The sequence below is a fragment of the Lynx rufus genome, unplaced genomic scaffold (assembly GCF_022079265.1).
Source record: "Lynx rufus isolate CCGP_SWC_20201006 ecotype Redwood Valley unplaced genomic scaffold, mLynRuf1.p SCAF_36, whole genome shotgun sequence".
NCBI classification, from domain to species: Eukaryota; Metazoa; Chordata; class Mammalia; order Carnivora; family Felidae; genus Lynx; species Lynx rufus.
In genome coordinates, this window is record NW_025814852.1 from 3,406,352 (window position 1) to 3,545,331 (window position 138,980).

Genomic DNA, 138,980 nt, shown 5'->3' on the forward strand with positions numbered 1-138,980 from the left:
CTCCCGAGCACCGAGGGGTTCCCCGGGAACGGCCGGCCCCATCTTTCCGCTGCAGACTCACCTCGAGCGCCTGCGCCTGGGCAGGAAGACGGCCAGGAGGCCTCGGGGTCTGTGGAATCGCAGTGAGTGCGGGCGCCGGGCAGGAGGCGGAAGCAACCGGCACGGCCACACCAGCGAGGACGCGCGGTCGTGGGGGATCACGGGGGGAGCAGAAGATACAGCTGGTATATGTGCCGGGCAGCCTCGGCTTTGTAACACGCACGCACACGCGGCAGGGAAAGGACTGGACACGGTGTGCTGAGCTCTGAGTCTGAGCACAGCCGCCCCGGGAGGCGTCCCGGGCCGAGGTGGTGGAGGCCCCCAGACGTGCTCCCCGGTGCCCAGTCGTGGACACGGGACCTCACCTAGCTTGGAGCCTCCCCACCGGTACAACAAGACCAGGGAGGGTAAGAAAAGCTAGTGCGGTTTGCGGGTGTCGGGGGATGGGCACCCGGCACGGCTCACCCACCCTTAGCCCACGGCAGCCACGATCGTGATCCCCGCTTGGCGAGATGGCGGGCTCTCATTTTGGTCTTCACGACGCGTGTGTTTTCTAAATTCTCCGTCAGGGTTACGTATTCCTTTCAGGTCAGGAAGGACCATAAGCGACTTGAAGCCTTGCTGCCGTCCCCGCCCGGCACGGTGCCCGCGTGGAGCCCTCCGGGGGTCCCACCACAGGAAGCAGAGCCGGGGGCCCTTTCTAGGCCGGAGCCTGACCTGCCCTCCTCCCTCCTGTTTGCAGAGAGCCTCCAGGCTGCTCTTGCTAACTGGGGCCTGGGGTTCGTTACCGCGCTTCCAAAGAGAGCGCCTGTCCCCTTGCCGGCCGCGGTCGGGGCCTGCGACCTGCTCTCCACGCGCCACTTAATAGCAGCAGAAACGGGCGGCCGCCTTTCTGAAATGGAAACATCGGCCTGCATGCTCCAGAGCAAGCACAGAGGTGGCGCCTGCTGGCTCCGCCTTCCCTGACCCTGGCTTTGCATTTTTAAAGAGCTGCTAAGGGCATCTGCTCCCAGAATTTCTGACAAATCGGTGCCGCCCCGTCTCCTCTTCGGGCTCACGCAGGCAACACGCGTGTTACCCAGCAGCTGCAGACTGGAGGGTCCCAGAGAGCCTCGTGCAGGGGCCTCTGCGGCCGGGGCAGGGAGGGGTGCGACTTTGAGGGTGAGCCAGGGAGAGCGCGTTCCTGGGACAGGCCCGGCAGGAAAGCGCCCCCTTGGTGGCGGAAGCCAGAGGGGACCGCAGAGGGGCTGGAGCCCAGGCTACCTGCAGCTGTGGGGGCTGGCGGGGGCGTCCGTCCGGAGACCCATCCCCCGACTGCAAGTCTTGCCCTGGCTCGCCCTGCCCGGGCGAGGCCGGCTGCATGAGGCCACACTGACCCAAGAAATGACGGAGTCGATCAACGAATGGAGAAGAAGAGACACATTGACAGAAGAATCCCGAATAACGTCTGTGGCTGCTGGGCCCTCGAGCCCGCGAGTGCGGGCGCACCAGCTCCGGGGCTCCCTGAGCCCCTTGTCCCCTGCATGTCCCCCAATTCAGGGAGGTTTTGCTCCAAGGACCTGTGCCTGACCCTCTTATGTCAGACATTAGAGCCAATCTGCCTCCTTGTGCAACTCAAAGCAGCTCAACTGTTCTGCCAGAAGCTTCTAGAAGACACAGTGCTACGTCCCCGATTCTCTTCTCCAACGTCGTCCTGCAGAAACCAAATGGGCCGGGAATGGACATCACCTGGAGGCAGCCAATTCGTCCATCACTGGGAGACCGATCGGATCCTGTCTGGGGAATCGGTGGGCTCGTCCCCCGGGGAGGGCGCAGGGCGCAAGAGACAGGCAGGTGTCCTGCCTGCACCCAGGCCTGGGTCCCGCCCCTCCGCCGCCGTCCCTCCACAGCGGAGGACCTCCAGCCTGTGCTCCCCGTCAAAGGGACACTTCCTGCCCCAGTGGGGCTGTCCCCCCACCGCCAGATGGGGGTCAGGTCTTGACCAGGATCCGCGTCACCCGCATCTCAGCATGAGTGGGACAGCCAGTGCCGGTGCCGTTCAGGGGGTGTCTTTAGCTCCTTGCCTCGCCCCCATCAGCCTCAGGAGTTTGCTATTGTCCCCTCACAGGCTTACGGATCAAGGCGCTGGGCTCCCCTCCCGGAGGTGACAGCGCTTCGGAATTGTGGGCTTGAAGCCCTCTGGCAGCGGGCTGAGCAGGGACCCAGGGCGCCCACCGAGACGCAAACCATCTGCCGGAACGAAGAGGGGTCTGGGGGACCAGGGAGCCCTGAGGGCAAGTGATGGTGACGCCGAGCAGCCCTGTGCACAGGCTCAGGGATACCTGGGGGACCCCGTCCTCCAATGACTTCCGTCCCACGCGGAGTGACCCGGGACGGCCAGGCCCGCGGTGGGCACAGGGTGCAGAGCCCGCGAGCGAGTGGACGAGGACGACGAGGGCCGCTCGTGTCACCTCTTGGGGTGACGCCCAAGCTGCCGGGGAGCTAGGTCCTTGTAAAGGGGGACGGGCCTCCTGGGAGCTGGGCTATGACCCGTTAGCCCCTCTATTGGGCCCACACAAAGCGTGCAAGGGAAAGGCGACCTTGAGAAGGACCGTACCGCTCCCAGCGGTTTCGGTAGACCCAGTGCTCGCTCTGGTCCCGCACGCTTGCCCTGCTTCTGCCCGCAGCCTCCGCGGAGCCACCGCGGGGTGAGCGCTGGTGAGGGGGGTCCGGTTCGTCCGTGTACAGGCTCCCCGAACCTCACACACGCCGGGGGGGAGCCCCTGTTGTCTCATCTTGCAGACGAGGAACATCCCAAGGTGGACCGTGAGACGCTGACCCCCGGCCCCCACCCCCTGCTCCCCGTGTCTGTGGGTTCGCCTCCTCCGCGTCCTTCACATGTTTGGAATGGAGGCCGACTTATTTCGCTCAGCGCCGTGTTGAACCTCCTCCCAAGGCTCATCCACGTGGTTCCGTGGCACAGTGACATGCCGTGGCGTGGACGGATGACGTGGGACTGATGCGTCACCCGCCACAGGACACCGGATGGCGTCCACCTTCTCGCTGTTGCGAACCCTGCGGCTGAGAACGTCTGGGGGTCTGCTTGTGACGCTGCCACGACTCTGCTGGGGACACTCCCAGTTGGGGACACTCCTGGACGCGGGATGACAGGCCCGTGTGACGGCAGTTCTGCTGCTCTGAGGGAGCCCGGTGCTGATCTCCAGAGCGGCTGCAGCGCACGGGCCAGGTGCCCCGGGTCCTTGCCACCTCCTTTTCCTGCCTCTGTGTGTGCGTGTGACAACAGCTCTCCCGCCGTCCCAGGTGGCCTTCTGGACATTGTCCCTTTGGCAGGTGTCCCGTCTGCGGGCAAGGACACTTGGGTCAGAGGGGCTAGGAGCGTCCCATGTCACGCGGCCAGTGAGCTCCCGGTGGGCCCCAAGCCAGGCCCCAGCCTCCGGCCCAGCGGGGACCCTTCAATTTCCCCCCAAGAACACCTTCAATCTTGTCTTGTCCGATGAGCACGGCCGTGAACAGATGAATGAATCGTGGATGAATGAGCACCACAGCGTGTGTGGGACCAGTCAGTGGCCACCACCGAGGGTGGCCTGGGTCTGCCCGGGGGAGGTCAGGCTGATAAGACGGGACAGCCGGCGGCGGGGGCTCGGGGGGGGGACCCTCAGGCGTGGAGCCCCGGGAAGGCGGGGTGCAGACAGAGGGGAGGAGGGGCGAGAACGCGCGTCCGGGCTGCAGGCCGTCAGATCGAGGCCCCAGCAAGGCGGGTGAGGAGCCCGGGCAGAGGCCAGGGGATCGAGCCCCAGGTCGGCGAGGGCCAGCGGGCAGCGTGGCAACCCATTTCCCCAGAGACCCTGGTGGACATTTTAGGGCCAAGAAAGGGAAGGATCTTAGAGGAGAAGGAGAGGGAAAGGCAGTTCTCCGCTCAATGAACGAGTTAGCCGACCTCCATCTGCAAGCCACTGAGCCTGCCCGCGCCTGGCCTACCTTCGCGAGCTGGCGGCTGTGTCCGGAACTCGTCAGCGCGGCCAGCGCCCGGCCTGCTCGCGGCCCGGGTCAGGGTGAGGTGTCGCTGGGGGGACCGTGGGACGTCTCCCGTCCCTGGCGCGGGGTGTGCCCCCAAGCCGTGTGCGTGCACCCCTGTGTCTGGGGGAGGCCAGCCCAGGAAGGAGCATTTGGGGCACACGCGTTGGGCAACCTGTCTTGGCCGAAATATTCATCACAGGAGCCTCAGCTGGCCGGGGACTTGCCAGGAGGGGGGCCGGTTTCCAGGGGAAGGACGGTGGGAGGGAACCTCTGTGGCTAAGAGCTTGGTTCACCCGTCCCGAGTGTCAGGCATCACCTGGGGGTCTGTCCCACCGACCTCGGGAAAGGATGGGGTGAGAGAGGCCAGAGGATCTCAAGCTGATCCCAGCGCCTGAGCCAACCCCTCCCCGGCTGCACTGCCAGCAAGGCTTCGGGCCGGAGTGGCGTCCCACGCCCTCCTCTGTCCCTGGGGAGACGCACACTTACATATCCAGGCGTGTCCTTGCGCACGGACACACACAGCCGTCTTGAATCCCCTCCCTGGGCCCCAGTGGCACCTGCCTTCAAACCCTCAGGGATGACGGTCCTACGCCCTCTGAGGCCGGCCAGTCTTCGGCGGCCCAGACACATGACTGCCGCCTCCCCCGAGAAACAAGACCCCGCAAGGCTTCCCGTCACGTCTTGTCGTGTCCGTGCATGGACCCCTGGGCCCGGGAAGTGCTGCGTCCCCTTCGGGGGAAGCCCACGGGGCGGGAGGCAGGACGCTGCGGACAGGGTTCTAGCCGCGGGGAGAAGGGGTCTGCTGACCAGCTTCGTCCCCGCCCCAGGCCACACTGCGCAGATGGCACCTGCTTGGGGTCCCGGGGGGCCCAGGCCGGGGAGGGGACGGGCGGGAGGCAGTCAGGGCTGCGCACGCGTGGCCCAGGCACCTGGTCTCTGCTACGGTCGCAGAGGGTAGTCCTCGGCCAGCCCGCCTCTGTGCCAGCAACGGCCCCAGGTGCTTTGTTAGGCTTAAGTCACCAAGAAGCAGGAGAGGAGCTCTCGACACTCAGGTGGTGTCGCCCCTCGAGGCCACGGAACGGTCAGTGGTCGGGATTTGGAGTCAGAGCTGCTGGAAAGGGAAGGGGCCTCTGCTGTCCGCCGCGTTGGAGGGGGGACCCAGGACGGGCCAGCTCGCAGGGGCTCCGCGCACGGCCGGGCGTCCAACCCCCACGGCCATCTGACTGACGGTGCTCGCGTTGCCCGTGGTTTCCGAACCTTCTCTGCAGCGCGTGCGCTTGAATTAGGCTCCAAAGCCCACACAGCTGCCACTTGTCGGCAGGTTTCCCGGGGGCTCCTTCAGCCCACAGGAGTTCCAGGCGGACCGTTCGTGCCCCCCGACCCGATTTGTATGTTGAAGCCCCGGCCCCCGACGTGATGGCGTTAGGAGGTGGGACCCTGGGAGGTGATTGGGTTTGATGAGGTCCTGAGGGCAGGGCCCCCGTGACGGGATCCGTGCCCTCATGAGAAGAGACGCCAGAGAGCTCGCTCTCTCGCTCTCTCGCTCACTGTCCTCCAGGTGCGGACGCGGGCCCGGAGGAGGCACCGACGCTGCTGTTCAGGCCGCCCCCGGCCAGCGGGTGTCCCCGCCCCACGCCGGGTGGCATTCTCGCCTTTCTCTTGGGTCAGAGGAATGGGATCTCTTGTCCCCTGGGGTCCCCCACAGTCCAGAGTGTGCCGACCGCATCTTGGGCACCTCTGTCCCCGTCCTCCCTGTCACGTCCTCTGACCCGAGTCTTGACGAGAGCCCTTTGCCACGGCTGTCATCCTCCGGCGCCGTCCCCAGGAGGCTCCGTCCCCACAGGAAAGGCCAGAGGGACGCGTGGCTCTCCCCGGTGCTCCCGCGTGTCCAGAAGGACCGGGATGGCCTTCCTGAGCTGAGTTCTGAGCTCATAGATGCCCACGTACTTGCTGTGTTTCGGTCTTACTACAGCTGTTATTTTGGGGTCCAAATGTCTCATCATCCACGTAGTGGGTGTACCTACAAGCTGTGTCCTTTTCAAAAAAGGTTTTCTTTGTTTAAAAAAGGCCGTACTTGGGGCGCCTGGGTGGCGCAGTCGGTTAAGCGTCCGACTTCAGCCAGGTCACGATCTCGCGGTCCGTGAGTTCGAGCCCTGCGTCGGGCTCTGGGCTGATGGCTCGGAGCCTGGAGCCTGTTTCCGATTCTGTGTCTCCCTCTCTCTCTGCCCCTCCCCCGTTCATGCTCTGTCTCTCTCTGTCCCAAAAATAAAATAAAAAAAAAAACGTTGAAAAAAAAAAAAAAAAGGCCGTACCACTCTCTCACAAACGACTTTCCAGTTTGCACAAAGCCAGCGTCGAGGGGGACGCACGGCTCTTGATCCCCGAGGCCCCTCTGCCTCTTCCGCATCTCCAACCCGATCCGTGGACGCCGCGTCCCCCTGAACGTCTCCGGCTCCTCGGTGCTTCCCCCGTTTGCCGGGGACCCGGCCTTCACCGCCTTCTCAAGGGCTGAGCTGAGACGATCTGAGCCAGGCTGTCCCAGGAGCGGCTCTACGGTCCCCAGGACGTGGCCTCTGGGCGATAGGCAAGGCCCAGCGGTTATGGTTAAGCCGGGTCTCACAAGAAGGATATGACACAACCTCTCCTGGGGTTTCGTTAACAGAACAAGAAATGGGACATCTTCTCGGCCTCGTAAACACCTGCTCATATCAGGAGAGTCCCGGGTGTCCGTCCCCTTGCTGTCCTTTGTCCCCCTGAGGGGATTGGGGTCAATCTGTAGGGACTGTAGCTCTCTTGGGACAGGTCTTTGGAGGCTCCACAGCCCCACCTTCCTCTGGGACCCCCGGGCAGAGGAGGGGACGACGCAGACCTCCAGCGTGGACACAAGAATGTGCACAGGTGGGGTGGCCGCACCACTGCCACCCCAAGGCCACGGCCCGGCAGCGTCCCCCCTGAGGCTTCCGGTTCCCACGGAGAACAGGAACGGCTGGGAGCTGACACTGACTTCACTCCCCCTCAGATGCACAACCCAGAGCCAAGGTTGGAAGATTCTAGAAAAGCGGTTGAAGACATGGAGTTTCCCCATACACCCCGCAGCCCGTCCCACTTCTGCTTCTCCAAGCGGCAGCCGGAGGCCAAGGGCAGGGAACTCGGGACAGCCGGTGCACAGGTGCACGTCTCAGGGTCCAGCTGTGCACCGGACACGCCCCCCAACGTGCCACAGGTCAGCGGGCAGCATATGGAAGCCGCCAGCCATGACTGAACGCCACGTGCCCGGGGACACACGCTCGGCCCGGGCGTGATCACTTTTCTTTTTAAATGTTTGCTTTTGTTTAGTTTTGGGAGAGAGCGTGAGCACGCGAGCAGGGGAGGGGCAGAGAGCGGGAGAGAGACTCTCGAGCAGGCTCCGCGCGGTGAGCACAGAGCCCGACGCGGGGCTTGATCTCACAAACTGAGATCATGACCTGAGCCGAAATCTAGAGTCCCGAACGCTTAACCGACTGAGCTCCCCGCATGCCCCCAGGCGTTGTCACTTTGACCCGGACCACCAGCCTCCGGGCCAAGCTGAGGGGTCCTCGACGGTCCCTGAGTTCGGGGGGGGGGGGGAGGGTCTCACCTTCCAGGCCCAGCCCTGCACGCCTTTGCCTTGAGCCCCCCCCCCCACTCAGGCAGCCAGTTCCGCAGGGATCTGGAACCCACGCCAACCTCTTATTTAGAAAGCTGAGATCCCGTCTTCCACCCGCTCCCCCCCCCCGCCTCCCTTGATCGCATTTCTAGCAAAAATCCGATCAAAATAGCAGTGACAGGCTTGCTGGCCGGTGGTTTTCGGGGGCACCCATTCACCCATCACCCAAAATTCCACTCGGCACCTGCTCCGTGCGGAAGTCTGGGTCCTGAAGCCAGCAGGAGGGACATACACACGCCAGTTAGCTTTCTTCCCTCGTAGATGAAAAGCACCGAGTTATTTCCTTTCATTTGCAGCACAGCATTTTATTTTAAGCGTGGTGAACAATATATCAAAAAGGGAACTACGAAGATGCCTATATTTTAAGTTCTGTAGCACATACCAAGATTATAAAAAGAGGAGAGACCAGAAAGTATTTTCATTACATAAAACTGAAGACCTCAGCATTAATCATTCAGAGGAACTTCCTGTCCCCCAAAACGTCTGCCTGTATGACACAGAGTCACAGAAACGTCAGGGTCGCGTTCTCCCGGCCTGTGCAGCGCAAGGTGGGGAGTGGGTTCCTGGTCGGTGTCCTCGCGTGCAGCGAAGGGAGAGGGAACCCGCTGGGGTCCTGGGCTCCCCCTTCGCTGGGGCTCCGTCCTGTCCCCTCCCCTTCACCACGTCGCTCCCGGCCCCCCGGATGGAGGGGCGCCAACGCCGAGCTGGTCCCTGGCAGCACGCCGGGAAATTGCATGGGCTCCATGGACTCCTCCCTTGTCTATCTGGGCAGCCCCTTCTCTCCCAGCCCCTTCCCCTAAAGGCACAAGTCGGCGCTCCCTCAGGGTCACATGCGCGTGTGGCTCCCCGACAGGATGGTGGGTCCACATGCTCCCCACAGAGCCTTCATCAAGAAAGGACACTTGCAGTTTTAAAATGTCCTCTTCTCTACGGGGCGCCTGGGTGGCTCAGTGGGTTGAGCGTCCGACTTCAGCTCAGGTCACCATCTCCCGGTCTGTGGGCTCGAGCCCCGCGTCAGGCTCTGTGCTGACAGCTCAGAGCCTGGAGCCTGCTTCCGGATTCGGTGTCTCCCTCTCTCTCTATCTCTGTCCCTCCCTGACGTATGTGCCCTCTCTCTCTCTCTCTGTCTCAAAAATAAATAAGCAGTAAAAAAAAAAAAAAAAGAAATTATAGAGAAAAATCATGAAAAATTTCAAAACTCCAGCCACAGAGCCTGAAGCCAAGTGCAGGGCCCGGGGGCCCGCCCGGTTTGCACGCTCGTGAGGCCGCCCTGGGGGTGGGCAGCAGTGGAAGAAGCCAGATGGACACACGTATTGTGATGGGAGCATCACTGGGGTCTGCTCATGGATTGGATGTGGAAAGAGAAGCTTCTAGAACAACTCCAAGGTTTGCACTCGAACACCTGGAGGGGTGGAGCCGGTGCTCTCTGCAGGGCGTGGGGGGTGCGGCTGATTTGGACGTCCCGCTGGGAGGGGTCACCGTGCCGGCGATGCTGGAGGCCTGGATCGGATGGGGTGGGGGCTCAGGGGGAGGGGAAGGACAGGGAGGGGCAGGCCGGGGGCGCCCCTTGTTGGGGACGAGCCAGGGAGGTACGTCCCGAGGGGCCGCCTCAGTGACACCGGCAGGAGACTGACCAAAGCAAAGAGTGGGTGGGCGCAGGGTCTCGGAGGGGACCCGTGAGAAGAGAGAAGGGGGCGGAGCAAGTCTTTGGACTCGGTTTGGGATAGAAAAGGGGCAGAGGAATAGTCTGGAGGGACAGGCCGTGGCTGGTTCTGTTTGGGATTCTCCCGGCTGGCTTTGTGACCCGGGACACTCAGCATTCTTCCGGGGCTGTGGACGGAGTAGGGGCGGTCGGGAGGGGCATTTGCCTGCAGCCGCCTGCCCTGCGCTGCCGTGAGGACCCAGGTACGTGCAGCATCGGGCGGCTGCCATCAAGGGCCACCGTAATGAGCCGATTGTCCTGTGATGTGTACGCATGGGGTCACCTGTGTGATTCTGCTCCCCGGCTCTCACAGAGCCGCTGCGGGCGGGACCCTCACCGCCAGAGTGCCGGTGACAACACACCCTCTTGGGCAGGGCCCCGGAGGAAAGGCGCGGGCTGAGGGACCGTCCCTGCTGTCTCTCGGGTGTCCCTACCCGGGCGCTGGGCTGGCCGGCCGGACGTGCTGGAGACGAGCTGGCGCACCCGCGGCCACGCAGTCCCCAGCCATCACTGCCTGCCGAGCGGTGACGGGCAGGAGCACACGGTCCCCACGGGTGCCCAGAGGCGCTCCTGTCCAAGCCAGACCCTCCTCTGCTGCCTACAGGTCATTTCTGAGAAGTCCACACTCTCTTTTGAACGGACATTTTCAGGTCACCCGAGGGCCTGGAATGTGGGACAGGCAGGCGTTGAGATGGATCAAGGGTCACACCTGAGTGGAGCGGGGGGCCCCGTGCCGGGCCGGAGACCCCAGGGGACCTTGCGTGCTGGAGCTCCTCGGCGCCCACCGGGGCTGGTGCCCGAGCGCGGGCTGCACAGAGCGAGGGCGCCAAGGGCGGGGCACGGCACTGGGAAGTCCTCCAAGGCAGGGGACACTTGAGCCACAGACAACTGCCTCCTCTTTGCAGACTGATGCTGGACAGCCCAGGCAGGGGACAGAGGCGCGTCCCCTCACGCCGGGTGGACACACGGGCTGGGGATCGCACAGTCACCTCCAGGGCACAGCCACATCTGTATCATGACCTTGAAGGGCAGACGCCCTGAAAACAGGAGCCTGAGAAGAAAAGACGCATAAACATGCTGTCCCCAGAATGTGGTCTTTTCACACATCAGGAAAGGTCCCACGGCACCTGGTAAACTGAGAATAATGTGTCTTCAACACACGGCAAAGGGTTACTACCCGAGCATTCAAGGCCTCTTACAAATCCATTGGGGAAGGACCAAGAAGCCCACAGAAGAAATTGGAAAAGTGCACGAATAAAGACTCAACACAAAAGGACGCACAAATGGCGTTTCAATGCCAAGAAAATGATCACGGATTATATCAGAAATGTACATCAGCCGCACCGTGTGCTGGCCGGAGCCTCGCCCGTGGAACTTTGGAGTGGGTGTGGCCCGGACGGCACTGGGTGGCTGGACAGCGGCCCTCAGAATAAGGAGGCACGAGCTTGGGGGGGGGCGTGACGGGTTGGGTCCCACGCTGACATTGGAGGTACCACGTCCCTCCCTTCCCTGCTTCCGGGTGCCTTTCTATCTCCATCAAGGCTGGGGGAACAGGGTGAGCACCTCTGAAGGCTGGGTGGAGGCCCCACTGGAGTTTGGAGGGGGGACAGCCAGCCCCGTGGAGAGGACCCGGCCCTGTGAGTGCTGTCCCAGCCCCGGATGGGCCGTGTGGTGCGTCCGCAGCAAAGGGGTTAACTCATGTGGGTCCCCAAAACAGATGCCCCGGGAGTACCCCTGCTGGCCCGGGGAAGGTGCCCCAACACGGGTCCTCCCTGAGAAGGGCCCTTGGCCCGGGACGCCAGCTTGGGAGAGGCCCTCGCACCCCTGACCCCGCGTGACGGCTCCCGGCTCCGCGCTCCTCTCCGAAGACTCGATTTCAAGAGGAACTTGGCTGAGTGACGAATGCCTGTCTCCCCTCCTCTCTCCACGCCCCCCAATGTGCCCGGGTGGGCAGTTCACACATCAGTTTTCTCCGCCGTTTGCAGGGCAGCGGGCTCCGAGGGGCAGGACGGGGAGGAGAGGCCTCCGACCTACAAACGCGGCAGCTGTTTAGACAGCGCCATCGGCCGAGGGAATGAAACCTCCATGTTGCAGAAAATGGGGCTAGATTGAGCCGCACCTGCTGGGACGATTCAGCTGTTCAATCGATACGGCTCCTCCGTGACCAGACACAGTCTGTTGCAGAAGCCAGCCGTCCGCTGTGGACGTGGGCCTGGGAACGGGGCGGGGGGGGGGGGGGGGCTGGAACCAGTCCGGTGGCTGCTTGCAGAAGGGAGCCTGGGCGGCCCCACCTCAGCTGCCCTCAGGCCTGGGCAGAATCATGGTGGGGGGGGGGGGGTCCTGCTAATTCTGTCCCCTTTTCCAGGAATAAGTCAGTCCCCTCCCCAAGCCCCGCCTCCACATCACGTCCGTAACAGATCGTCGGCACGACGCAATACTCAAGGGGCGCCGCAGTCTGCCGCGGTCCTTGCGGCCTCACTGCCCGGTGCCGTGTGGCCCCGCCATCTGCAGTCCCCGCCCCCCTACTTCCCGGCTCAGGCGCAAAGCCAAAAGCTGAGCGGGGGCCCCGAGACCAGAAAGCGGGAAGCCCCCCGTCCCGGATCAGCAGTCACGGTGCGGCGGGCGATGCGGGCGTGATGCGTGGAGGGGTGGCCGCCAGACCCCGTGGGACATCCTTCCGCAGGCACATTTGTTGACAGAGCCCCGGCCACGGAGCCAATCCCTTCCCCGCGGAGGAAGGGGGTGTCTCTCATTCACTCCGGGACACCGGCCGCGATCAGGTCCGGGTGTGGAGGGTGACCCTGACCTTGGGCGCACGGAGCGCGGGACGGGGTTCTGAAGTAACGAGCAAGCTGTGCAAACCGGTGTGGAAGGAAGACCCCTTCCAGGCGGCCACACCCCGGGGCGGGGAACGGAGAGGGGTGCAGGGCGCCTCAGGGGCTCCGGTGACCGTGCCCGGTGACCGAGGACTCCGCCCGGGTCTTGGTCTCTGGACGGGCAGGATGAGAGAGACGGTGCTCCGGGTCGGCGCTGACCCGGTCCCTGCCGCCTGGGAGGAACCTGTGAGACCATCACAGACGTCCCCCGACGCATGCTTGGCGGTTCGGCACCTGCTCCGGACCCCAGGCACTGGCCCGGCACTGAGCGCACGGAAACAACCTGCCCTCCCATCGCAGCGGACACGAGAAGACCCAGGTCTCTCTGGTCTTGGTCCAGAGCGGCATACAGATCCGGAAAGAATCGTCCAGACACGTTCAGCTAAATGCCCCTCCCACCCGACTCCCCTGCTCTGCCGTCCCACGGACCCTGTTCCGCCCGCCCCGAGCCCTCGCCTCCCACGGCAGATTTAAGACAGGCCTTCCCTCGGACCGTCCCCGGCTCCGGCCGTGATCTGGGCCTGGCGTACTGGGTCCTGCACACTTTGGGTCATCAGCTCGCCAGGGGTGCAGACCCTCAGGACCGCGAGGGGAAAGGAGCGTGGTGACCCAGACGCCGGCGCCGGGAAGAAGGATCCCTAGTGACGTGTGGTCGCCCATCGCCTGCCGCACAATGTGCAGACGTCACCCGCGGAACGAGCGTGTGGTCCTCAGAAGGCGCAGGACTAGATGAGGGAACACCCGTGAAACCCTCTCGAGGGGCCTGGCCCGCGAGGATCGCGATGCAAGCCCTGCGTCATGTAAGAACGGGTTGCTACTGGCCGTTGGAGACCAGGAACCTTGAGGGGCGCCTGGCGGACCCTGCAAATAGAAGATTTGTTCGGACAAACGAGTGTTTTTGCACAGTCCACCCCGAGCTCTTTAAAGCGGCAGACGGAAGAGCTCCTTATTCATCAATAATTATTAACATTCCCTCACTCGTCAGAGAATCTCTGTGGCAGGTGATCTGCCTACATCCCATCTCCTGTGCTCTTTCCAGACTGAGACGGCGGCCGTGCAATCGTCTCGCGGCCAGGCCGGTGTCCCCTCTCCTCAGACCCGGCACGCGTCGCGCCACCTCAACCGAGAGGGCGCAGAGGACGCGAGGCCAGGCCACGAAGATGCCACGCCCTTCCTCCCACCTTCTTCTCTGGGGTGGCCTCCCCTGGCACTTGCCGCCATACTGGGAGGAAGCAGCCACACGGGGAGGCCACGCGCGGGGGCTCCGGCAGACAGCCAGCATCAGTGGCCCGCGTGCGAGGGACGAGGGCTCCGGTGAGTCCGGCCCCGGCGCTCGCGTCTTCCCCGGCCCTCAGGCCACCCCAGCCGACGCTCTCTGGGGCAGCTGTCCCTCCGGAGCCCTGCTAAAATGGCAGCTGTGAGCGCAGGGTAAACAACGATGCTGTGCAAGCCCCGGGTTGGGGTGACGTCACGCACGGTAAGCGTGGGGCAGAGTGTGGCTCACGGACGGGGCGGCCAAAACTCAGACCTGACACATAGGAGGTCGGCTTTGGTACCAGGTGGCAAGAGGGGGCTGCAGGGGCGGGAAGCTCGCGAGAACCTCGTGGGCCATAGAGTGCCGGCGGCCGGGGCGTGGGAGGTCAGTGGATGCCACGCGGTCTTTGTGACGCCCGGGCAGAAGCCTGCTACCAGTGCAGTGCCCGTGGTTCGGTGGAAAATCAGAAATACGCTCAACGACCTCCAGGAGTCTCCAGGCAGAATAATCCAAGTGCTACCTGGTCACTCATGCGGGCCAGCGACAAAATGCCAGAGGAGAGGGGAGAGGGGAGAGGCGAAGGTGGGCCCGTTCCACATAAGGGCCCGGGACGAGCTACATCTAAGCACACGATGAACTCTCCTCCCTGCCCCTCTGGCTGGTAAACACGTCGACAAGTAAAAAGTGGCTTCCAGGTTCCATTTCCGGTGTAGATTACCTAACAAGCCAATCTTCTCCCCCAAAGCTTCCGTGAACGCTGGCGCCCTGGGTGGGCCCCCGAAGCCATGTGCACCGGGCAGAGGGGAAGCTGACGGACGGAGCCGAGATTTGCACCCCTGCCATTCGCAGGTGTGGCCGACTGTGCTGCCCGCGTCCATCCAGGTAAGCTGGAGCGATGTCACAGAATTCAGAGTCTCGTAAGAAAGCAGTAGTTTCCAGAAGTGTTGCACCACCGAGTCGTGAGGAGAGTGACACCCTTGCAAGGGAGAAGAACCTGAGATAAACCCAACGCTACTATGCTCCACGAAGGAAGGGAAGACAGCCTCACCGTCAATGGAGAGACAGAAAATCAAGCAGAAAAACGTCAAAAGCATCCACCTGGAAACTCTAGCACTGAAAAATAAAGTATCATGAATGAAAAAATTTACCTGTGGGGCTTAATTAGCAGATTGGAGATGACGGAGGAGAGACGCAGTGAAGTAGAATACAGACTGCATGATAGAAATCACCCGACGTGAAGAAGAGAGAGAAAACCACCGTGAGAAAGAGTAGCATCTTAGCAATTTGAAAGTGCTGAGGGAAAACCTTCTCGGCCAAGATTTTTACGTCCAACAAAAGCAGTCTCCTCAACAACGAATAAACATGTTCCCGCTGAAGGAGAACCGAGAGAATCCTCCTCTAGGACCCTATGGTGCAAGAAATATAAAGGGGCTCCCTCAGGCCGAGGAAAATGATACTACGTGGAAATGTGGGTCTTCAAGAATGAACAAAGAGCATTGGAAGTGGAAAGTACACAGATAAATAGAAAATGAACATTTCCCCTCTAATTTCTTGGAAACACCTAAGACTGCCTACAGCAAAAAGCAGACGTTGTCTTGGGGGTTTATCATGCGTGTGAAGTAACACATTTGATGACGAGCCCATGAAGGATCAGAGTGTGAACACCCTTCTGGGCTGAAGGGACACAGCATTAACCAGGTGGACTGAAAAATTGGGGAGTGAATGCTGTATCCCGAGAATAACCCCCAAAATAATGACACAAGGATGTGTCACTTAAAAGTCAAGACACAGATCGTGGCTGAATTATTTGTAAAAATAGTCACGTAATCCAAAAGGAGGTAAGAAAGTACGAGAGCAGTAACAGACAAAAAGAGGAAAAAATAAATACAAACAACACACCTAAATATTGATAGAATAAGTAATCCAATTAAAAAGGCAGAGGTCATCGAATGGATAAAATGCAAAACGAGACCCGGCTTCATACTGTCTGCAACAGAAGCACCTTAAGTATGAAGACAAAACAGGTTGAAAGTGAATGGATGGAACGCATACACCATGCAGACAGTAAGGATAAGAAGTTAAGGTGGCTTTGGGGCACCTGGGTGGCTCAGTTGGTTGAGCGTCCGACTTCAGCTCAGGTCACGATCTCACCACTGGTGAGTTCGAGCCCCGCGTCGGGCTCTGTGCTGACGGCTCAGAGCCTGGAGCCTGCATCCGATTCTGTGTCTCCCTCTCTCTCTCTCTCTCTGCCCCTCCCCTGCTCATGCTCTGTCTCTGTCTCTCTCTCAAAAATAAATAAACATTAAAAAATTAAAAAAAAAAAAGAAAGTAAGGTGGATTTACTCACATCAAATACAATAACTTCCAAGACACAGAATGTTGCCAAAGATAAAGACATACATTTCATGAAGATGAGAGGGTCCATTCGCCAGGACAAGGAAACAAGCACAAACAGAGCCTCGGGGTACACGAAACATTGGGTAGAACTGAAAGAAGAAAGCAAGTCCCTAGTTGTAACAGCAAAAGGGCTGGAGAGAGAAGTCAATAGAAACATAGAGGACCTGAAAAACATCATCCATCACCTTGACAAAATTGATATCGAACACTAAACCCAACAACTAAAAGATGCACATTCTTCCCAAGTGCAGATGATCTGCTCACCAGACGGACCACATTCTGAGCCACGGAGCAAATACACTTAAGTGTGAAAGAATCGAAGTCAGACAGAGTGTGCTCTCTGGCCACAGAGCAATTAAACCAGAAATCAACAGTGAGAGACCTAGGGAACTCCCAAACATATGGATGCCAACATCTAAGTAACGCGTGCTCAGGGAGGACCTCACCATGGAAATTAGAGACTACTTCACCCCGAGGGGATAACAGAAACACAACAGGTGACAGCTTATGGGGTGCAGTTAAAGCCGGGTGTAGAGGGAAATCCATAGCTTCAAGTGGCTTCTGTCAGAAATGAATAAAGTTCCAAAATCAAACACCAAAGTTTCTAACTCAAGATTAAAAAAAAAAACATCAACTCAAACCAGGTGGATTGGAGAAAAGAATAAAGATAAGAAAAGATACCAGAGAAACAGGGGACCAACGAAAACCAGAAAATGCGGACAAAGCCAGTCGCTGATTCTTTGAAAAGTCACACAGTTGACCAAATCGGAGCCAGACTGACCGAGGGAAAAAAACAAAAAAAAACAAAAAACAAGAAAAACACAAACGATCAATATCAGCAGTCAAAAAATTGCTATTTCAGGGGCGCCTGGGTGGCTCAGTCGGTTGAGCGTCCGACTTCGGCTCAGGTCATGATCACGCGGTTCGTGGGTTCGAGCCCCACGTCGGGCTCTGTGCTGACAGCTCAGATCCTGGAGCTTGCTTCGAGTTCCGTGTCTCCCTCTCTCTCTGCCCCTCCCCCATTCATGCTCTGTCTCCAAAATAAATAAATTTAAAAAAAATTTTTTAAATTGCTATTTCAGATCTTAAGAACACAAGAAAGTGTTACAAATATCTTCATGCCAATACATTCAACAACATTAAAAATTTGATGAGAGTTTCACTCATAACTTTACGCTGATGCTTTGACAACTCTGGTTCACGGGACAAATCCCTTGGAAGATACCAGTTGCCGAAATTCGCACTAGAGGAAAGAGAAAGTCTGTGTATCTCTACAGCTTTTTTTTTTTTTTTTAATGAGCTTTTAAATTAAAAACAAACAAACCTTCCCACCGGGAAAATTCAAGGCCCTGACGGTCTCACTGGTGAATTCTATCAAACTGTCTAAGAAGTGACGTCAGATTTCGCAAACCCTGTCAGTAACAGAGAAGAGGGTACTTCCCAACTTGTACGAGGCCAGCAAAACGAAACAAACAGCCACTGAAAACCAACATTCCTCGGGGACAAGGATGCATAAGAACAGCTCAGAAAAGCCAGCAACACGGAGAAGGGGCGATGCGTTACGACCAAGGAGGGCTTCTCTCGGAAAGCAAGGACGGTTTAACATTTGAAAATCAGTTCATGCAGTTGACCCGTATTAACAGTATAAAGGAGGAAAACCAGATGCTCCTTTCAGTGGACACAGAAAAAAAATTCCTGGACAGAATTAAATTTCCAATCGTAATAAAACCGTCGGCCAACGAAGGATAAAGAGAACCGAGAGGGAGGCTCTGTGAACCTGCGGAAAACCTCCGCGCGCGTGAGGCTCTATGTTGGGACCAAATCTTCATCGTGTTTGGGGGACGGGGACTGAACTACCAAACACGAGACTGCAGCCTCTGTGCTCCTCTGTGCTCTTGATGAAAAGTGGGACATCCCGCCAAAGATAGTTTCCCAGGTGGTGACGCGGCACACTGCGAGACCAGTGGGCCGTGGAAGGGCATTCTGTCTCCAGGCGTCACTTTGGGAGACCACCTGTATGCCTTTCCTACCAACGTGGGCAGTTCACCGACAGGGACCCCTGGCTTCTGCCGCCGGGGGGGACACCAGGCGGCGGCTCCCCAGACCCAATTCCACGACCCCAAAGCAGCACAGCACTCCTGTTCTTATCCCGGAGCTTCCTGTTCTCTCGGTTGACGCTAAATGGCGTCAGCATCCTCGCTGTGGCGAATGCCGTCTCCGTAAGGCTGGGCACGGGGCAAGGACGCGGCTGTCCCCTCATCTGCTCTGCATTTCCGGAGGTCCTAATCATCGCGAAAGGGACAACAGAAAGGCAAAGTGACTCCACACGGATCTGAAGCAAACTGTCTCTGAGCTGCAGCAGCGAGATGGAAAAAGGGCCAGAGGCCTCTGCCTCGGTGGCCACAGGCCTCGCGGACCCTGGCCGCACCTCTCCCGCGCCCTCCAAGCACGCTCCTGCGGCGAGGCTGTGCTGTGCACGATCCGGTCCAGCACGGGTGGGACAGGAGCTCCCCGGTGGAAGGCCGCTCGTTTGCCCTTCCCGGAGACGGAGAGCGGCCCCAGGGTGGTCCCCAGAACCCCGGCTGGACTGGGGGAGGGGCTCTGCTGAGAGACAGTGACAAGGGCAGGAGCACCACACCCCCACGAGGCCCCGGGGACTCCGTGGCAGGCACACCGAAGCCCTTAGCACAGGCCAGACACCCAGCAGGGCCAGGGATGGTGGCGGCAGTGTGGTCTGTGCTGTCGTGACCGGCGTCTTCCCGGTGACAGGACACCCAGTCCAGGAGGGAGGCCGGGTGGTCCTGAAGGGCCAGCCCCCTTTCCTCCCCAAAGGCCAGCAACTGGCGAGGGAAGCCGACCCTGGGCGGTGGGTGAGAGCCCGTCACCGTGGCTCGGCGCCCGGTGACCACACCCCGGGGAGGCCGTGGGTCTGGCCCGCCTGTCACATAGCGGGCTCTCGGTCAACACCTGTCACTCCCCGGAGTCAGATGAAGCAAAGCCATCGAGGGCCCGGAGGGGCTGGGAAGGAACGGTGGGCCCTCAGCTCCGTGCCCGGATGAAGGCGAAGCCGGGCAGCCTGCCCGCTCTGAGCACAGGCGGCCGACACCTTGCGTGGGTGCAGCCCCATTTGCTAGGAAATTCGCAGAGAGGAGAGGGGAGAGTTAGTGCCGTTGCCTTGGCAACCACTCTGTCACATTGTAATGAGCAGAAGGAGGCTTGTCTTAAAGGAGCGCGAAGCGTATCGATTCGCCTTCCCGAGGGGGTCTCGGCAGGAGCTCGGCAGGCTTTCGCTGGTGGTGCCAGTTCCATGGGGAGGACAGCAGCGGAGGGGGAGTACCCAGATCCCACCGCACCCGCCAAGGAGCAGAGTGGCGCCCCCACGGCACCACACCCCCTGGGCTCCCGGCTGGCGTGAAGGGGCAGGGCCCTCGGCGCCAGATTCCGCACCCACCTCCACCTGGAGCCGCGGCTCTGAGGCTCCCGATTCCCAAGTGGGTTGGAGGGAAGACTAGAGTCTACGCTAGTCGGCATAGAGACGTGTGACAGCGCCGCTGGCCGTGGCCACCCTGCACCTGACTTCAGCCCCGAAGGGGAGAGTCAAAGGGAGAAGCCCAGGGGCCGCCTGGGTGGCTCGGTCGGTTACACGTCGACTCTTCATTTCAGCTCAGGTTCTGGGTTCGAGCTCCGGGTCTGGCTCTGCACTGAGAGCACAGAGCCTGCTTGGGATTCTCTCTCCCTCTCTCTCTGTCCCTCTCCCAGGCACATGCGCTCTCTCCCCCCACACACACCCCAATAAAATAAATAAATATTAAAAACAAAACCCAGAGCTAGGACCAGGTCACAAGGGGACTTTGACGCAAGAGTCAACAGAAATATTATAAAACCAGGATGTGTCCGATGGGGTCACAATGGCAACGTGGGATAGAAACACATCCAACCCAACAGCTAACAGGGATTTCTCTCCCTCCCTCCCTCTCTCTCTCTCTCTCCCGATTAGCAGGTCCTTCCAGGACACGTGTACTCGGACGGTGATGAGCGAGCTTCCAGTTCCCTGTTTCTTCTGTTCCACTTTGGTCTCCCAGCCTTCTGTCAAGTTCAGGTCCGATCTGATACCTCCAGGCTGCAGAGCATGTGGGGGATGATCTCATCCTTACGCATCGGTGCCTGCTTATCCCTCCTGCTTGTGTCCAGCCGCTGAGAGTGTGCGCGTGTGCCCGGCACGGTCCCGGGCGTTTCCCTCGCCGTGGCCCGCACCCCGCCGGCGGGTCGGCGCTTGGCGTTGGCAACCCGCACAGGCGGATGGCCGCCCCCGGGGACGACACTGGCGGTTCTGGGCACCGGCTTCTGTTGTTCTGATCAGCGTGTCATCTTAAAAAACCTGCTTTACTGGGGCGCCTGGGTGGCGCAGTCGGTTAAGCGTCCGACTTCAGCCAGGTCACGATCTCGCGGTCCGTGAGTTCGAGCCCCGCGTCAGGCTCTGGGCTGATGGCTCGGAGCCTGGAGCCTGTTTCCGATTCTGTGTCTCCCTCTCTCTCTGCCCCTCCCCCGTTCATGCTCTGTCTCTCTCTGTCCCCAAAATAAATAAAAAACATTGAAAAAAAAAATTAAAAAAAAAAAAAAACCTGCTTTACCAAGATGTACTGCACGTAGTGTACAATTCACCCAGGGAAACGTGTGATTCGACGGGTTTTTGGTAGATTGCATCGTTACTTTCAAAGCCGTGCGTGTGTCGACCCTTCACCATCTTCGCGTGTCCAACTCGGTGGCACTAATCCCATACATGATGTCGCACAGCCGTTACCTTCTTCCAGTTCTGGAACTTGTTCATCGCCCCACACAGAAATTGTGTCCCCATAAGTCATTACTCCCCGCCGTCCGTCCCCCGGCCCCGGGTGGCCTCTGCTCTGCCTTCTGTCTCTACGGCCTGATTCCTCTCGGGCCTCGTGGGAGTGGATCCCACAGGGTCGTCCTTCTGGGTCTGGCTTACCTCTCTTGGCACTGTGTTCTCTGGGCTCACTCGCAAGCCCGGGTCAGAATCCCCTCCCTTTTAAAAATTTTTGTTTGAGAGACAGAGAGAGAGAGAGAGAGAGAGAGAGAGAAGCTCAAGGAGGCTTCCTGCTCAGCACGGAGCCAGACACAGGGCTCGATCCCATGACCCTGGGATCATGACCCGAGTCAGACACTGGACACTGGACCAACTGAGCCACCCAGGCGCTCCCCCCTCCCTCTGAAAAGCCGATTAATATGCCGGCACCCGATATACTACCCTGTTGGTCCACCCTCTGTCGCTGAGTTGTTTCCATTTCTTGGCCACTGTGCATAATGCTGTGGTGAGCTTGGGTGTAGACAGACCTGTTCCAGACTCAGCTTTCCGTCCCTTTGAGCACACCCCACAGTGGACTTGCTGGGTCATTAGAGTTGTGTGGTTTTGAAAATAAAAACAATTCCTGCTCAGGTCAGACCTTAGGTCTCGGTCTACTTGAGGAAATCGACACAGCCTAGCCTCTCTGTTCCACAGGAAGAAAAGCCCCAGGACTGGAGCTCACATCCCTGACCCGCGACCGTGTCCTGAGCCCCTGACCTCTTCCGCACACGAGGACACCGGCAGCAGCCCCAGGGCATTGACACGGAGGTTGAAGGGGACGCTCAGGCAGTACGCCCAGGGCACGGAGGGTGCTGGGTGAACTCTCAGAGCCTCCCCCTAGTCCTTCCGAGTTTACTAAAGGTTTTTTTTTTTTAATGTTTATTAACTTTTGAGAGGGAGAGAGAGAGAGAGAGAGAGAGGATGAGCAGGCGAGGGGCAGACAGAGAGGGAGACACAGAATCCGAAGCGGGCTCCAGGCTCCGAGCCGTCAGCACAGAGCCCGACGCGGGGCTCGAACCCACCAACCGTGAGATCATGACCTGAGCCGAAGTCAGACGGTTAACTGACTGCGCTTAGGAGGCCCTGGTACGAGCATCTTTCATTCCCATTCTACAGGAGTGGAAACTGAGGCTCGGAGAGCCTCCCCCTGGAAGGGCCAGGACAAGACACTGGCCCCTCCAGCTCCCCGAGCAGCCTTCTCTCCACCCCCCACCCCTGCAGCCTCTCTCAGCCTTCCAGGGAGCGGAGGGGCCAGGGGCTCACAAACAGCTTGCTTTCACTCTCAGGCCAACGAAAGCCGAAGAGGGGCTGAGAGAACAAAGAGCCCCCAGGGCCTCACCTCGCCTCGCATCTTCTCCCAGGGCCACCTCCTCTGGGTACTCGGGCCCAACCTGCCGGACGACCTACCCCAGGAGCTCTCACCAGGGCCCAGAGGGCACAGCCCCTCCTCCACCTTCTCCTCCCAAGGTGCACGAGCCCAGCTCCTGAGCCGGTGCCCACAGGGTGCCTCCTCCGTCAGGGGGCTGCACGGGGACAGGCTGGGAGTCCCCGCTCGTCCCTGCTCACCCCTGCTCTGGACCTTGCTGGGTGACACATCAGTTGCCCCCCAACACTGTCCCCCTCTGCGATGTGGGAAGATCGGACCGGACCACCCCCAGCCGCTCTGTATTCTGGGATTCTCGGGCCTGGAGCCTCCTTCACAGAGGCCTGGAGCCTCCTTCACAGAGTTTATTTCCAAAAGGCTGACCACTAAACAATGGGACAGAGACCAGACAGACGCCTCTAAACTCCTGTGGCCACCTTCACTTCCCAGAAAACAGGTGCCTGGAGACTCTCCTCCCCAGAAGGGAGCGTTTAAATGGAAAATGTGGCCCCCAGGACCAGCCGCCCTGGTCTGGGACTCGTAACTTCCGCGGGAACACATGTAAAAGGACAAGGAGGAACACAAGGCAGACCCCCGGGGACCCTTACAGGGCGTGTGCCCCCCACTCCCCCGCCCCGCACACAACCGTGAACACAAGGACGCGTCCTCACCCCCACACCCAATGGGACAGGGGCCCCAGCACAGGTTCCGTTCCCCTTGCACCCCCACACTGATCACCCCGGGGCCGACAGGCCTGAGCCCCGGTCGCCCTGCTTGCAGGCTCTGTCCCCAACCGGCACTCCCACCCCCGGGACATCCTTCCTGGGTCTGAGCGTTGCTCTGTCTCATTAAAAGGTGACCCCCAAGGGCATGTTCAGCTGCCATCTCTGTCCCTCCCGGAGATGTGAAGCCCGCCTGCAGATCCTCCCCCAGCGGCCAGGCCCCCCACCCCCACTCTGCCTTTCCCATCCCAACCCCAGGGGGTCCGGGGCCTCCCGCAGCTGCCGCCAGCCAGGATGGACTCTTCTGTCCGAGTTAAATTTCCCCCGCCTTTTTGATGTCACATCCTGTCCCAGCCTGCTTCCCCGCCGCCGCCGCCCTCCCCACTCCCGCGCGCGAGCGTGGCGCGCGGGTCCCTCTGCGCCACCCGGCCGCCTTCCTCGCAAACTTTTGGCACCCCCCCGCCCAGGCGCGCCCGTGCGGGGAGGGGGGGGTGGGGGGGAGCGCGGGAGGAGGGGCCGCGGAGGGCCGCGCCCCGCCCGCCCGGGGACAGCGGGGACAGCGCGCAGGACGCGCTCGCCATGCAGAGCGGAGGCTCCGGGTGCTGAAGGCGCGGGGCCAGCAGAGCCGGGAGCGCGTCCGCGTCCGCGTCCACGCAGCGCCGGCGCCAGCACCGGGGCTCCTGCACATGCCAGGACGGCGGCGGTGGCAGCCAGACATGCAACCGGCCCGGAAGCTCCTCAGCCTCCTCTTCCTCGTCCTGATGGGCACCGAACTCACTCAAGTACGTGCGTCCAACGCCATTTTCCTCCTTGCGAGCGAGGGAGCGCCCAGCGCGGGGCCGGGGCCGGCCAAGTCGGGGAGCGGCTCCCAGCTCCGCGCCCGGGTGGGGAGGGGGCCGGAGCGCCGCGCACCCGGCTGGGAGGGAGGGGTGCAGGCCGACGGAGACCGCCGCCGTGCGCCCCCACCCGCGGAACCCCCAGCGCCGGCCCAGCGCCGCGGGGGGAGGGGGTGCCCCTCTCGCCTAGGACCCCCAGCCTCCCACCGCCCTGAGAAGTTCAGAGGGCGGCATGGTGGCAACCGGGGCGGGGGAGACAGAGCAGGGTGTCCGAGCTCCTGGCATTTCCAGCCGAAGCTCTGAGTCCCACCCCCCACCCCCACCCCCCTATTCTGGAGCCTCCTGTGTCTCTGCCTTTGGGTGTAATGCTGCCCTTGGGGCTCCCCCGAGCAGGGGGTGGCAATTGTGCGTCCGAGGCCAGACCGGGAAGGACAGGCGGCGGGAGCAGGGCTGGGCGCATTGTGCACTCAGTGTGGAGGCTTGGGGGGTTGTGGCCACATGCGCGGCGTGAAGCGTGAGTGCCAAGCGAGGGCCGTGTGCGCGTGTGGGGACCGCTGGGCGTTTGAAGCGGGCTCGCTTGCCCCCCCCCCCCCCCCCGAGCAACGTATCAATAGAAAGCCCGTCTCTGGCTGGTATTCTCCATCTTAAAAATCCGTTTCGGAGCTGGCAGGTCTGGGAGGAGGAGAGGGCTGTCTGGGAGCGCTGGAATGGGGGTGTCTCCTTGGCAGCGGGGTGCTGGGAAGACGCTGCCAGCTTCAGGAGCCAGGCTGCTCGGGGGTGACATTAAAATGCCCTTTCGATGGTGCCACCGTGCCACGCTCGGAGCTGGAGACACTGGCCCTTTGGAGCTGCGGGTCCAGGGGGCCGACGGGGCCGCCAGCACCTTGCCGCAAGCCCCCAGCGGCCCCTGACCCTCCCTCCCTCCCTCCCTCCGCCTCCCTCCATCTCAGGAGAAAAGAGGAAACAAAGAGAGAAGAGAGGGCAAGAGGAGGATCACGGAAGAGAAGGCTCTGGAACAGTCTTCCCTTGTTCTGCCTTGAAGCCCTTGCCGGCTCCCTGGCTCTGCCCGGGAGACGCAGCTCCCACCCCAGCGTCGCGAGGGTCCTGTCCCAGCCGCCCTCAGAGACCCCTGCCCCAGTGCCATCGGGCGGTCGGGTCCCCTAGAGAGGTGCCTCGTGGTCTCCGGGAGAGAAGTTTCCTCGGCGGTGGGGAGAGCCTGGCCGAGGCCAGGCTGGTGTAGCATGGACAGTTGCACACGCGCACGCACGTGCACACTCACACAATTACACTCCACAGACGGGAGCACACGTGGGCAGCCAGGCAGGTAGTGAGTAGCGTGTGCCTTATTTAGACATTTTGGGAGAGAGAATGCTGGTTGTCCGTGGCCCTGGACGTGGCCGCCCCCAGCGCCCTCCGAGCCTTAACGGCCTCCTCGCTTCCAGGCACCCCGAGTCTCCATTCCCAGACCACGCAGGCTTTTCCTCGAGAGGTCTCCTCCTCAGGTCTGTGTAAAGATCCCCCGTTCTTGGAAGAAACTTTCGGTCCGACTTCAGCCGGAAGCTCTGTCTCGGTGGCGAAGGCGTCTGCCCGGCCACGCTGCCGGTTCCGGCCCCCGGGGGGTGTCAGCCAAGCCCTGTGCACGCACACCTGCCTCCTCCTCCTCCTGCTTCCGGGTCCCCTTCAGGACCCAGGCCAGCGCCCCACGACCGCGCCCTCCCCTGGGCCAGCCAGGGGGGCTGATGTTTTCTGAGGCTGAGCGGTGGGATGTCTCAGGGGACTGTGTCCCTCGGTGCAGCCAGGAGGCCCGGCCCCTCCCTCCCTGGGAGGTTAGAGAGTCCCCTGTGGGAGGCCGATCGTCCCGTATCCCGGCGGGATCTTAGAACAAAGGCTCAACCAGGTAAGCTCGCTCCCGGTTGTTCCCAGCCTGTGAAGGGTCAGAGAGTGGCCACCAGTAACCTGTGAGGCGGGGAGTGGAGTGGGGAGCAGGTGTGGGCCAGGGCTGGGCTGCGGTCAGTCTGAGAACTACTGGCACAACCACGCTCCGAAGTCTTGCTCTCTTGATCCCAAAGTAATCCAGCCCTAGGCAGCCAGGTGTCATGAGCAAAGCCAAGTGCACTCGTCAGTGGCTGAGATAAGCAAACAGAGGGCGGGCCGAGCACCGGCGGCTGAGCCGCGAGGTGTCTGTCTCCCCCCCACACCCCCCCTCCGTTTCTCTCCCACTTTCTGTAAGTGGCCCCCATGGCCACACACACCCCCCTTCGAGGCCTTTCCAGGGACGTGCCCACAGGGCTCCAGGGCCGCTGCGTTCGCGGGTTAGCCCGCGTTGAAGCGGGAGCGAGTCAGGAACGCGGGGCTGGTACCCGCGCTGCTTGAAGGGTGCTCGCGGCCGGGCTGGGGAGAGGAGCGCGTGGCCGAGCCACCTGTTTTCCCGACAGCTCGCGGATGATGAGCCGCGCCACCGAATGCCAACCAGTGACGGACGGCCTACTACGTGCCAGGCCGGTGGGTCCAGGTGAAGCTTGTCCTCAGACAGACAGGCCTTTCTTGGCCTTATTCCGTGATTTCCAAAGAAAGGCTGGTGCTTCGTGCTTCCTGGGAAGGATTTTGGGAGTGTCCCAGCGGGGCACGGGGGAGCCGCCCCCTCCCTCTTGGGGGAGTCAGGCTGTGGGGCCTCCTGGGCTCCAGGCCTACCTGGTCCACCGATAGAAGCATGCTGCCTGCATACGAAGGTGTGAAACGAGCGGGGGCTCTGCAGCAACGACCTTGACCCCAGCTGCCCGCGCTCGTACCCCAATCCCACCAGGCGCCATCGAGGTGACCTTGAGGGAAGCTCTTAACCTCTCAGCCCGCACGTCCGCCTGTTCGTAACCGGATGACTCTGGAAGAGGTGGCCTCACACAGACCCTGTCCTGCTCGGTCGCTAACTCGCCCTCCCCGTCTCGTGCTGTTCTCGGACGCCAGCTGGTCGGGTTTAGCGCAGTCAGACCTGGGCTCAGGGTGCGGTCGCGTCCGAGCCCTGTGGTCTGGCGTCTGGGCCGACAGGCTTTGTGGGACCCGAGGCTTTGCAAGGGGCAGGAGACCGTGTGGGCCCAGGGCTCTGGGGTCGGAGCGGGGCTGAGCGTCGGGGAAGGTGGCGGCCTCGGTCCTGAGGCTGCTCGAGCGTCCGGCCGTGAGCAGGCGGGGAGGGGGGCGGAGGGGCTACAGGGAGGCCGGCCAAGGCAGGAGGGAGGGTGTGTGGAGGAATGGGATTTGTTGCAACAGAGACGCAGAGCTTCTGTTGTTACCGCGAGCCCCAGGCCGGGCTTGGCCTTTCTTAAGGACGTGCGCCCCCCACGCGCACACCCGTGACGGCCTTCCGGCCGTGAACAATGAGCAGAGTGCCCTTGTGGCCTGCTGTCGCTGTGGCTGGCACGGCCGGGCCGGGAGCCGGAGCCCAGATGAGAGCAAACCCCGGCCCCCTTTGGGGAGGGGTGGGGGTGCTGTGGACGGACAGGGCGGGTGTCACAGAGCAGCTGGCGTGGGGGTTAGCCCCCAGAATCCCACCGGGACCCATCACTTCAAATCCGTCCTCTCCTCCTGAGATCCCGCCGGTCCCGCTTTAGAAAACCCAGCCCGCTCCCTGAGCCGATGTAACTAGACTGCAACAGCCCCATTGTGTGGCCTGCTCTAGACTAACCTTGGGCCAATGACCCCACTCACCTGGACTCCCCCACGGGTGCCCTGGACGCTGGAGTGCGAGCGGAGGCGGGGTGGGGGTTCGGGAGCACTGGGGTCTCGTCCCAAACCGGTCAGTTCACGACACACGTCACGTAAGGCGGCCGGCGGGTTGGCAGGCCACCGGAGAGGAGCCCTCTGGATTCCCAAGTGGCCGCCTTCCGGGCAGGAGGGCGCCGTGACACCCGGGGGGGGGGGCATCAAGCTGTAGATCGTCCTCGCTGACGGCTGCTTCAAGTCCGAAAGCAATGTGCTCCTCCCCGCGCTGACTTCAGCCTTCCCCGATAAAAAGAAAGGTAATTTTCTGCCTTGGGTTGTATTTATTACTAAAGTTATCAGGCCCTGTAATCAGTATTAACATCACCGTGTAAAGTAATACAAAACTAATTACAAGCTAAACTGAATTAGACGCATATGGCAACCGTGAGCCGGGCTGACAGGGACAGGAACCGATTTTCGGCGGTGGAAAAAAGCACCGAGGACGCCCTGCGTACCCCGAAGCCGGCAGCCTGAGGGTCCTTGCCACGGCAGGGCCACTTCCGCTGGCCAGTGCGGCTCCCACTGGGGCTGAGGGAGGGGGCAGCAGGTGGGACCCGAAAACACCCGTCCCTTCACCTCTCGGGCGACCCCCCCCCACACACACACACACACGAGGAACAGGGGCTGACACCAGCAAGGGGGGTTCCTGCGCCACGCTGCCCGCCAGGAGCGTCGCCTGGAGCAGGAGGTGGCGAGGCCAGCAGCCCCGTGCCGTATCCCCACCCTCAGAGTTAGGAAACCGAGGCTGGGGGAGATGACGCGGCCCGTCTGGCGGCCCAGCGTGTAAGTGACAGACCCCTCCGCGTGCTCCCAGGTCCGTCTGACGCCTGAGACGCCCGAGCTCGTGTTTCTGTTAAGACGGAGTGAACGCACGAACCGCGGAGGGGAGGCTCGGTGCCACAGAGCATCCAGCAAGGAAGACCCCCGAGCTTCGCGGAGCGCCCCTGGGCAGCCCGTCGTCTCCCGCGTCTCCCGCGGCGGGGCCCCGTGCGCCCTCTGCTCCCACCTGCCAGCTCGGCTTTTAGAAGGGAGGACAGCAGGGCACGGGAGCGTCTGGCATGACCCTGACCTTGCGGAGCCCTTCCCACCGCGAAGGGCGGGTGGCCTCGAACAAGTCCCCGTGTCCACCCGCCGGGCGTTGGAGAGTGCACACTCTCAGGGACAAAATGGGGGTCCGGGAGGGAGCTCTACGTCTGCTTGACGGCTGAGCCCAGGAAGCGGGCAGGGACACACACACACACACACACACACACACTCAGCTCCGTGCGGCTCTGGGCGTGATTCAGACAGCGCTGGGGAGGAGGGACCGGGCCCCGCTTGGGGTCTTCTGGCAAACGCAGCTCCCCCTTCCTCTGTGCCCAGGTTCCATCCTGGGACACCTGCCAAGTGACTGGGGTGAAGCTGCCGTCTTAGCTCTCGGGCAGTGTTGGAAGACGCGAGCTTTCCAACCCGCTTGCTCTGATCCTGGCCACAGGGGTTTGGCCTGTGTGCTCCTTGTGCGCGGTTTAACGACATCTACAATCTGGCGGCCAGGAGGAGAGTGGGTGGCCGCACCGAGGCGCATCTCCTGGCTCCGTCCCCATTCAGATGCGCGGGGCGTGGCGCTCACAGAGAGCATCTCGCTCCGGTCCTGCGGGTTTAGGGAGCGGGCGCGACGCCCTCCGGGAGCTTGGACTTCACGGCAGTGACTCCTCCAGTGTGCAAAATGGCTCTCATGGGTGGTTCCGGAAGGACACGAAGTTACTCCCTCTGGCTCTCAGTGATGGTTTGGGTGTCTGAGGGTCGGAGAGGAAGCCAAGGTATATTTATAAATATTATCAGTAGCGGACTCAGCACCCCAGGGTGTTGGTGCTAAATCTGACAGCGAACAAGGTCCCGGAGAAGAAACAGAGGCAGGCTTTCAGAAACAATCCGCGGCTCTCAGACGTGAGTCCCCGAGCGCCGCCCCGCCAGGTGCAGGAAAGTTCCCGTTCGCTGCCTAGGGGCAGAGTCAGACGCGAGCGAGTGGGGATGTGGCATCCAGGTACTCGATTTCTCCAGACACGACACCTCCCTTTGGTAGAGCTGGCTGGGAAGGTTTCTGAGGCGGAGTTCCCCCCCCCCCCCCATCAGGCAGAGTCCTAATCTGTTGGAGGCGGGGCTGGAGGCGGAGCGTGTGCTCTGGGAGGGAGGGGCATCGGGCAGCAGACCTGGTCCTGCAGACCTGGCCTTCTGAGCCATGTTGGAATCCGTGAACCCGTGTCCGGATCAATGACTTAAATTCAGCAGAAACCAGACTGCTGTCCTCAGTTCAGTTATGGTGACTTCCCTTAATGGGCGAAAGGAAGCAGTAATGTGTGGGGGGCCCCCAAAACCCACGAGCTCAGCTCAGAGGGCGACCTGCCTGCAGGGCCGTCCCGTCCAGGGTCTCCAAAGCGCCACTCCCAGAAGCGGACCCCATTTCCGCTGGGCAACTGAGAGGACACGTGGCCGTGGCCTCCCGGTCTGGATGCAAGCCAGTCTGAGGCAACGTTTATGAAAGCAGCATGGAACTTTCCAGAGGAGGAGCAGAGGGTGTGGGGGGCCGCGGGGAGGGGCCACAAACGGTCAGCTCTCTGAAGGACAAAGAATCGGGACTGAGGGCGAGAACCGGGCGTCGTGGCCGAGGGAAGAAGCCGCCCTGGTGACAGCTGCGGGTCACAGAGCACCGTCCCATGGGGAAGAGGCTGCTCTTTCCCGGGGGGTGGAATAGACACCGTGAGTCCCAGCTCCGCAGGACCTCGAGCCCGCATGCATGGACGGCGGAAGGAAGGGACCCGGGAGGAGGCTTCGCAGCAGGATGGGTCAGCTCTCTGCTCTGCAGCCGGGCTAACAAACGTCCCAAGGCGCCCGGCTCCAGACCAGACCTTTCGCTGTTGCAGAAATGTTCTTCCCCAGCAGGAGAGTGATGGAAGGGGCGCGCACAGGGTGAGGGAGCAGAGTAGCCCCACGTGGCCCCCCTAACCCTCTCCCATTTCCGTCTGCCCTCCCTCTCTCCTCCACCCCGGCTATGTGCGGATAGCTTCAGAAAAATATGCATGCTTCTTCAAAAGACTTTATCTATTGGGGCGCCTGGGGGGCTCCGTCGGTTGGGCGTCCGACTTCGGCTCAGGTCATGATCTCACGGTTGGTGAGTTCGAGTCCCGCGTCAGGCTCTGTGCCGACAGCTCCGAGCCTGGAGCCCGCTTCCGATTCAGTGTCTCCCTCTCTCTCTGCCCCTCCCCTGCTCATGCTCTGTCTCTGTTTCTCGAGAATAAATAAACATTAAAAAAAAAATTTTTTTTTTTAATGTTTATTTATTTTGAGCTAGAGCAAGTGAAGCTGGGGAAGGGCAGAGAGAGAGACAGAGGGAAAGAGAACCCCAAGCAGGCTCCTCGCTGTGCAGAGCCCGACACGGGGGCTCGATCCCACGAACCGTGAGATCATGACCTGAGCCAAAACCAGGAGTCCACCACTTAACTGAGGCACCCAGGCGCCCTGGGAAAATGTGCATGCTTTTCCACAGCAAAAGGGCATCCAAACTTTGCTCTTTGGGGCTGTCCCTTTGCCAAGGCCCAGACCTGAGCGAGTCCCTACTCCGGGGACCTGTGCTCTGTCTGTAGAACGGAGATGCTCTGACGTCGTGCCTCCTCGCGGGCCACAAGCCGGGAGACAGGACCTCCCAGGGCTGGACCACACCAGTGCCTTTGCTCTCGGACTTCCAGCCCCACAACCACGAGCAGCAAATGCCTGCCGTCATAAGCTGCCGGTCGGCAGTGTTTTGTCATAGCGGCCGGAGCAGACGGACCCCGTGACGTCTGACAGGCAGAGGTGTGCCACGTTTCTGAGCTTGGTCCTGGGAACGGCCGGCTCCCCACATGACCTTGAAGGTCTTGCCGTCTTCCCGAGCCTGACGCGGCAAGAGCATCGCCCATGGGCGGCCGCGAGGATCAAGGGACACGATGCAGCTGGCGTGAGGGCGTCTGGGGCACAGCACCTGCTCAGTTAGGGTTACGGTGGCTATTGAGAGTGGTGAGCGTAAGTGAGCCCTTGCTTCCAGGGAAGCCGTGTGGAAATTGGGATTTAAATTCCTCCTCAGGAACATTTGGGGTTGGCCGACGCCAAGGATCCTTTAATCCAAATGCCTCATTCTTCAACAATGCACAGTTTGCTTTCGGAAATACAGTGTGGCCTCTTAAATCAAATTACACTTGCTCAAGGCTTCTCGGATGACCCTTTCAAATGCATTAAAAGCAAGAGTCTCTCCTACTGACTCATGGATTCCAGTCCCTGGAGAGGACTTTGGTTTGGGATTAGAGGAGTCAGAAGTGACTTACCTCCAACCTCCAGCTTGTCAGAGCAGCGGTGCAGGAAAGGGCATAGGGGTGCAGGGAAGGGCACAGGGGTGCAGGGCAGGGCATAGGGGTACAGGGCAGGGCACAGAGGTGCAGGGCAAGGTCGCAGGGGTGCAGGACAAGGTGGCAATGGTGCAGGGCAGGGCATAGGGGTGTAGGAAAGGGCAGGGCGGCAGGGGTGTAGGGCAGGGCATGGGGTGTAGGGCAGGGCAGGGCCTCAATGGTGCAGGACAGGGCAGCAGGGGTGCAGGGCAGGGCACAGGGGTGCAGGGCAGGGCATAGGGGTGCAGGGCAGGGCACAGGGGTGCAGGGCAGGGTCGCAGGGGTGCAGGACAAGGTGGCAATGGTGCAGGGCAGGGCATAGGGGTGTAGGAAAGGGCAGGGCGGCAGGGGTGTAGGGCAGGGCATGGGGTGTAGGGCAGGGCAGGGCCTCAATGGTGCAGGACAGGGCAGCAGGGGTGCAGGGCAGGGCACAGGGGTGCAGGGCAGGGCATAGGGGTGCAGGGCAGGGCACAGGGGTGCAGGGCAGGGTCGCAGGGGTGCAGGACAAGGTGGCAATGGTGCAGGGCAGGGCATAGGGGTGTAGGAAAGGGCAGGGCATCAGTGTGCAGGGCAGCAGGGGTGCAGGGCATGGCAGCAGGGGTGCAGGGCAGGGAGGCAGGGCACGGTGGAAGGGGTGCAGGGTAGGGCATAGGGGTGCAGGGCAACAGGGCTGTAGGGCAGGGCATGGGGTGTAGGGCAGGGCAGGGCCTCAATGGTGCAGGACAGGGCAGCAGGGGTGCAGGCTCACTGTGGGTCAGGAGCAGGGCTATACCCACCACACACCCCTGTTCTGTCTACACACGCCCTCTGGGAGGGAAGGATGTGAATGGTGCCTCTGTTTGCGCCTTTATAAACACAGAAAGGGATGCAGAGGTGGTGAGGAGGGACTGACAGGCGTCAGGCGGGGTGCGAGCCAGCTGTCGCCCCAAGTCCCGCTCAAATTCTCTGACCTCCAGGGTCGGCTCGGCTCCCAGGCAGCTGTAGCACTTCCGAGGCACCGTCCACAGTTGGCAAACCCCGTGGGAGTCACCCAGAGCCCGATGTTTACAAAGACGGCCTCCCAGCCACGCCTCAGGGGACGCCACAAACGCTCCCAGCTCCCCGGCATGGCTGCAGGGCTCACGTCCCCAGGCCGGCCCCCAGTGCCCGTGCGCGGAGGGTCGAGGAGGGTCCAGGGTCGGAGGGGGTCCCGGGCGGGTGGAGCCGAAGCAGCTCGTGGGTCCCGGGGTCCTCCCGCCTCCCGAGTTGCCCGGAGCAGCGTCAGCCCCGTCGTCGCAAACTACCTGGTCTTGGGTTTCTCAGTTGAGGAACCCGACGGACGTGGTGCCCTTCAAACTTCCTTTGTTTCCTTTTTTTAATTCTTTCTATCTGCCCATCTGGACCCTCATCCTCCTCGAATGGGGCTCTGGTCGGGGGGGATTACTTTCGTGTCCGGCAATACCTTCTGAGCACTTGTGCGTCCGTATCAACAGCGGCAGCTGTCACGAGGGGCGGCAGGGGTCCCCGGGGGCACGAGTCCCAGCCCTGCCATGCACTTGAGCCCTGGTCACTCAGCGGAGGGGCCTCCCGAGTGCGTGCTGTCTCCTGCCAAGCGGGGCGACCGGGAAAGGCACCGTTACCGGGCGCCAAACCCGCTCCCGCACTAACGCGCTCCGTCTTCACGGTACCCCGGAGAGAGAGGTCACCGTTACTGTTAGCGAGCCCATTTCCCAGATGGGCAAACTGAGGCACAGCAGGCCCAACCCCTCGGCCGGGGTCTCACAGCTGGTGGCAGAGCCAGGGCTCAAACCCAGGCCGCCGGCCCTGAGTCTGCATTCTCCGTGCTGAGCGGCTCGTCCGAGACGCCTCTCTCTGGCAGCGGCGTGTTGGCCACTAATAATAAGAGAGTTTTCATTCACGCTCGGTGCCCGGCCATGGCGAGTGTCCAGGAATCGGCTCCCGTGTTGGTGTCGCTCCTGTCCCGGGCTGCACGGCAGGCTGTATCCAAGCCCTTGCCGCTTCTAGATGCAGGGCCCGAGAGTTCTGTAGACTGGGTTGGGCTCGACTGGAGATTCTTTCCGCCAAGGAAGCGGCCACTGCCCGCAGTGGGATTTGAGCGCGAGTGATCTGGGCCAGCGTGGCTCGTGGCCCTGAATCTGCTGGTCACGCGCTGGCAGGGGAAGGAGGCTGAGCTCCGGTAGTCGCGTGAATGCTGCCTCTCGCACCCGGCCTGCGCGTGTGGCCTGGTGTGACCTGCACGGGCGGGCGGGCTCGCCGCGGAGCCTGCAGTACCGGCTCACACTGGGAGGTGGCGCCCTTCCCCAACGGTTGGAACCGGCCACCTGCACTCCCTGGTGCCCCTGGGGAAAACAAATCAGGAAACCCTTCGTTGGGGTCTCACACTGGACACCCGACACTCGGGCCAGGACCATCCTGGCTGTCATCGTCCCCTCTCCCAAAGGGCATGGAACAGAGACAGACGCCCTGGGAAGGTGGTGTCCATCTTCGATGGCCCCGGGAAGGCCGGATCCTTCCAATCCCGGTTCAGGAAGGGAGATTTATTTTCACCCAGGCAGAAAAGAGTGTGGTGAGTGATCTGGGGGATGCTTCCCAAACTTCCGGGACCCTTAGTGAGAGGGACTGAGGACTGACGGAAACTTCATCCCCTAAAGGCTCCTGCAAATGCTAAAGCCGCGTTCAGGTGTTCGACCCAGTCAGTCCCGTGCCTCCGAGACATGCGCGTATCCTGCCGTGATGCCGCAGAGCGCTGGGGACTTAGGCCAGGCTGCCCTGACCCTCCACTCGGGCCCCAGGACTCGGGCTCCTCTCTTGCCCCCAACCACACACCCCAAGGCCCCGCCCAGCTCCACACTCCTCATGGGCCGGGCACCTTCAGCTCTCCTGCCCAGATGCCTGAGCCCAAACCTAAACGCAGCTCCTGCCCTGCCCTTGGTCCCCTCCCACCCCAACCCAGGGGCCCACACTGGTGAGTGCTGCACCTGCCAGGAGGCTCCTTTCCTCCCAGAGGCCTTAGAGCACCTGCCCCACCCACCCCCCCCCCCCATCCCCGGGGATTCCAGAAAGCCTTCCCCTTTCCACCCTTTTCCTCGCCCCTCCCCTCCCCGCGCTGGGGCTGGAGACCCCTTCCCGGCTGGGCTCCAGTGCGGGGGCGGCAGGGTTGGCGGGGAGCTTGGAGCCTCCACCCCCCACGTAGGTCCAGGGCAGCGAGGGCGAGGGCTGAGCGCGCGATGCGGTGGCCAGCGGGGGTCCCAAAGGGGTGCCCAGGCCTCGCTCAGTCCGTCCGGCCGCCGGGAGGGAGCAGCGGCGCCACCAGTGTGGACGCTAAGGCCGCCGCGATTTTAGGACTTGGGGGCGGTGGTCGGCTCTCCTCCCTGAACACCCATCTCAACCCCTTGGCGACTGGGGTTTGCAGGCCTCGCTGCCAGCAGCCAGGGGGCGGCGGGGAGCCGGAGCGGAGAGGAAAAATCCACCCATTTCCTGGGCAGATTGCGTCGGCCGCCGCCCGGCCGTGTCCCCGCCTCCCGGCCGCGGCCCCCGCGCGCAGCCCGCGCGGCGCTCAGAGCCCGAGCCGGAGCCGGAGCCGGAGCCCGAGCCGGCGGCGAGGCGCGGAGCGCGGAGGGGCGGCGGCAGCGCGGACACCGGGCAGCGGGCAGCGGACAGCGGCCACCGTCCCCGGCGCCCGGGGCGGCGCAGCCATGGCCGGGGCGCGCGGGGCGGCGGCGGCGGGCGGGCGGCGGCGGCGGGCCGAAGGGGCGCGGGGACTCGGCCGGGCGCCCCTGCCCGCCGCGGTGCCCGCCGCCTGAAGGCTGCCCGGGGGCGCGGAGCCGGCGCCGGCGCGCGCGGGCGCAGGAGGCGACTCGAGGCGCGATGTCGGTGCCGCTGCTCAAGATCGGGGTTGTGCTGAGCACCATGGCCATGATCACCAACTGGATGTCCCAGACGCTGCCCTCGCTGGTGGGCCTCAACACCACCAAGCTCTCGGCGGCCAGCGGCGGGACGCTCGACCGCAGCACCGGCGTAAGTCCCCGCCGCCACCCCGCGGGCCCTGCCGCCCGCTCCCTCCGACCCCGACCCCTGGCTGGGCGGCGCCGAGCCGGAGCGCGGGGGCGCGGGGCCAAGGGCACGGGCAGGGGTCCCCGGCGGCGGGGGTGACCGTGCCCCCCGCGCTTGCCCCGCCGGCCGGCACCCCGCCCCGGTCCCCCAGGGGCGCGCCTCCTTCCTTTGCCGGGGTTTCCTCTCGGGGCAGGGGGCCTCAGGGACTCGGAGGCCTGGAGTCCGCAGCAACTAATACTAAGTCCCTCGCGGACAAGGTCAGGAAACTGAGGCAGGGGACTTGGGGACTTGTCCAAGGTCACTCAGCAAGTAAGGGGTGGGGACGCGGTGCTCCGCCCTGTCAGGGCTGGTCCAGCCAGCCAGACGGACTGCCGGAGTGGGCCAGCGGCCGTTGGGGGAGCTGGCGGCTGCGAGTCCCCAAGCCAGGTCCCTGACGGTCCCGGCCGTGGTGGCCAGGGAGGGTGCAGTGGCCCTGGGGGGCACTGCCTGTGGAGCTGGCCCCTCCTGTCCCCTCTGCCCCACTGCCTTGCCTCCCAGGTGGCTTTTCCTCCCTCATCAAGGCCTTGTGGGGGGGGGGGAGGGTGGCGAGTGGCCGGGGCGCCTGTGGGCAGGCCTGAGTCGGATGTTGGCTGGAGCCACTGGGAGGCAGGCTGAGCGGGAAGCAGCCCTGAGCGGAGGGGAACGGAGGAAGGAAGGACCCCAGGCGGGCCCCTCCTGGTGGGGAATGAAGGGGGGCGGGCAGGAGGCTCCTCTCCCACCTGGTTTGTGCTGCCCTGGGCACAGGTCTCCGTGTGAGCCCCTCCTGAGACCCTTGTCACGTTCACCTGCCGTTTCAAGTGCTTCCAGGGCTCTCATAATGACTTTGCTCCCGGGTCTGGGTCCTAAGCCTCTGGGGTTGGCAATGAATGAAACAAATGTATCGACTACTATAGGTTCTCCTCCCGGCCAGGCTAAAAATAGCAGGGAGGTGACCTGAGGTGCCCGGGCAGGCTGCCGGGGAGGGTCTGTGCTCAGGGAGTGTTTTCCCACACCCTGTGCCCCTGGCGCTCGGGACCCGAGCCGGGCAGCAAGGTGACACCGGCCACACACGGCTCCGGTTCCTTGGTGGGTCCTTGGGCATACCCCGGGACCGAGGCTGGGTGTGAACGCCGTGCCGCCAGAAACTTGGTGACATCCACTGAAGGACCGCGCGTGGCAGCCGGGTCGGAAGCCTGGCGCTTCCTCCGGCGGCCTCTGCCGGGGTGCCGGGGACGGTCGGGGCTCAGGGCGTTGCGACTCTGGGCTGACGGGCGGCTGGATCCCGGGTTCTGCCGCGGGTGCCACATCCCTTCGCGTCAGGGACGGCGGAGCGAGGCTGCGCCAGCCACCCCTGCGTGCCTTGTGGGGAGGAGATCTTTCTGAATTACGTGCTGCGAGTGAACCAGCCACTTGCTTTCCTCCCTGGCTCCTTGCCGGCTTGCGGCCTCTTCCCTCCCGTCCTCCTAACCTATCAATTTGGTCAGATGCCAGAACTCCAAACATCCCTGGAATTTAAAAATCCCCTGGATTGGAAAAAAAGAATTAAAAGAGTCGTGTCGGTTTCACTTCCTTCTGGCCCTGGGGACCCCGATAGGAGATCGCCCCTTTGTTCTCGGGGGCCCCTTGCCCTCCCCGTGGTCAGAACCAACGCGTCTTTGGACCGTTTCTGCCCTTTTTTCCCGGAGGCTGGACTCTGACAGTCCTCCCCGGGTGTCTTTCCTGCTGCACTGCCTTACGGTCTGACCTCTCTCTCCCTCTCGCTCCCTCACCACCCCCCCCTCCAGGTGTTGCCCACCAACCCCGAGGAGAGCTGGCAGGTTTATAGTTCTGCCCAAGACAGCGAGGGCAGGTGTATCTGCACAGTGGTCGCCCCCCAGCAGACCATGTGTTCACGGGACGCCCGCACGAAACAGCTCAGGCAGCTGCTGGAGAAGGTGAGTCCGCGTGGGGCGTGTGTGTGTGTGCGCGCGTGTGTGCGTGCCCACACCAGCACCAAGGCTCGGCCAGCCTGCAGGGTCTGTCCTGCTTCAAGACCTCCCTCTTTCTTGGCACGTCCACACTCAGAATGTTTGTGAACGAGTGACTGAGTGAATGGATGGGTGCAGAACCCCCAAGGATGGCCCAGGAGGAGACGAGTAGACCCCACCGGTGGCTGCAGGCTCCCCTGAGGAGCCACGTGGGAGCGGGGTGCGGGGACGCGAGGTGCTTTCTTTCGCTGCCACCATCTCTCGGTCCCTCCTGGGGACCCGCAGTCCAGGGGGTGGGGGCTGGCGCGGAGCAGCTCCGTGGGGGGCATCCTTGCAGCCCTTTGGATTTTGCCCCTGGGGCTCTCCCCCTGCCCCCCCCCCCCCACAGCAGGCCTTCGGGAGCAAAATCACACTGGGTCCTCACCTTTGCACCCACTGCGAACGGCACCGTGTGGCTCAAATACACACTCGGAAGCCATCGTTCCAAATAATCTCCACGAGGATCATGTAAACTTGGTGAGATTTTTCACCCCGTTTCAAGAATGGAAGTCAGAGGGTGGACCACCTGTCCCGAGCCAAGCAGCTGGCTCTGGGAGGGGAGGGGGGGGCCGGCACTCAAACCGCGGAGTGGCGCCCCCGCCTGGCGTCCTCTGCCCCCCCCAGAGCTGTGCACGCACGCACACCACCCACGGACACACATGGACACAGCACGCACAGGCACACGCACACGCCATGCACAGGGCCACCTACACACCCCCCCCACACCACACATACCCCGTGGACATCCCACGTACACAGTCACACACACGCCAGTAAAACTGTACGTCGGCCGTTGTTGAGGACACGAGGGGAGGCGCCGGCCCAGCCGTGAGGGTCTTGGGGCAGGTCAGGTCGCTGGCAGGGGGACCGCCTTGTGGTGCTAGGTCAGGACCTTTTCGTTTGGGCCCCGCCCAACCACCACCCCTCACAGGACCAGGTCCCAGTTTGGCCTCAGTTTCCCGAAGTGTGGAGGGAAGGGGGCGGTGAGCGATTCCGGGGGGGGGGGGCGGGGGGCACTGCCAGCTCTGCTCATGGGGAGGAAGAAGGGAGGCCGAGGCTCTGGGCGGCGCTGGGCTGTGGCTCCCGCTCCCCTTTAAGGACAGTGTGGTCTCTGTTCTCATCTCTAGCCCACCCAGTACATCACTTGCAAAGAATTAATGTAAAACGCATTTAGCAGATTCCACAAACGTTCATTAACACCAAACTAGACCAAAGCCTAATTGGGCCTTTAATTATTCAGAATTGCAGAGGCAGGAGGTGGAGCTTGAAGGGGCCTCTGGGACAGCTGAGGCCGGGCTGGGGGGCGGGGATGGGGGCGGGGCCGAGATGGGCCGAGGGGGGCGGGGCAGGGGGGTCTGGCGGAGGGCTGGGCTGGGGTCGGTGGGGGGGCCCTGTCTGGGGGCAGGGCTGGGGGGCCGGGCTTGGGGGCCTGTCTGGCGTCGGGGCTGGGGGTGGGTCCGGGCTGAGGGGCGGGGCTGGGGGGGCGTGCTCGGGCTGGGGGGCGGGGCTGAGGCGGGGCTGAGGGCCTGGCTGGGGGCGGGGCTGGGGGCCCGTGAGGAAGAACCTCGAGCTCTTGGGGGAGGTGCTTTCTGGATTCCAGAAAGCTCTCAGAGCCGGTAAAGCGCCGGCCTGGGAGCCCTCTTTTCTGCCTACAGACGCCACCGCGCCACGGCTTAACGATTTAAGGCCCTATTTTACACCCCGGTGGGCACCGTGTTTTCAGAGGGCAGCAGCTTTTGTTGTAAAAGAGGGGGGCTTCAGCGTTCTCGTCGTGGGGCCTCCCTCCGGTCGCCGCCCCCCCTTCTCTTGCCGTGGGGAGCGTGCACCGAGCTGTGCGGGTCTGATCCTGCGTGCCGTCGGTGGGGCCGGGGTCCCAGCCGGCCACGTCGCGTCTAGTTCTGTGTCTCCCCGGCCTGGCTTCACGTGAACCCACCCGGGGGGCTTCCCGCGGTGGAGTCGTGGGCGCACGCCCGGGGCTCTGTCACTGGCCCGGAGCCCTTGGGAGGGGCCCTGGCGGCAGCAGGCAGTGCCTGACCGCTAGCTAGCCCGGTTCTGACACGGGGCCGGGGGCGGGGGGGGGGATGAGGGCCCCTGGAAACCCACAGAGTGGAAAAGGCCTGCGGGGGGCCGGGGGCTCTGTTTCTGTTCCCCTCGAGGAAGCCACCTGCCCTGAATTTGGAAGCGTGGGTTTTGGAGTCAGCCCAGGCCTTGAATCGTGGCTGGCCGCCGTGTGGCGGCAGACAGTCTGCTGGACCTCTCTGAGCCTGGCTCTCCTTATGCAGAAAGTGGGACCGGAAATAGTGTTCGCCAACCGGGGTTTCATCGAGCTTGAACGGAGTAGTGACGTGATGGGCTTAGCCCACTGCCTGGAACACTGAAGACATTCAGTAAATAATTAGGGTTCGCTAATCCCTGGAGGCCGGGTGTGTCTGTTGCTTGTCGCTGCCCCTCCCCCGCTTTCCCAGCTCCTGCTCCCACGCTGGGCAGAGCGTGGGGGAGGGGGGGTCGGTGTCATTTAGCAGCTGCGTGACCTTGAGCTCCTAGATCTGCTTCTCAGGGACACATCCAGCGGGAGAGAGGGTGGGTGGCCCCGGGCCGGGTCGTCCGGCGCTCCTGGGAGTGGTTGTGCCCTTCCGCTTTGTGACCCGCCAGAGAGGAGGGTCCACCCTCCCTTGGAGGTGGGAGAGGCAGAGGGAGAGTCGCGTTTTGTGTTAAGGCAGCTGGGTAGCTTGGCATCCTTAAATTTTGTTTTCTAAATCTTAAATTTGATCTTATTTAAAATTGGTTGCAAGCCTTCCTTCCCTGGCAAATGAAAAGCCCGTTGTGCAGCGTGTGGCCCCTGTTGGCGGATCGAGACTGGAGCCGGCGGACCCAGTGGCTTCTGCTCTGCCCACGGAGGCCCTTGCTCCTGGGGAATCGGATGTCCCAGGAGAGGAGGGGAGAGGGGTCTGGACCGGAGGCGCCATTCGTGTTCCTGCTCCCAGCATTGTGGCTGCTGGGGGGACACTCCCCGCGTTATGATGTGTGGGCCTCGTGCTGTGGTTACAGGAGTGAATGAGGCCCAGCCCCCTCCCACCCCCTAGCTGTTGAAGCAGATGAGTGGGTTGCTGCCCTGCAGGCATGGCGCCGACAAGGTAGTGCTGTTTCCAAGCAGTGTGCAGCCACTCCTGGCTTGGCGCATCCTGGAAGCCTCCCCGGAGGAGGTGGTGTTCGGGCTGGGCTTTAAGGTAACCAAAACTCACGAATCTTCTCAAAGGGAGTGCTGTAGTTACTCAGTGTGAGGAGGTAAGACAGCTGGTTATTCAGTGCGAGGAGGGCAGGGAGAGAGAAGGTAAGAGAACAAATCTATTCCAGGTCCCCGTGAAACGTCTAAAGAGAAAGGATCAGAGACAGTCAGAGTCACCCACGTATTGTATTTTACAAACGTGAATTTTTAAACTGAGTTTGTGTGTTACTTTTAAATAACTAACCGTAAAATTCCAGGCATTTCAAAGTGCTGCAATGAGTAATATCAGTTTTTCTCCCACTGAGAAGCCTTTTAGATGTGCTCTTTTATTTTACAGAAACCGAACCACTACCAGCTTTTCACTGGCCAAGTCCGGCTACGTGTCATACCCAAATGATTCTGTTTCTAAAAGGGAGAGGGTTTTCAAAGGCAGCGGAATATCAGAGCTGAAAGTTCGCGGTTGTAAAGGTGTCGTCCTCCCTCGTAATTGGATTGGACTCTGGGGAAAATGACCCAAACACCGCTGCAGCAACCCTGAGCTCCGTTCTGCCTCCCCACCACCCCAAATGCCTGTGCCCAGGAGCACGAGCCACCTTCCCGAAAATAAAACGCTCTGGCAGGTGGCTGCACTGAAACTGTTTTCTTTTAAGCTCCCTGGAATCCTGTTGAATATTAAAGTTCCATCTTGAGGCTGGACTCAATTCTGATCTGCCTGCAAAGGTGTAAAACAGTGATTATTCATTTGCTGGGTGATCGATTCCTGACTGTATGTTCGGAATGTACATGTTTGCAGAGCAGTCATCTACCTGTGATACCGCGGGGCGTGATGGATGGTGTGCAGGATGGGGAAAGGGGTTGATAGAGAGTCAGGGAGAACAGTTCTCTTGTTCCTTGGTTCCACGCTCCTGCCATCAGCCTTGGCAACAGGACGGCTGGGAGATTTAGGAGGAGAGAGAGGCTCTCCCTGGGGTGGGGGCAGCCCAAAGGCACTATTCGTCTTTCTTGGTATGCGTGCCTGCCTAACTGGTTTCATCCTGCAGAGTAGAGAGACTTAAACACAATCCCTGACACAGGGAAGAAAAAGAGCCACCCAGAGCCATGTGCCTGGAGCCGTGACCAGGGAGGACCTGACGCTCCTGAACCCCTGATTGGCAGCCCTGGCTGCAAGGAGAAGCATTCCGGAACGTGGCAGGCGAAATGTTTACCAAAGCAATTTGCTCTGTTTGGGGAGTCCTTGGTCATAACACTCCCCGGTGTTGGTGATTAACTAGTAAATGATGTGTGGGCCGCTTCTCGTTCCCTGTGTGTTGGCCGTGTGGAAAAGGTCGCGGTCGTGCATTAGAAGGCAAATACGATGGGCGGGCACCTGCTACGGCTCCTTCCTTGAACCTGTTGCCTTTTTGACAGGTGCAGAACATGTCTCAGTCCATAGAGGTCCTGGACAGGCGGACTCAGAGAGACTTACAGTACGTGGAAAAGATGGAGAACCAGATGAAGGGGCTGGAGTCCAAGTTCAGACAGGTGGAGGAGAGCCACAGGCAGCACCTGGCCAGGCAGTTCAAGGTAAGTGTGTCCCTCCTCCTCCGAGACCGGGCTTGGTTTCCCTTCAGGCTTCACCCCTTCCCTCTGGAAACAGAAATCGGGAGCCCGGGGAGGAGCCCGGCGAGAATCGCCCTTTGCAAGGGGGCTGCTGTCCTTGGAAATAGACAGGCAGCCTGTCCCCGCCCTGGTTTGGCGAATGACACCTTGAAAGGGGCGGGTTGAGGAATGGCTTTCAGACCCCCGTGAGCTTCTGAGGCAGGGGGGGTGGTGCGGGGGGATCCCCAGACCTGGCTTCTCGAGCCAGGTCACAGATTAGCCGGGAAGGGACATGATTGGTCGTTGTCATTCTCAAGCTGCTGCAGGTAAATCACATTAGCCAAGGATTAGCTTCATTGATTAGAGCCGTTTCTGAGCGGGGATCACTCAGGGCAATTTTTCACATCTGACCTAATTTAGCTATGACAAGGCACACTGTAGATTTGCAGGGAAGAAGGAGAGAGACACCAACATCTTTCTCACTTCCTGGTAAGTGTTTCTCCCCCCCCCCCACCCCCCGGGTAACTCTGGACATTAAAGCCAGAGTTGGCCCTAAAATTATATATACATATGTAGAAATATGTATATATACATTTCTGCTTTAGTCAGCTTCAAAATGTTCAAATTGAAAAATTTATACGCACCTCAATTAAGGTATACATGCATGTTAATTAGCAATCTAGCCCAGATATGAATGAACAGGTCAAATTACACAACCCTGCTTGACTAGAAATTGCTGACGCTCTGTCTTTCCTGTCCTTTTTATGCTAATGTTTTCCTTTGATGTGCTCCCTGCATGAAGCAAGCACTAATCCGCTTTTAAGAGCGATACATTATATAGGCAAAATGGCAGGCTAACGAAGTCATAAATCTATATTGTAAATAAAACGATAGCAGGCCTGAGCCTGTTGAGGAGAAATGAAGCGATTGCTCACGTCGGAGGCAGGTGAACACGTTGTCCTTGCTCCTGACACGTCACTGCGAATTATCTCAGAGAGAGATTTTGACCTGCTTGACCAAAAAGAGTTTGTGTCTCTCCCTGAAAGGGCAGCATTCATTCCCTTCTCCGTGGTAGACTCAGATTCCCCTAAAGACGAGGGTGCCTTTAGCCGCCGAGGGCTAGCCGCGCGGTGCTGGTACTGTGCACACGGGCATCCCCCTTCCGGTTCCAAAATTGGGGGCAATATGGCCCCGGGGGAGAAGAAGCAGCCCCTTGCCTTTGACCATGCTTTAATTGCACTGAGAATTTCAACAGGAATTGCGAGGGAAGCTCTGTAACTGTTAAAGCAGTTGGTTTGGACGAAATCTAGCATTGCAGTGTGAGTTTTTGTTTTTTTTTTAAGTGACCATGAAAATATTTGTCTATTAATGGCTGTCTGTTTAAGGCAAGCTAGTGAGGCAGCTCTTCAACAGTATTTCATTTTCTTGCTTGCAGGGCTAACTTAAAAGCGTTTTTTCAATGCTGCACTGACTGAAGAGGCAGTCCACTCCCATGTAACCATGAAAGAGGGTCAGAGAGCTTGGGCACCATGCATTTTTGCTATTATTTTCCAATACTTAGCACCATATCACTAAGGAACCTTGAATACAACCAGGATCCTCTTTTGCATGTGACTGTAGATGCATTTCATGGATAGTTTGAACCCTTGTCAATGCATTTTTTGAAAAAGAAAAAAAAAAAAAAAGAAACTTTGTGTGTGTGACTAAAAGCATGTAACCTTAAGATGTTGCATTCTAAACTGACAATAAAGACTTTCCCAAATATGTTGGTGTTCCGGAGACTGTTTAATATGCTTTTCTACCCCGTTTGGACCAGAATACATAAACCTATAAAGAAAGCAGGAAGGTGCACACCCTCCCTCACCCAGGGAGAGAAGCCAGGCCAAGGCAGGGTGTGGCAAGTTTTTGCACGCAGAGCACTGAACCCAGCTTATTTTGACCTTGCAGGCGATAAAAGCGAAAATGGATGAACTTAGGCCTTTGATACCTGTGTTGGAGGAGTACAAGGCCGATGCCAAATTGGTATTGCAGTTTAAAGAGGAGGTCCAGAACCTGACGTCAGTGCTTAACGAGCTGCAAGAGGAGATTGGCGCCTATGACTACGATGAACTGCAGAGCAGAGTGTCCAATCTTGAAGAAAGGCTCCGTGCATGCATGCAAAAACTAGGTAGGACCAGAACCCTGCGGGGGCGCGGCTCTGCTCCGCCCACCTCCGCTCCCACACAGGCTTAGGGAGTGGTGCTGAAGCGGACAGCGCCCGCCTGGCTCCAGAGAGGCCCCGGGCAGGGCTCCCGCCTAGGCTCCCCGGTAGGCGGCACTCAGGCTAGGGCACTGTCCCACCCTGTGCAGAGAAGGCCAGCTCACAGACCCCCTGGAGTCGCACATCTGGAGAAGGCATCAGATGCCACACACCATCTGAAGGATGTGTATGAGTGTGTGCGTGTGTGTGTGCGCGCGTGTGTCCCGGGTGAGTTTAGGACACAAGTTCGATAGGGCTGGAAACATACATCTCAGATTCTCTCCGGGCTGGGGACAGGGGCTGAGGAAACTCCCAAGAGAACGCATCGGGCGTAGTTTGAATAAAAGAGAAGAGAAACTCCAGTCACACCACGGTAGAGGACTTGCCGTTCACGGGGAGTAAAGGCACGAGTCCCTCCTAACAGCCTGGATAGAGCAGCTCCTCTGAACCCACCGGCCCCTCCACCCCATTGCCCTATTCCGGGAAGGACCCCCGCCGCTGGGGGAACCCCTTAAGGTTCTTGGGATCAATACCCGCTCGCCTTGTCAACTCTCCCGTGGATTGCTTCCACAAGTCGTGGCTCGTTAGCGTCTGGGTCCGCTCTTCTAGCACATTTCAGTTTTTCCAATTAATCCTTGGGTTTTCTTACTGAGACTCGCTGGCCCTTGTCACCTGCCATTTTTTGACACCAAGGTGGTTCGTGTCCCTGCCGTGTACTTCTTAGTGTGATGGAGGGTCATTTTGACTTATGAAGAAGCTTCCCTTAGGTTTTTATCTGATATTCTAACTTGATTCCCTTTTTGTTCCCTCTCCCCCCACACACAAAAACACACCCCAAATGCCTCTTTATAAACTTACAACGTCCCGAAGGTCACAAATGCTTTTTAAAATCCCTAGTGCTGTGAGGTGAAAGGGAATGTCCAGAGAGCGAGGAAGGAGTCGGCAGGGCCCCCTCCCCCGCCCCCCGCACCCGTTTGAGCCGGTCCGAACATCCAGATTATCTCAAATGCCGTTCTAGGCACCTCAGCAAAGGCAGACGCTTGTTATATACCTCAGCCCCGGAGGGGACAGCGAGAGGCGTTGGGAGTTTAATCTGGTTTACCGTGGGCACTTACGCCATGTCACATGAGGGATCGTCTGCTGCGTTTTTCCAGTGACGTGGTTCACCGCACCCCAGTGTCGGGGGCTGGGGGACCCGGGACCTGTTCTGACACTGCAGGGGTCCGTGTGGATGTTCGAATGTTCACAATGATGGGGCTATGTTTAAGACGATGGGCTGTGTGGTTCTTACCATTGGGCACAGGTTTGGGTTTCTAGCCACAATTACCCCACGCTGACCATCGCCTCCCTCTGGCCACACCCTGCCAACACCCCCACTGAGAGGTCTGTCCCAGCCTCTGAGGACTCTGGGGGTGGGGGAGGGCTCATTGACTATGTTTTCCCTCGCTGGGATATAGACTGTGTATACCAGTGAGAAATGGCGATGAAACCTCCATGCTTTCCGAGTCAGGGGTCAGGGAGCAAAACGGAAATTCAGAGTGGAAAGTTACCAAGGCAGAGAAGCCGCAGGCCTCTCCGAGGGGGGTGCCACCCCCTAAAAACACTTGGCCTATTTTTAGAAGCTGCGTGAATTTTCCTTGCAACTTTGAACCTTGGGGCTTTCACGTGGTTCCCCTGGGGTCGCCAAAATGGTTGATTTGGGAGCGAAGAGAGAGGACCAGTCCCGGGGACCGCATTCTCTACGTGTCAGGAGTGCAGCCGTGTGGTCTCGCCTCTGCGTTTCTTTGTTCAGAAACACCTTGACTTGTAGATAGACCCACTGAATCGGAGTCTGCAGGTGGGGCCCAGGGATCTGCATCTAACCGGCACCCGGGCGATTCAGGTAAACAACGCCAAAGCGGGAGAACCCTCGGTCTGGGGCCGGCAGTGCGGTAAAGTAGTTAAGTGCTGCTCTGTGGCCGTGTGACTCTCCCAAGGCACTGCTACCTGTTTTATCTGTACGGTGAGGGTGTAGGAGTCCCCGTGCCCTGGGGTCGCGGTGGAAGTCCAGGGACACCGTTCCCATCATGGCTGCACACTGCATCTGTCAGAGTAGGGGGTGACAGGTAGGCAAGCAGGGAGGGAGGGAGGGAGGGAGGGAGGTAGTAGGTGATAGGTAGGCAGGCAGGAAGTAGGTGATAGATAACTAGGTAGACAGGCAGAGAGCAGAGGATAGGTGAGTAGGTAGGGAGGTAGGCGGGCAGACAGACAGTCGATAGATGAACGGACAGGTGGGTGAGCAGGTGTGGGGGTAGATAGTGGATGATACAGTGAGCAGTAGCTGTCCCATCTCCCTGGGCTGTCACTTAGGCTCAGTAACTTAAGGACCACACTCCCGTCCTGCGGCTGCTGATTCGGTCTTTATTTCCGCCTTGCAAACGGGCCCCATCTTAGCGGCCCGTTTGCTTGCTTGGAGCTTCCGGTGAGCACGAAGCACAGAGCCCGCCTCCCGCTCCGTGGGGGCTGGTGGCTCCGTGGGGGCTGGTGGCTGAGGCTCCCGCAGCTCCCCAGCCGCCCCCCCCCTGCCCTGCCCCGGCGCCTTGGTGCCTTGGTCTCCAGTCTGTCTCTTGGTCCTTGGCTTGCCAAACGGCACCTCGTTACCTTCCCGGTGTGACGGTGCAGCGCCTCTAATCAGGGTTCTCCTTGTGGCCACCTTCTCTTTAGGTCCACGATGCTGGTAATCCCTGACCCCAAAACATACACAGGGAAAAACAAACAAACAAGGTTCCATTTGTTTTGTGTCTGTTGGTAAAGATTTCTCTCTCAAGGGGATTGTATGTTTTTCCCGATGGCCCAGCCAGAGAAAAACGACTCTGAAACTCCTTTTCTAAAACTGGAGGGGGGCTCAGCGTCTCTGGGCCTTCCTCTGCAGGGGTGGGGGGGGGGGCACTTCCGGCCACACCCCTGCAGCTCCCCTCGTTCCCAGATAAGCGAGCACCATGGTTGCCCAGCGGCCCTGTCCCCCGAGCTGGGGCGTGAAACTTCACTGCCTCCCTGGGGGGAGCCTGTGGAGTCAGGTGACCCAGCAGCTACACCAGCCGAGCCAGAGACTCGGGATCCAGTGCAAAATGTTGTTGGTACATCAACACATCCTGAGCGTGTCGTGTGCCTGCTAGCTTCAGGCCTCAGTTTTCCTGTCTTTAAGAACGGGGGGAGGGATAGCTGATTTTAGGGCTTCCCGCATTATACCATCCTGGGTGGGAAAGAAGTACCCAGGCACCCAGAGCACTACAGTCTGGGGTGGCGGGGTGGGGGGGATTTTCTTGTCCCACGGAGAACACATCTGAGTGAAGCCCCGGGGCGTCACCGACCCCACCAGCCCAGCGTGCACGTTGCTAGCCATCAGACTGTAGACGTTTTTGCCAGTTTTGGGTGTCCGGCACGGCGCTTTGCCTCGGCACTGTTTCCTAGGCTCGCTCTCCTGGAGGAGGCAAGCCTGAAGCCTCCCTCCTGTTCTCTGGCCCTGGAGGTGTGGCGGGTTCAGGGAGGCAGAGGGATCGGCCCTGACCTGCTCCCAGGGGCCTGCAGGGGCCGGTGAGCGAGCTGCTGGCCCAAGGGTGCTGCGTCCCGTCGAGGCTTGAGAGCTGAGTGTGGGTGCCTCTGCCTGCAGGAGACCCCGAGGGGGTGGCGGGGAGGAAGCAGACCCGCATCCGAGGCCCTCCTCACGTCTCGGCCTGGGTGGGATCCTGGCAGGGCCGGCGTCGCCTTCTGGAGTCCTCCCAGGAAGCGCTCAGGATTATGCCTGGTGAGAGGTCTCCTGACGCCTGCCCTGCCCTGCCCTGCCCTGCCCGTGAGCGGAGGCGGGGTGAGCGGCCCTCTCTGGGTGCCCCTCCCAGGCTCCAGGGCTCTGTGCCGCCTGAGCTCCGTTCTCAGGCTAATCTCCCTGCAAGGACACGGGTCTGCCCAAGCTCCCCGCTTTGCGAACTGTTCCCAGTCCTTGAGGGACGAAAGCTGGGAGCAAGGGAGAACAAAAGCCCGGGGGGGGCCCGGCCTGCCTGCCGCGGGGCCGTCGACCCCACGGTCTGCTCTCTGGCCTGGTTCTTTGGCGGGCGTGTCGCCCGGGACCCGCTCAAGGCTCCTCGTGGAGACCGTCCAGGCTGTAGTCAGAAGCGAGTTCCTTCTAGGAATACGGCAGGAGGCAAATGGCTTCGTCTGCAGGACACTGCCTCGTCCGGGCTCCCGGCTCTGCGGGCATCCTCCCTCCTGAGACCCGTCCTGGGCTCTCGAGGGCGGCCGTGCGGGCCCAGCAACTCCGCCCCCTCCAAGCTGCACCTGCGCAGGGGCGCTTCCCGAGCCTCCTCCCCGCCTTACGCACGTCCTGAGCCCTCGTGACAGAAAGGGACACCTTCCTGAACTGAATGTGCCAAGACTCTTCCGTGAGGCCCTGCCACGGGGCTCTCTGAGATCATGTCAGCTCCCGAGGTCATGGCAGAACCCGTCTGGACAGAGAACCAAAAATAACTCCCTGACTCAAGCAGGGCTGGCTGCCTCCAGCCCCGTAGGCCCTGTTCCCCTGCTCCGCAGCCCAGGCCAGGAGGCTCACGGTGGGCAGGACGTGGTGCAGCGGTTCAGGGCAGCCGTGACCCCGACTCTGCTGGGGACGAACCCCGTCTTCTCCACAGCCGTAGTCTGAGTTCACAGCCACGATCGTGGCTGCTGCCCCCACTGAGCACTGATTCACATCAGCTGCCCTCCTGGACTCTCCCCCCCTGGTCAACCCCTTCAGTCTCCACTGCTCCCCTCTGAGTTCGTGGAAAAGGAAGAAGGTCTGTGCCTCACTCCGGGGAGGGTGACCCTCGCTCCCTTGCTGTCCCCTGTGCTGGGCACATAGCGAAGCAGTAGACTCATGAGGATTTTCTGAGAGGAGTAATTTCACCTCTAAGTACCTGAGCGATCACTCACTCGCTCACTCACTCGTTCACGGACAGCTCCCCAGGCTGGGCCTTGCGGAAAGAGCGTGAGTGCAACGGGCTTATTGCCTGGGGCGGTAAGACCGGGCCGCTTGGGTCCACGGCCCCAGGAAATGTGTGGTCGTGAGCATGAGTCAGTGGGGACAAGGTGGGCAGAGTTCAGAAGGCAGAGGTCTCGGGAAGAGGCGTGGGTTTGGGCCAAGACACAGAGGACCGGTGGGAGGGCGGGGGGAGCCGGGGTGGGGGGGTGCATTCCAGGTGGAGGGAACAGCCCCAGCAAAGGTGTGGAGGCAGGAAGGGCCCGGCATCTGAGCCGAGCTGCGGCGTTGGCCCGCTCTTTGCCTTCTGAGTATGGCGTGGGGGACAGACATCTGTTCTCCTTCGGGCAGTCATCGTCCAGCACGGGGGGGGGGGGGGGGTATGGCTGCACAGACTTGGCCGGAACTTCGGTGTGCGATTGGATAGAAACCCGCAGGCCCGCTGGGTTCCCCAAGCCATGACATCCTTGGGGGCGATGGCCCCTTTGGACTCCTCCTTCCAGGCAGGACCGCTGTCCCCTGGCTCAGCGGTGGGGAGGCTGGAGGGGTCCCTGGTCAGCATCTCCAGATTCCCACCCAGTTCAGAGAAGCTGCTGTCTCCTGGCACCCCAGAGCCCCCAGGTCACAGGAACCCTACCGGGCAGAGGGGAACACCAGCCTTGGGTCCTGCTTCTCCCACGTTCCCCCTCCTCCAGACCAAACACTTAGGGAACCCCACCCCGAATCCTCAAGAGGCGCGTTAGGTGAAAAGTTGGTACGGGCTCTCCTGAGATTTCCGAGAACCCACCCACTTTTTCTTACTTCTAGTCCCTGTAGACGCTGGCTAACCTTGGACGGCCATCCAGTCCCCTCGTCCACCCTCTCTCCTCCCACAGAGCGGGGACAGGGCCCGGCAAGCTTGCTGTGATTCTCGGAGACCTGGCCCGCCTGCAGCCTGCGAGCCATGACTGCTGCCCGGAAGCTCGGTCTGTGAGGGGACAGTACTTACGTGGGAGAGCACACGATTGCTCCTGAAGGCGGAACAGACAGGAAATCTGGAGAAGGGGAAGGGATAGGCGGGTAAAAATAGGTGTGGGCTCGAGGCAGCAGCCGGGAGCAGGGCGGCACCACCGATGGGAATTTGGAGGCGAAGCCAGCCCCGCTCCTGCCTGCTGGTGGCTCTTACCTACCCCGGCACGGCCTCCGTGCTCCCGCCAGGCACTGAGCCGCGACGTCAGGGGTCTGTCTCGGCAGTCTTGTGCGATGATGCTAATGTATATACTCACCCCGCTTTAAGTTCGTAGAGAGAGACTAGTCTCTCAGGCCTGGCCTGCCGTCCGCTTTGCCGGATTATCCTGGCTAAACTGTGTCCCCGGGTTAAGTCACTGACAATCTTCCGAAAACTCCCGGATCTTCTTGGGACCTTGCGGACCGCATGTCCGCGTGCTGATAGGCTCCTATGGGTCAGGAGCGCCCTGTGGCCAGGATTCTGGAAGGCCTGAGTGGCTGTGCACACAGGCTGGTGTTCGCCCGAGAGTGGAGTCTTTGCTGGGCCGACAGGTGCAGCCTGGGAGGCCCATGGGACTGTGGGAAGGGTGCTGGGTCCCAGCCTCAGCGGTGCCGAGTGGCTGTGTGGCCCCGAGTCCGTCCCGGCCCTCAGGCCACATCCGAGGGCCCCTCTGTCCCTCTGCCCTGCTCCATCAATGCCTCCAGGGTCCCTGCTCTCAGGCTGCAGGGCTCCCCCCAGGCAGAAGGGAGCTTCTCCCTCTGAGGGAGAGGCTCGCAGGCTGTCCGGCAGAGGAGGAGCTGGCCACTCCCCTAGTCTGGTTCTGACTGACGGAGGGGCGCAGAGCAGCGGGCTCCTCCCAGAGAGGCGCCTCGGGGCCCAGGCGGCACCTTGCAGGGAGCCCTGGGGTGACCCCGCAGCACGGGGCCTTCGGATGCACCCTGCCATCTCTCCGGCCGCGTTAGGGGCTGGAGCTGTGGCTGAGCCCATTGCCCAGGAAAACAAGGGCAGCCGTTAGACCGAGAGGGGCGGAGGGGACCCGCGTCCTCCTGCGGTGGGAGGCTGGGGTCGGGCCGGGGATCTCACCCTTCTGCACTGTGCACTGTCTTCCAGCTTGTGGCAAGCTGACGGGCATCAGTGACCCCGTGACCATCAAGACCTCTGGCTCGAGGTTCGGGTCCTGGATGACAGACCCTCTGGCCCCAGAAGGGGATAACAGGGTAAGTGCCCCCCCCTCCGTCGGGCCTGGGTGTGAGGTTGTTTGGACAAGAGTGCCCTCGTGGGCCAGGCGAGCCTGTCTCCGTCCCCCGTGTGTCTGGCCCTCGCTCCGATGCCTGGGTGCCCACCTACCCAGAAAACCACTCCAGCGGTTGTGGCTTGAGCACAGCTTGGGGCCCCTGGGGGTGCGTTCCCGGGCCCAGGCGGGTTCGCAGAGGGGCCCAGGTCCCTCGCTGAGGTCCCTGTGCTAACCCAGAGCCCCAGACCACAGGGATGGGTCACCGTATGAGACCCTGAGATGGATTGCGGTGACTGTCAGAGCAGGTGGATCTGTGCATAGCCTCCGAGGCTCGACTCTGTCTCTCTGGCTGGGGAGGGGGGTGATGGGCAGGGAGGAAGGGGACAGGGGGAGGGGCGGGGGAGGAGAGGGAGGGGGCAGGGGTGCTTGGAGTCCTTCTCCGTGGCTGCAGCCGCCCCAGACGTTTCCAGCCCCATCTCTGCTCCGGGAGAACTGCTTGGCCTTCCTTAGTTTAATGACATCTCATTTGTATTTCATTTGTTATTCCTTTCAAGGCTGATGGAAACTCATGTTCCTTTTTGATTTAGGGAAGAGGCTGTGTTCTTTTTTTTTCTAGACTTTTCCCCTGGGTAAAAACGCAGAAAAGGAGAGAAGCGCAGGGCCTAGGTTGTGGTGTTTGAGCCCCTTTGGGGTGTGGGTGCGAGGGCTGGCTGGCTGAGCGCAGGGACGCCCGCACAGAGCTGTGACGGTGGCACTTAGAGCCTCCGCCGGGGGAAGACTCGCCCGGGGTTCCCAGGGGAAGAAGGACAGAGTCTGGGCCACGCTGTCGCTGTCCCGCGGCCATGAGCCCTGGCCCGGCGTGAACAGACCAGACTCTGGGGCGGTTCCTGCCCTCCCTCCCCCTTGTTTTCAGGGGGTTGCGGGACATTTGGAAACTGATCGCTTTCGTAAAAAGTCTCACCTCCTCCTTCAGGCAGGATTGAGAGCGGGGGGACAGGGGGGGTTAGGAATCCGAGACCTTCTAAGGGCCTTGTCTGGGCGACTCTAATGGGAAGGGGTGGGTGGCTTTCTCTCCCCGAGATTCCTGATCCCCCAGCTCCCCTCCCCCACTCGCACGCCTGCCGGGAAGCATGAGGCGTCATCTCTTGTATTTGGGACAAGGGGTGGCTCTATGCTTCTGGCACACTTTCTCCTGGGGAAGGTGGGTGGGGGACAGTGACTGTGGGCTCTCTGGGAGCCCGAGACTTGTCTGCCCACCCTCCCGCCCCCGCCTGGGGCGCCTTCCTGCCTTCCCGGCGTTCTCCAGCCCCTGCTGCGGAGGACTCTGGGGGGGCCGGCCAGGGACTGACTGCAAACCCGGGATATGCGTGCAGACACGGGTCTGCGGGGCGTTTCCGTTCTGTTTCCAGAGTCTGGACAGTCAGCTGGCATTGGCAAGTTTTCTGACAGTTTGATTGGCTAGTTTTATCCGGATCGGTTTTCTGGTCCACATGCCTCATGGCGAACCCCAGCTCTGCTCTGGGGCGGCACTCGGGAAACAAAAGCGAGGCGCGCAGGCAGGGCCCCGAGAGAGCACCGCTCTCCGTGCCGGCACCGCTCACGCACTCAGGCGTGCGCGCAGGTCCGTCGACACAAGGGAAGGTAGCGGCTGGGCCTCGACACACCTGCCTGCCCCGGTCGGGCCTCCTGCGACCCTCCAGCCACCCGCCAGTGTGGAGACCACCCTTACGTCTGCCGTTTGATGAGAAAACCCGGGTGCAGTCTCTTGCCTAAGGTCTCAGGAAAGGCCGGTCCGTGGGTTTATTAACGAACATGTGCAGCAGGCTGAGTCTCCCCAGACCACGCTCTCCCCACCTCCTGCCTGCAGCCCGCCTCCCCGCCCCCTACACACACACACACACACACACACACACACACACACACACCCAGACAGGCCCTTGGGGAGCCTGGAGCCAGAACCAGTGACCTCGGTCGCTGCGGAGAATGAATGAACCTGAGTCGGGGGCACTGAGCCCGCGTCTGACGCTGCAGACGTGCCTCTGACCCCCGTTTTGATGTCGCTTTCCTTTGTTGTAAACAGCACCGGGCAGAGGATCTCTCTTCCCAGAGATACCACGTGTCGGGGCTCCTGGAGGCCCAGCTGTTTGCCCGCCCCAAACAGGGAGGATGGAGGTGTGCAGGGGCTGTTGAGGGCTGATGCATGCTCTTGATAATTAGACATCTATTTTCTGCTCGATGACTCAATCGCCCTCCAGGAGAGGAGGCCCTGGTGACGGACAGAGCGTGCCAGAGAGGGACGGCGGGAGGAGGCTTCTCGGGGAGCCGCCAGCAAGGGGAAGGGAGGAGCCGGGGCTGGCTGGTGGGGGCCGCTGGGCGCTGGGCATTCGGCAGCTCAGAGCCCGGCCCCCGTGTGGTTGGGGCTGTTCGGAGCCGCGCGCTTAGCACGGCCACCGCCAGCTCCCAGCTGGCTGCGCGACGCGTCCCCGGGCCCTGCCGTTGATGTGGAAGAGTGCTGTTTCGTGTGATCTGTTTCGTGTTCCCGTCTGGGGTGTCCCACACACGCGGGAGACCAGTAACGTGCTCCAAAGGGAAACAGGAATCCGTGTCAGTGTCGGGGGCAGGTGCAGCGAGAGGCACGTGGCCAGAGGCTGGGGGCGGGGAAATTGCGCGGGGGTCCTTGGCGGCCAAGGGGGACCCATGGGGGGCTGCAGAGTAGAAGCCACAGCTTGCTGCTTCCCGATGCCCTTGCGCTGAACTGTTAGAACAAAGTTAGCTCAGGTCACCTTTGTGTCCTTCCTTGACTCCTTTATTAAGCACCAGCTGTGTGCCAGGCGCTATGCTGGCCTCTGGTGTCCTTCCACTGTGTCCAGATGCTGCCTTCTCTCGGCCGTGACGGGCCCACACGCTTGTGGTGGCACCGGGACTCCAGAAGCTCTTAACCCTGATGCCGGGCTGTGTCCCCCCCCCCCCCCAGGAGACCCCTTGCCCTGATTCTGAGACCTGTTGCCCACTCTGTGGACCAACCTTCTAGAGTCCAGAACACCTTCCTTCCTGTTGGCTGGCTTCTGCCGTGGATGTCCCAGGCGTCAGTCCCTCTGTGTCTACATCTCTTTTCTTAGGACAGAAGTCATGGGACCTAGGGCCCACCCTAACCCAGAGACCCTCACCTGGAGATCCTTAACGACATCTGCAAAACTCTCTTTTCCATATAAGGTCACATTTAGAGGTTGCTGAATGTGGACATATCTTTGGGGGGGGCCACCATTCACCCCACTACAAAATTGAGAGCTCCCTGCCCCGGGGGGTTCCGGGGGAGCGTAGGAAACAGCCTCTGGGCGGTGAGCTTGATCAGTGGGGGGAGAGGGCATCGCGGTGGGAGCAGCTCTCAGTCCCCGGAGCCAGGGACTTGGCCTGGCAGGTGCAGAGACAGCCGGAAGCTGGGGAGAGTGATGGTCTGGGGGTTCACTCGGCATCAGGCCCCGGAGCCAGCAGGGAGCTGATGGCATAACTGAGGGCACGGGGGCACAGGCCACTGTTGCCATCGTGAGACACGCTCTGAAGCAGCCTGCTCTGGCCACGGCCGCCTCTGAGCCTCTGACGTAGGAGGCCAGGGGAGAGCACTCGGGGCCACGTCATCCGTGCCGCGTTCTGTGAAGGGGAAACTGAGGCCAGGCAGAGACCGAGGGTCCGCGCCTGTATCTGGGACGATCTCTCCGGGAGGACTGGTCGTCCACAGGGCCCCTCCTCAAGATCACTGGCGCCTACGAAGGTCAAGGTGGGTGTGTTTCTGAATCCGGCCTCGCCCGGGGAAAGACCTGTCTGCTTGGGCTCCTAAGCGGGAGCAAAAGAAACCTCGGGCCTGGGTGTCGCCCACACCCGCTTGCCAGGCACCACACAGGTGTGCGGCCCTCTTCCTAGGAGGGGAAGGGAGGGTTTCGGTGGTCTTCGGCCAGGGGCATTTCCGGGCTCCAGGGCAAGACCTTGCGCCCTGCGGGCATAATGCCCGGTTCCGGGCCGGGCCAGCACCCCCGTGGCTCGTCGGCCCCGCCGGCTGACGCCGGGGACAGCATCACTCTGTACGGAGGAGGGTGGTCCACAGCCCCCTGGCCTCTACCCCCCGGATGTCAGGGGCACCCCCATCCCCGGGGCAGAGCCCCTCCTGGCTGGGAGCCCGGGGCCTGGCCACCTGGTGTGGGCACAGCTTCTGCCCCCTGGCAGACCCACCAGACCCCTCTGGCCTCAGCTTTCTGTCTGAATGGGGGTAACAGCCCTCTCGGCACTCGGGTGGGCGTGAGAACCAGAAGCGGCAGGGGGCCAGTCCCGGCCACAGAGTCCCATGTGTGTGTGAAGACAGACCTGTGCCCGGGCTTCTAGACACGGCGGTGCTGACCTGGGCCTTTACCTGGGTGGCCGGCCTTGGGTCTCAGACGGAAGAGGAGTCCTTCCGGGAAGCACGAGTGCCCAGAGATGAAAAAGGTCTCCCGCCCCCACCCGGCTGTGAATGCCAAGTGCCCAAACATCTGGTAGGGTCTGGCCCCCAGCCGGGAGCTGGGGCCGGGGCCACCCTTTCGCGGCCGCCCCACACGTTCCAGAAGCTCAGCCTTGCGGGAGCCTTGGCCTTGGACCTGGGCTGGGAGCAAGAACTTTCGAACAGTCGGTTTCTCAAAGGGACCCCCCTGCTTATCTGCTCTGGGCCAGGCCCTGGGCTGCCCGGGAGGGGACACGGGGAGACGGTCTGGCCCCACACTCGCCCTGTGTAGCTGGGGTAATGGTTTTCCACTTGGTTTGTCTAATCCAGAGATGGGTCTTAAAAATCTTGGTGCTGGGGCCACGGCGGAAACCAGTCACGTGGGAGTGGTGGGGCCGGGAGGCGAGGAGCCCAGGCAGGGTCAGGTCCACCGCAAAGCAGCGGGGGCTCCAAGCCGGAGGGTCCGACCTCACCCGGAAGCTTTGACCAACACGCGTGCCTGGCTGCATCCCTTGGAGTCCGGTGTGATCTTTCTGGGGAGTGGGCGTGCCCCGGGGCTCAGAGGGCAGCCGGGTTCCAGGCTCTAGGGGCTCAGCTGTGGGGTTCAGGACGAGGCCGGAGAGTCGGGATTCCGTGTGAGCCTGGGGACGTGGAAAGGAGGGAAAAGGCATTCCGGTCGGGAGAGGAGAGTGAGGAGAGGTGCCCTCTGTGAAGGCAGGGACCCCTCCTCTCGGGGCCCGTGGGGCTGGATCATGTGCCTCTTTCTGCATAGAGTGTCCTGTCTCTTTGTGGTTAAACATTTAGCCCCTTGTGCTGATGTTCCCTCCCAGCCTAAATTGCATTTTCCGAAAGCATGGTGCCCTGCATCCAATTTGCTAATTTCCGGAAAGAAAAGGCAGTTGACAAATCCTGAGCAATTCGACGCCCGTTTCACCCATCTCTGCCCACGGCAAGGAGGCACCGGACCCTGGGGGTCTCTAGGGCCACAGGCCCACTCGTGGGGGAGGAGATGTCTGTGCTCATTCCTGCAGGCACGGGTCAGGAGAGGGTTTGAGGGGGTGTCATTGGAGCCTGATCTTGGAATCAGTAGTGAGCTCCCCGTCTCAGGAGAGAGCCAGGCGGAGGCAGGAGGGCCACCCCTCGGCCGCGCAGTCACGGCCTCCGAAACCCCTTGATTCACGGCACTTGCCCGTTCTGATCCCAGACCCACATCACCGCAGGCTGGCCTGCGGGGGGGCTAAGGGTAATAAAAGCCTCCAGACGAGACCCGGGTTTTTCGGTGTGTGTGTGTGTGTGTGTGTGTGTGTGTGTGTGTTATCTCATTAAAAACAGAAAGCGCACCTGCCTCTAAGCATCCGAATGGATGCCTCAGGAGCGAGGTTATGATTTTTTGTAAATTTTTTAACGCGTGTGTAATGCCGTGTCTGAAAGCCCCACACCCTTAATCTCTCCTGCAGCCGGCAGAGCCCTTGATGGATAAAGCAGCTGTCTCATTGCCAGACAGATGCACTGGGGGTGGCATTAGCCCGGCAGATTTTCCTCTGACTAACTGCGTTGCTTTCTAATTTGCTCCCGTATTGGTGGAAAATGACTAAAGCGTTTTGTACAAAGTCTAGACCGTTTTCGAGTCAACTGGCATTTAAGCGATAATCGGAAATCTCTTCCACTGTGGCCCCAAATGGGGGCCACGACTGGCCGCGACGGCCTGGAGGGGCGAGAGGTCCCGTGTTCGGCGGCCCCTGGCTCTCCGGGGCTGGCCCTCCGTGGCGCCCTTGGCGATGGGCCCCCACGCCACAGGAGCCGCTGGCGGCTGCGGGCGTTCTCATCCGGCGCCGTCTCGCTGGCTTGGGGGTCCGTACCCTGATGGAGTCCCTTCCTTCCCCCCGTGAGTGTGAGCACCTGCTGTGTACCCGGCTGGGGAGGGAGCAGTGAACACAGCCCGAGCAGAGGGCTCCATTTCGGGGCCGGCGGCCCCCAAGCCCCCTCTGCAAGGTGTGCTCCCCCAGCCCTTCTCTGAACCGGACCCTTCTCTCCAGGCGGGGAGCAGCCCTGGGCCCTTGGACACGCGCCCTGCGGGCTCGGAGGGGGGACCTGACGGGACCCCGTCTGGCCTCCCTGGTTCTCTCGGTGCCGGCCCGATGCCCGGTAGATTGAGCCCGGAGTCGGGGGGGGGGAGGGGGGGAGTTGGTCCGAGGGGGGGCCCTCCCCCCACCCCACCCCCAGCGGCTGACGGGTGTGCCCTCTCCGCAGGTTTGGTACATGGACGGCTACCACAACAACCGCTTCGTCCGCGAGTACAAGTCCATGGCCGACTTCATGACCACGGACAATTTCACGTCGCACCGCCTCCCGCACCCCTGGTCCGGCACGGGGCAGGTGGTCTACAATGGCTCCATCTACTTCAACAAGTTCCAAAGCCACATCGTCATCAGGTTCGACCTGAAGACGGAGGCCATCCTCAAGACGCGCAGCCTGGATTACGCCGGGTACAACAACATGTACCACTACGCCTGGGGCGGCCACTCGGACATCGACCTCATGGTGGACGAGAACGGGCTGTGGGCCGTCTACGCCACCAACCAGAACGCCGGCAACATCGTGATCAGCAAGCTGGACCCCGTGTCCCTGCAGGTGCTACAGACCTGGAACACGAGCTACCCCAAGCGCAGCGCCGGCGAGGCCTTCATCATCTGCGGGACCCTCTACGTCACCAACGGCTACTCGGGGGGCACCAAGGTCCACTACGCGTACCAGACCAATGCCTCCACCTACGAGTACATCGACATCCCCTTCCAGAACAAGTACTCCCACATCTCCATGTTGGATTACAACCCCAAGGACCGCGCCCTGTACGCCTGGAACAACGGCCACCAGATCCTCTACAACGTCACCCTGTTCCACGTCATCCGGTCCGATGAGTTGTAGTCGCGCCCGCCCGGAGGCCGAGGGTCCGTGTCCTCACCCGCGTGGAAGTCTCTGCGAAGCAGCTGCCAAGATAAGCTCACGATGCTAATAATACACTGACTTCGAAACGATCAGCAGCAGGTTCTCTCCGTGCACTTGTGGTCCGAGCAAGAGGGCGACACCCTTGGGAAGAGACGCCCGTCTTTGCAGCTGGAACTGCAGTCCAGGGCTCCCTGACCCCGCCCCCCACCCCCAAGCGCCGCCCCTGCCCGGCCCCCTTTCCGGTCAAACAATCTCATACAGAAGCAAGGCAATGACTGTTGGCCGGCTCTCGGCCGAGAACAACCACCGTCAGGTCGCATGGACATCCCCCCCTAGATCGTGCCCAGCTCCGGTGGACGTGACCGCCGTGTCCCGACCAGGGCTCCCCCCCACCCCCGCCCCGGGCCGCGCGGGGCGTCCGCAGGGGCCGACGTAGGCTAGTGTAACTCATCCGTGACGGCTGCCGTCTCTCCACCGCGTGTCCTGTCTTAGCTGAGCTGAGGCTCGGCGTCCCCACGGACCCGCGTGGAGCGGATGGCCGCAGCGCCCACTTGTTTGAGCTCGTGTCCCCCGTAGATATATCGTGCCGCGTCCGTCTGTCCTTTCCTTGAGGCGGTAGCTCTGTGTGTTCAGTTGATGCTGTGAACGTTGTAAATGCCGTGCCGTAGTTTGGGTTAATAAGTGGATGGTTTTTGTTTCCAAAAAGAAAAAAAAAAAAAATACTCAGTGTTCACCCTTAGAAAGAGGTAATCAAGTTCATGTTGATAGTAATCGAAGGAATTCTACTCCTCTTGTTAAATTACTCAGTAATGTAACCATGGGTGGCGAGGGCTTGTCTGGGGAAACTCCGTTTCCAGCGGGAAAGGAACGTTCCTGAGGGTAACAGAACGCGGGACGTACAGGTTTTAAGTAGAAATGAGGGGAACTTTGTACTGTCCAGTTATCTAAGGAACAATAAAGATAGTAGGAGATACTGTTCCTTTTGTCATTCCTGAGGCTTTGGAAGGGACGGAGACTCTGGCCCCTTGTGATGTATTCCAGAGTCTAGGCGGTCCTCTCCCCGGAGGACACATGCTCTCCACGGGTCTCTAACCCCCATGCCCCCACCACCGCCACCAAAAGCCTGAGAACCAGCCTGGGGCTCCACGCCCCCTGGGGTGAATCTGAATGCGGGGCTGCCCCACGGGACCCCACCTCACCCCGCCCTGGGGTCTCCTCCAGGGACATCTCTGGACTCAGTGAGGGACAGAGAACCTTGCGCATCCGAGGAGCCCGGGCCAACTCACAGGTGCCTGTCGATGCGGAGGGGGGCCCGGCCACACCCCCACCCCAAATCCTTTCCTGCTTTCTTGTTGCTGCCGGAACCCCAGCGTCCTTCTGCCAGGGAGCTCAGAGAGGCCCTGACCGGTGACATCAGGAGAGGAGGGGTGGGCAGAGGGATGCCAGCTCCTTAATTAGATCCTCGTCCCCACGAGCAAGACGGCTGTCACACCACTGCAGGACGCAGGACGAGCTTGCAGGGAAAGCTGGTCAAAGGGGGAGGCAGGGTCACACTTTCACGTTTTCACAGGTCTTCTGGGAGTGAGGCATCCAAACTCGTCCCCGTGACGGGTGGGAGCCGGTCATTCACGTAAGAGCCCCAAGTTTCGGTCAAGCGGTAATTCAGCCTCCAAGGCCCCTGCCTGTTCCTGGTGTGACAGGAGCCCGTCCAAGCTCATTAGGCAGGGGCTGTTCCGTAATTACAGCTGCAATTATGGGCCAGCTTCTTGGGACTGTCCCCTAATGACAGAGGGGCCGGCAAATGTACAAATACCTGTTCTGAGTTCCAGGAACAAAATAATGACCCGAGAGGTCCAGAATGGATTTGCTGTCTCCGACTGAGTATTTGCTAGGGAAAATATTCCTCCAGGATATTAAATACGCAAGAAAAATGGTTCCATCCAGAGAGCAAATAAAACAACCGGCCAGCCACTAAATCTCCCAGATTCCAATAACTGAATATATTGGCTGATGGCAGGACATCTGTGGATGAATTTTCTTTATTAAAAGTCTGGCATGGAATCAAAACCCACGGCTCTTTGGGGGAACTCGAGGCCACGGCAGGAGACACCCAGTTCTGAGTGAGGCTGGGCCCGGGGCTTTCCCATTTCCAAAGTCCGTGATGGTTGACCCCACGCGCCTGTCCGTGGAATCTTCTGTGGCTCCCATAGACCCACGGGGTCCTGTAGACCAGGTGGGGGGAGGACGCCCACTCTCTGGCAAGCCAGCTGGAAGGGGGTCGCGGCTGCGGGGGCAGAGGTCATCTCTGGCTCTTGGGAAGCACGGGGGCGCCATGCAGACGCCGGGTCACATCCGTGAGCAGGGTCAGAAATGAAGGGCAGTGATGATTGCAGATCACTGAGCACACGAGACGGGGGGTGGATGGTGGTCCTTTACTGGAACGTTCAGCTGCATTCTATTTGGAGGTTCCAAGGGGAACTCGAGCACAGACCACGTTGGAAGCTGATGTTGGCACCCGCCCCGCCCCCACGTGCCCCTCTGACCTCACACGCACCCTGCAGATGAGGTGACGCTCCCTGTCTCCAGATCGGGGGCCTCGGGCTCCAAGAGGCCCAGTCGTCTCTCGGGGCAGCTGACCTTCCAACCCCAAAACGGTGTCCACGTGCACAAGACGGTGAGGACCTACACGAAGGGAGGCATCTGAATGTTCCAGACTCTTACAGGTCCCTGGAGAGGCTGAGTGGACGCTGGGGCGGGGCTGAGCTGAGGTTCGGACGCCAAGCGGTTCCTCGGGGGGAAGTGAACCCCCCCAGAGGCCGGAGGGGGATGTGGGTCGGATCCTTGCTCAGCCCCCTAGCTGGCGTGGCTCCGAGAGACGTGGCAACTTTCACTGAAAGAATCAAGGCCAGGAGGAAGTGGCCGTGGGAACTTGGGTGCCACAGGGCGGGAGGCTGGATTCCCCGGGTGCACCGGAGGGGGCTTTCCGGGGCCTGAGGAGCCGGGAGCCCGACGGTCCATCCGATGCTGAGCGCGTTGGGCCTGGCGGTGTGAAGGGGCCACGGCAGATCCACTCACCATCGGGTAAGGTGTCCCTCCCTTGGTGGCCCAGACCTGCAGTACTGAGGAGACCGTCTGGAGAGAACAATCTCCATTTCCCAAATAAGTTGTTTCCAGAAGGGTCTCCTGTAATTTCATTTTAATAAATCTACTGTTAGAGATTGTTTTCACAGGCTGTGAGGACAGGGAGTCCTTCGGAGCCAATAACAAGGAGAGGCCTCACCCACACCCACTCTTCTTATACGAAAGGCGCCCCGCCTCTACATTCCCCTGCCCCCTTGCTGTCCTCGTGTAGCAACTTCTCCTGAAGGCGACATTGGGAGCACGGAACTGTGCCCTGCTGCTTTGCACTGCCGTGTGACGTCCCATCGCGCAGAGGTGACACAAAGTGCTTAAGTCCAGAGATTTTGCCAGGACTCTAAGAGCGCGGTGAGGTCCTGCCTTCTGAAGGATCCTTGGGAAACCCCCCTCCCGCGTGGTGCCGCACCACGTGCGTTTTGCAGACGCCGACCCCGGAGAGCAAGGAGCGGCCGGAACCCGCTGCCGAGTGGCAGGCTGGCCCTGAACCCGGGGCCGCCGGGCCCTGCGCGCCACGCTCCCCGCCCTCGGCTTGCCCGTTGGCACGCACAGCATGTGTGAGTCACCGGAAGCTTGTTCATCACCCAGCAGGCAGCGGAAGGTGCCAGAACGGTGTGCCTGGTCCTCCAACCCCGGGGGCTGGTGAGTCACTGCTGCAGGGTGGCGGCGGGAGGGAAGGGACAGGGGTCTGTCTGGAGGGGGGGGGGGCGGCTGGCAAGTAGGGGAGCAGGACCTCCCTCTGGGTGCCCGTCGTCCTGCCGCCCCAGCACACGCGCCTCCACACACGTGTGCACGTAAGGGTGTGCAAAGCACATGTATGCACACGCGCGCACACACACGCGGACACTGGTTAATTCCAAGCCCCTGCAGGTTAGCGCCCGGGACCCGTCTCCGCCATGACGAAACGGGGGTGGTCACTCGCCCGGCCCCCTTCCAAGGGAGACTCCGCCCAAAGGACTTCGTCCACCGGCCCCGCCTTCCCAGCCTCCCGGCCCGCCCCAGCCCAGCCCATCCACGGAGGGGCTCCACCTTGCCTCCACCACCCTTCGGGGCCTGGGCTCCCTGGCCTGACGCGGGCCGCATGGGAGGGGTGCTGGAGAGCGTCCCACGTGACGCTGGCACCCGGTCCCCGCTCTCAGGAGGCGGCCACGGCCCCACGGCACCCCTGCCCAGCTGGCCGGGGCACCGGGCGTCGGCAACGACTTCAGGGCGCGATCCCTCGCTCTCCGCTTCCCGGGAGGGGGTGCGCTGCAGCCAGGCCCCACGTGACCTCCAGGCCAGGGGCCCTCTGGCCCTCCGGCCTCCCTATCCTGCTCTGGGAAGCTTGTGTCCTGGCAGGGGATCCCTTGCGTCGCCTCCAAGGCACCGCTGTCCTCACGAAGCAGGTGAAGACAGTGAGCCCCGGGGAGCCCAGCTGACGCCTGAACCTGTCAGCACCGCTGGTCGGAGGCTGACCCGGGATGCGCCTCTGCTGAAGGCACAGCTGTGCCTGGAGATGTTGGTGCCGTGTCATATAGCCGTCCCCTAACGGCCGGACTTTTCGGCTGCCGGCGCTCCGATCCCGACCCCGACCCCGGGCCACCTTCCTCCCCCAGTCAGGCCTGGCAGGGGGCTGACGCCGTGAAAAAAAAAAAAAAAAAACCCAGTAGTTTCCTGATTGATCTCCCCCCGCTACCGGCTTGAAAATCAGGTCTCCGAGAGCGATGTCGCTCCCCCACACTCTCATTGTTTCATTTCTGCTTATCGGATTCTGTGTCGTCCCCGGGGGAGACGTCCCCTCTGCCTCTCTCCAACAGCTTCTGCTACAAGGACATCGCTGGCCCTCGGCACGGGCGAGGAGGAGGTGCCCCTGCCCTCCACCCCCCACCCCCCACCCCCAGCGCTCCCAGGCCCAGCCCTGCCGCCTCCTTTAATTAGCGGGACAGTCTCGGCTGTCAGCTCCCGGCTGCCTGTCTGGCTTAGGCCGGCGCCCGTTGTCCCGTTAAATCGGCTGTGGCAGGCCATAATAAAGAAGAAAAACAGCGGCTGCACCAGGTGAGCGGAGGGGCCGATGCTTGCCCAGGAAGGGCCCAGAAAGGAGACATTCAATTAAAGTTTTACTACAGCTCCAAGGCTCCAGGCCCGGCCCTCGCAACCAGGGGCTTCAGAAATGACTGAGGACGGGGGCGCCCAGGGGACTCAGTCAGTTACGCGTCCGACCTCAGCTCAGGTCACGATCTCGCGGTCTGTGAGTTCGAGCCCCGCGTCGGGCTCTGCGCGGACAGCTCGGAGCCTGGAGCCTGCTTCGGATTCTGTGTCTCACTTCTCTGCCCCTCCCCTGCTTATATTCTGTCTCTGTCTCTCAAAAATAAATAAACATATTCTAAAAGTTTTTAAAAAGAGGAAAGAAAGAAATGACTGAGGACGGACAGGATGTGCTTCCTTGAGTCCGGCCTCCGGAAGGCTGTCTGTCCACGCGTGACCCCCGGGTGCCGAGGGGCTCTCCTTCTGGCCAAGGAGATGAGACAGTTCCAGAAGGCGTTCGCCAGCCCCCAGTTCTCTGTTGCAAAACCAGCAGCTAATTTTGCCCGTAGAAGGGCAAAAAAATAGAAAAATTCAGGCAGCCTCTTCGAGCCAGGAATGATTCCGTAGGTACAGGCTTAATGTAAGCTGAGAGGAGATTTTCTGGTAAGAAACACCCTGTTGTGAGACGCTCGCCTTCTCTGACCCCCAGCACGGGCTGTCAGGGCGCTTTGCAAAGGAAGCCACAGGGACACGTAGGCATCTAGCACTGGGAGGGGGTGCTGCCCGCTGGAGGCCAGCGTCACCTGGTCAGACCCCTGCTCCAGGGCTGGCCGGCGGGGCCCCGGGGGCCCCTCAACTGACCCTCCAGGGCTGCGGCTTCCAAAGGCACCGCGGTGAGGACCCCCCGAGCCCACCCTTGCACAGCATGGAGGCTGGGGCTTCGGGGTGGGGATGCTGGGGCCCGGCTAGTGGTCCGTCGGTGCCCCTGACTCCGGAGCACGGCGTGCTGGGTGCCAGGAGAGCCCCTCGAGTTCATCCCACATTTCGTCTCGGCGGCCATCCCATCGCAGGGGCCGGGAAGCCCAGGCCGGAGCAGTCGGTGACCTCCAGCGGCCTTGGGGACGGGTTGGCCGTGCCCACCACCTTGCTGCACTCAGGGAGCAGCCCCTCCGACCAGACGGATCGCCACAGTGACAAGCCCCCTCTTGGAGCCACAGGGCCACACGGTCTCGGGGAGACCGCAAACGTCGGGTCTGCTCGTCTCCGGCGTGGCATGGCAGGACCTTTGTGCCCTCTGCCCGGCACGTTTGCCTCAGAGGCTCACAGGGCAGACTTTCTCTCCACCTGAAGGTGAACCCCACCTGCAGGGGCACGTCCATCACCTGCGTGCGAGTCTCTGGGTGTCCCCAGGGCCCAGCTCTGCCCCTGCATGACGTGTACACGTAGTCCCACCAGAGCATCGAGGAGGAAGGCTGGTTCAAGCTGGGCACGGGCCTTCGAAAGGCAAAGGAAACTCCAGCCGCGGTCAGTTCTCCGTTCCAATGGAGCAAACCTTTCCAGACGTCCTCGGAGGCGCCCGCCGTGTGCGGAGACGAGGTTGTTCGCGCCCTCCGGCGGGCCGTCCCCGTGGGGCGCAGGACCTGGCCTGGCTCTGGTTCTTGTCCCCCCCCCCCCGCCCCCTTCTGGCCTCTGCACACTTCCTCCCTGCTGCTCAAACCCGAGTCGGGTGCGACGCAAGAAGGACGAGAAGGGCCCGAGAGCCCCAGTGCCTTTGGGGCCGTGGAGGTCACACCGTCGGTGCCCCTGCTGTAGCTCGAAATCGCCCAGGCCCCGCATCAGGGGAGGCTGCCCGCCTGACAGCGCAGCCTCCCCCTCCGATGTCTCGGCGGAAGGAGCTAGAAGCAGTTTGCTGTGTGTGAATTATTCAGAGCAGCCGAAATGAAATGAGGAAATGAGGCGACGGGTACAGATACAGAGAGTCAGAAAATAGATCCTACTCCAAAGAACGCGTAAGGTTGACGGTGAAAACCAATTAGCTCTGAGTTACAGAAACATTATTTGGTGAGGTGCGGCCAGTTGTTTCGAGAACGGTGCCCGTGAATTGCGTTTCTGCAGACAGGCTCACTCGCGCTGTTCCGCGGCCTCTTCCGTGATGTTTGCTGACCTCTGCTGCTTTATCACGTGAGCTCCCGGGGGGCAGAGGGCCCTGGGGCTCGGCCACCGCCGGGGCCCCGGGCCGCACACCTGGGCCGGCACACAGCAAGGGCCTGCGGCAGATTGCCAGGGAAGGGCAATCTGTTGCGTCTCCATTTCGTGGGCTCGTCTCCACGTGCGCCCCTCGCATGCGTCCCCACCCTGGCCCCAGACAGTGTCCCTGAGCCGCGGCCTCCACCCACCTGGACTGGCCCCAACCACGGGTGTCACGGACGTGCCTCAAGGCGATCGCTCAAGCCAGCGGGACAGACGCCTCCGCGGAGCCGTGCGAGCCCCCTCATGGTGAAATTATCCCAATCTGGGCTCCACTGGCTCTGGGTCTGGGGCTCGCTCAGACCATCTCCAAACACGCTGCTCGTTTAAGCTTCTCTGTGAGACTTGTTTGCCCCGAGACGGGGCATCCCCTGTGGGAAAGTGGGAGCAGAGCTGCTGTGTGGACGTTAAGACCATCGGATAACAAATAAACCAGGCAAAAGCTTCAGGGCTCTAGAATTTTCCCTGACGGCGGGACATGGCCGTGGGGCTACTTGGTCTGGTCTAGAATTTTCCCTGACAGCAGGGGCACTGGGGTTGGCAGCCCTGGGGACGTGGACCATGACCTTGCTCGTCAAGGTCACCTGTGACATCGTGCCCAGGAGCCTCCCTGCGGGATTCCTGGTGGACGCACAGCATGAGAAGCGAGAGGCAGGTGTGTCCCCGGTGCTGCGGCCACGGGTCAGGCTGACCTGCCAGGTTGGCTGGGCGAGGCCATGGCTCTCCCTACTCACCCCCCCCCCCGAGCTACCGGACCTCGATGCCCAAGGAGCTAAGGCTCTTCAAGCCTGATGTTCTGGGGTTCCCCGCACAGGCGCCTGCTGTATGGAGGGCCCTGCAGCCGTGGGGGACACAGAGACCCATAAACCCGGGTGTCTGCACAGAGGGGGGTGGGTGAGCTCAGGGCCTTGTAAATGGCCAGAGGGACCCTCCGTTTCTGGGGCTGCTTTGACGCATTGGTCGGTGTGGGACGTAACCATCTGCTTCTGAGCTCGGTTAACCAAAAACCGTTCATCGGTTCACCCATCCAGAATCTCCGGAGCACCTACTATGCGCCGGGTGGTGCTTTGGGCACCGGGGATGCGGTGGTGAAGGCAGGCTCTCCTCCGCAGGCCTACCATGTTGGGGGTGGAGGCGGAGGGGGCGGCTAGAAATCAGAAAGCCCACGGCCGCTGGCAGCAGGGGTGGGGAGGGATGGGAGAGAAGGTGCCTCTCCCGGGAGGCACGGTCCACGGGGATCCGAGTCCCCGGGACGGACGCACGCCTGGCGTATGGGAGGAAGAGCCAGCCAGCAGGTGTGGCTGGAGCCGGAGGGAGGAAGGACAGGGGCGCAGACGGGAGGAAGGGAGGGTCGCCGGAGAAGTTGGGGTGCCCGGTGCCGTAGCCCCTTGGAGAAGCTGGGAAAGAGGGGGGCAGCCGGGGAGGGGCCCGGGGCGAGGGCAGGTCTGCGCAGGTGGGGACGCTGGGCCGCAGGGGGGCCGTCAGGGGGCCGGGCGGGCAGTTGCAGGACGCAAATCCCCAGGGGTAGAAAGGGACTCACGGAAACGGGCCTGTGGTGGGTCTGGGCGCCCCACTCCTGGGAGCAGTAGAGCTTCGGCAGACGCGCGGTGGGGGCCCCGGGGGGACGGCGGCCCCTTTCCGTTTGCCCCTGTGTTCTCAGTGCAGAGAGGGGAGGTCAGCGCCAGGCGAGGGGGGACTTGGGAGAGGGGGCGTAGGGTCTCGGGTTTCAAGGCAGTGCTGGGAGTCAAAGGCCCCTGGGCGGCCACAAGCACACAGAGCAACGATCGATGGGTTAACCGCTCGGGGGCCGGGCCTGTCGACCGCAGTGAGAAGGTCACTTCTCACGGCACAGGGAGCGAGTGGGAGCGAGTGGGAGCGGGGTGACCGGGAGGGGTCATAGGCGCCGTGCAGGTCAGGCGGGGTGGCCATCTGTCGTGAGAGCACGGCCCTGTCTGAGGACTTACAACCCTGGAGGCTGGAGGGAGGGAGGCTGGAGCCAGGATTTGGGAGGAGGAGATACCCCCGGGGTGACCAGGTCAAGGGCATGACCCACTGCCAGGGTGGCCCCGGTGGGGGGGCAAGCAGGCCAATGGAGCCAAAGGGCTGAGCGGCCGCTGGGGCAGGACCGTGCACAGAATGCTGCCGGCAGGTTCCGCAGGAGACGGGCTGGGGCTTCACAGAGCGGGGAGACGACAGGGTTGGACCACTTGGAGAAAGAGCCCCCCACTGGGGGACTGCAGGGGGCCAGGTCCCAGCCCCGGGGGGACCAGCCGTCCGAGCAGGAGGGAGGAGGGAGGCGTGGGGCTGAGGCCAGGAGCAACGCGAGGGCACCTGGGTCTCAGAGCTTAAGGAGGCAGCTGGGAGCGATGGCCTGCCAAGCCGGGCTCTCTGGGGCTGGCCACCTCCCTTCCGGATGAGAAGGGTCCAATCTTAACAGGTGGAGCCTCCAAGGGGGCGGGTCCAGGGAGGGGTTTTCAGCAGATGCAGAAAGAACTTTCCCTGGGTGGTGAGCTCCCCACCACTGGCCATATGCAAGCGGAGAGGAGGAAAATCACCGGCGGGGTGCCTGCTGCGTGAAGGCAGGGCCGGATCTAGCGACCTCTGTTCTGTCCCCAGCCCCCATGGGGTGCGAGCCTGAGTCTCCCTGCAGCCTCTGCCCGCTGGGCCTCGGTGACGGGCCCTGGGCCATCCACCCGGCACCTCCGGGGCACCGCCCCGCCCGCCCGGGGCCATCTGCTTGTGCAGCGGGCCAGATGGGTTTTCCGCACACCAGCATCCGGCTCTACACGCCCCCCCCCCCCGGCTCCCGCAGCCCGAGCGCACCCCCGGGATGACATCTCAAAGTCAGCAAAATGTGATTTTATTGATTGGAGATGCTGGGCGTGTCGATTTCCTGCGCAGGGAAAAGCATGCGCTGCCCGGTGGCTTTCTTAAGTCGTAAAATGCGTTGTGCGTGTAAAAGGGCCTCGTAAAACACCGGCCACCGCGCGCTGCTGGAGCCGCTGACTTTCTAAATCAGGGAGATGAGTCTCAGACGAGCCTCGGTCTCCCTTTCTGCTGTAAAACGGTCTCCCTTGAAACTGGGACGGGAGTCAGCCAACATGTCCCTGAGGCGGCCAGGGGGTACACGACACGGCCCTGGGGGGGCCGGGTTCCCAAAAGGCGCCTGCCAAGGCGCAGGGTGGCGGCCACGTGTCGCCCTGAGCCTCCCCTCCCCTCCAGGGAGGACCCTCGCTTCTCCGGGGGGAGAAGCTTCAGGGCCTGGTGCTGGCCCTCCCGAGCTCAGTCCCGATGCTTCCACTCGCGGGCACGCTGGGCGCTCCGCACAGACTGAGAGAGAGACCCTCCCGAGTACCCACAGGGTCTCTGGCCCTCGGTCTGATGGACGGCCCGTGTTCTCTCTGACACGTTGGATGAGCAGCAGCGAGCGAGCACCAGGTTCCCTCCTCTCCTTCCAGGCGGTGCGCGGGGACCCAGGGGCGTCCGGGGGCATCCGCGAGGATCCGGAGGGCTCGGTCGGTCCTGAGCCCCCAGCTCTTTGCCGAAAGGAATGTTGAGCGGGTGCCACGCGTGGCTCACGCCGCTTCTGCATTCCCAAGGCCAGAGTCGGTCTGTGACCCCCATCTGCGCGCAGGGGAGGCTGGGGGAGGTCGTTTCCCGGAGGCCGGGGAGCCAGGAAGCCGGTGAAGGGGACCAGATCTTGCCAAAGCGGTGAGGATAAAAAGCATACCTCCGGGGACCTCTTGAGCCACAGCTTCACGGAGGCTGGAGGTGCAGCGCTGGGTGATCCCGGGCAGGTGACTCAACCTCCCTGAGCTCATGGCCTTGGTCCCCAGAGGAGAGGCTCACCCAGGTTGGCAGGGCTGCGGGGACTGGGCGAGGCCGTGCTGCGTTTATGCTGCGGGCACCTCTCACCCTGATCCTGCAGCCTCGTGGGCCGTCCCTTTCACCCCTTCATCCATCCCTCAAGGACGGGGCCAGCCGGGTGACTGGCTCCAATCGTGCACACAACGTGGGTGGATCGGTAAGTGAGGTCCTTCCAGAAGGCACGTGGGCCCTTTTCAGGACAAAGCCAGCTCACGGAGGGGCCAGATCCGTGACGGACGCCGCCTGCCGGCGGGACAGGACCTCCTTGGGCGCTGGCTGTGCCCCTCCCGTGGCCACCATGCCGCGGCCGGGGACTCCGGTCACCCGTTGGCAGGAGAGCCATCGGGGGGCGATTCAGGCCCCCGTCCCGGGCGTGAGGCGGCGGGACCCGGAGTGGCAGCAGGCAGCCACGGAGGGCTCCGAGCGGGGAGCAGGCCACGCTGGCGGTGCTGGAGAAGACGGAGGCAGAGCGGAGAAGGCCTGGCTGAGGTCACCATGTCAATCTCCACGCAGAGAATGGAAACTGTGTGGCTCCTGAAGGTCACACGAGACAAGGTGAAGGCAGAGCCAGAACTAGGGTCTCCCCGCCGGGCCCGGCTGGACCAACAGGGCGGGAGGGGGCTCAGCCAGGCGCCCCGCGGCAGCGAGCGGCCCAAGCGAGCGGGGCCCCGCTTCCGTTTCTCCAGAAAACAGCCAACGTGTTTTCTCGGGCAGTCACACCGGGCCACAGGAGGCGTGCCGCGGCTCAGACCCGGGTGACAAGTCAGGGCCCCCGGCCGAAGATCCCCGGGGGGGGGGGGGGCGGCTGCTCCCGCTCGTGCCGTGGGAAGAGCCCGAGAACCCGCAGGAGGGGCCCCCGGTCCGGGCAGGAAGCGAGGGACCCTCTGCTCGTCCGTCACCGGCCGACTGCTTGCTTCAGCGGCCTCTGGCGGGGCTGGCGCTGACACCGGCAGCCCGTTTCCGAGCATCTGGCCACATTATTTAGCTGCTTAATGACGGCAGGAGAAGCGGAGAGCAATCATGCACGTTAGCATGCGACGCATTCCACATCCCTAATTGCGTGTCGCAGCCACTCATCAAAGAGCGCTGTGCACCCCGCCTGCGTGGCCGCGGCTTCCCGAGGACCAGGCCCCCTTGCAGCCGCAGCCGGCCGGTTTGTCCGGGGCCCCAGGGCTGCTGCTCTCTCAGGCACAGCCGGAGCCGGGGTGACGGGGACAGACGCACACAGGAAAGGAGGGAAAGGGGCCGGGGACCCTGCGGAAGACGGAGTAGCAGCCCCCACGACGTCCACGTCCTGACCCCAGAGCCTGTGAACTGTGACCTCACACGTCAGGAGGGGTTGGCAGATGCTGAAGACCGACATGAGCCATCGATGGTTCTGGAGGAGGAGAGATGACCCAGTGGCCTTTAGGGGTCCTTACCTGAGGGAGGTGGGGGTCAGGGCGGGGAAGACGCTGCTTTAAAGAAGCAAGAGGGGCCTGAAGCAGGGTGTGGGGACCCCGGGAAGGGCAGGGGAGGGAGGGATTGGCCAAGAGCTTCCTCGTGCACCCCCCACCCCTGCGCCTCGCTGCCCGGACTCACGGTGTGCCGGCAGGCCTGTGTGGCTCCTTAGAGCAGGAGCCCCAGGAAGCAACAGGGGGGCCCTCCCTCTGCCCCTTGGGTCTGGGGGTCTCAGGGAGCTTGCAGGGGGGCGGACTGTGTGGGTGACAGCGGGTTCTGTCCACACGCACAGAAATGCGGCCAGCTCCGAAACACGTACGTGGGCCCCCAGGAAGGGGCTCTCTCCTGCCGGGACCCCTACAAGTGGGAGGGGAGCAGGTGTGCTGGGGAGGGCACTGGGCTTGGGTCTGGCTGCTGGGGTGTCCCTGACCATCCCGAAAAACCTCGTCACATCGTCACATCGCCCTAAACGACCAAGTGGGGGAAGGAGGGAGTTCACTGATGTGTCGCAGGGGGAGGGGGAGGGGCAGGGGGTGGGTAGACACAGCTCCTCCCCGCCCCCACCAGCTCTCCGCCTGCTGCTAATATCTGAGGAGGGGAGGGCCACGACTAACCCCTAACCACCGTGCCCCCCATCCCCCAGCACAAGCAAAGCCTGGCACTGAGCGAGGCAGAGAGGGAGGGGGAGGGCAGAGAGAGGGGGGTGGGAAGGGGAGAGGGGGGCAGAGGGGGGGTGCGAAGGGGAGAGGGGAGAAGAAGGGGAGGGGAAGGAGAGAGGGGGAGGCAGGGTGGGGAAGGCAAGGGAGGATTGAGGAGAAGGGGAAGGGAGTTGGAGAGGGGCAGAGAGTTGGGGGGGGTTCCCTGGCCTGGGTCCCTTGGCCGCTCTTTGGTGAAGCCCCATCCCCCTCTACCGTGCCCTTCACCCCAAGCTGGAGCAAAGGTCTGCACGCTTTCCGGAAATGCGTGCAGAGCAAGAGCGGATGGTGACCTTGTGTTTTAACTTCCAGCAACTCGGAGGGATGGAACCCCCTCCCCCCAGGAGGAAGGACAAACCCCGGGAAGGAACCTGGGCCATCTGTGGCTGTGGCCCGCCCCTCTGCAGGGGGGCGGGCGGTCAGGAGAAGGGCTGTGTGGCGGGACCCCACCTGGTCCTCCCAGGAAGCTGCTGGAAATCACCCTCCACCGTGGGCTCTAACCCTGTGACGGAACTTGACGGAAGGACTGAGCTAAGAGACACCTGGGGGTTAGGGACAAATTTAGACCGTGCGTGTGAAAGTGCTGAGTCACGTCGCCTGTTTGGAAAACAGAGAGCTAATTAAGTTCGTGTCAGGGAACAGAGGAGGCAGTGGAAAAAACCTGCTCAGCTCACAGAGGGCCCAGGTCCCCCCTCCTGCGGCACGGGGACGGCAGGGCACGGGACGAGGACCCCGGGGGGCAGCTGGCCTCGCCCCCCCAGAGGGAGAGCAGGATCCGGAGAAAAGTCGGGTGTCTGCACCTTGAGGCCTGCCGGGTGGGCTGCTGGAGGGAGGGACGGACTTCCGGCACCCTCCTCCCGTATGCACCCCACCTTCTTTTCTCACCCCGGCACTGGCTCCCCTGCTGGGGCAGAGCCCGAGCGAGCGCTGCCCTCACAGCTTACGGTCTGACAGCCAAGACACGTGCGGGGACGGCACGGCCCAGCATCCGGTGGCCAGCGGCCGGCTGCTAAAGGTGCCGAGGGAGCGAATTCATGGGGGAGGCCGGTTGCGCGGGGGGCAGGTGGGGACGATTGGAGCCCGGGTCTGAGCAAACTTCGAGTGGCTCGCTTTGCAGACATTTGCAGGCGCCCATCCTGGGACACGCTGGTACGGGGGGGGGGGCTCCCCAAGGGGCCCACGTCCAGGGGGACGTGCGCCCCGTTCAAACGTTAACACGCAGGATGGGGCCGTGAAGCTGGGTCCTCTGTTCCCCGCACCGGCCCGTCTTCCGGGCTTCACCCCTCGGCCTTCCTCATCCTCACGGTGTCGGGGGCACACAGAGGGAGCGAGCCCGGGGCCGGAGGTCCTCCCTGCCTCTCCGCCGCCCCTCCTCTGGGAGGAGACGCCCGCCGTGGCAGTGCCGCAACCCCGCGGGCCCCTGGGGGGGGGGGGCGTGTGCCTGGAAGGTGCTCCCTGAGCCACCACCCTCAGCAAAAGCAGGTGTGGAGGCTGATTGTAAAAGCGACGGGGACTTCTCCACACCGTCCGGGCGGGGGGTGTCGGGAGGGGCTGACTCCCTCTGAGTCTCTGAGAGGCTGTGGACTCGGGAGCCCGGACTCCCCCGGGCCTGGCCAGCAATGAGGTTCAGGGGAGGTCCTCGCCAGGGGACAGAGGCCCTCATTCAGTTTGGGGAGGGGGGATTGGTCCCAGGACCCCTGCTGACGTCACAGACGGGTGCAGAGGACCGGTCCGGAACCCTTTCCCGAGGACGGGTGGGCAGGGAGCCGGCAGGTGGGGCCACCAGGACGGGACGGCGACTCCCAGCCCCTGCCGTCTGCCCCTGACACGCTCCCAGCCTCATGGCCCCCTAAGTGCGTCCCAACCACTGTGGGCCCCGACGTCCTGCCCTCACAAACAGGCCTTGGCGAGGGCCGTTCCTTCTGCTGGGAGTGGCCTCCTCATCCCAGGTCTCAGATGAGTGTCACATTCACAGTGACACTCTCTCTGTTCCGTTAGACTTGGCCAAGCCACGGACGGTTTGCCGAGCAGGGATGGTTTGCCAGTTCAGCTTCCCGGACCCAGACCTTTTTTGGCCTCCATTCTGCCTCCCCTTTGTCTTCATGGCCCAAGATGGCGGCCCGAGCTCAAGCCCTCACATCTCTGTCCCAGGCATCAGGAGGAAGGAGAGGACAAAGAAGAAGCAGGTCACAGGGTGATCACCCAACTGCCACTTGGGGACCGTCTCCAGAGCTGTCACATGACACTTCTGCTTATCCCACTGGTCACACAACTTCTGTCACGCAAGGGATGCTGGGAAATATCTTCTCCCCTGAAAACTGGAGCACCTGGGCCATCTGGTGTGCCTCAGATGCCCCTCGGGAATCTTCCAGCACGTGTGGTGCGCGTCTCCTGCTCCACGGAAGCCGTGCCCAAGCCCCTGCAAAAGCCCTGTCGTGCAGCCCAGGGCAGGGGTCCTGTCTGGGTGATGGAGAAGGATCCCAGGGAGACCCACAGCCCAGGGAGGAGGGGGAACACGTGCCCCTCCCCCCTGCCCGGTGGGCACAGGTGAGCCGGCCCGGGGAACATGACCACGGGAGACGGTTGACCCTGGACCGCGTCCCTCAGGATTCCCACCAGCCCCGCCCGGAGCCAGGAGCCCCGAGGCGAGCGCCACGTGTGGCTTCGGAAGCGAAATCTCATGTTTCTCGAGAACAAGGCTGTCAGAGCCCGCGTCTCCTCACCGCCCTCCTGGCTTCCCAAGGTCAGAACACGAGAGGCCCCAGTCCTCCTAGCTCCCGAGGTTTGGGGAGCAGGGTGGGGGGCAGTCAGCACCAGCAGGGGACAGCTGCACTGGGGCCTCCGGCCGAGCGGCGCGGGTGAGTTTGGCCCCAGGCTGATGTCACTCCCTGTGTCTGGGGTAAGGGGGTTGCCAAGGCCTGGACGGGTGGCGGCGTGGTTCTTCCACACCAGGTTCCCAGACTCCGAGCGGGGCCCAGAGGGGCTGAGTGAGGACGGCGGGCAGGGGAGGCCTCTGCTCCTGAGCCTTCCGTCCTCCGTCCTCTCTGGAGCCTCCCTGGAGGATGACCCCCTCTTCTGCCCCAGGGCTGCCCCGGCCCCCTCCGGCCCTTCCTGCAGCCCCGCTGGCTGGGCAGAGAGTCTGGACGCACGCTGGCCGGCATCCGCTGAGCACCCGCTCCGAGCCGGGCCCTTCCAGGCAGGGGCGTGCCAAGCGCTCAGAGGCCCGTCCAGCCCCGGCCTCTCCTCCTTACTCTGACTCGCCCACCGGCATCTGCACGCGGACGTCTGGCGGACATGTCTGCCCAGCGTGTCCCCGTCACCTCCAAAGCCCCCGCGCCGTCCCGTTCACCACACGTCACCACGTTCCCCCCGCGGCTCAGACGGGAGCCCCAGGACGAGCCGTAGGCCCCGCGGTCCCTCCCCCGATATCCGGCCAACGGTAAGAGGTGTCCGTTCACTCAGCCCGCGACAGCTCACAGGTCCTTCCGCCTTCACGGGAACCAGCTTCTCCTTCTGGGCCTGAGCAGATGCCCCCAGGTCCCCACCCCACCCCGCCGCCCCGCCACCCAGCCTCGGTGGCCCGTCAGCGGACAGAGGCTGCAGGCTCCGGCTCCCGCCGAGGTTGGCTCCGAGCTCCCCCAGGGTCTGGCGCTGCTCCGGGGGAGGGTCCCTCCCGCCCGTCCCAGCTCCCAGGGACCCCAGTGGCCCTCGGCTTGAGGCAGCGTCCCTGAGTGTCACTCTGGTCTCACTTGGCCTCCTCTCTCCTTCTCTGCTAAGGACGTCTGCCCTTGGATTTTGTTCCCACCTAAACTAGGATGATCTCATCTCATGATCCTTAACTTAATTACGTCTACAAAGACTCTTCCCAAGGAAGGTCATAGTGACAGACTCAGTAGGCATATCTTTTGGGGGCCACCGTCCACTCCACTAGAGTGTGTCCCTTGTCCTTCCCATCTTCCAGCATCTCCGCACCTGCAAAAGCTTCACCTCACCTTCCTCCTTCCCAAGGCAGCGCCCTGTCTGTCTGTCTCGTCATCCTCTGTGCCCGGAGTGGGTGGACACTGTAAATGCCTGTCTTCTGCTCCGAGGAATCCCAGGCAGGGTGTAGGCGGCCAGCAGGAGACCCTGCCGGGCCCCCTGGCCCCAGACAAATAGAAACCCAGGGTGGAGACTGGACCGAGCCGCCCCCACCGGCCGCGTCCACAGGCCCCTTGGTCCGCGTGAGAGCGCGAAGCTCAGGCTCCCCGAGGGGCCTGCACGACGGTGCGTGGCAGGTGCCCAGGCCTCCGCGGCCGGCCCGGGAGCACAGAGGCACGCTGGCACCAGATGTGACTTGTGGGTGGGCACCAGCCCCTCGTCAGGCTGGCAGCTCGTTAAGGCAGCTCAGGAAGCAGCCGAGGGGGCGCGTTCACAGCGGCGGGCGGGGCGCACGCTTGGGTCTGACTCATCATTATTTTACAGAAGTTCAAACACGAGGAGGAGGTGAACGTGTGACCCACTTCTGCCGGCTGATGGGCACCGACACGGGCAGGAGTGCCATGGCAACCAGACGCACGGGTTTCATTACAGCGGCCCACGGCGCTTTCTCACCAAGATTAATGGGGAACAGACACCGTCACCTCTCACAGCCGGGGAAGGGGGGGCGGGGAAGGAGCAGCGGGCTCTGTTTACGAGCGGAGCCCCCGTGCACCCCGCCCTCCGCGGCCAGCTGTGCCCACGTACCTGCTGGGAGCCTGGGACACCCGGGGCCGCGAGGCAGGGCCGTGCCCGACCCCCTCCTCTGGTTCCCAAGGCCCCCAGTCCCAGAGGACGGGCCGGGCCCGTCACCCAGAGCGGGCCAGGGTCCCGGCCCGAGCCCCTGACGCCAGACCTGCTCCCCCACCCCCCACCCCCACTGCCCCCCTTCACTGAACCGAGGCTGGCTACTAACTTACGCGTCTCTTCCTCCAGGGAGGCCTCCTTGACTCCCAGACCTCTGATGTCCAGATGTGGCCCAAAGACACAGCCTCAGTGCAGAAACAGGAGCGTCTTGTTCCAAGTAGGATTGACATTGGTGAGCTCGATGGGGCATCCGTTGTGTCCTCCGCCCCAGAGTGAGGGCTGCCCAGGTGGGTGTCCTCCTGCCCCGTCTCACCCCTGTGTTGCCCACCCTCGGGGTGCCATCTAGGGAAGGTTCGCCAGTCTCCCGAACCGCAGGTGTTCAGAACGAACACGCTCCCCTTTCTGGCCGCTTGGACTTTGCCCTTTAGTTTCATCCCTGTGTCCCCGACTTGGAGCTCTTGTCGAGAGGCCCCATCACAGCCCCTCACTGGCCCCACCCTCCCCTGGGAGGAAGAGCCCCTGCCTCCACCAGCACCCCTGGCCCCTTCCCATCCTTCCCATCCTTCCCGCAGGCGACAGGTCTCGGATCCCCGAAACGGATTCCCAGAGATGTGCTCGGGGAGATACACATCTCGATCTGCAGTCTCATTTGGAATTACAGGTCCACACGGTCTCAGCGCCCAAGTCAGTCAGGACGGGTCTGCAAGGTCGCAGGGGCTTAAAACAACAAAGGGGTAGGTGTCGCTTACACACAGGGACCCCACGGGTCGGCCCACTCATGGTGCAGGCCGCTGGGAAGCCCCGTGGGCAGTGCTGGTCCTGGAGGCGGAAGCCCCGCACCTGCCCCAGAGATCGAACGTCACACCCCCTTCTGCTCAGAGCTCATTGGTCGGAAGCGGTCACGTGGGGGGGGGGACCCCGGAAGTGCCTTCCCGCCAGCAGCTGAGAGGTGGAGAGCCATAGCCACGTGGCGAACCACACTCATGACATCAAGCCAGGTGGCGCCGGCGTTCAAGGCCCCCTCCAGCAACCAAGGTGTCCTCCCTAGAACATGCCCCGACACCACCTGTGCCCCCCTCCCAGGACTAAGCGCAGGGACTGACTGAGTGCTGGCCCAGCGCTCGGTGTGTGTTAAATTAATAAATCAGGCCAAGCAGGGGCTCCCGGGGGGCTCAGTCGGTGAGGCGTCCAACTTCGGCTCAGGCCACGATCTCCCGGTTCGTGGGTTCAAGCCCCACGTCGGGCTCTGTGCTGACGGCTCAGAGCCTGGAGCCCGCTTCCGATTCTGTGTCCCCCTCTCTCTCTGCCCCTCCCCCGCTCATACTCTGTCTCTTTCTTTCAAAAAATGAATAAACATTAAAAGAAACTTAAAAATAAATAAACCAGGCCATGCATAAAACTTAGACGCTTCATGTGTTTAGAAGGCAGAGCCCCCCAAATGCTCTCCATCTGCATGGGGGGGCGTGTCTTGACATGGGACCACACCCACACCAGCAGCCCCCAGCATGGCTCAGACGACACCCTCCCGGGGTTGCAGCTCAGAGCAGAATCCCAGGGCCTGGGCTCCTCCCTTCCCCCCCCCCCCACAATGGACTCTATTCGTCAGGACTTGCCTCTCCAAGTCCTTGGTGCTGCCCCACGGTCCCCCATCGCCTCTCCTGCCACACCAGCCCTCCTCCCCTCCCCCCTCCAGACTCGGATCTGGGCACGTCAGGCCCCTGCTTCTGTCCGTGGCTCAGAGAAGTTGGCCTTGGAAGTAACAGAGCGGCCCAGGCACAGCCTGGGGGCGGGGGTCCAGGCTCCAGCCCACAGGAGTAGCTATTCTGTAAACTAGATGCGTTTGCACGGGGTGTGTGCACCCGGGGCTGGATGTTGTGGCTGTGGCACGAGCAATGCTATGATCAGGTAGACCCCTCAGAGTCTGGGGCCACCCAGCCCGCGGGCCCCTCACCTTCCCGCACCCCTGCCCGACTTCTTCGTCTCCCCTCCCCTTCCACCAAAAGCCCGCTCGTCACAGCTGCGTTTGCCATCCAGCGTTGGAATCACTGTTTCCTCTGACCCTCCCCACTTCTGCGTGACATTTGCCACAGTGACTCCGACCTCACGGTACTGTGCCCGCTGAGCGCCTAGTGCTAGGTGGGGCCAGCCAGGGTGCGGGGAGGGATTCACGCGGGAGAAACCCAGGACTCCCTCTGGGCTCTGTGGCGCCCGACTGTGTGGCTCACCTTCGAGGCCTGTGCCATCCTTAACAGAGGGACTATTGAAAGTAGAAGATTTGCAGACGTCAAGTTCAGACAATGGAGAGCTTGAGCCCGCCATGCAGGAGGGTGTCAGCACCACGGCCAGCACCCCTACCGTAGGGATGTAGGGAAGGGAAGACATCTTGGGGTCCCGTCACCCCTTCACCTACCGGCTGGGATGCAGACAAGCCTCCTCAGCAACCTGAGCCCCATCCCCTCCGCAAGGTGAGGACCCTGCCCACGGGGCTCTTGCGTGGCTCCCAGGAGACGAGGGATAGAAGAGATTCCAGCTCAAGGACGACACTGCTAACTGCTCAATAAAACATGACCTGGGTCCAGCTCACCTTCCGCAGCCTGCGTGTGCACAGAGGGCCGGGGGGAAGGGCTGGCGTGCCGTCTGGCGCGTGCACACGCACACGCACATACCCCCAGGCACATGGGGGCGGACGGGAGGGGCTTCCCCCGAGGCCAAGGGGCCAGCCACGCTTGCCCCGGGAGAGAAGATGGACAGAATGCACACGAGGCTCGTCTCTGGCTGCGAACTTCTCGCCTCGTCCAGCCAGTTCTGAGCTGGGCTGTGTATCCTCAGTGCGGAAGATGAGCGGTCGAGCGGCCCCTTTCCTGCAAAGGTCAGAGAAGCCCCCAAGCGCCCAGGGACCCCTTTCAACGGCCTCCCCAGGGGACCCCGATGCAGGTAGTTCCCCTGATTTTTTAGGAACTTCCAGGTCAGAAATGGAGCCTACTGTTTTTTGAGAAGGGGATTCATTTATTATTTTTTTTAATTTTTTAAATGTTTTTATTTATTTTTGAGACGGAGACAGAGCACGAGCAGGGGAGGGGCAGAGAGAGAGGGAGACACAGAATCCGAAACGGGCTCCACGCTCCGAGCCCGCACAGAGCCCGACGCGGGGCTCGAACTCAGGAACCGCCCGATTGTGACCTGAGCCGAAGTCGGACGCTCAACCGACTGAGCCCCCCAGGCGCCCCTAGAAGGGGATTCATTTAAACATTGCTGGTTCCTCTGCGCTTTGACTCCAGGTTTGAAGGACGCGGTTTCCTCCTCTCCTCTCTCTCTGCGGCCGCCTGTAACTCACAGCCATCTGGCAAAGTGAGTCGTCGGCAGAGGTCGAAACATTTATCTTCCTCTCCCTACCTGATCCCTCCAGAATTCAGAAACTCTTAGTGCTGTCATTCCTCATGACAATTTATGTATTTGCCTGAGACTGGGAAGAATCTGTCTTCCTGGAACAGGACACAACTGGACGGATCCTTGACCTGGCTTCCCGGCCCCTGGAGGCTTTTCGAAGTGCAGTCTGAGATTCCTCGTGGAAAGTTCCGGCAAAGCAGGTGTAAAACAGCCTGTACGTTCAGTCACTCTTCTCGCTTAAGTAACACTCTCCTTACATCCATCACCAGGCCGACTTTATTGAAAACCACACTCGGTGCGCAAACAAATGAACCTTAACCGTGTTCAGCTTTGCTGGAGAGGAAAACCGTGTTTGCGCGATAACCTTTGTGGACGTCAGAGTCCAGGACTGCCACCCGCCTGGGCTTTTGTCTTCTGCCCGTCACCCGGACCGGAGCCGGAGTTCTCCCACTTTCCTCCAACACGTGGCTAGAACCCCCCAAAAGCTGACGTTTCCAAGTTCTTCCCGCCCGTTTGCCTTGGAGTCGGATGGAAATCAAACTGTTCCTCTGCTGAAGCCACATCAGCTCCCGCAGGGGACAGGGCGACTGAACGTCCGGGCAGCCACCACTGCAGCTCCTATGTGGACGGCCTTCCGGCCGGTGGCCCTGTGGCAATCTTCTCAGCTGGACGAGTGCGGGCCTTGCTGGGACTACTTACCCTTTGTTTTTCTTTTGTTTCCATGGAAATGGCTCTCGGTAAACTACCTGATTGCTCAGATCACTTAGAGACCTAGCTGAAGCGGAAGCAACACCACCCAGGAAGACACGCTGCTATCACCCTGCCCGAGTCGCGTGAGGGAGGGGGCGTGACTGCTAACGTGTCCTGGTGCGCCCGTGTAAACAGCTCTTTGCAAAAAGGAACCCTTTTGAGTCATCTGATGGTTAAATAGTGGCTCTTGGGGATGTCCGCTCCCAGAGTCCTGGGCTCTGGTCCTGCCCGCAGCCTCCACCCTGGCCTGGGGGCAGCCACTCCCAGGCTGCAGGGCCCCATCGAGATCAGGCCCCGGGGCGACATCCACAACAACCACGGAACAAGGAAGGCCGGGACCCAGGCGGGACCATACGGTGCTCTCACCAGCCGGCTGCGCTGGAGGAAAGCCCCGAATTCGGTCCCCCAGGCCAGACGGAGGGTAGGTGGTGACAGGGTGGCGCTTGGGGCCAGCCATCTTTCCAGTCCGTGGAGCCAAGGACCAAGGGTGGGGACAACCGTTAACCTAAAAAACAGAGAGGGCGCCTGGGCGGCTCAGTCGGCTGAGCACCAGACTCTTGACTTCAGCTCAGGTCGTGATCTCACAGTGCGTGAGTTCGAGCCGCGCGTCGGGCTCTGCTTTCTGCCTTGTCTAGCCGACAGCATCCTCGGAGATGGCCGTAGGGCTCGGCGTGCGGGGCGGAGAGGCGAGACTGAAGCCGGGGGCCCTGGGGAGGTGAGAAGGGGCCCAGTGGGCGGCCGAGGCCTGGGTTCCTGCCGGCAACCTGGGGTGCTCTTAACCTCCCCAGGATCTGCGTCCGGGCAGTGTCTTGGGGCCTCCTGAGGGAACGACGGATAGAAAGTGCTTTGCAAACACACACCAGGATCTGGCCGGGCTGGGTGTGGATGGATTTCGGCCAGCCTGGAGCCTTCCTTCTGCTCCACAGTTAGGGAGGCGCGGGGAGGCCAGGCGCGTGCCGCGGGGGCATGCGAGTGGCTCAGGGGCAGCGACACCAGGGTGGCAGGGCCGGTGGGAAGCTGTGTGGAAATCTGGCCCTGACTCTGCCCTGCCACCCCCCCCCCCCGGCTCAGGGCAGGCTGGGTGAGGTTGCTTTTCTTCTCCGCGCAGGGGTCTCCCCGTCTGACGGGGGTCAGCGGCCCCCTGTGTTTCTCAGAGCCCTAACCCCTTGGCAAACCAGAGCGCTGACCAGTCCACGGACCCCGCCCCAGCGCACCGAGCGAGCGAGCGGGGCGGGAAGGAGTGGAGGGCCCTTCCCCAAATGAACCGGGAACACGGCCTTTTGTCCACGGAGCCTCTGCCGGGCGTATTTCCAGTGGTGCTCCAGTTGGCGAGGGTGCCGGGTCCCCTGGCGGGCTCGTTTGTCTTCTAGCCCCAGGCACCTGGCCAGAGAGCTGAGGCCGTGGCTCCCATCCGCGGACACAGGGCTCTCCCGCCCTCAGACGGCGACACTCGCCCTTCCTCCCCTGCTTCCTCAGCTCCCCCCACCCCGCCTCGTCCTCTGAGGCCTGGACTGGGCTGGGCCATGTCGTCCCTGCTGACAGGGCCGCAGAGGCCCCGGAAGCCGGGCCGGGGAAGCCGCGCAGGGACCCGGGCCGGCTCTGTCTCTGCAGAGCGCGCCCGTGATTCCGCCGCCACGGCTTTCAACTCCACGCTCGGGGCATTTGTTTCCGAGGCCGGAGCCTGTGTTTATCGTTGCTAACGTGTGTTTTCTCAGGAGGGACGCACCGCCTATAAATTTAGGAGGAGGGGGTGGCCCCGCGCAGGTAGTTGACGGTGGACGTGTGTGCTGGGAGCGCGCCGGCCCCACAGCTCAGAGGGAGACGGATCTCCCGCAGACCTCCGAGAGGCAGCTCATCTGTTCGGGGGCGAAGGAGGGAGGGGTGGGGGACCGAGCCTCCCATTTGTCTGACGACGCATCAGAGGCTCGCCCGTCTCCACACCCGGTCTGCGTGGCCCTGCTGCCTGGGCTCCCAGACCCGCTCGGCCGAGGCTACTCGGGGCGGGGGGCGCGCAGTGGGATTGGGCAGGGGGGCACCCCAGGAAGGCCGCGGCGGAGAGGGCCGGCATTCGGGGCACCGGTTCACGTCTCCGGGGCTCCGCGTCTGACCGATCGCACAGAGCCGTGGGATGCCAGAGACGGGTGGGGTGGGGCGGGTTATGATCCAGCAGACAGTCCCTCCTGCCGGCACCTTACCTCTGTGGGAGGAGCCGTGTCCCCTGGGCACTAGGGTGAGCTTGGCCAAAGGAACGCGGGCCCCAGGGACGGCCAGCGGGGCCGGCACAAGCCGCTGCGGGGGCCTGGCGCGTCTCCCTCCGTCCTTCGGGGCGTCGTGCCTCACGCCCAGGCTAGCACAGTCCCTGTCGCCCGGCCCCGAGCGAGGCCCGTGGAGCCCGCCCATGGAGGCCAGAGGTAGGGGCCGAGGTCGTGACGCCCACCGTGGTTACGCGGGAGAATCTGGCGGAAGGAGAGGGGCACCCGGCCCGCACCCCTCTCCTCAAGACAGGCCAGCCACGCGGACAGAGGAAGCCCTTTCCCTTTGGCCACAGGAGCTCGGGCACAGCTGGGAGGGCGGGTTGTTCCCAGTGCTCACCCCCCAACCAGGGGGACGCACTGACCTGCTCGTTTCCACGCGACTTCCGTGGCGCCCCCCGTGCTCCAAGCGCTGAGCTGCGTGCAGGGCCCTGGAGAGAGCCAGGCGGCAGGATCCCTACTCCCGGGAGCACGTGGGCACGGGGCCCAGCGATCAAACCCCTGGTCCTCAAAGAGACCCCCGGGGCAGCCCTTGCGTCTTTCCGGGAAACCCACTCTGGAGTCGGCTGGAACCCGCGTGTTTCCCCGGCGCTCTGCCCTTCTTCTCTTTTCCTCACACCTGTCCTGCCGGCCTCCACCTCAGGGCCTTTGCACGTGCTGCCCTTCTGCGCACAGCACGGGCAGCCAGAACCTGCGTGGCTAGATCCACTCCTCAGGGAGGACCCATCCTTCTCCCACCTGGTCCAGGTTGTCCTCGAGCCACTCTGAGTCACGCTGGCCGCTTGGTGACATGCTGTCTCTTCTGACAAGAACAGGGGCGGGGCCTCACCAGTTCTATCACAGCTGACCGCAGTCTCCTGCTGCCGGGCTGACCCTCGGGACACCGGTGGAAGCATACCGAATGCATGCATGCACGACGGTTCACCCAAGAGGTGGCTCGATAAGGGATCCGGCTCAGAGGCGCCCCCTGAGCCAGGGGGGGCCCTGACGGTGCCTCCGTCAGGGGCCCCAGGGCTTTTCTTGTTCCAAGTAGAACCTACTTATCCGGACAAAGCCACCCCACCCGCCTCCAGCCCCACGTGATCCAACCACACCGGACACTCGATGTCCCCAGACAAATCCGCACCTTCCTGGGGAGCGAGGGCCCCTTCCCAGGGTGCGGAAGCGCTCGGGATGGAGAGGCCAGGCGGCAAGAGGACGCAGGCCCCGCCCAAGGCCCCGAGTCTCGGTGTGCGCAGCCTGAGAGGGGGGTGATGCCCTCTTGCTGGGGAAGAAACCGAGGCACTGTGCCCGGGGCAGAGCGGCCCCAGAGGGGCTGGGTTCCCGTGGGGCTGTTCACGGTCGGCCCCTCGTCCTCCAGCCCGGCCTGCCAGGACCCGGTTCCTTCTTACTGTTACCGCGGAGGCGCGGGGGCGGGAGGGCTTTTACCTGCATTCTTGTCGTGAATGGGTGTGACGGGACCGTCACCATTTTCCAGATGACGCCCTGCATCCCTGCTGCTTGGCGGGCGGCCCGCGGGCCAGCGGAAGAGCAAGGAGGGAATTCGCGTGCGCCCGAAAGTTCGGGAAGAGTGGCTCTGGGTGACGGCCTGGCTTCGGCCGCCGGATTTTCCGAAGGTGATAACCCTGTCCTCCGTCCCGCGGTGCCCCTGAGCCCCCTGCTGTCTGGGTCCGGGCCGGCCAGGTGGCTCTTAAACAACCCCCCCCCCCCACCGCCTCACACAGCTGTGATTTGCTGACTGGGAGCCCCTCCACCGCCCCCACCCGTCCACCCGCGCAAGGACTACAGATCAGATAGATCGGGGCGACAGGGCCATGTGACTGTTTCTGACGGAGGCACTGGGGAGGTCCCCGCAGTAATCCTTGCGTGGCATCGCCTCCCCGGGGCCTGAGGCCGCGGCAGCGAAGCCCAGACCCCGGGGAGGGAGGGAGGGTGCCCCACACTCCCCCGGTCTCATCGGGCTACTCAGTGGCGTTATTTGCACGTGTTGGTGCCCGGGGGAACTTTCAGAAGAATCAGATTCGCTCTCAGCCAAGAATTACCATCACCCGCGCGACGGCCCCCTAGCAAACGTTTAGGGACAAAGAGAAAGGCGAGCGGTGGCCGTGAGGGCCCCTCCCTGTTCATCGTGGACAAAGAGAGGTGCAAGAATACTTCTGTTGCTTTGGGGAAAAGCCGTCTTAGCTGCCAAGGAGAAAAGTCGCTGGGAGCCTGCTCTCTGGGGAAGGCTGTGGCCCTTGGTCCGAGGGGAGGCTCCCAACCCCACACCGGGTTTGGGCCACGTGCTCACCTCCTCGGCCGCGGGCTGGAAAGAGGAGAGGACGGAGAACCAGGGTCATGAAGGTGGCTCAGGAATCAAGCCTGGATCATCGGTGGGACGTGGCGTGGCCAAGAACAACAGAGGACCGGAGAGGAGCTCGAGAGGAAGGAACCTCTCCCTGTTCCTCCCGCCCCTTCCACGCAGCGTGCGGCCCCCACGCGAGGACTGGGGTGGCCCAAGGGCTTGAGCCGGCGTGACCCCCTCCTCCTGATAACAGACCTGGCCCATCAGGATGACCTTCAGAACTCACGTTTGACCATTGTAGGACGTCATGTGCTTCCCAGAAGGAGGGGGCATGAGGACAAGGGGTGGCTCCTGGCAGCCATACTGCGACCATGAGGCAGCCAGCCCAGGGACAGAGCCAACACATTGAAAAGCAGAGCCGAGAGAACCCCGAGCTCCTCTCCCGGGCTCAGATGCATCTCAAGTTCTGAAAGGGCCTCCCACACACGATCCCACTCATCAGCACGACGGTCCTGAGACCTGGGAGCTATTTTGTTTCCCATTTTGTAGACCAGGGGACTGGACTGTGAGAAGCTAGGCGTGCCGGCGATCACACGCTCAGGACACCGGAAGCAGGTTCCCACCACACGCCCTACCCTGTCTGGTGCCTGGGGACCGGAGCAGTGCTCTCGGAGAAGAGGCAGCTGAGAGCGGCTGGCGGGCAGTCGTGAGCCCAGGCGGCTCCACGGCGGGGGGCCTGGGGGCCGGAGAGCCTGACCGGAAGTCGTCTGGTCCCTGACCTCCAAGGGCACCCCGGCCGCGGGGGGTGTCTGTGTGGCGTGAGCACGCCGGGGAACAGGGGCGCTCCGGCGCCTTCCGCTGATGGAGAGGTAAGGAGACAGCTCGTCCAGATGAAGAATGTACCTGTCCTCGTTATTCCCGCAGAAATGCATGAAAATGTTCTAGGCGAGGAGCCAGCTTCCACCGGGGAGTGTCAGGGAGGTGGGCGAGGGAAGATCTCAGCTTGCGGCGGTGTGTCTGCTCCACACTGCTTGGTGGCAGGAGCCCTTGGAAGAAACAGGTGGCATTTAGAAGCGGCTTGGGAGGGAGTTCCAGAAATAAGCTGTTCCGAGTTCAACTCCCCCCAGTCTCTTCCCGGGTCTCAGCGTGTGAGTGCGGTGTCACCGTGACCCCAGAAGCCCCCCTTCTGTGCCCGGAGGCCGAGAGCAGCTGTCCCCACCCTTGGCGAGCAGAAGGGGCTCCTACGCCCTGGGCCGGCGAGACCCCTCGTGGGGTTGGGGGTTGGGGTCTCCACGTGGGGACCTCGGGGACCGGCTGCCATCCCTACAGGTCACAGGGACGCGCGGCAGAACCTGGGCTCTGTGCCACCGAGGCCAGCAGGTCAAGGGGGGGCCAGCGGGGAGCACAGCTCAGGTGGCCCCGCCCTGGGGCCAAAGGTGCCAGCAGACGGGTGCCCCCGCCAGAAGGGGTCCGGGGCATCGTCTCTCCCCAAAGGCGGCGCCGGCGGAAGCCTCTGCGCATGGCAAGTCGTACCTCTTACCGTCCCGTGCTCCCCACTCCCTGTGTGTGTGACCGTGGACCTGGGTTTATCGGGCGGGAAGCGAGCCCCCCAGGGAGGGGTTGCGGGGGGGTCTCCTGGCCCAGTTTCAGAGCTGAATTAGCTGGAAGGCCCTAAGCAGGAGCCCCCCAGAACTGGCACGCCAGCCGTGAGCGAAACAGGAAGGAGAACGTGGTGGGTCCGAGTCTGCGTGACAGGGAACTAGGACGCACTCTCCGTTCTCGCGGGTCTCAGACCGAGCCCTGACGCGCAGGCAGTGCGGCCATGCTGAAGCCATGGCAAGGGCGCGTCCTAATTCACGGTCAACACGGCTTGAAACACTTCTGAGACTCCGCTCCAGGGAGGCCTGGGCTGAGACTTGGTCGTTGTGGGGTCTGCGTTGCTCCCGGTAGTGGCCAGCGGGCACGTGCTTCAGGGGAGGGGTTTCCGAGCAGCGGGTGGCTTGGCGTGACCGTGTGGCAAGACATCAGAGAGTTGATGGTGGTGTCAGATGAGGTTTCCGTGTCCAAAGTGGCAGCGGGGGGAGAGAGGAAAGAGGCTAGGGACCCCCGGCCCCCGCTTGGCAGAGGCCGACGTCAGCCTCCAGCCGGAAGAGGTCCTGCTCACCACCCCTGGGCAAAGGCACCTGAGTCTGGGGTCTGAGAAACACAGGCTTGGGTCTGTGTGTGTCCCTCCCAACTTGTGAGGTGGGGACAGTCGGGCACGGACGGAGCCTGAGCCGCTGCCCTGGTCTCCCACGCTGGGGACCTCGCTGAGTCGTCCCGGTCTGTGTGTGCCCGACGCACCGTGTGGCCGCAGGACCGTTGATGACCCTTTGCTCTGCCTGCAGAGGGGCGTGAGCGACCCCACGTGCACGCTAGGGGTCACTGGGTCACCCTCTGGCTCGCGCGGCCTCTCATCTCGTGGAGGGGACCCGCCTGATGCGTCCCGGCCCCCGGGTTTGGCCCAAGGGGCCGAGTGGGGGACAGATCAGCAATTCCATTTTACAGCAGAAACTCATTTCCAACTTCTTTTCATACAGGATTGCTTCTGTGGGTGGAAATTCACCGGGTTCCTGAAGCCACAGTTGACTTTTAATATTATGGAAGCTCTCCATTTTTCACTAATTTAATTTCTAGGGCTATTAAAGGTAGCCCGAAGAAACACCATCTGTTGAGTCGATGATAGAGAAGGAATTTTAGCAGTGAGACTGTAAATTTCCACTTTATCAGGGATCTTGGTATCTGAAATCAATTTGGGGACGCATTGAAATGCTTATCGGGAGAATTTCTCAGTCGGGGCCCTCTTCTTGGGCGGTTTTTCATTTCGATCCGTCGGCTCCTGACGTTCTCGGCCCCGGGAAGGGCCCCGGTGCTCCTGTCCAAGTGCATTTCAAAACTGTCAGGAGAGCGCCGTTGGAAGACGAGATCGTTAAGGGATTTTGTTATTTTGGCTGAAATTCGGACAGTCGACGCTGGGCGTATTCCCGTTGGAAGAGCTCCCCCTGCCCCCGGGGACGGGGGGAGACCCGTATGAGCTAATGCCCCCCGACGCCTCACGTCCTCCGGTGGGTTCCCACCTCTCCCAGGGACAGGCTCTGAGACTCAGGCTGTGGGGCCCCAGGAAGCCCCTTTCCCTGCACTTCTGGCCTCGGGGGCTCCAGCTGCGTGCCAGGCACTGAGCAACAGAGCAAGACAGACCCCGTCCGTCCCCGCAGAGCGCGCAGCAAGGGGACGCCGAGATAAGCCCAGCTCCACAGAGGGGGGGACGGAGGCGGAACATCAGCCACCGGCTTCCTGGGATGGGGAGGAAGGGACCAGCCTCGGGGAGGGTGAGCGTCCGGGAAGGGCGTGCCCTCCAGCGGGAAGGCTGCAACGGGGACAGGCTTAGTGTGCACGAGGGATAGAAGCAAAGCTCCCGGAGTGGGGGTGACACCGGAAGGAGTCTGGGTCCCGGGCGGCCTGGACGGAAGGAATGTTGGAGAACTTCAGGCCGTGTTTGGAAGGGCCCAACCAGGATGGGAGGGAGGACTCACGTCCGGGCAACAAACACGGCCGGGGTCCCAAGGAAGGGGACACAGCTGGTGTCACATAGGTTTCGTGTGTGAAATGTCTCGACCCAGATTTGGGGTCCTGCCTGGAGACGGAACACTCCCTTCCTGAGCGGATGGTCTCGTCCACAGCCCCACACCTCCCTTCTCCGAGGGCCGCTCTACACGCACCTGCCGGCCCCGGGCCAGGCACCAGACAACCACGTTGTTCAAATTCGCCAGTCCCCGGGGACGGTGCAACCCGGCCGCCCCCTGCTCTCCGCACACGCTCAGCGGTCCCACGGGGCCCGCTGGACGTGGCTGCTGATGGGGGAGTGGGCGCAGGCCGTCCGCTGGGCCCGGCCGGGTCTCTGAGTGGGACTCCTGGGCTCCGGCTCTCTTCCTCGCCCCCTCCTTCCCCGTGGCCGGGCTCCCCGCGCCACACCCAGGAGCCCCTGAAGCTCTGGGACTCCACGAGAAACTCGGTCCCTGTGCCTGGTGTGCGAGCCCGTCCTCTGTCCCCACGTGAAGCCCCAGCCCCCCATCACCCGCTCCCCACCGTCCCCCTGCCCTGGCCCACCTCGCCCCCGCATCCTGCCTGCCTTCCCAGACAAGCTCAACCCCCTCCTCTGGGAAGCCCCCCATCCTCAAAGTTTCTCTGGCTGTGGGTTCTCGGCGAGGGCAGGTAGACCGGAGGAGTGGGTCCTTCAGCGGCCGTGTCCTCAGATGCCCTGAGCTGCCTGTCCTCTGGGGCTCCCCAGATGGTCCCCGAGGAACAGGTTGGGGGGGGGGCTCGGCTGAGGGGCCCCCAGCCTCTCGAGGTCAAACGCTGCAGACCGCCGTTCTTGGATGGCTGGAAGACTCCCTCACCGCTACGGTCCCCGTCTGCTTTCCGAAAGAGCCGTGCGCGAGCCGGCAGGTGGACCGTCCCCACCCGTGAGCCTCTGCCCCCACCTCGCCACCTTCCCGCTGCCTCGTCCCTCCGCCGTCTCCGCTCCCTCGCTCCGAATTCTGGAGGGTTTTCTACCTTTCAAGCCCCTTCTGAAAGGTTAATCCGTTAGACAGCTCATCCCTTTAGCCCTCATTAGCCAGCCCTTCATTAGCAGCAAAATCTTTCATTAGCAGCGAAGACCTCTGCCAGGCGCCTGTCAGCGGCAGCAGCAGCGGCGGGGGGGCCTGGGCGTCAGCAAGAGGCAGGCGGGGGGCACCGGGGGCGGGGGGGCGGCACCCGGCCTTGGCCCACAGACAGCCCCACCACGTGCACGACCTTGGGCGGCCCTCTTAGCGGGCCACACGGTGCCCCTGTGAAGCTGAGACAAATGACCGCACCCCAGAGCAAAGCAGCTCGCGCCCACAGGGCACGGCACAAGGCAGGGGGTGAGGGGGGCCCAAGCGTGCTTCCGAGGAGGCCGCCTGGTCCGTGTGCGAGGCCCTAACTGCTCAGCCCTGCGTGTAGCAGGAAGCCGGGACGGGCAAACAGTGGGAGCGGCGGCCGTGTGCTAATAAAACTTTACATGCAGGGGCGCCCGGGGGGCTCCGTTGGTTGAGCGGCCGACTTCGGCTCACGGTTCGTGGGTTCGAGCCCCGCGTCGGGCTCTGTGCTGACAGCTCGGAGCCTGGAGCCCGCTTCGGATGCTGGGTCTCCCTCTCTCTCTCTCTGCCCCTCCCCCGCTCACGTCCTGTCTCTCTCTCTCAAGAATAAACATTACAAACAATTAAAAAAAAAAAAACTTCATGTACAAAAACAGGCCAGCTTTGGCCCACGAGTGGGCCGCAGTTTGCTGGGCCCTGGACTGGCCCTTTAATCCCCAGCACATCCCTGGAGGTGGGCAACCATCACGGGAAGGGTGAACCAGTCGGGGCAGCGGCCGCTCAGGTGCCGAGACCCTCTGCCCAGACTCCGGGGAAACAGATCCAACAGGAGGTGTGTGCACATGAAGAGATTCACCGGGAGAAGTGGTTCACGGACCCGCAGAGGCCGAGAGGGCCCGAGGCCTAGCCCCAAGAGCCGATGGCATCTGTCCCCATCCGACCCAAGTGGGAGGCCGGAAGGGACTGGTGTCCCGGCTGGAAGACAGGCGGGCCGAGAGGGGGGACCCTCCCTTCCTCGGCCTTTTCACTCGATTCAGGCCGTCAACGAGTTGGGTGAGGCCCACCTATATTAGACAGGGTATCTGCTTCACTCCGTCTCTCACTTCACATGCCAACCTCACCCAGGAGCACCCTCTAGACACACTCTCAGCAGGGTTTCACCAAACATCCGGGCCTCCGGGCCGGTGGCTCAGCCTCTTACACACGGGAGTGACCATCACCCCCCTCCCCAGGAGGTGTCACTAGTAATCTTACTCCCCTTTGCTGCTTCCAAGGGGGGAGTGGCTCCGCGGAGGGCCTCGGGGCTGCAGGCAAGGATCTGAGCGCGAGGGCATGACCCCAGAGGATGCGGGAGGCTCCTGGGGGCCAGGCAGGACCCCCCCCCCAGCTTGCTGGCCTGCTGCCCCCTTCCCCCCTTGTCCGGTTCAGCCCCAGCTTCGCACCTGGGCCACTGCTCCCAGTGTCAGAAGTGGTGGGAACAAAGCTGTGGTCGTTTTGCCGTGGGCCGCCTGCAAGGAGAGTGGGACCCAGGTCCGGGAAGCGTGCGTCCAACTCTGCTTAACAGGACACGAGACGCGGGATCGGGGCCCACCCGCCCCAGCACGGCCTGTCCTTAATTGCACCTCACTTACTCCCACAAAGACCTTATTTCCAAATAAGGCCACATTCCCAGGTGCCAGGGCTCGGGACTTGAGCACATCTTTGGGCACACGATTCAACCCACCACACGCGGACAAGCGAATCTCTGGGGCGTTTGGAATGTCAGGTCCGTCTCAGAGGGCAGGTGACAGGTGGGGAGCGACCCAGCGACCCAGCGACCCGGGCAGCGGGGGAGCCAGGAGCACGGTTCGGGGGCAGGCGTGAGAGCGGACGGCCAGCTGTCCCCTGCTGTCACAGGGAAGACAAGGCCCGCCCTTCCCCCGCTGCTGAAGCCGGCCAAGGTCAGGGGCACAAACCCTCGGCGCCAGGATCAAAGGCCTTCAGACCATCAAAGCGACGCACGGCGCTATCTGGAAAAACCGCACAGCCGTGCCTCGCCCGATCCGGTCAGCTGCTGCCCAGGCTGGGGTGGCCCGTGTGGGGGCAACCGACCTCCGCGTCGCAGCAGTCGGTCAGCCGAGCTCAAGGCTGAGCCCTGTGCACGCCGGCCCCGTCTCGGCCCCTCGGTGGCAAACGTGGCCATCAATTCCGGCCGGTGGCCGAACGATCAGAGGGGCCCGAGACGGGCGTCCACCGTGACACCAGCCGTGGGCTGTGGTACCTGGGGGAGTGACACGCACAGCAGCCCGTGCCCATGCCAGACTCTGGACACGGGGCTCCTGGTTCGAGCCAAGGCCTCGGAACGAATTCTCAGCCGGTGTCTGGGCGTCCGTCTCCGGTGACATTTCACCGGCTCTGAGGCCAGCTGCTGGAACAGCTTTACGAGTGCAGGGACTGGCCGGGTCCCCCGCCTCCCTGGGACGTCTGGACCTAAGAAGCACCCCCTCTCCATTCAGGTTCTCAGGAATCCCAGTCGGCAGCCCCTCACGGAGCCCCCAGCTCCCAGGGCAGGCACCTGTGGGGTCCGTGACCTCACGCTGTGGCATCCTCCAACGACCCGGGCGTGGAAGCCGAATCACAGCCCACAGAACTGGCACATCAGCCCTGTTCCAGAAAGAGTCAAGTTGGAGCCACTGCTTACCTGGGACTCTGAACAGCGAGCTCCTTCCCGGGACGATGACCCACCCAGAATGACGCGGCTCAGAGAGACCCCCCTCTGGTCCGTATTCAGGCACTTAGAGAAGGAGACTCAGAGCTGGGCCAGAGGCCCCGGGCGTGTCCCAGAAGGACCCACACACGAGTTCCGGTCTGAAGCTCCTGCTCTGAGCACGTCCTCCTCTGACCCTTGTCCCCATGATGAGCGTGGCCAGGGAGGTGCAGCAGACCCCAGACCGCCGCGGGAGGTGTCTCAGGAGCCAGCAGGCCAGGGCCACCCCCCCCCATCTGGATGGACCAGCGAAGGTCAGCCAAGCCACGGGGAGCGCGTGGCCCCGGCCCTCCTGCCCCCGACACCAGCGCCTGAAGCAAGACGGCGTGGGACCATCCATCACGCCTCGCCCCGCATCGAGCTGGTCTCAGGGGTCACTCCGGGAAAGGGGGGGCATGTGCTTCTGTGCAGATGGGGCACCTTGATCACGGATGATGAAGTGCCTGTGAGGCCCGGAGACAGTGCCCATAAATCTTTCACATCAAGGGTCTTGGGTTCCTTTTGCCTCCGTGAAACAGTCCCCCCTGGGGCCGTGTGGCTCGCGTGCGTACTTGGATCGAGCCTCCAAGAGCTCCCTGGGGAAGGGCCAGGGGCGGGAGCCCAGCTTCCTGTTGCAAATGGACCCATGAGCCTCTGGGGGGCCCACCGAGGATGCTCGGCCCGTGGCCTTCAGAAGCGTGCACCTGCCCTGTTGCCTCCGGTGGCTGAGCTTGGTCTAAGACGCGTCCCCCACGGGCTGGGATCTCCTGCACGCAGCCTCCTTCCCCCCGCTGGCACGTTTGTGCAGGGTCCCCAACACACAGGGTGACAACAGGCCCACGGCACCCCGGGGTAGGTGGGCGGGGCGGTGGCCCGGGGCTCTGTCCCCTGCCTCCCACCCCGAGGGACGGGGGCCTCAAAATCTCGGTTCCCTCCTCCGCGCCAGGCGTGGGGCTTGGGGGGTGCCGGGAGCCGCGCCCGCCAGCACCCGCTTCAGCTCCGGACCACACCAAGCACCTTTCCTGACTCGGGGGGCTTCGCGGACGCCGCCGGCTCTTCCGGGAAGGTGGCTGTGCTCAGCGCACACACACCTCCAGCTTCTTTGCACCGTGTCCGAAGCGCCCGCTTTCTCTCTTTCGGGAGAGCGCTTACCACAACTACAGCGAAACACGGGGGAGACGGCCTCAGCCAGGCGAGTCCCACAGCCGCAAACATCGACCCGCCAGTCTATCCGCCCGGGGAACAGTCACGCGGCGGCTCCCAGGCTGCCGGTCCGTGGGGCTGGAACCGAGGGGGCTCGCTGTGCGTCCCCCATCACCGGCTTCCTGCCCGCGGGGCACTTTCCAGACCCTGTGTGTTCCCACCTGGGACTCTGTCCGTGGGGTTCTCCTTCCCCTGACGACGTGGGGTGACTGCCCACGTGGAGGGAAGTGCTTTGGCTCAGCTGGGGGGACAGGGATCGGAGTTTGGGGGGACGGAGCACCGGACAGAAGCAAGATTCACAGAGAGGGAGGCTTCGAACCGCAGCGGGGCCCCCGGAGTCTGGCTGAACCCTCACAACATTCGGTGGGGCACACACGGCTCTCGCCGTGGCCGAGCTGCGAGCGGACCCCCGCTCTGGAGGACACCGGAGTGCCTGCCAGTCGTGACAAGGAATGGGCCGAGGTGCCACGCGCTCACCGACGCCCCAGAGAGGCTGCGCCTTGGGAGCAGGGTCAGTGTCGCTGTGAACCTCTCCAGGGGAAGTTAGAGCCAAGCCCGAAAGGATGGGTCCCACCTGCCCATACACAGGCTGCTGGCCCGAGCAGATCTCGGTGTTCTCTCGAGAGAGAGACAGCCGGGTCCAGCTTCCTGGCCCCCGCGCGTCCCCAGGTCAACACAACAAAAGTGCCTGGACACGCACCAGCAGGAAACCGTGGCCTGGAAATGGGGAAGGATGATGGACACGGGCCCCGGAGGCCTCAGGTGTTGGGACTGGCGGCCGGGATGTGACCGCGGAGGATACAGACACGGTTGAGTGATGTCATCACACACGGACGGATGGACAGACACACAGATGGGCCGACGGAAGCCTCCACAAACAGATGACAACCACGGGAGAGAGTCACGTGGCAGTTCCAGGACTCGAGAGCTGGGGTGTGGGAAGTGACGCCGGGCAGGATGGAAAGGGCCGGAAGGGGCAGGGTGAAAGGTGGGGCCATGCGATGTCCCCCGTCTGAAGGGCAGGCGGGGACGAGCTGGGGACACGAGCGCAGACTCCACGGCCAGGGACAAGAGAGTCAACAGGGTAGGAAAGCGGTGGGAGGGTCAGACGTTCCCGAGATTCTGTGGCGAGCACGAAACGCACAGATTCACGCATCTCAGAGCGCGCCCAGTGGAGGAAGTAAAAAGGAACGACGTGTGACCAGACCGCCGGGAAGCAGGGGAAGAGAAACTCTCCAAGGTGGACCCGCGGCCTTCGGGGACAGCAGCACGGCCGGCGCCCGGCCTCGTCCTCCCAGCCAGGGAGCCATTGCATTAGGGCGAACGGCCAGCCGTGTGTGGCTCCAACCTGCTCTCGGGGCAGAAAAACACGGTGCTCGGGTGTGTGAGCGCGGGGGCAGGGAGAGGGCACGCTGTCCAGAGCCCGAACGACTCCTGCCCTTCGTCTGTCCCTGTAAAAGCACATAAAAGGCAAAGGATCTGTTATTATTGTACTTTTTTTAATGTTTATTTTTGAGAGATAGAGAACGAGTGGGGCAGGGGCAGAGAGACTGAGAGACAGAGAGAGAAAGAGACCCAAGCAGGCTACACGCCGTCGGCTCAGAGCCCCAACGCGGGGCTCGAACCCACGAACTGTCAGATCATGACCTGAGCTGCAACCCAAGAGCCAGACGCTGAACCGACCGAGCCCCCCAGGCGCCCCAGCAAAAGATTCTTCAAATGGTTATTTACATCAAAGCTTAGTACGGGCTACTTGTTTACTATCTGCTTCTCCGACGTGGGGTCAGCTCCGGCCCGCCGGGCCCGCCCGCTCTGGTTCGGCACCAGGCAGGTTTGTGTTAGAGAAGCGACCTCAGTGTGAAGGGCTCCCCTGACACTCCAGGAGGACGAGCCCCGCGTCCGGGGTCCCTCACCGCACCCCACCCTCACCCTGTGCCTGTCTCTGTGTCTCTGTCTGTCCCTGGCTCCCTGTGGTAGGCAGGCTCCCTGTTCGGGGAGGACGGGGGCAGGGCGGCAGGGACCACGCACCGTTCGTTCGCGGGACCGTCACAGCCTGAGCGAGCCAGCGGCGGGCGGACTTAGGGCCCCCAGGCTCTGGCCGAGAACGACTTTTGTCCTCGGGGAACTTTTGTCCTCGGGGAAGCGAGGCCTCCAGGCCTCGTCACCTGGGTCCTCTGCCCCGGGCCCGGCGAGCACTCAGCGAGTACCCCAGGCCACCAGGGCTAATGCCTAGTGCCAAGAGGAGCCTGAGGAGTGGACCCCGAGAAACCAGGCCCGGGCGTCGGCCCACAGCCCCCTCCCCCGGGGATCCTGGCCACTGACCTGCTGGACCCTTGGGCAAGTTCCCGCCTCTGCGAACCTCCATTTCCTCATCCAGAAAAGACACCTCGCACGGCCGGGGGCGTCGTAACAGGGGCTGTGTGTCAAGAGCCCGGGGCCACCTGTCGGGTGACTGTTTCTCAGCAAAAGGGTCTCGATGCTGCTACCTGAGGGGAGGGAGGGCAGCTCCCTCAGAGGGTGAGCGCCCCGGGCCCCGGCCTCCCACACCTGCCCCAGTGCCGCCCGACCAGCCCGAGCAGGTGCAGCGGGAGTGCCGAGCCCCAGGGCCACGGGGACTTGCAACACGTTCTCTCATCCTTGCGGTCAACGTCTTTATTCCTTGGAGGGCAGTGACCGGGCCCTCGGACGGCCCCCGGTCCCGGCCGTCTGGCTCTCGCCAGCTGACGGTGTTGACGGCGGAAGCTTCGGGTGAGAAGCAGCAGGCAGCCCCAGGGACTGATTCCAACACCGGGGTCTTCGCAGCGACTTGGAGCAGCCATGAAAGTGACCACACGGCGTGACACCTACGGGCGTGTCCCGATGTGCGCGCCTTTCCACAGGAAACAAGGTGGTGGCTAGTGGGGGGTCAGGATTTCCCTCCTCAGGCTTTCTGAATTTTCCCAGCTTTTTTTTTTTTTTTTTTTTTTTTGCAATAACTACAGATTAGTTTTATAGTCAGAAGGAAACAATCAAGCTATTTTTAAAGGCTGGGAGTGCCCGCTCGGAGAGGGAGTATGGCGACTGAGGCCAGCTGTGAGATGAGTCATCCGTGGGCACCGGGCTTTGTGGCATGGCGCTAAGGGACAGGCCGAGAACTCCCCGCCTGGACAGGTCAACCACTTACCAAGGGTGGGGACCCTCCGGCGGCACAGGGCGGGGGGAGGGGGCTCGGAGGAAAGGGCCCGGACGCGGGGCCCAGGGTGGTGGGAGGGAGGGAGGGTGCTGGTCCCTGACGGCGATGAGACAGCTTCGTCACCGACATATGGGACATCCTTCTGCTTTCCCTGGCTGCTCTGCTCTCTGCCAACAAAGAGAGATCGGCAACACACACACACACACACACACACACACACACACACACGTGCAACACCCCTACCACGCAGGGGTGGGGCGGGTGGGGGAAAAATCAGTGTCCTTTCTGGAACAGCAACGTGAGGAAGGAATATAGCCTGGCCGGGAGAGAAGGTTTATCGGACGGTTCTGGACAACGTCCTGATTAAGCGGTGTCCCCGGCAGCGGGGACAGGGTCCTGGGTCCTGGGGGCTCTTCCCAGCTCTACTGACCCCCAGCCTGGACCCGACGCTGGTGTCTGAGGACTGCTTGCCTCCTGTTTTTGCCGAACTCCCATCTGTGCTTCGGAGAAGGCACGCGTCCCCCCTCCCCCAGCACAAAGGCTCCCCCGGCAATGAAATGAGAAGCACTTTTGACCTCGTGTTGACTTGATGGATGGACAGAGCCTGGAGAGTGACGCGGGCATCGCTGGGGACGGCCGCCGAGTGGCAGGTGGTGGTGGGAAATTAAACCAGCCTCCTCAGATCATCCATCATCAGACACTCATTCCTTGCCCCCTGCCCAGGGTCCGCCCTGCTCCCTCGGGGCGATCCATCACCCCCAACCCGCCCCCCCCCCAGGGGGCTGTTATCACCTGATGCCTCTCCCGGAAGTCAGGAACAAGGAGACACCCAGAGCCCAGCGCTGGCTCCCTTGCTCAGACACACCCTTCAAACGCTGACCTAAATAGGGACTCCTCTGAAGTGCGATAAGGCATCTCGTCCGTGTTGAAGGGACAAAGCCCTCCCAGAATGAAGTATCATTTAAATAATCACCTTCTTGGCCTTGGCCCCACCCGGCCAGTGACTGTGACCCAGGCTTCAACAAGCTCTGCTGCATTTGCTCATTTATGATAAAGGTAAGAGGCAGACACAATCCTTCCTGTCACCAGATCCCATTTCCAAGTCCTCCTGGGGCCCGGGGAGAGGAGGACAGGCCCCAGGCCGGTCACGTGACCAGTTCCGGCCAATGAGCTGTGAGTGGTCTTCCGAGGGGGAGGCAAGTAGAGACTTGCCCCCTTCCCAGACCCGCAAAAAGTGGGGAGGCCCCAGGCCGGGAAGGCCTGTGGCTGAGCCGCCTGGAGACTGGCCTGGCCACGGAGCAGTCTCGGTGCGTGCGAAATGCGCCCAGATGCGGACGATGCAGGCCACCCAGCATCACGCAGCCCGGCCCGACGCCCTAAGGGGGTCCCACCGCTTGCTGGGGACAAGGATGAGGGGCGCGGGCCTTGCCTCGTCTGTGGACAGTCTGGAAGAAACCTCAGAACTGCTCCCGACTTTTCCACTTTAGAAACGAGGGACCACGTTCCGGGAGGGAAGGTTGTCCCCAGCCAGCCAGCGGCGGTCCCGGAGCTCAGTATCCCGAAGTCCCCCAAGGCTGGGGCGTTCTAGAAGCTCTCGAATTTCGGGGCCAGCTATGGGAGCTCGGTCACAGGACCATCCAGGGTCAGAGGCAAGATGTCACCGCCCCCTCCCCTTCTCTGGCCACCTGGTGGATTCCTGGACCTTCTTCCCTGCAGGCATCCACCGAGGCCAGATTTTACGAGCTGAGTCAGCCCATTCGTGATGAGCACCACTCCAAGGTCGACACCTGGCTTGGTCGGGGAGGGACCGACCATGTTTATCTAAACAGAACGCTCACTCGGGTTTTGTCAATGACGGGAAGCCTTTCCTTTCAACAAGCATTTATGGACAGCCCTCTGTATGCACAGTACTCGGTGCCCTTGAATCCTGAAACTGTTCCCAAGGCCGGGGTGCTCTGCATGAAATATACGAGCAGCAGACTTTTCATTTGGGGGAGGGTCTGAGTTCAGCCTTCTATTATTAAATTTTCTCATTATTTTTTGGGTTCCAAAAGTCTGGGTCCTCGCGAGTCCAGGGCGGAGAAGGACCTTGAGGGCACAGTAGTCAGGCCCCTCCCCTGTCCCCGGCCCCCCGACACCCCACCATCCCTCGCGATGCTCAGAGTCTCTCCATGTTTCCAGGAGGACAGCACCACCGTCTGCCCACCTCCCCCAGCAGCAGGCTGTAAGGGTTAAATTGTAGTGTAGGGCTAACCTGTAGCCTTAAGAAATAACAGATTAAGAGATAACAGCCTTGTCCCATCAATCAAGGGAACAAAAGTTCAAGGAAAATCAACTGGATTAGTGTTTGATTGGATTGGGGCAAGGGCGTGTCTGAGCTGTTTCCACCCCCATCTGGGAACTATTTCTTTGTTCTGTTCCCAGGTGATGATAAGGCCCTGTGGTCGGCTATAAAAACTCTGTACCCCGGCTGTTCCAGACCGCACTCTGGTCAAGAGTGTCGGTCCCCGATCGGTCGGCCTTGCCTCTCAGTGCAATAAATTTTGCTGTGACTGTCACTGGTGCCCGTAGCATTCTGTTTCAGGAGTCGTGTGGATGCAACACAGGCCAGACCCCTTTGGCCCACCTGGAGCGCTGGGTGCTATGTCCCCGGAGGGCATCAATATCCAGGAAGCGGGTGGCCGATGGGTGCCCTGGCTGGGGTTCTGCAGGAGGGCAGGCGGGTCTGGGGCCGGCGTCAGGGCCCCCATTGAGAAGAGGGGAAGAGGTCCGGCCATGGGGACACGCCCAGGCACACGTCCTCAGGGCCAGGGTGACTCCCCATCCCTATTCTTGAAGAAATTAGCCGTCCGGAGCTGGGGAAGCCATCCGCGTCTCCAAAGCCCATCTTTGGGATTCCCTTTCAAAATCCCCCCTCTTCCTCCCGCACGAACTGCCCCAGATTTCCATGGTACTAAGGAGCCCTAACACCCCCGCAGATGCGGTTTGCAGCGTGCAAAATACAAAACCACCCAGGCGTTGGCAGGCTCCCTAAAAATGGCCCCGCTTGTTAAGAGGTGGAACCGTGGTGAGAAAGGCAGGGGCCGGGCCGGGACGCAGCGCCTGCCCCTGTCCCGAGTTCTGGGAAAGCCGGGCCTCCCCAGACTGCGGCCCAGCCAGGCGCCCGGACCCCGCAGCAGGCCTCCCAGCCCCTGTCAGCCCAGCCCAGGGCCCAGCCTGCCCTTTAGTCTTGTTATCTTGACACAGATCCGTTTTCAAGTCAAGGATGCCTTCCCAAATGAATCAACTTCTATCAGGGACCATCTACTGCTTTAAAAAGGGAAAAAGCATTAATTCCAAATATGTGCGGTCCACGTGGACTGATGTGGGCGGTGCATCTGGGGCCTGTTTTCTTCACGGAGAGGCTGCGTCACCTCTTTGCCCAGTGACGGTGCCAGCCAAGCCGTCCAAGGATGCAGTCCTGGCCTGGGGAGGGACCACCCCGCACAGACCCAGGCTGCAGAACAGCTCTGGAGCGGCGGGGCCGGGGGCTCACAGCCACGCCAGGCGGGGTCTGGGCGGGGGCACTGTCCCGGGGGCGTGCTGCCCTCCCGCTCCATCCACGGCCCCTGCAGCCGCCAGAGCCCGAGTCCAGACCCGATGCCCTGCCTGACACCCGCCCCCCAGGACCCCGCCTCCACCCTGCATCGTCTCCCCTGCGTGCCGGGTCCCCCGCGCGCCCTTCCGACCCATCCTCCAGGGGGGTTTTGCTAGATTTTACTGCCAGCTCTCGTCAGCGCTCGGCCGGGCTGCAGCCCTCCTTCCCACTGGCTGGAGGGGAAGCTCGGGAGAGGGGTCAGGCCCAGAAGGAGCCTGGCCACGAAGCCTAGAATGTGCACTTGAGCTGCACTTAGCTGCCAGCTGTTTCAAAGCGGAAGGGGGAGATTAAAAATGAGCGAGCCAAGTGGCTTGGAGTCAAACCCTCAGCAGCCCAAATGTGCAGACGAATTCAGTCGCTGTCTCTCCTGCCGCTCCAAGGGAACAGACTCAAGAGCCCTGGCTTCCCCGTGGGGGAGGGGTGGAGCGTGTGGAGTGGAGCCACCGGTGAGTTTCCCCAGCTCCGTCCCACGACAGCGTCCCAGTTACAGCGGCTAATAAAACCCGGGCATCGGCTCTGGAAGTCCCCCGAGCTCCTGAGCCGCGCTGGGGCAGACGGGAAAAGGCCGAGACCGGGTTCCTGGTTAGCAAGCATTGGCAAGTGGAAGCAGAGGACAGGGGCGGCCACGCCCGCCACGCCCGCCACGCCCGGCCACCTGCCACATGGGCCGTGCCAGCCATAGCAACCGCGAGGCCCCGGGCCCAGCTGGAGCTGAGCCTCCGCACACCCCTCCCCTTCGTCCTCAAGGTAACCGTGTCACGTGGGTGGCATTAGTCGCCTGGCGCTTGTCCCCAGATCACTTCCAAATCTTAGCCACAGGCAACAAGCAACATCCGCCCTTCCCGTCTCTGTGGGTCTGGGGCGGGGCGGGGGGGGGGATGGGGAGGGCCTGCTGGGTGGTCCGGGCTCAGGTCTTCCGGGAGGTGGCAGTCACGCGCGGGCAGTGGGGCTGTCCCAGCTGCGGGTGTGGACGCGGCTGTTGGCCGGCAGCCCCAGGGCCTCCGTCCTGGCCGCCAGGCCGCACCAGCCAGGGGCATCTGGGAGACAGCGGTACGGGCACCCGGCAGGGGCCACGGTTCCGTTCCAACCCCAGCCGGGAGTGACAACAGGGTGCGGTGTGGGAGGGGACCCGCCAACGGTGTCACACCGCATCCTGATGCCCAGATGGAGCTTGCACGGCTGGGGGGCGAGGCACGGCCCCGGCCCTGCCACTCACGGCGACGTGCGACCTTGAGACGGTCACCCAGTGACCTGGGCTCTGGGGCTCCTGGCCTGCAGAGGAGGCCACGATCCCCGTGCCACAATGGCCCCCGTGTCCTGATGGCGACGGGGAAGTCCGGGGGCAGAGCCGAATACGTCCCTGCTTCTGAGGGGCCCGGCTGGGAACGGGGGGCCCGGCCTGGGGCCAGCACGCGCCTCCCGCAGCCTGCGTGGCCGCAGGGACGTTACTCGGAGTCAGCCCCAGGGTCGGGGCCTTGACCCACTGCGGGATCCGCCCCCGTGGAGGCTGGTGGGGCATCTCTGGGCCGCCTGGGCTGCGCCCCCTCCAGTCTCTGGCCACCACCGCCTGAGGCGGATGGCACCGTCGTTCCCCACCGACGTAAGCGGAAACAGAGGCGAGCGGCTTTCCCGAAGAGTGACAGCTGGCGGTGAGCCTGGGCCCCCGCGGCCCCCACGCTGAGGGCTCCCAAGCACCTCCCGACTCGTGTCCTGTAAGGAGCATGTGTCAGGCAGGCCGGCTGCTGTGACAAACACCGGAGCGCGGGCACTTGCCGAGCCAGGTTTGGGCTGGATTTCTCCAGGTGACAAGGCCTCGGCTCCCCTTGGTTTCTCACTGGGGAAACCAAGGCAGCGGGCGACCCACTCCACGGTGGCTGCTTTACGCTGAGCTCTCCACCCAGACCCTCAAATATGGGAGCTCGTGAGCCCGACGGCAGGGAATCGCCCTGGAGAAGGCACGCAGCGGGCCGTGCCCGCACCCCGCCCTTCCTCCCCACCGGACCCTTCTCTCGGGCCTGGACCGACCACAGGGGGACGGCTGGCGGCTCCCAGCACCAGAGTCGAGGGGAATGGATACTTCTTGCCCCCCTGGGTCGTTTTGCCCCCTGCCACCAGCTCCGGACCCCCCGAGGTCGAGCTGCTGTCTGGGCTCACTCTTGAGGAAAGGCATTGAGACCCACCGCCGAGGTGGTCAAGTCCGGGCCAAGGTCCTGGGGAGGCTGCCCTGGTGTTGGGATTCTCCTTCTCACGGGGCTCTGACAGCCTGTTCTGGAAGCACCTGGCAGGAGACCCCATCCCCAGGCCTTTCTCCCCAAACAAGTGACTTGGCCGGAGGGCCAGGCGGGGCCGTCATGTGGCCCTGGCCCTCTGGCAGCTCAACAGGCCACTGTCCTTGTTCAAGTGACAATGCTTTCAACCGAGAGGAGCTGGGGTGGGCCGGGGTGGGCCCGTGGGGCTGGAGAGCCCCCGGAGATAAGCCTCTGGGCTTAGGGGAGAGCCAGGCTCAGTGCCGGCCTGACCATGCGAGCTCACGAGGACTTGGTGGCCGGGCAGGACAGCCGGAGCTCCCGGGTCAGAGCAGCCAAGGCCTGAGGCGCGACCACACGCAGCGGTGGGAGGTACAGCCAGCCCCGTCACTGCCGCGATCCTCCTGCTCCCGTCACCACGGAGCGGGGCGGGGGGGGGGGGGGGGGACTCAGGGATGTCCCACTGTGCACGCGACACCCGGACTCAGGGTCTGAGGACTCTCACCGCCTTTCCTCGGGGGTGCTGGGACCCTCGGTGGTCCTGCCCGGGATCAGCCTGACCCCTCCCTCCATCCCCAGAAGCCTCCAGAAGAGCTCGCAGGGGGACAGGAGGGACACCAGCCAGGACGCTGGCTTTCAATTTCATCTCAGCACAGGAGAGGTTGGGGGGGGGGGGCCTCAGCCCGAAACCCTGCTCACCCCACGGCCAGGCGGGAGGAGGGGACGGAGGGCCCCTGAGGGCCGCTCCCCCACCGGATCTGCAGACGTTGCAATCTGCAGGGCCCGAGTGGCACAGGATTTCAGGGTCCTCCTGGGCATTGCCTGGCTGGTTTCCATGACGGCCCCTCCCCCGCTCCGTCCTGCTGGGCTCAGGCACCTGGACACGAGGAGGACACTTGCCTCTGCCCCGTAAACGTGCCTCCCCTGTGAGCCACGCTTCAGTGCGCCACTTAGCCGGCCCTCGGTCCCCACCTGCCTCACCCGGACAGAACAGCGTCCCTGCTGCCTACACACCGGGACTCGGGCACATGCGGTCCCCTGTGGACGCCACACCTTCCTGGGATCCGGCGACCCGGAGACCTCGGAGCTCCCCCGGTGCCCGCAGCCGGCCCTCCGTGCTCCGCGACGGGCACCGCACAGCGCCTTCCAGCCGAAGGTCGCCTCAAAGCTGGCAGAGACGGAGGGCAGCCAGGGTCCCGTGAGCGGCTGCCTCCGCAGACCGTCCCCCCGGGGCCTGCAGGGGCCCTGCCGAGGACGGGTCCCGTGCCGGACGCACATCAGTCTGTTTGGGGCCACGGAGCGGATTTCAGAGCCAGCAGGCTGCCTGTCCCCGCCCCAGGCACGGTCCCCACCCTCAGTGTCTCCCCACGGCGGCTCACTGCCGGGCCCGGCCGCGTCTGGGCGCTGGGTCGGGGTGGGGCCTGGGCCACGTTTCCAGCCGCCCCACCCTCCCGTCGGTCCGATGGCCTGTCGCTCACAGCTCCGTTTCGCTCCCGATGATGACATCATCGCCATCTATCTTCCAGATAGCCCAGGAGTGGAGTGTGAGATGAGGCCTCGCCTGGGTCCCTCGGCCGGCAGGGTGACCGGGCCACGGAGCCCGGAAGAACCCAGAGCAAGCCCGCGGCGAGCGTCTTGCCAGGTCAGGGCCAGGACGCTGACCGCGGTGCCACCATGGGTGACACCCGGTAGGTCTCTTCCTCTCCGTGACCCACACTTGCTGCCCTCTAAAGTGCCACTATCTCCAAGGGCAAGGGGGGGTCCAGTCGGGTGACCTGGGGGCCCCACGGAGACCCCCGACGGAGGATTACGGGACCGTCATCTCGGATGCTCAGGTAGGTGCGGCCTGTCGACGCATGAAGAAACCCTCCACCCCTCTGGACTCTGGGCGGCCCACCGTTTCCCAGGCGCCGTGACCAGACCCGCTTGACGGGGTTCTGCCGCGACCGTCAGGCTGGGCCAGGTTATGTCTTGGGGTCACACGGCCCCCAAGGCCCACGGGCCTGCTGTGTGCAGCTGGGCTCGCAAAGGGCCTCTGCCTACAGGACCCTGGGGGCCCGGGGGAGGGTCCCTCCTTGCCCACACTCCCTCAGTCACCCCAGAAGAGGGGACACCACACTCTGGCTCTCCACATTTCTTTCTGGAAGTGACTCTCGGACCCCGCCCCGGTCTCCCCGCTCAGAGCAAGGCCCGTGGCGGTGGGACCCCGGAGGGGACACGGAGGGGCCCGGAGGGGACACGAGATCCTAGGTGTCTCTGCAGCTGTTAAGTCCGACCCTGGTCCCGCAAAGGAAGCCTTGGAAAACGCTGTGTTTACTAACGACCCCAAAAGGGGAGACGTGTCCTCCACCAAGACTGAAACCGAGCCTTTCAGGGGACCAGCGTCACCCAAGGCGAAGACACGGTGTTGCTCTGTTTCCTCAGGCGCAGATTTCCGCTTGTGGCATTTTGGATTCACATATTTATTCCTATGTAAACCGTTTCCCAGCCAAGTGTGGCATTTGGATACTGAGTCACTGTTTCCTTTCCTCCCAACGTCCCACAAAACATAAAAAAAAAAAAATATTGTGGACACCGAGTCCTGCTTATATGTTTCCTGCAAGCAGTGTTTTAATTAATGACTAACATGACACAAAAACAAATAGAGCAGGCACGCGTCTCCTCTCCCGGGGGACAGGCCAGCTTGCTGCCTTCAAGTTCGAGGCTGGGCCACCGAGCCGCTGCCGCTGGGCACCTCCAGGGCGGGGGGCCTGGGGCCATGGCCTCGCCCTGCGCATTGTGATCCCGTCAGGCGGGGCCCCGAAGTTTCCCGGCGACCTGGCCGTCGCGTGCTGCCTCAGGGTCCCCATCTGTGAAATGGGCACGGCGGGCTGGCCCCCGGTCTGCCAGCCACGCCCTCAGCTGGCCGAGGTCCTTCCCACCCTCCGCGTGGGCCGCCGACCTGTGCGGATGCCCTGGTGGCCGTGGGGCGTCTGCTGCCCATTCCGCTCCTTTTAGACTCAGGGTCTCATCCCGGGAAGTGGGAGAGGCCACGGCCGGGCTCAGTCCGCCGAGGTCTCGGCAGCGAGCGCCGGCCGCGCGTCCGTGAGCCCGGCGTTACGGCTGCCCTCCGGCGGCGGGGACGGGTTGCAGACCTGTGGTGAGTGTGGGCCAGGGCCTGGCGGCACGAGGAAGCACAGAAGAAACTCGGGGAGGTCCCTCCGTGTTCCGTCCTAGCCACGGGCAGCGCACCTCGCGTCCTTGACCAGCAAACCCTTGCGGACCCCGACGGGCCTCCGGGCTCGGGTGGCCGTGCGCCTCGCCCCTGGCGTCCCCAAACGCCTGGGTAGCAGCAGGAAGCCTGCTGGCCAAGCTGGCTGACACACAGACCTCGGGGAACATGACGTGGCATTGAGGCCTGGCTGTCCCCAGGCCTCTGCGCCTCACGGCCAAGCCACCTCACCTCCCGGAGCCCCCGGTTCTTACCGGCTCTCTGGGACCGCCCCTCCTCCGCCCTGGAGCCGGGTCCCGTCTGCAGCCTGCAGAGCATGGGCCCGGGGCCCTGTAGCCCCCCCACCGTCTGCCCAGGAGGGAGCCAGCCCCGGGGGGTGTGTCCCTGTGTCCCTGGCTGGGTCACTAGGCCCCCCCGTGGCCACACGGCTGCTGAAGGCGAGCACAGAAGCCCCCTGGGCTGCACCCCACCCAAGAAGTCACCCCACCCAGCGAGAGGAGTTCGCCGGCCTCGTGACCCCCGGAGGGGCGCGGCAGGGCCCGGAGACGCTGCAGTCCGTAAGTCACGGACCCTGGATTCGTCACCACGCGGGACCGTGCAGAGCGAGGCCCGTCTCCTGGAAACCGCCCCTGGTTTATACAGTACTTGGATTTGTGAAAATATTAACCTGTTAGGAGGAAAATGAAAAAAGCCCGATGAGACCCTCTTCAGCCCGGCCGCGGGGCCCGTCAGCGGGGAGCGATGCAATCTGCCTGACCTCCTGCCGCCCGGGATTAATGACGCAGGGGTCTGAGAGGGCCAGTCTCGGCGCCGGCCTGCTGGAAACGCCGTGAAATACGAGGTTCCGCAATCTGTGGACTGGCCATGTAAATGAGTGTCCTTAAAGGGCTTTTACATGTGTCTTGACTTCTGCGTAGAAGGCAAGGGCACCCCGACAGAAAGGCATTCATCATCCCAAGGAACGGATTTCTGCGCAGCCCAGAGTCCCCACCCTGGCCTTCAAGGGCAAACACGGGCTCTCTCCCGCGCTGGCTGGCGTGGGCGGTGTGGCTCGGGAGTTAGTGCGAGGCTGGCCTGGTCCGGTGCGGCTGCGGGGCGGGAAGGGGCCCCACCACCGCCCCCCCCCCCGGAACCTCGGGTTTCTTCCCGGTGGCGAGGGAGGCCAGGGAAACGGAGCCACCCTAAGACACCGGGCACGTCTGGGGCTCGCGCAGGAGCGCCCAGCTTCTTCAACCCATCTTCCGGCATGTTCTGTCCGCAGGAACACAAAGGCTGAGTGTCGAGAGCTGGTTGGGCAGGGACGGAGATTAGAGAGCAGTAAGGACTTCCGAAGGAAACTGCGAAGACGGGTTTTGCCTTTGGCCTCCGTAGTAGGAGGTGACGCACCTGCTTGGGTCCCTGGGAGGCTGGCAGAGTTGGCAACGAGGGCGGAGGGGAGCTGGCCCAGCCCGAGCCCGAGATTCCGGGTCGTGGCCCTCGCTCCAGGGGCCTGTGTCACTCCAGGGGCAGACATCACTCCTGAGACCGAGGTCCCTGCCAGGGGCCAACGTCCCTGAGCAAACTGCCTCTCCAGCAGGGACAGCAGGTGCTCTGCCCAGCCCTCTGGCTGCAGCAACAGAAGCTAACACCGCTTACAGCACACGGCCCACGGCGCCAACATCGGATTGGCCGGCAGGCCGCGGGCCACTCACGGCATCCAAGGAACACGGGAGAACCAGGCTCGGAAGGAACGGGAGGCGGGGCGGCTCCGGGGATCCTGGGACTCCCCACGGGAGGGGTCGTTGCCGGAGGCCGCCTCTCCAGCCACCGCGCACCTTTGCGTTTGTCCTCGCCAGCCTCAGATCCTGGGGAGGGGACCGCGGCCGGCCCAGCTCGGACCGTGCGCCCGCCCCGGCCCGGCAAGGGCAGCGGCAAGATGGATTCCAGAAGGAGGCAGCCGCTGAGGGCCACCGTCACGGTGCAGGGAGCCCGGGGCTAAGCAGATAGGGCCAGTGGCCCCCAGCTGGGCTCCTCCACATCGGATGCCCTGCCTGGCCCTGGACCCTGAGCCCCCGTGGCCTCCGGGCGGGCGAGCACTCGGGCTGTTGACGGCGAGGCGAAGGGGACCGCGTGACTGTCCTTCCGGTTCAAGGTGGGTCAGAGCGGGGAGCGCGCACCATGACGCGGGAACCCCGTGCGCTCTTGGCCCCCCCGGGCCTGCGGGGAGCCCTCCACATCTGGCCCAGACGGCTCTGTCTGGGGCCCAGACCCTGCTCCTTGGGAACGGTTCGTTTTTCTAACAAAGACTCACACGGGGACCTTTGAGACTAAGGGCTGGGCCCCCTTTCTCTCCCGCGTGCCCGGAGCGGGTCCAGCCCTGGCCCCGCGTTGGTCCCAACATTTACAACAAGCCACGTCTCTTCCCGTCACGACCAGGTGCTTTGTGATTTAGACGCAGTGTTCGCGTGGACGGTTTAAGGTAAGAGAAAACTCGGCTTACAACTGTGTCCCCATCGTGAGAACCACACCAGATCGAGACAGGAGACGTGTTCCCTCAAAGCCAACTTTTAAAAAAGTGCTAATAAAATAGGGACGTGGTGGGTGGAGGGTGTGCATGGGAACGCGTACTGTCTGTTCAGTTTTTCTGCAAACCTAAAACTGATCTAAAAAAAAAAAACAACAGTCCATCAATTTTTGTTTTTTACAAAGGCAGTTACAGGAAACTTCCAGGGACCGGACTACCCTCACCTCCCGACCAGACTTCAAACAGCTCGGAGGCGAACCTAGCAGGTGCCCCGTGGGAACCACAAACTCAGTCACTAAGCCTTCACCCTGAAGCTAGTCTGATACTGTTTTTCACTTCCTTTAAAAGGGGGGAGGGGAGGGGGGCCTGGGTGGCTCAGTCGGTTGAGCGTCTGACTTCGGCTCAGGTCACAACCTCGCGGTTTGTGGGTTCAAGCCCTGCGTCAGGCTCTGTGCTGACGGCTCGGAGACTGGAACCTGCTCCCGATTCTGTGTCTCCCTCTCTCTCTGCCCCTTCCCTGCTCGTGCTCTGTCTCTCTCTCTCTCTCTCTCAAAAATAAATAAACATTTTTTGGGGCGCCTGGGTGGCTCAGTTGGTTAAGCGTCGGACTTCAGTCCGGGTCATGATCTCGCGATCTGTGAGTTCGAGCCCCGCGTTGGGCTCCGTGCTGACCGCTCAGAGCCTGGAGCCTGCTTCTGCTTCTGTGTCTCCCTCTCTTTCTGCCCCTCCCCTACTCATGTCTCTCTCTGTCTCAGAAATAAACATTAAACATTTTAAAAATAAATAAACATTTTTTAAAAATTTTAAAAATGAGACTGATTCTGCATATCAATTCTTTTTTTAAAAAAGTGGGGAGGGGACCCTGATCCCGTGGATACACCTGAATTTGGCGACCCTGAATTTTGGTGCTAGGCCGCCCGTGCGTTTCTGAGAAGGTTGCTACAGATGACCGGATCAGTTGGCAGTGCAGAGATTTCGTTTCCCGTGTTTGAGAACTTTCTAGAACTGCGTTGTTCCGTGTGTGTGTGTGTGTGTGTGTGTTCTGGGCTCTGAGCGGTGCCTGCAGGGGTCGGCCAGGCGGCGTTTGGCTGAGAGGCCAAGACTCGAGGCTCTCACATGCAGTCTTGAGCCGAACACCTTCCACGGGAGAAGTAGGCCGACCGGTCTTGACATCTGTAAAGGCCCTTAGAAAACGGGAGCCGCGCTGGGGAGAGCACCACGCACCCACGGTCCACGGCAGCACCTGGTTATTAACATCGGTGCCGGCTGTGAGCGGCTGTGCCCACGGGCACCTGTGGACCCACGGGAGCCCTTCCCGCAGACCGCCCGGCTCCGGGGGCCCTGCCTCTGGAGAGCACTTGCTGAGGGCCGTGAGCCAGGTCCTCCCCGGGGCGGTGCCAGCCGCTTGCCACCCCCAGCCGCCGGCTTTGGTGACCCTGCTTGGCAGGTGGCGCCCCCCCCCCCCCCACTCGCCTGCGGCCACATCTGACTCAGACTCTGGTGGGGCAGGAGAGGAATCTGGGCACAGAACATAGGAGGAGCTCGAGGCCCCGTGCTGACCCCGGGTGGGCGCCCCCTTGAGGCGTGCGCCCTGGTGATGTCCTGCCCGCCGTCGTGGGGCGGGTTCCGAACGCAGCCCAAGGAAGAGCCTCCCCGGGGGACTCCGGGGCCGGTCCCTCGCAGGGGGCGCTGGGCTCTGACCGGCCCGCACCCCGCCATGCCTGACCTGCCCCCTCCACTGACTCGGTCCACTTCGGCTCCCCCCGGAGGCACGTCCCGTGACCGACCCTGTGGACCCACCGCCACTGCCCTGCAAGGCGGCTGCCCTCCAGGCAGGGCTCCCCTGACCCCTACCCCGGGCACATTCTCTGCTCTGCTCTGCTGTCCAAGCCACAGGGAGGGACGCGAGCTCCAGGACAGGGGTGGCGCTTACCTCCTGGAGGCCTCGGGCGAACACTGACCTTGTGCAGCACGTGCTCAGTCAGGGCTGAGTTTCCGGGTTTTAAAGACAGCTGGGCAGGAGAACGGCCCTCGCCTGACCTTCCCGGTCCCGGAACCCCCAGCGAGCCTAGCTAAACCCTCCGGGTCCCCCCCACGCCTCAAGAAGGGTCCATCTCCGGCGGGATCAGGTCACCTGGAGCCTGAGGACCAGATGGGGGCGGATTTCTCTGAGCACCGGGACCGTGGGAATTGGACCGGCCCGGGGCAGGACAGGGACCGCCACCAGGCCCTTGACCTGTTTCCACGTGCGGTCAGCAAGGTCAGAAGAGTGTCCTGAGCGGTGGGAGGACACGTGGCCTGATTCCCTGGAGACAGAGACCCCAGGCCGGCCACCCGTCCTTCCCCCCAGAGCCCATCGCACCCCTCTGACGTGACCTGAGCTGGGGCCACCGCCCTGATCCCTGCAGCATGGGGCCCGCTCGGTGGCCGTTGGAGCCGGCTGGGGAGCAGACCATGCCTCGTGGCTCCGCTGTGCCCCTGTCTCCGCCTGGTTTCCTCCCTCCCACCTTCTCAGTCTCCCTCCCGGACGCCCACGGCCCACCTCCACCTCCCAAATCGAGTCTTCCGAGAAGGGTGAGTCGTCAGCAAGTGCTGTCGTGCAAGCCGTGGGGTTGGATTTGGGGGCGCACGGTGCCTCCGACGTCCCTGAGAACGTTCTGATGATGAGGGCTGCATACGGAAGCAGAGGAATATTCCACCGGTGTTCGTGTTTATGGGAAATTACATATGCACCAGCTTAACACACTAATGTCAGAGCAAATAAATACACACGGAAACAACCACCCGCCCTCCCCTGCCGTCTCGCTGCGGACCGGCGGTTACACTCCCGGGCCCCCCGCGTCTTTAATCTTACAGATTCATTTTCCTGCCTTCGATGTGGCATATTAATGTCAGGTCAAAAAGTATTTCATCAGGTATTCTGAAGGTTTTATTTCATTTTTATTCAAGAATGTGTAATCCTGAGAAAAAATAATTACATATGAGATCAACAGCACAGCTCTGACCTGAATTCACAGAATCATGAAATCTCAAAACCAGAAAAGGGGAGTCGTAGCCAGTTTTCTTGTTTCACAGTTGGGGAAACTGAGGCTCAGAGAGAAGGAAGGACCACAGCCCGCCCCACACGTCCGGGAGTCTGTGCCAAAGCTGGGTTTTGGACCTCATTCTCCTGACACTGGCCACCGGACCTTCCAATGCCACATGGGAACCGAAGGTTTTTATCTTGGTCATCTCATAAGAGAGTGAGCTTCCTGGCCCCGGAGGTGATCCAGTAGACCAGAAAGCCACCATTCAGGGATGCTACAATAATCATGACCCCGCCATCCACTGACCATTCCTAGAGCCCGGCACCGTGGGGAGCGCATCACGGCCTCACCGTATTGAATCCTCGGACGCAGTCATTGCTCCCGTCTAAAAATGGGGAAACGGAGGCACGGGGCATTTTGGAAATGCACGAAGGCCACACAGCAGTTAGGATTTGTGCCCAACCCCTCTTGGGCTCCAAAGCTTGTTCTAGAAACCATCGTGGCTTCTAAGGCCCATTTGCTCCAAGAGCCCACAAAACACTTGCACATATCACCAGGACACGTGAGCGTCGCCGCAGAGGACTGTCGTCTCAAGTACCCATTGCTGCCTTAACCGATGGGCACAAATTTGGTGGCTGGACACAGCAAAAGTCTACTGTCTCAGTTCCAGGGTCCCATGGTTGTGACAGGGTCCCCTGCTTTGTCTCACGAGGGCCCAAAGCACACGTCAGCCCGGCCGGGCCCCTTGGCCCAGGCTCTAGGGGAGACCGTCCTCCTTGCTCACTCTGGATGTCGACAGAACTGGATCCCTTAAAGGACAGACCCCTGCCTCCTTCTGTGTCCGCTGAGGGCCGCTCGGCTTCTGGAGGCCAGTCCTCCACCCTCGATGGTGGCCCTTGCTCTCTCTTCAGGGCCCTGGCCTTCGAGCCCCTCCTGCAGAGTCTTCCTGGCCCCCCATCTCTCTCTTCTGCCTCCTCTGCTCTGAGGTCCTCGTGTCCCGGGCTGCTCTGCATGCCTCCAGGTCTGTCCCTCAAGCAGCTGCCCTCACCGGCCTGGGGACCAGGGTGGAGACATGTCTGCGGGCACCTTGCTCCTCCCGCCCCCTCGGTGAAGACGGGGAACCCTTTGGGCAGAAGGCGGGTGACGCCTCACCTGTCACCTGGAAGGTAGGAAGGCCCCCGGTGAGGGTCCACGCGGATACCTGCTCGGCTCCCGTGTGGCCGCTCGGGGACCCGGGAGGAGCAAAGCCCGGGATGAGGAGGTTTAGGGAGGAGGCGTGTGGACGCGGACCCGGCGGGGGGGGGGGGGGGGCTCCGGGGTCCGCACGCAGAAGCAGGAAGACGCGCACCCGAGCAAGGAAGGGTGGCGAGAACCGCCCGGCATAGATGGGGCTGCAGGCCCAGGCCCGGTGCCAGGGGAGGACGGCGGGGAGGACGCGCTCTCGCAGGAGAGACGAGTTCCGACCTTTTTCTGCGAGGCCCGGGGGCCACAGTGCTCATGGGGGACAGAGGCCGACTAGGCTCGGACGGTAGCAGTGGCCTCCAGTCCGCAGGGAGGAAGCGCCTGCCCGCCCCGCGCCCCCCGCCCCGCGCCCCCTGCCCCGCGCCCCGCGCCCCTCAGATGGAAGGGAGGCGTCCCCAAGTTCACCCCGAGGGGCAAGGGAAGCAGCTGGTCCTGCCCCTTACCAGGCTCTGGAGGCCCGGTTGCAGCCGCTGCGGGGAATCAGCTCCACCTCGGGGGAGGGACCCAGGATCCCACTCCCCCCCCACAACCCCCGGGCCCTCAGTGGGACCTCACACCTGCAGGACAGGCCTGGGCCCACGCAGGCCGGAGGCTGCCTGACCAGCACCCCGGGGGGCTCGTGGGGCCCAAGTGTGAGCGCTCTGGAAGCCCCAGGGGGCAAGGACCTCGGAGCCACGCGGGGCGTGGCTGGCGGTGGGTGAGCGTGCCCAGGCCACTCTGTCCCTGACCAACGGCATCGGGGGCGTTGATTGTGGCAGGCTGCCTTCTTGGGGTACACTCAGATCCCGGCAGGGGCTGGGGGAGGGGAGCAGCCCTGCACAGCTGAGGACCTTCTGCGGGGGAGAAATGGGGTCTGAGGGACCACGTGTGGCAGAGCTGGGGAGAGAGGGTATTCAGGCCTTGAGGGGTGGCCTTCGTCAGACGGAGAAGCCCCCCCACCCCGGTCTGGGGGACCCGGGATCCTCAGATTCCCCTTTCCCCACCCAAACATTCACTGGCCGTCTACAAATGCTCGTCTCCCCTGCCTCTGCTGCACAGACAACGAAGCAGCCATTCATTCACTCGCGCACACACTCCGTTCGAAGCATCAGATTGTGTGTCCGGCGCCGCGAGGTCAAGATTCACGGTCTCTGCCTCTGTGGCACCTGCTGTCCTTTGTCTGGAAGTCAGACACCGACCTTGGAACAGTACCTGCCACCGGCTCAGCTCCCTTCGTGTGCCCAGAGCGGTGCTGGCCAGCGGGCACGCACGGCTTCCTGTGGCCCCAGAAGCCCTCCGGGCGCCATCACTCCCCCGTTTTACAGCAGTGGAAACTGAGGCTCCAAGAGGCTACGCACTGACCTGCGGGGGTGGCAGGTGGTAGACAGAAAAATGGCCACCAACGACGTCCCAATCCCCAGACCCGGAGGCAGAGGGCACTTAACACTGCAGATGAGATGACGGTGGCCAGTCAGCTGACCTTGAAGAAGGGTGATGATCCAGGATTACCCGGATCACTTGGGGCCGGCGGGGGGGGGGGGGGGGCGGGGATCCTGGGTCCCGCCCCCGAGGTGGAGCTGATTCCCCGCAGTGGCTGCAACCGGGCCTCCAGAGCCCGGTAAGGGGACACTCCAGAGTGTCAGGGGACACTCTGCGTCCTCATTTTTCCAGCTGCTGGAGGCCGCCTGCCTTCCTCCGCTCCGGGAGCCAGCGGTGGCTCGCACAGCCTGTCGCTCCGACGTTGCCCTCCTGGTCCCTCCTCCGCATCTAAGGGCCCTTGTGATTCCGTGGGCCGCCCTGGGTAGTCCCGGAGCACGTGCTCACTCTGGCCTCAGTTTCCTCACCTAGGATGGAAGCCTTGGTCCCACGGAGCTCTGGGGACTCGGTCCCCAGCCTGCTGGTGGGCATCAGCCCCAAGGGGTGAGCGTGCCCTCCATGCACACCCCCCCGGGATGCCGCTGGGTCTCAGGAGTTCGGGGGTGCTGAACGTGTTGGCCGACTGGCATCCCCTGGGAGCCGACCAAGGAGGCGGGTACCTGGGCCACACTTCAGTCAAGTCCCACCCTCTGTGGTTGCTCTGCAGACCCCTTTTAGAAGCTGCTGGAACTTGTCCCCGGGCCCCAGAGACAGGATCTACACGCAGGCCTCTGCCTCAACTGGCCTCCAAAAGCCCCAGTTACAGGCTCTGGGGTGGGGGCGGGGCACGGCTGCCCCGGTTGGTGGGTAACCAGAAGGCGGCTGTTAATAACATGATCACAGCTTGTATGTGGGCGGGTGTGGGTGGGGAGCAGGACCACAGCACCCTGATGAATCTGCACCTCAGGGAAACAATAATTTTGTTGGCATAAGTACATCCCAAATATTTCATGGGATATACTTGTGCTAAATATTATGAGTTGTCGTTTCTCTGAAATTCAGATTTCACAGGGTGTCCCATTTTATTTTATTTATTTTTTTTTTTTTTTTCCTGCTAAATCTGGAAGCCTTAGCAGGAGGGAGAGTGCCCGTAGGTGGGTGGGAGTGAGGAGTACGCATTTGGATGTTCTAAACACTGAGCCTGGTTTTCCGGCGACATTTCCCAACCAAGATTAAAAACACACTGAAAAATCGGACACGTTTAAATCTATACATAAATGACAAGTAAGAAAATGCTGGAACCCATGGGTCGACTTTCCAGTAATGTTAAAAAAACAGCAAAACAGCTCCCAGGACCCACTGGATTTCAAGGGGCAAAGTGTGCCCTTCAGGGTAGCCTCCTCCTGGAAGACTCTTGGGTTTGTGTGAAAACACTCGACTTTGCCGCCTGCTGTTCTCCTGACCCCCCAGCTCTCGAAACCTGCTCCCGGCAGAAACTGTCAGCTCCCAGTAGAAACTGCCCACCCCCCCCCCCCCCACCTTCCTCCTACAGCCCGGCCAAGCTGGGACATGCAGTACCCGGAGCCCTGTATACCTGCCAGTGTCTACACCACAAACTCGGAAACATCACAGGCAAACCTAAGAAGCCTCCATTGAAATTCCCCACGGAGCCTGAGTCGTCCTACCCCCTCCCCACCGCCCTCTCCAGACATTGCTGCAAAGCCAGCCCCAGCTGAGGTCTGAAAACACCTTGTCCTTACCAAAAAGGACCTACCAAAGGAGGTTTTCACGCGGGCTATCTTTTCTGACTGTAATTTATTTATTTATTTAATTTTTTAATGTTTGTTTATTTTTGAGAGAGAGACAGAGCGTGAGCAGGGAGGGGCAGAGAGAGAGGGAGACACAGAATCCGAAGCAGGCTCCAGGCTCCCAGCTATCAGCAGAGAGCCTGATGCGGGGCGCGGGGCTCGGACCCACGGACCGCGAGATCACGACCTGAGCCAAAGTCGGACGGTCAGCCCACTGAGCCCCCCGGGCGCCCCTTCTGACTATATATATATATTTTTTTTTAACGTTTTTTTTTTTTTTAATTTATTTTTGAGACAGAGGGAGACAGAGCATGAACAGGGGAGGGGCAGAGAGAGAGGGAGACACAGAATCGGAAACAGGCTCCAGGCTCTGAGCTGTCAGCACAGAGCCCGACGCGGGGCTTGAACTCACAGACCGTGAGATCATGACCTGAGCCGAAGTCGGACGCTTAACCGACCGAGCCACCCAGGCGCCCCCTGACTATATTTTAGACTAGCCCTTTGCGAACTCAAAAAGGAGACCGAGTTTTCTGATCTGCCCGCATATCTCTTCATCTTTCTCCTCTCCCTTTGCCCCCAGAAACCTAGTCCCTGGGGGTGGAGTGGGGGCATCGCTGGGCCCGGGGCAGAGGCCCCCCTAGCCAAATTAGCCGTCCAGGGGGCCTGTGAGCTGAGCTGTCAGCCAGAAGCCCAGCCAGGGGGAGAGTTTGGGACGGTGGGAGCCCTGGAGCCCCAGGTCAGGGATGGAATCAGCCAGCCTGAGGGCTGTATCCTGCCCAGAGGCGCCAACGGCCCCACCTGCACCCCCCAAATATCTCCCGGCCCTTGGCGGGGCCCCGGTCCCTGTCCCCCAGTCTCTGAGTGGGAATACGGGGTCACGGGGTCAGCCCAGCCTCTCTCCCGGGAGAAGAGAGGACCAGGTCGCAGTGGGAAGTAACGTGCTTTGAAAAGTGAAAGGCCCACCAAGATCCCCCCCCCGGGAAGGCTGCGCGGGCCTGGCTCTGGAGGGAGGGGTGAGGGTGGGCGGACGGCAGGGCGGATGGGATGGTCAGGCCTGGGCCCAGGAGGATCGGGAGGGCTCAGCTGCACCCATGTCCCCCCCGCCAGGCCCCTTCCGTGCCCTACTGATGCATCAGTTGGGAAGGCATCCCACAGTGTCCCTCCTGAAAGTGCCATTTTCAGCCACCGGATCAGAACCTGCCCAGGGGGCCGTAAGCGGGCAGGTGACTTACACCTCCGTCTGTCCCGTCCTGCTCACCCGGCACGGGGGGCACCTGGAAGTCGGTACCCAGAGGATCTGACGCCTGCTAGACTGCTAGACCCCGGCTCTGCCTGGCTTGGCCTCAGAGCTGTGCGGCCACGGGCAAGTGTCAGACCCTCTCTGGGCCTGGATTTGTACCTACGAGGAGGGAATCGAGGCTTCCTCGTGGGTTGTCCGAACAGGTGCCAACCAGAGCCAACACTGGGCTGCCGTTCGTTCGTTCACGGAAGAGTAATGAGGTCGGGCCTGACCAGGGCACCGGAGCCTGCCCTCGGGTGCTCGGCGTCAGGACGGGGAGCCCGACCTCACATTCCGGCACTAAGTAGCGGCCAGAGCCCTGGAGGAAAGATGCGGCGTTCTGGGCGCGGCTGGGGGCCGCCCCCGTGAGGCAGGTCTCGAGAGGCTCGGCCGAGCGAGGCACCTCGGGGCTGAAATCTGAGAGAGTGAAGGGGCAGGTGATGCAGGCCCGGGGAACAGAGTCTGGGAAGGGCCTGAGCGGGAGGGCCTGGACCCCCGGGGGAGCCACCCGGGGGGGCCGTGGTGAGCAGTGACAGCCAAGGGGCTCAGACTGCACGAGCTGGAGGCCAGGTGAGGGTCTGGCCTCTATGCTGAGCACGGCCAAAGCCCCCGAAGGGCATACGGTGGGCACCGGAAGGCTGCGCATCCGTGTGGCCTCGGCCACGTATGGCCCCCTTGTCTCTAGATGGAGATCGCACCCCTGCAACCAAAGGCCACGTGGAGGTTAAGTAAATCCCCGTGGAAGGTCCTGGTCACTCCCGGCGTGGTGCATGTCCGAGGCACAGGGTGGCTCGCAGTTCCTGGGACCCGAGTCCAGCTGGTCTGAGGCGGACTTTGGAGCCGGAAGACGGGGAGCCGGTGCGCCCAGCGTCCTGGGCTGGGCTCTCCGCTTCCGGTCGGCAGGTGGGAGCTCTGGTCCTGAACCCAGGACCAGGCGCCAAGGCGGGGCCCCGACCTTTGCCCCGGAGCTCCTGATCCCTGGGCGACCGGCTGACCACGGGCTGCTAACAGCTGACAGAAGGAAGATGGGGACCGCCGGGTCAAGGGCACAGGTGGCAAGGGGGCCACCCCGCCCTTTCCACCGGGGCACAGGCTGCTCCGGGGCTGAGGTCCAGGGCGTATGGGAGCCACGCCCCCTGCGGGACAAGCCGAGGACGCCACCGCGGTCTGAGTCAGGCGTCGTGTAGGTGACTGCAGAGGGGTCCATCCGAACAGTCCCGAACCCAAGGGCTCCTGGACTGGGGAGGTGGGGGCAGGTCAGGGCTGGCCTCCCGTCCCAGGGTTGAGCCCTGGAGGGCCGCTGGGTCCTGGCACCTGGCCTGAGGTCCTCCTGGCCAAAGCTGGCTGAAACTGAACAGAAAACCACTAAGTTCTTCACCGCCGGCGGGCCTGACCTGTGGGGGCTTTCAGATTTGAGGGGGTGGGCGGGCCCGAGACCCCCATCCACCTGCGGCTGCCTGAGAAGCCGCCTCTGTTACCGTCTCCAAGCAAAGAAAAGACGTCAGAGCCCCAGAAATGCGGCTGGGGGCCCTGCAACCAGCCCCCCTCCTGCGGAACAGGGAGGCGCCCCAGCGGCCGAAACACAATCATCGTGAGCACCAGACGCCCCTCATCTTAATGGATGGGAGGCATTTTTGTAGCAATAAAAATAGATTTAATAACCCGACAGCGAAATTACTTTTTTTTTTTTTTGGGAAAAAAAAAAAACCGAGGTAGTAAATATTCATTGATGCTCCCTGTGAGATGGCTGGGGTCGTGTTTTAGAACTAGATTAGAACACGCACGTGTGCGTGCATACATGCACATGGATGTGCACACACACACGCACACGCACACGCACACCCCCTCAACAGATGTCCAGAGGCAAGATCGACCCTCCTTTGATGGGGAGCAGGAGGGGTGCTCGCCCTTCCTGACTCAAATTCCTTCTCACTAAATCACATCAGGGTAACAGTACGAGGCTCCTCCGCGGCCAACAGGAAGCCCGGGGCACCTCCAAGTGGCTTCATAAGCCCTTCCTGCCGGATTTCTCACCTCCCAGGAACCCAGTGGAGCGTCTGTAATTTGCATTTTCAGCCATTCAGCAGATCTGCTCAGAGCAGAGGCTGCGCTCCCTGGGTGCAGGGAGAGAAACCTCCAACCCCGGCGGGGAGGGAGGGCCAGCAGCCCCCCACCCGGCTCCAGGGGACAGGACCTCGGGGGATGGGGTCTAGGCAAGGGCTTGCCGCAGGGCTTCATCCCCAAAGCACTAGGGAGCCACGGAAGGCGTTGGAGCAGAGGAGTGACGGGATCGGATGTGCGCTTGGAGAGATCATTCCTGTGGCACTTGGGAAGGAGAGGGCGAGGGGCAGGCGAACGTGGGGTGAGTGCCAATCCAAGCGAGAGACGGGAAACGTGACAGAGCAAGAGGTGTCTCTCGTGGGGAGGCACTGCGCCATCCTCCCGGGCCCCCGGACTGACATGAAGCCCGGGAGGAGCGTTGCAACCCGGCCACGAAACAGGCCTGTCACGGCAAGTGGGCCGCCAGGACTGGCCCCCAACCTCCCCGACACGGTGCCCTCCACAGGACTCCTCACTGGGGCCGGCTGGGCCAGCTGATCTCAAGGGCCGTCTGCCCCTGAGCTCTGACTCTGGCCTCCGCACCCACGGCCCTTCTCCCAGCCCCCAGCCCCACCCACGGGATGCCTCCCCGAGATTTGCCCCTGGCGGAGCTCCAGGCTTTGGGGTTCTCTGATGCCCCGTGTCAGCGTCTACTGGGTCTCTAGCCTTTCCCTTCAGGCCCTGCTCTAAAACACCTGTCCCAGATCGGGGCTCCCCGGCCCTTTCCAAGGGAGCGGGTCTAGGGGTGGAACCAGGTAGATCAGGGCCTTGACTTTCAGGCAGAGGCCTGCCCACGCTCCCCGGCTTTCCTGCCCGCCCCCTCCCGGTGCTCAGCACACACGGGATTCCTGGTTGGGGGGGGGGGGGCGGGTGGCACGGCCAGCTCCAGGGGCGCCGGCCACAGAGCACAGAACGTGACCGGGCCCCCTCGGAGTCCGGCCTCCGAGGGGGTCCCGCTCTCGGCATGACATGCCTGGCGGGGGGTGGGGGGGTGATGGTTCCCTACCCTGTCTGCGGATGTGTTGAGGTCCCAGCCGCAGACCAGTCTAGCGGGGCGCCTGCTTGGGGGTGCATCCCCCCGACCCGCCGAGTCGACCCGCTGGAGCCCCTCCCCCATCACCGGGAGGGGTGACCCCGCCTGCCCACCGCCCGCCGCCAGCCGCTGCCCCGCCTGCACCGCGGGCCCGGCGGCCGCTCGACCGAAGTCCCCGAAGCCGGGTGCCCCGGGCTGGTGCCGCCCCAGCAGTGGCCTCTGTGGCCCCAGTGGGCTGGCGCGGGCTGGACTTCTGTTTTAAGACCAGCCGGCTCTCGGGTTTGTCCGGGACACGCCGAATGCACTTCCTTTATTAGGCGCTGACTCGGCCTTGACGGCGGCCTCGGGTCTGGAGTCCCTCTGCTTTCAGGCTCCCGGTCCCGAAGGAACCCCGTCACACGAGTTTCTGTGCACTCACAGGACTGCGGCTGGAGCGGCCGCCGGGCCGCCGACTCCCGGCAGGCTGTCCACGATGGGGGCAAATCGCCTCCGACTGGGCCCGGTGCCCCTCCACTTGGCCCGCTGTGCAGAGAAAGAAGCCGGCAGAAAGCAGCGGCCGTGCAGCAAGGCCAGCAGAGGCTGGAAGGGTGCTTCTTGTCCGCCTTATGCACGCGCACGGAAGAACAAGGCAGGGGGAGGCGGCTGCTGTATGCCATGGGGTCAGGAACCCCCTCTGCGGGGAATTTACAGAGAGTAAACCACGGGGATGCGGTGAGAGCAGCACATCGGCCCAGAGAGCAGCCGTGCAAAGGCCCCGTGGCAGAATGTGGTGGTTTGGTAAGGAAGGCCGGGCAGGAGCAGTGGTGAGGCGGGGCAGGGGCGTCCACAGTGGCCTCCTGGCACTGGGGGGCGCAGCCCTGAATCACCCGAGTCACGTTCACGGCGGCCAGGAGGGCATCGGCCCCACTGGTGAGGGCGGCTGGCTGCCTGCTACCCGAAGGCACAGGGCTGAGCAGTTAGCTGCACGCTGTGTCGTCTGACCTTCTAGAACCCTCCCTGCTGGCCGGAGCAGCAACGCACACATGAGAGGCTCTCTCCCTCCTGCCGCGGGGGTGGGTGGGCGGGAAGCAGGCAGACCACGCTCGGCAAAGGAGTGGCTCTTCTCTGGGAGGAAAGTGCGTGTCTTACCTCCTCGTGCAATCACGGCTCGTCCCCGTCACCGGGGCCGGCAGGACGCGCCACAGGGCCAGGCGTGGGCAAGAGGGCTGGTGAGGAGGTGGACGTGACACGGAAGGGCTCGTTCCAGGGAGGCACCGGTGGGAGGATACGGTGGGGGGAGGGGCCGTCGCGCCCCCCCCCCCCCCAGATCTGACATCGCCGGCCTCAGGATGTGCTGTCACCTCCAGGAAAGGTGACCGGGTCCTCCCTCGGCAGGTGGGTTCTTGTGGGGCCACCAGATCACGTGGCTGAAAAGCGTAACCCAGTCCCGCTGCACGACCTGCTCTTTTCAGCCACTCGGCTGTTTGATGGCATGCTGTAAGGCCACGGAGAACGGCCCAGTGGCGTGGACCCTGCCACCAGCCTGCTCGGCGGCTGTGGGCGAGCGCCCCTCCTGCCTGCCGCTGGTGCCCACGTGCCCGACGAGGCCGAGGCCGGCCTCCCTCTGGACGTGAGAGCAAAGCCCCAAGTGCCTTCACGTCCACCAGGCCCACAGAGCGACAGTCTCGAGGGAGGTCAGGGGTGGCCCGCGAGTCCTCGAAGGAGCCCCTGCAGTCACGGATGTGATGGCAGCCACATTGTCACAGGAGGGCTCATTGTCGCCGTGGAGAAGGACAGTGAATGACACACGGGGGGCCCTGCAGGCGTGATGGGCTGGGCGACCCTTCGCGCCCGGGAGCTGTTGCGTGAGCAGCACGAAAGAAGGTCAAGTAGTCCCTGACGCTCCCAGTGCCTCAAATCCCTGCAAGGTGCAATTCTCGTCCGACCGCCGGAGGCGGACAAATAGGGTCAGACAGGGCAGGTGGGGCCCTCAGTCCCGAGGAGGGGGGCACAGACTCAGGTCTGGGTCCTTCTGACCTCCCATGCCTCTGACTGCGGCTGAGCCCGGAGACCTGAGTGCCGGGTTTTTAAGTCACCCCGCTTTCGGTCTGGCCCTTATCCCCAGGTCCCCTCAGTTAAACCAGGAGCAAAAAGTGAGAGTTGCTTACAAGGGTCCCCTCGCTGCCTGCGGGAGGGCACCTGGTTTTTGTTCCTGTCCCCAAGTCCCTTCCCTGGAGAACCCGCAGGGAGCCTCCAGGGTGGTCCTCCTCGCAAGCCATTCGTGTCCCTGTGTTCCTGAGCTGCGTCCTGCCTGCAGGGCTCTGATGGGCCTGAGGACGGCCGAGCGGCGTAATGCATGGGAGAGATGTTGCTGGAACCCACCGGCAGCCCACTTCGACTTCGCTAATTCACGCACAGGCGTGTCTGCAGGTGTGGGGGCAGGCCAGGTGGCAGACCCACAATCCCCGGGCCCGCCTCCATCGGTGGCAAGGTCCAGGGCACCTCCTAGCGCGAGATGGAGACACCCTCTCGTCTCCCACACCCCAAGGCACGCTGGGGGACACGGCATCCAGAGTGAGCCCTTGTACAGATCATCTTGGACCTGCTCTAAGTTTCAGATGAAAATTCAGAAGTTTTCATCGAGATGATGGGCCAAAGCAGATGAATGTACCTCCATTCCTTCCCAGATCCCTTTAGAGAGAAACTTCCAGCAGTAAATAAGTAAACAAGAAATCCCAGCCTCCTTCCGCTCCGGCCACAATGTGTAACCGGGGACTGGATTCAGCTCTTGCCTCAAGCTGCTGGAACAAGCAGGACAGACAGAGGAAGGGATGGTTTTCAGACAAAGTCTGATGAGCAGCAGGAAACAGGGGCCCCAGAGAGAAGGAGAGCGAGAACAGGAGTCCGGCACGTGCCCCCGGCGGGGCCCCAGGAGGGACCCCACACTGCAGCCCCGACCTCCTGGCACACAGGGCGTGAGGGATGGGTCTGGCCTCGCGGTGGGGCCAAAGGGCACCAGACGCCTTCGCTGCTAAATTCTACCAAGGATGTCCAACAGAATCACCACCAGCTCCCACACTAACTCATCCAGAATGTTCAGGAGGAGGGAGAACTTCCCAACTCCTTCTGTGAAGCCGGCATGAGTCTGATTCCAGACAAAACCAGACAAAGATGCGCGGGAAAAGAAACGGCAGGCCAGTCGCCCCGAAAGCAGAGCCACAAAGATCCTCAACGAAGTATCAGCAAGCGGGAAGTCACAACACCTAGCAAGGACAAGACACCGTAGCCACGTAGGTTTTACCCCAGGAATGCAGGGTTGGCACTCCACTGTGAGTCAGTCAATTTGCTCCATTAATACACCGAGTTACGGATACTGATATCGACTCACGAGCGTCTCAACAGATGCAGAAGAATCATCGGGCAAAAGCCAACAGCCATTCGTGATGTGAAATCTTGGGCTACTAGGAACAGAAGGGTGACGGGTGTGTACGCGGAACCTAGAGCTGTCACCAGCCTCGGTGCTGACGGACCGCGTGCGTGTGACCAGAGATGGGGAAGGAGGCACGGTGGCCCCTCGTCCCTTCTGCCTTGTCCTGGAGACAGCAAACGGTCCCCACTCGCCAACAACAAGGTCGTCTAGGGAGGAGATCCCAAGAAATACACACAAAGCTACCAGATTTAACAAGTCGGTGTATAAATTCCCCAGGACACGAGGGGATGCTGTTACCTTTACGTCTATACGCCAGCAACAAACAATCAGAAATGGACATTTCTTTTTAAACGCCAAGTAAAATGGCACGAATGGGGTACTTGGGAACAAATTTAACAGAACGGGTTCTAGATCTGTACGCTGAAAATGACAAAATTCTGCTGAAAGACACTGCAGAGATCCTAAGCCAATGGAGGGAGACCGTGGTGATGAACCGGCAGAGTCAATATTGTTAAGGTATCCATTTTCCCCAAACTGACCTATAGAGTCACCACAATCCCAATCGAAATCCCAGAAATTGACGAGTCAAACAACTGGAATATTTCAGATAAAAAATTTCAGAAATTTCAGGTAAAAAAAAAAAGAGAGAGAGAGAGAAGATCAAAGATAGGGGACTTACATGACTTGGCTCAAGACTTATTATTGGGTTATAAGTAGTTGAGACAAAGAGGTTTTAATGTACAGATAGATGTATAGATTAACGGGACAGAATAGAAATTCCAGACACAGACCCAAATATACATGGCACTGGTTTCGGGAAAGAATGCAGCAAAGACAAGGGGAAGAATATTCTTTTTTGACAAATGACACTGACACAATTAGCTACCCATCTGAAGAAAAAAATTGGATCCCGAGCTCGTACCCTTCACAAAAATTAAGGCTAACTAACAATTTAAACACTTTAACGGACTATAAAAGTTTTAGAAAATACAGAGGAGTACGTTTGTATATTCTTTGGGAAAGAAAAACGGTTGTAAAGGAAACAAAAAACCTGGAAGCCATAAAGAAAATGATGCACATATTTCACTTGTAAAACCTTTTTATATCTTCTACTTGACCAAAGATGCTGTTTTTAAAAAGTTCAAAAGACCAAAAAAAAAAAAAAAAAAAAAAATTCAAAGACAAGTAACTGACTGCGAGAACATTTGCCACCTCTAAAATAAATAAAGGATTACTCTTTAGAAAATCTAAAGAGTCCTTACAAGTAAATAAGGATATCATGACAAACAAAGCGAAAGAAAAATTGTAAACAGGCGAGTTCCAGAGGGGGGAAAATATGTGATTAGCATCATTCAAAGAAATTAAAATTAAACTTTAGCGAGATAACATTTGGTCTCTAAACTGATGAAAATTTTAAAAGAGTGAAAACATCCAAATCTGGTTCCCACGTGACGAAGCAAACAGTCAGACCAGATGTGTGTCATTGTGTGCACGTCTGTGAACTCTGTTTATCGGGCCATTTGGCAACGTTAAGAAAAGTCGTTAAGTGTGCGTATCCTTTGATCGTACAAATTCATTTCTAGGAATCTAGCCTACAGAAATTCACACACGTCCCCAAAGACGGATGCGTTGGTTGCCAGTTGCTTCTGTAACAAATTTCTACAAACCTAATGGCCTAAAAAAGAGCGAATTTATTCTCTTACAGTGTGAAGCTCAGCAGCCTACAATCAAGGTGTCGACAGGACTCTTGTGGGGACCCTCGTGACTGCATTGGGCCCAGCAGATAATCCAGGGTAACCTCTTTGTCTCAAGATCCTTAATCCCATCGCATCTGCAAAATGCCTTTTGCCACGTAAGGTGACAATTCTCAGGCTTTGGAGATTAGGAGGTGGACATCTTTGGGGGGGGGGGCGGTAGTCTGTCTACCGCACAGGTCGTTCAAGGATGTAAATTGCAGCATTATTTGCAAAAGTAGAAAGCCAAACAACCCAGTGTCCATCACTACGGGAATGGATCCCCAAAAAGACAAAAGCCGGGGCACCTGGCTGGCTCCGTCAGCTAAGCATCTGACTTTAGTTCAGGTCATGATCTCGCAGCTCCTGAGTTCGAGCCCCGCCTCGGGCTCTGTCCCGACAGCTCGGAGCCTGGAGCCTGCTTCCGATCCTGTGTCTCCCTCTCTCTCTGCCCCTCCCCTGCTCATGCTCTGTCTCTCTCTCTCTCTCAAAAATAAATAAACATTAAAAATTAAAAAAAAAAAAGACAAAAGCTGCTCTAAGCCAATGACATGCTACTCAGCCATCAAGAACAAACTTGCCTCTTCATACTGTCGGAGCGACCTCATTTATAAATGCATAGAAACAGGACTGGAAGGAGAAACACCACCGAGTACGCAGTTAATGGGTTAGTTGGAGCGAGTGGCAGAGAAAGAAACGTCCAGCTACACACATCTTTACTCGTATGATCCAAAATCAAATCGTGTTTCCCATTTACGTAACAACAGCACTGACGGCAAGTAAAGGACACCGTTTGCCCGCTTCCCACGCATTTGCACGTCCGCGGGGCTGGAATTCTCGTGCCCGCTTTACAGACGCAGAACTTGAGGTCAGAGAGAAGTGGCCCATGTCCCTGTGCGACCGGCAGCTGTGGGCTCTGCCCAGATCGCTCGTCTCCCGCGCCCTGTGTCTGTGAGCATCGGGCCTCATGACTGGTGACTCGCGACCTGGCTCACCTGCCCAGTCCGCTCACCACGATGGGCTGACGAGGGCTCCCTCCCTGACCCCATGTCCGACGGGCTGCTGAGCCCTCTGTTCAGCGGGGCTCACCCCGAGGCCTATCTTTGTCTTCCAAAGCCCAGTTTCAGGAGGCATTCTGCTAAGTAGGGAGGTGAGAATCCTCCCCCCTTAGATCCACTGGGTTCCTCATCCCCCCCCTCCCCTGCACAGCCGAGTCCTGGGTTGCCCTCGGGAAGAGCCCTGTGGGCCAGGTTCGCAGAACACCCACCCGACGACACCTGAGCAAGGTCCCCTTAGGGATTTTTCCGCCCACTGACCCCCGCCCTCTGCACCTGGCCGTACTCGGGGTTGAGGCCAACCCCCACCTACGGCGGCAGCCGTGACCGACCGTGGCAGGGCAGAGCAAAGGCCACCTTGCCGTCACTAACAAGGGCCCGGACGTGCAGAGGCCACCGCAGGAAGGACCCAGGTGCCAGTCGGCTCTGAGCCCCACACCCCCAGCTGGTCACACCTTCACCGACCGCGTGAGCGCCTCGGAAGAGGGCTCCAACCCGGCAACGAGAACATTTCCGCAGAACCTTACACCGAAAGGTTAGCAGGTGGGGTAAGCAGCTGGTCCGGGCGTTCGCGAAAGCTAAAAATTGCCAGTGTTTTACATCGTAAACTGGTTTATCAAGCCAGGTGCTCAGAGCTTTCGTATTCCACGTTCCCAAATAGCTGGATCTGAATTAATGAATTTTCACTCTGCTTGGAACGTTTTTGTCCTAATGATCTGAAGCTTTTTATTGTCAGAGGAGGGGAAACAACAACAAAAAAAGTTTACAGAAGAGTAAACCGTAGAAATCTGAGCACACAGCCCCGCAGGCGGCCGGATCTATGTTGCTTTCTGCACCATGGTGCGTCCTAAACACGTGTCTGTCGGGCCCGGAATTAAATCAGGTTCTCTGAAGGATACAGAAGAGTCAAATGTGTGCCGTCTGTCTGGAGGATGCTCTCGTTGTAGTAAAAGGAAAACAAAACAGACCCTCCGTGAAGCACCCATCAGAGCTGGGCGCTGCGCCCCCTGGCCTGGGGGGGACCCTGCGGGGTGAAGGAAGCCGGGCACACGTCGGAGGGTCCAGGCGCTCCCTGCTCCCCTCTCAGCTTCATGGCTCCGACTTTGCCTTCCCTCGACGGGCCCCTTGGCTTCTGTGGGTTCTTTATCATGCCAGCTTCTTCCTGCCTTGAACTGTCCCGTGTGCCTGGAAACTTCGTCCCCATTCATTGCCTAGAGAACTCCTATTCACCCACAGAGCCTCAGCTAAAATGCCCTTCTGGAGCCACCACAGAAAACCGGGATGCCCTGTCACGTGCCTTGTGGCACATTGTACTTTTCTTTCTTCGCATGTCACGATGAGAAGTGATTTAGGGGTGAGGCTGTCACTTTCGGCTGTCTCTCCCTCCGGACAGCAGCACCCTTCCAGGCGGGGGACGTGCGGAGTCTGCCCGGAGCACCCCCAGCATCTGGCAGAGAGCCTGGCTCGGGGCAGAGCTCAGCGTCCGCTAAGTCGCAACTGCCTTTAGCCCCTACTGTTCCCGCAGGAGACACGGAGTCCGAGGAGGGGAATCTGCACCGCCGCCCCGGACAGGACTTGAGCGCCCCTCCCAACCTAGAAGTCCGGACTTGAGGGCCCGATGGAAAGCGGCCTTGAGGTCAACGGCAGCCCTGACGGCTTTCTCTCTAACCCAGGGACAGAAAGCCATCCTTAACGGAGAGAGTGCCTGCCGGCACCGAGAGGCAGGTGGAGGAGGTATTTTGGGGCTTGGAAGGGGCCCCCGGAGCCTGTGAAATCACACTGAGGAGGCAGCAACCCACCCCACCTAAATATAAAGCCGCTCTCAGCTGCCGGAGCCGCCTCCTGGCCGACACCGCCCCCTCGCAATGTGGCTCCAGAAGGGGAGAGCCTTCCAAGCCACCCTTCTGCTGAAAGCCACTCCCCACTGCCCCGTCCTACTTTCCGACTGTCTCCAGATCTGATCCTCGCGGGGGGAACTCGGCTATTTGGAGAACTGGCGGTGTCTTTGTGAGACACGTGAGGGAGCCACGCCTCTGACACCCATTTTAAAGGCTCCGGGCCTTCCAGGTTCACTGGATCCTCCCCTTCCTTTGAAGGCCACCCCCCCGCCCCCCCAGGATGTTCAAGGTCATCTCTACCACAGCTCCGGCAGCCTATATTGGAAGGAGCACAGACATCAGGGCCGGGGCTCCAGGCTGGCCCTTCTTTTTCTAACATGTGACCGCAGACCAGTGGCTTCATCTCGGTGCCCTTCCTGCGGAACCAGGGGCAGTCGCCCCCACGCCAAGGAGAGCCGTGTGCGGGAACACGCCCGGCACGCGGGAGGCGCCCGTAAACCACCGCGGGAGAGCGCGGGACCCAGCAGGCTGTCACCCCAGCACAAATCGGTGTGGAGTCTCTGTTTCAGAGCCACCCAAAAGGGACGCTCCGGTCTCTAGGGAGCTCGGTCTAGGGACGCTCCGCGTGGACGTTTGAAGCTTGGCCCAAGGGAGCCATGCCTGCTGCGGGGTAGCACAGCCCACACCGCAGCCGGGAGGAAGGGGCCAGCAGGCTGGAAGAGGCGAGGGCGAGGCGGCCTCTGGGCCCCAGTGGGTTCTTCCCAAGTAGGACAGGGCTGCCCTCGGGGATCCAGAGACCCACCCAAACCAGAATGTGGCGGACAGGACAGGTCAGCCCCTACCAAAGCGGCCCCAGCCCTGGGCCCCCTGCGTGTTGATCCTCCAGGAAAGCCCTGTCTGGTGGCCAAGGTGCCCAGAGCGTGGCAGGGGCGCCCGCCACGGCCAGCGGCGGCTCCGCTCCTGATGTGGGAGCCGGCCAAGGGCCCGCCATCCCTGGGGATCTGGGCGGGAGGGTTCTCAAGGACAAATCTAATCTCGCTCTGCTTCCCATGGAGCAAACAGCCTGTCACCGTCTGCGGAAGGCGTGGCCGCTGTCCCCTGTGCCTTTACTGGACACACCGCGTACGTGGAGGGCTTCACGCCTGGCCTGCCTCTCCGCTTCTCCTGGGGCTCTGAGATGAGCCAACCCGTGCACTTCACCTAGCGCCCCCAAGCCGAGCATGTCTGGGACGGTTGCCCCGCATGGCTGCTCCCCGGGCGGGGTATGTCAGCCTGCGGGGGGTACAGGAGTGGCCACAATGGGGGTGGAGGGGAGAAGCCACCAGCACTCTTGGGCTTTGGCCAGGGAAGTTTGGTGCTTGAGGAAGAAATCTGGAGGTTTATGCGTGTTTGTGGAGGGGGGGGTCGTTGTAAAACTCCTAGGAGGACAGGTAGCCCATGGTGTCTCTCTCCCGAGTGTGCGTCCTGGTCCCGATGCCCTGTAGGCGTCCTGGCCAATCTGCTTCCACTCTCGGCCGCCCCCATCCCCCCCTTGAGCCCCCAGTTCTGTCCTCATGCTCTCTCCCTGCCCCCCACCAGCGGCTCAGACCCCAGCCCAGCTTCCTATAGTGGCCTTTCTTCCTCCTCCTCCTTGCGGTCCCACCCCTAGGCCACCCAGCCCGGCCTGGGAACTTGGCACTCTCTCCCAGTCCCCACCCCTCCTGCTGCCCCTCCTTGGGCTTCCAGCACCCTCCCTCCCTGCTCAGGGCACCTCCCCTTCCTCACCCCTCCCTGGGGGCAGCCGGACCCCACCTTTAACCTCCTGTGGACGGCTGGCTCTGGGTTCCTGGCCTGGACTTTCATATCCTCCTGAAATCAAGAGAACTGAGGCCCGAACCTAGGGGCTCATGATGAAGGTGGGGACACTCCAGCTGTTGTCAGGAAATGGCCTGCTCCCAGGGCTGTGCAGGGATGACGGGAGCCTGGGGCGGGGGCAGGGGAGGGGGGGGGAGCAGCGGCCAGCAGCGAGCCCTACAGTCAGAGGTTAAGACTTACACTTCATTTGCAGATGCGAGCCTCCTGCATCAGGACAAGGGAGACTCTAGAAGGGCCCCCAGGCCCGTATTTGCCACTGTCCTGCCAATAAACCAATACCTTGACTTTCCCCAATGCGGTTCCTCTTCAGGGAAATCACGGAGTGAGACAAATGATCCCTGAGGTCCCTTGCAGCTCTCCACTCCAACGACTCGTCCACAGTTCCTTCATGACTACCGTGCTCACTTGAATACCTCAAGTGACGGGGTGCTTACTCCTTACCAGGGCAGCGGGTGAATCTTGCCAGGTGACTTATTTCTAGCCAGCTCTACACTGTCTGTGGCCCATCTCTGGCAGGTGATGCCCCCTCCGCCCCGCGTACCCAGCACTGCACTCCATGCCCACAAACTGTCCTCTCTGGGGTCCCAAATGCTGACCTTGACCTCAGTAGGACCCTGCCTGCCAGGACAGCTCGAACACCTGAGAGCCCCGAACTCATCCATCCAGAGCCCGCGGGCACGGCTTCCTGGGAGGCCCCTGTTCGCTCCCTTTGGCTCAGCAAAACCAGGCACGTCATTTCTCAGAGCCCAAGCCTGAAGAGGGACCCACACCCGCTACACCTGTGGGTCCCCCTTCAGGTCACTTCCGTGGCTCGGCACGAGGGTAGCACGGTGAAGGACCTGTGGCAGCCGCCTGGCTCCGCAGTGCCTCTCCAGATCGGCAGCAGCAGCTGGATGGCGCCCTCGGGCCCCCTCCCCAGCTTGGTCTTTGGGACTGACTCCAGGCCCGGTGACCTAGCCTACCCACCTCTTGCTTCGGCTGAAATGGACTCCAGGACAGCTGACGGCTGGCCACCCTCTGCCCGGTCCGGACCTCTGCCTTCGTGGCGGCTGTGCTCAGGACAGCCCGAGCGCCCAGCAGGCCCGGGGCGGGTGCGGGCTCACACTTCCCCAGCCGGGACTCAGCAACGTTTCAGGCGGCGCGTGGTTTCCTTTCTGGGGATGGGGCTTTTTCCCCGTCTGTGATCTAGAAAGTTCCTATAATTCAGCTAGTGTGTCTCATGACGTCTCATGTGAGCTAAGGGGAGGCACTCTTCTGGTCTCAGAGAGTTATTAGCTTTTAGAAAACGATCTTCTCCTTCGCTCCTTCACTCCAAAGAGAAGGCTCTTTTCGCTCAGTTTCTTGATTTGAACCCTGTTTTGCCCTCTGGCCTCGTAGCCGGCAGGCGGCCGTCACACCCGGGCTCTGCAGGTCTCCCGGGCCGGTGATGGATGGTTCTCCTGCAGCTTCGGAGACATCCCCCACCCCAGACCAATCAGGTCAGGCGCCCCCGCTGTCCCTGCTCACCAACACGTTGCATGAAGGGCCCTCACGCCTCTGAAGAAGCTGAAATGAAAAGTATCTGCAGAGCCCAAGAGTGCCAGGGAGCCGCAGTGGCAGCACCTTGGGGCGGGGCAGAGTCTAGGGAGCAGGAAGGAGTCTAGGGGGTGAGGCGGAGTCTAGGGAGCAGGAAGGAGTCCAGGGGATGGGGCGGAGTCTAAGAGCCAGGGCGGAGTCTAGGGGGTGGGGCAGAGTCTAGGGAGCAGGAAAGAGTCTGGGGGTGGTGCGAAGTCTAGGGGGCGGGGCAGAGTCTAGGGAGCAGCAAAAAGTCTAGGGTGTGGGGCGGAGTCTAGGGGGTGGGGCGGAGTCTAGGGAGCTGGAACAAGTCTAGGGTGTGGGGCGGAGTCTAGGGCGGAGGGTGGAGTCTAGGGGCCAGGGCGGAGTCTAAGGAGTGGGGCGGAGTCTAGGTGGTGGGGCGGAGTCTAGGGAGCAGGAAGAAGTCTAGGGGATTGGGTGGAGTCTAGGGGTGGGGCGGAGTCTAGGGGGCAGGGAGGAGTCTAGAGGGTGGGGCAGAGTCTAGGGGATAGGAAGGAATCTAGGGGGGTGGGGCAGAGTCTAGGGGGCGGGGCAACTCTAGTTGTGGGGGAAGGGCAGAGTTTAGGGGACAGCTGCAGTTTCCAGGCCACACAGATCAGAGTGTGGATCCCAGCTCTGCCCACAGACCCGAGTGACGTAGGCAAACAGCCCGGCTTCCTGATCTGAGTAGCAGGGTGGCCCTCGGGGTGCTTCTGAGAATAACTTGAGCTGCAGCCCATTTGACATTATCAATATTAATGAATGGTATTAATATTAATGATCGCTAGACCGCAGCTGGCCATGCAGAACCTGCCCTGAGCTCCATTTGGGGGCATTTCTGGAAGGTAGCAATCGCCGGAACAGAGGCAGTCACCCGCCGCCAGGGAGGCCCGTTGCTTTAGAGCCTTTGGCCCCCTTGGCTGCAGAACGCCCCCTCCGCAGGCACAGGCAGACCCCATGATGCCAACACCCAGCAGCCTTGCAGCCCAAGGGTGGTGCCCGGATCTGTCTTGGCCACAGTGATGCCAAGCACTCGGTGCGGGCTCGGGGCTGTGGGGGCACAGGAGGGCACCCCAGCAGGACTCGGGGAGACACCATCTCCCCCAGACCCCTTCCATGTGCTCTCGCCTGCTCGCCACCCGCCAAGCCGCTCCACCCCACGCTGCCGTCTCCAAGCTCTGGTGCTCAGTGGTCACTCCGCTGTCTCATCCCTTGTCCCTTTTCTGCCTGGAGGACACCAATGATGCCTGCCTCGTCACCATACCTCAGTCTTGCCCCCACTCTGTCCCCACGGGGCAATCAAACACACTCCTAGGGGAGCCTCTCTTGTCTGCGGCCCCTCATCTGCTCAGGACCGAACGGGCCCCTGAACTCCACCTCCAGGGACACCTGCCGCGTGGGGCTCACGGCCTGGCGTCCCCTCCCTCCTGCTGCTGCACACACACCACCGCATGGCTCAGCGCACGTGCCTCTGGGTCTCTGCACACCTCCTGCCCTCCACCACCCATCCCTCCCCCTCAGCCCACAAGGTCTGTCCCGGACACGAGGGTGGAGGCAGACACCCCTCCCCCCACCACGTTCGGCCTTTCACGGGTCTGGATAGATGTCCCTTAGCCCAGGGCAGGGGCCGTGTCCCAGGATTCAGCACAAACCCATCAAGGGCCCCCACCAAGTGTTTGATGAAGGAGTGAATAAATGATCTGTGAGTCCTGGGGGTCTGCTGTCCCTTATTCATCTCACCCTGGCTGGCTGCTGTTTCCACTGGAGCCGTGGCCCTCCCATTTCTCCTGTCCTCACCCCTGTCTGGCACGGAGTCACTGCTCAGCGGACCCACAGACAGAGAAGGAAGGTGCTTGGACGCAGCCCGAGGCGAGCCCAGGCAGGAGGGCTCAAAGCCACTTGCCGAGAGGCGTGAATTAGCCGAGGAGTGTCTCCCTGTCTCCTCGAAGGCCCTACACAGGAGCCAGGGCCAGAACAAGTGTCCTTCCCCTTCAGGGGATGACGAAACACACTCATGGCGTGGGACTGAGCAGCTGTGACAAAGTGGCCTCCTCGAGGGAGCCTGTCCCGACACCCAGCGGGGGGTGGGCGCCTCCTGCTCACTAGCCATCTGCAGTGGGGCCCCTCTGTGCACAGGTGGGGGACACGGTGGCTCTCCCGGTGGTAGTCTTTCTGGGTTTCCCTTAGCACCCGTGATGGGGGTGGCTCCCCCATTCTGGAGATCACGGTGTCCCCTCCGGAGGTTCCCGGGGAGGAGTCTTCCTGTCTCTTCCTGGGCCTGTGGCCGCCTGCCTTCCTTCTCTGCTTCTGTCATCACATGGCCTGTCGCTCTGTGTCTGCGTCCCCTACCTTCTCGTAAGGACACCAGGCTTCGGATGCAGGGCCTGCCCCGATCTGGGATGGATAAGGTCACTCTCTAGACTCCAGATGGACATGAATTTGGGGGGCACTATCAGCTGGCACAGGGCTCACACCCTGAACACCTGAAGGGATGGGCACAGAGCCAGCTGCTGACCAAACTGTCAGAATCAGGATCGGGGGAGGAGGTCTGATGAGTTCAGTTAGCCCCACCGCCTCAGCTTACAGCAGGGGAAACCGAGGACCGACAGGGGGCGGGGCTTGCCCAGGTCCACAGCCAGGCGGGGCTTTGCTGGGTCTGTGGAGGAGGGACAGAGCATCTGTCCTCACGTTCTGTGGGCAGCCGCGAGGGGCCAAGAAGCCCCCGCCGCCGTTGTGTCTTCCCGGATAAATAAAAAAGCAGATAAGTAAACACGCCTTGGGTGAGATCATCGCAGCGGTGACAACAGCAGACGGGGCTGGGATGTATGTTTCAAAAGCTGTGCTTTGGGGACGACAGACCCAGGGGACCATCTGGAGGCGAGGGCGCAGCAGGGGCGGTTGGTGATGGGGAGGAGAGCCGCAGGTGGTGGGAGGCTGGGGGTGAGGGGCACAGGGACAGGCTGGGGCTGGGTCCTCTCCATGTGGGTGGGCACAGGGTGGCCCCCCGGTGGCTCGGCCCAGCGGTGTGTGGACGGCGTCTTTCGCAGGTGCGGAGCTGGGTTGCTTAGATCTTGGGGGGCGCCTCTAGAGAGACCGGCTGGGGGCGGGCTGGCCTAGGCTGCAAGCCTCCCCCTCTCTCTCCTCCCTTCTGCTCATCCTCCGTGGACAGATGGTGAGGCTGGGAATGGAACCCCTGGACTGCTGACTTAATCCCCTCCGTCGCTAGTAGGGCCGGGCGGCACCCACCGTTGGCCCGGGAGCACCGGCCTGGCCCCTGGACCTGAGAGGCTACAAGAAAGGAGAGGGGCAGGCCTGGGAGTGGCCTTGTCTGCAGGGGCAGGAGGAGAGAGAGAGGAAGGGAGGGGGGCCCTGGTAGCGGAGGGCGGGGGGCCCACAGTTCCTGCCCGGAGCCCTGCTATGACCTGTCCGGCCAATACCACCGGCTGCTGCCCAACCCCCCACCCCATGAGCTGGGCCCCCATCCCGCCTCCCTTCCCGCCGCCCCGGCTTCTCAGGAGGCTCCATGAGCCCGCTTGCCCGCTGGCTCTTCCTCCCGCGCCCTCCCAGGAGGCTGCTGGGGCTGGCGGGCCTATTGTGTTGTTTAGTGAAACAGACTTAGCACAAGGGGAAGAATATTAACAAGGACAGGAACGCCAGGGCTCGGGACCAGGGAGAAGTTGTCTTGTTTGTTTGGGTTTCAAGGCATCCTGGAGGGAGAGCACGGGTCTGTAGGGATGCAGACACCAGGAAGCGGGACGTGGGCAAGGGGTTCAGGAGGCGGAGAGGCCTCCAGGATTCTGAGAGGCTTTCTGTCCTGCTGGCCCCAGTTTCTCTGGGGGAGCTCGGAGACTGAACCCCAGGGGCCCCGACGGCACCAGCACCTCCTGCCGCTCCCGGGGCGTGCCTGGGCCCAGGGCCCGCGGGGTGCCGGCCGTAACCGCTGCCCAGCGCTGCAGCCCTGATTCCACGGTGGGCAGCCTGTCCCCACACCTCCTGGCGGTCCAGCCAGGCCGCACTGGGGTCAGCTCCCCGGGCTCCTGGGACGTGGGTTCGGGATGGACACTGACACGAAGGATGACCTTGCTGAGTGCGCCCATCCTGGAATTCAGGGGTCAGCGTCCCGGGGGGGGGGGGGTCAGGTGGAGATGAAGCGGACGGAGTGAGGATGAAGAACGGAGGAGAGACAGCTCTGCAAAGGCCGTCCCAGCCACGTCCCAGCCACGCCCCAACCACGCCCCCAGCCACGCCCCAGCCACATCCCAGACCTTCCCAGCGATGTTCCAGCCACGCCCAGCCATGCCCCCAGCCACGTGCCAGCCACGACCCAGCGATGTTCCAGCCACATCCCCAGCTACATCCCTAGCCGCGTCTCACCCACGTCCCAGCCACGCCCCAACCACGCCCCCAGCCACGCCCCTAGCCATGCCCCCAGCCACGCCCACCCACGCCCCAGCCACGCCCCCAGCCACATCCCAGCCACGTCCCAGCCACGTCCCAGCCGCGTCCCAGCCGCGTCCCAGCCACAGCCTCAGTGAAAACAAAGAGGAACACATCAATCACCTCGCCTCCTTTCAAGCTCTCCTAGCTCCACTCGGGGTTGGCGTCCTGGAAATTTATCAAACTGGGCTTTTAGGCATGTTTCTGATCCGGCTCTTTGGGAATTAACCCCCAGGACTTGGGATGTGCACAGCCGCTCATTAGCCGCCTCTCTCCCTCTTCCTCCACAGAAGCCACGCGTTCGATTTCAGTCCTCCGGGGCCCGCGTCGCAACAAAAGGCGGGTAACTTAGCTTTGCAGAGGCTCCCAGCCGGCGCAGGCCAGGACGACCGAGGCAGGAGGCAGAGCAACTCCCCAGGAGCAGGGGACTCCGAAAGCAGTCGAGACCTGCGGACGGAGAAGGGGACACGGCCGAGCCCCGGCCCATGAACGGGGACTTCGGGGAGAGCAGAGGGGCCAGCGCCAGGGGACAAAGGCAGAGCGACTGCCTGCAGGTCGGAATGACCAGGCGGCCCCAGGCGGCAGCCCGGGACAGCAGGGCAGGCGCTCGTGAGAATGTCTGCAGCGGTGAGGTCGGCCACACAGCCCTGCCCCTGGAGGCGAAGCTCTGTGCTGCTGGACACAGTCCCCTTGCTTCACCTGGCCCCGCTCCCGGGCACTGCCCTGGGCAGTTTCTGAAGCGACACGCCTCCCGGCTCTCTCCGCCCCACGCCGCAGAAGCAAAGCGTGACCAGTGGCCTCGGCGTCTGCCAGTGGCTGCGTCCAGGCACCCAGCACCGTGGGCTGAAACTGCCCTGAGACCCGTGGGGACTGTGGGTCCCAGAGGCAAAGTGGGCGATTATCAGGTCCTGGCCCTCGTTGCTTGCTGAACCTCAAGAAGGCCCATCCCCCACCCTCCCTGCTGACGCCCGGCGCCCCCGCCTCAGACCCACCTGAAATGGACTGTTCACACCCGCAGGTGTCCCTGGGGGAGAAGTCTCCAGCCGTCTGGAAGGGGCCGCAGGTCAGAGGCGCCAGGGAGACTCAGGACACGTGTGGGGCACGGTCCAGGCTGCAGGGAGAGGAGAGAGATTTACGGCCGCTGTAAGTGCCCCAGGCAAGCTGCTTCGGCCCCCCCGCTGCCCTGCGGAAGCCCCACGTGTTTGCTGCGAGGTCCCATCGGGACAGGGGATGCGAGAGAGAGTTTCGTGTGCAGCCTTGCGAGGTGGGTCACCAAGGGCTTATCGACGACAGACAATTATTTCCGGAGTCCTGGGCGCCGGAGGTCTGAGACCAAGGTGCCGGAACCGTCAGGCTCAGGGCTGCGGGTGGCCGACTCCTCGTGACCTCATGTG

General features: G+C 62.1%; 1 protein-coding gene across 3 annotated transcripts; it reads left to right on the forward strand.

Annotated features, from left to right (window-relative positions):
• The first annotated feature begins 23,606 nt into the window (after positions 1–23,606).
• Positions 23,607–59,625, forward strand: OLFM1 (olfactomedin 1). 3 transcript variants are annotated; one of them, XM_047093884.1, is made up of 6 exons: positions 23,607–23,702; positions 37,759–37,908; positions 42,614–42,769; positions 44,732–44,951; positions 52,109–52,215; positions 58,951–59,625. In XM_047093884.1, the coding sequence occupies exons 1-6, from the start codon at positions 23,607–23,609 to the stop codon at positions 59,623–59,625; spliced, it is 1,404 nt and encodes a 467-aa protein (XP_046949840.1). The 3 variants fall into 3 exon arrangements, with proteins under 3 accessions (XP_046949840.1, XP_046949841.1, XP_046949839.1); XM_047093885.1 differs by lacking the exon at positions 23,607–23,702 and adding an exon at positions 34,453–34,464; XM_047093883.1 differs by lacking the exon at positions 23,607–23,702 and adding an exon at positions 35,771–35,920.
• The last annotated feature ends 79,355 nt before the right edge of the window (positions 59,626–138,980 follow it).

Bases quoted from the DNA above. Each gene is read 5' to 3' on its own strand.
- OLFM1 (XM_047093883.1), top strand. From the start codon at position 35,771: ATGTCGGTGCCGCTGCTCAAGATCGGGGTTGTGCTGAGCACCATGGCC. The intron at 35,921-37,758 runs GTAAGTCCCCGC...CCCCCCCTCCAG, and splicing joins CGCTCGACCGCAGCACCGGC to GTGTTGCCCACCAACCCCGA. The intron at 37,909-42,613 runs GTGAGTCCGCGT...CCTTTTTGACAG, and splicing joins TCAGGCAGCTGCTGGAGAAG to GTGCAGAACATGTCTCAGTC.